At 35.3% G+C, this 144,179-nt stretch overlaps 1 protein-coding gene across 2 annotated transcripts; it reads left to right on the forward strand.

Annotated features, from left to right (window-relative positions):
• The first annotated feature begins 38,362 nt into the window (after positions 1-38,362).
• Positions 38,363-102,833, forward strand: CDH19 (cadherin 19). 2 transcript variants are annotated; one of them, XM_050971113.1, is made up of 12 exons: positions 38,363-38,560; positions 65,444-65,670; positions 68,903-69,197; positions 75,432-75,551; positions 76,189-76,353; positions 77,327-77,511; positions 78,553-78,806; positions 81,145-81,281; positions 88,234-88,355; positions 96,536-96,653; positions 98,625-98,852; positions 101,144-102,833. In XM_050971113.1, the coding sequence occupies exons 2-12, from the start codon at positions 65,473-65,475 to the stop codon at positions 101,635-101,637; spliced, it is 2,316 nt and encodes a 771-aa protein (XP_050827070.1). In that variant the 5' UTR covers positions 38,363-38,560; positions 65,444-65,472; the 3' UTR covers positions 101,638-102,833. The 2 variants fall into 2 exon arrangements, with proteins under 2 accessions (XP_050827070.1, XP_009099994.3); XM_009101746.4 differs by having other exon boundaries at positions 38,365-38,560; positions 98,601-98,852; positions 101,144-102,830.
• The last annotated feature ends 41,346 nt before the right edge of the window (positions 102,834-144,179 follow it).

Here is a 144,179-nt window from a genome sequence, read left to right on the forward strand (position 1 = left end):
ACACCAGCTTGACCTGAATCTCCTGAGCTATAAAATTCAGCATGATGAAAAAAGAGAAAGGAAAGTGACACTCTAGGTTAGACTCCTTTGGAATTGTAATGTTTCCACTTTCAGTGCAACTGGCAAGAGTTTTAAGAAACTGGAGAATATCTTCTATTGAATGGAATATGAAAGAATCTGAGAATAACACTGTGTTCAACCTCTATACTATAAGGAACATATATTCACATGGGTCTGTATATCTTGCCTTAGGCCAGTGTCAAAGAAAAGAGAGTGTTCAATCCTGTAAGGTACTGAGTACTCTGGCTGTGATCCAGCAAAGCACTCAGCTATGTGTTTAAATTTAAGTACATGGATCCTGCCACTAACTTCAATGGGATTATGCTTAAAGATAAACTAACCTTAAATGCTTTGCTGGATCACAGCCACAGTGCTCAGTACGGAGTGAATACAAATCCAGTCCGAGAGGAGCATTTTCCTCTCTGTTTCAAGTGAGACTTCACAAAATACATTAAAAAGTTCTTTTCAGGAAAGGAAATTCATATGATAACCAGACTGAAAAGATTCAGAAGGGTGGGATGATTAATAAGTCTTGGAGTCCTTGTGTTCAAACAAATAGGCAAAGTAACAAACAAAAACTAAGCTTTGACTTTCCCAGGCTCAGATATTCATTTTTTTCATGTCACATAATGACTGAGAATGGACTGGGATATAGATAAAGCAGCAGAAATTGAGTGAAAGAGTAGAGATGGAGGTAAACAATGTTCCCTTTTATCCTTTGCCAAATTTCTCTCTTGATTTTAGCTGTGGCCTCTCTTGATTCTGTAATTGCAAAGAACAAGAAGTCTCTAAGTTTAAGCATATGTGAATACTCTCACAGAATACACATCCATTTGAATCAGACAATACAGGCTATATAATTAGAGGCAAATGGCATTCGTATGGGTCTCATGCTGTTCCAGATGAAAAGAGCACAAAAGCACACTTAGGAAACAAAGAATATTTCAAAAAGCAAAAACAAACCTGTGCTTTTCAGCATTATACATAAAGACTGTTAACTTTGCCATTTGGTATACATGTTTTGAATTTCCCTTGGCCCCTGTCAGTGTAAAGAGGACCTGGTTAAAGTACTGGAGTCTACTGAAAGAAGTCAGATGAACCATACTGGTCTTTCAAAAAGTGAAGCAAGTGAGAAGAGAAAGAACCTATCCTGCATACACTTCCACCACTCACCTATTCTTGATGGGCAGCAAGAAAGGGTTGTCACCAATTTTTCTTTTATTATCATCAGCCCAGGTTGCCAAATCTTTGGGCAAACCTGTAAGTTTGTCTTCAAACAGTAACTGTCCCAGCAACTCAGGTGGTGAAAATGGACTGTGCAACAGTATTTACCAGGGTGGTGATGCAACTTGAACAAACATGTAACAATTGCAAAATCCTGGGCAGCCTGACTGACAAAATGACAATAAAGTCACATTTATCTTCCCATAAAAAAGAGAGCACATTCCCTAAAATATCATACAAAAAACTAGGACTGCCTCAGAAAACTTGGCCACTTGTGGCTCTCTCAAAGGCTTGAATCGTATTTAAAAATAATACACAATACACACTATAGGGCTTCATATTTCAAGAGAAATAATTAGACAGCATTGCACTTTCTAGCTAACAGCTCTTGCTGAAGCAATGGGCAGCTCTGGCAAAAGTCTGCCACAGTGCACCCTGAAGTACAATCAAATCAAACTGATAAAGAATTCTATCAGAGGTTAGCGAACATGAAACACTTTTGAACTACAAAGTGCCCAAGCAACTCAGCATGTGTATTTTTTCCCCTAGGTTTGTCTTATTCTTAGAATTCAACTTCTCACCTTTTCATCATATCCATCAATTTCTTCCTTGTTGAGAAACAATTATACCCTAGGAATCTCTTTTACTAATTTATACTCTGTTCTTGAACCTTGATTCTTTTTCTATGGCTTTATTTTTTTTTAATAGAAGCCTTGCTCTAATTTTCTATTTATTCGTTTTTAATGCTACAAAATATTCTTCAGATTCAAAATTTGTCACTCACAGCTATCAATTTCTTTCTCAAACAGAAAAGCTTTTAATTCAACTCTTGAAATTTGAAGAATGTTCTCTATTTATACAGGTGCATTTCATGTTTTGACCAAATATGCATAATGTTTTAAAGGAGGACATATTTTCTTACCTGTATTCTCATAGATCCATCTCTTTAACCACATAATCAAATCAGAAAAAAAAAACCAAAACCAAACCCATAAACATGGAACTGGCTGCTTTTTCTTTCCTATCATACACAGATTTTTATCTCTCTATAAAGAAAATACAAAAGAGTTTACTAGCTGTATGCAGTATAGCAACTCATTATCTAGTCTTTTGAAACGCGTTTGCAATTTCTTACAAATCCTAATTTTGTTTGACTGAAAATTTCATTTGGCTCCAGTATGGGAAAATATTTTAATCTGTAGTTCATGGATGCTTACCTAACTCAAATAAAGAGATAGTTGCATTTTTGAAGTTCAGTATCTCTTCCATATCACCTGTAAAAATCACTGCAATACCTCTAGCAGCTCTTTTCCTGGGAGGCAAGTGTCCATCAGGAAATTTATCATCAGAACTGGAATTCTTTGGGAACTTCATCAAAGAGACCGAGAATTAAAGGCATTTGGAAATATAATTTTCTTCCAGGGTTAGACTTAATACTGTTCTAAGGCATTTTGGTGAAGTTCTTTCCTGTTTTTTGACTATTGTAATGCCCTGTTGAGACCCTGATAGAGTTTAGGGTGATCTCAAGGTCAGCTCTTTATCCAAGCTCCTGGTTTGTTTCTACACTGATGTTAAGTCAGGTTTTCAACACTTAAGTGAACTCCTTTGCAAAGTCACTGTTCAGTGTTCACAATGTCAGCACAAAACAACAGAGCTCTTGATTTTGAACCCAGAATAACACACTGTCTGGCTAGCTCAAAATTAAGGTGCTTATTAGCTCTAGGGAGAAGTCTTCTGCTTGGAATATGAATGAAGTTACATGCAATTGAAAGGTAAAGCTTAAGTTTACTTCAGCAGGGAAAGAGGCACTTGGAATTTTTTACTATTTATGTTTTAAATTCCCAAGGGAAATGAACAAAGCGAATCTTACATGGAGAATGGAAGCATGTTTAGGCTGAGAAAATTATAATTTTTTTTTTTTTTTGTATATGAATATGTTTGATACAGATTTATCTCTGTATCAGTCTTGGTGGGTTAGGAATATTTTACTGCAGTGCAGTTCCTCTAACCCCAGCAGCACAAATTAAATGCTTTCAAGAAAATCAGCAAATCCATTCCAGGAGGCAGTAGAATTATTTATATTTACCTTCTGTTTTGAATTAGTGACTAAGCATAAGCACTATTCAGACTTCCTTCTATAGGTAGATAAGTGCCTTGAAAATTGGGAAATGGGAATTTGCTTAGTAATTATGATGTGTTACTTATGTGGTAATTTAATCAAAATTACCACACATTTAAAACTGAAAGTGTGTGAAAATACATATGACATAAAATAAGATTTAATCCTTTTTTTGGACATAGCTCAATGAGACAACATAGTTCCTTCAAGGGGTTGAGTTATCTCCATCTTCCTTGTCCAATCATTCCTCTCTCTTCTCCAGCTCCTTCATTTTCACTTCATATTTGCATTCATCTCTGTGCAGCATCTCACATCTCTTGTGTCCACTGTGACACATCTGCTTTTGAAGGCAAATGCACATAAGAGTCTGTGAAAGCAATGGGTTGATAAACTTACTTGTCATAACAATACAAAAATACTCTCTTGTTTTTGCTGGGGGAGTTTGTGTTTTGTGGTTTGTTGCTGGCGGGTGTTTTTCAGCCAGATTTAGTTTATTGAACTGATTTACCACACAGACACTGTTTTGGTGGCTCAAGTTTGGGAAGGGTTGTACAGTATGAAGTGGTGAAGCAACAGAGGTGGAGGAGTGGAATATTGCTCTTTCCCATTTGAAGGTAGAAAGCTCCTAAGTCATCTCAGTTTCTACATAACTGCACCACTAGAATATGATAGTTTGAAAAGGACAACAGGTAAATTTGATGTAGTATTGCCACATAAAAAACCTAGCTTATGGCCAGATTTTATAAACCTACCTTAAAAGACTGAAAATTTAATTTTTCCTTCAAATGTGTTAACAATTTTTTTGAAGAATGATTCAACATTCAGCAAAGAATCCTGTCGACTTCTAAATCACTTGCCCAAAGTTAAATGAGGTTAAGACATAAATATTCATCCTAGTTCAGCCCTGAGGGCCCAGTGGAGAAACAGGGATCTCAAAGTTTCTCCCACAGCCCATGTTTTGTAGTCTATGAAGAAGCTGAAGAGGTCATTTTTGACCTTGTAGAGCAAACAGCTTCAGAGGCAGGGTTCTCTTATAGAGAATGTTATGGCAGCAAACAACATGTTTTTGCTGAGAGATGAACTGTTTTGCTGGAAACAAAATGTGAGGCAGGTGTCTGTCTATCTGTACTCTGTGGTAGCATAGGATTTAATCGAGCTTTGGTGACACAGAACTTGGATAATGTAGTACAAATCAGTCTTGTTCTGAAAATGAGTGTCAGCTTTTAACAACACACTTTCTTGTATTATTCTCTACCCTCTCATAATTAAATAAAAAATTGTTAGCTTTTCTGAGCACTTATTTGCATTGAGAAACCAAGCTCGATATGCTGCCTGTGTTGACACATAGATCTTATTCCTCTTAGATTAAAACCAATTCTTAATCAATTAATCTCTATGGATTTTCTTTCCTCCCTGCTAGGTGCATCACATTGCTCTAGATGACAATGAATATAATTTCCTGTCAAGTGTTTTCATTTTTTTTTTTCACATAGTACTGCTTTTCATTAACATGAGCATGGGCTATGCGCATGACAGTTTCTTTGATTTCTGTTCATCCTCCTAATTGTTTTTCATCTCTGCTTTAATTGTATTAAACAAACACATTTCTCTCTTCTGTTATCTGTAGTCAAAAGAGCTCCTCTTTTTGAGCTACCCTTAGTTTGTTAGTGCAATTGCTGGGTACAGCTACTTGAGTTGCCTCTCAGTGAGAACCTTTGAATTTTGTTTTGAGCACATTTGATTTTCCTTTCTTAGAAAACAAAGGAAGCAATTGTGCATTATGTGTCAGAGCACAGTTTTTACACTCACACCATCCTTGTACTTGCTGTCTAAGACCCAGCAGCACTGCTATCAGGAATGCTATAACTTGCAATTTGTTCTAAAAGGCAAGTCATTCTTGTTTATGTTTTGACACTGTCCAATCTGAGGGTACAATTGCATTAGCTCCAGTTTGGAAATTGACTGGTATTCAGAACACCTCTTAAGAAAAAAATGCATATATTTCTGTGTAACTTAAAGCTCAAATATTTATGGTCTGAGGGTACAAAGAAGTTGATCTCTAGCTTAATCTAAATCCTACTGAATCAATGAAAACACTTCCACTGGCAGCAGATAACTCTGTAGCAGGTCCCTTGTGCAGTATCTGTCCTCCATTATTGGCCTATGCCTTGTTCTGTGACTCTCTCAGCAACATAAAGAAAAGAGCATCTTGCTTAACTGCTGGCATAGAAAGCATCCTTGTTAATCAGAGACAAAAAACAGCACTTCAGTAGAAGATGTAAATGTATTTTTAAAAGCAAGAGTAAAATTAAAGACCTCTACAACTAATTTATCACTGTTCACAGTTTCCAGTCCATGGCAAAAGAAATAACAATAAATATTTACCAAAGGAAAATGGATCTGCATTTAGAGTGTTTTAATAAATGTTTAAAAGAAAATCAGCATAGATCACTTGGCTTTGGCAATCGCTTTTATCTTCTTTCTGTCTGTCTTTGATGGATGTTATTCATGCTCTTTAGTTTACAGTAACAAGCAAGTTTTTAATTTTCTATCTTCCTTCTCTCTAGTGCCAGGCTATGATGGATGATGTGACAAAAATATTCATCAGTAAATTCTAAATCCTGAATACAAATTAAATTAGTAATATAAGAAACAGATTTGCATTCTCCTTTGACATTGTTGAAACTGCATCTGCTACTCTCTTGTTTTTGCCTTCTACTTGTTTAATATTGATAATAATACCAAATCAGCATATCTTGTATTTTCCTTTAAGTACATGAGCATACAGTATTGTTCTAATATAATTTTGTCATTGTTTGAGCTGAGGTGTTTGGATTTTGAATTGAAGCAGCAGGAGCTGAATGATAGAAAACTATCAAAGATTTGATTTCCAACCATGTTCTGCTCTCTAAATAGCACAGGTAAAAAAATTTACTAATTAAAAATATGTCTGTCTGGCCAGGCCCAGAGAGAGTGGTGGTGAATGGAATTACTTTCAGCTGGGTAGAGCTACTTGAATTGCCTCTCAGTGAGACCCCACAGGACTCATTGTTGAAGCTGGTCCTGTGTAACATCTTGTGTCTATAATCTGGATGAAGGGACTGAGTGCATCCTCAGACAGTTTGCAGGTTGCACCAAACTGGGTGGGAGTGCTGACCTCCCTGATGGAGCTGAGATGGAGTGTAGGAAGGCTCTGCAGAGGGATTTGAACAGGCTGGATTGATGTGCCAAGGCCAATCCCCGTAGGCATTTAAAATATGGATAGAAGTGACAGTGGGGGGCATGGTTTAATGGAGGGCTTGGCAGTGTTAGGTTAATGGTTGGACTCAGTGGCCTTCAAGCCTTTTCTAAATGGAACAAATCTATGATTCTGTGATTCTATTCTATTTTCCAAGTTTTTATTTTACTGTCCTGAAGGACAACGTTCACTTTAACAATTGCTTTCCTCAAATTTAGAGGTGTCTGAGCCCCTAAAGGCCTGCTGCATCTAAGTGGTTGCTTGAATTCTTTCTGACGTCCTTTATCCCCCATGCAGAGAAAAAACAATTCCTCATAGACAAAAAGAACAATGGTAGAAGAACTAAGGAAAAAATTGATCATCCTTTTTAAATGTTTTTTTCTTTTATACACAATTTCTGCTTTAGAAAGGAATTTAATTTTAGATTAGTGTTGTATGTAACCTCTGATAGGCACAAATGAGCACACACACACACACACACACACACACAAAGAAAATTGTGATGTTGAAGTTTTCCTGAGAGAAGAAAATCTCTTCAGGAACTTAAACATTGATACTTATGGAAGTCAGGGAGGACTAAAATAAATATATACATCTCAAAATGTTACTAGTTAAAAATCAATAGGGAGAAGAAAGCTGGATGAATTTTAAAATTTCCTTCTTATGGGTACTATATTTTCAATATTAATATCTTAGCATTGCAGTTATTCACTCTTGAAAAGCTCCTCTAAGGTCAATCTCAATAGAAGCTCAGATTGAATCCAAATAAAGGATTATTTTTATGGTGTGGAGTGCATCTTCTGCAATCTCTTCTACATTTCCCTTTAACGGTAAGACTGACCAGGTAGAAAAGAGATGCCAAGGCATCCTTATTCTTTAATCAATTTCCAGCCACAGGGATAGACTTTTTGGTCACCTAATTTACCAATTTCTGGTGACAGATCAGATTTTATCCCATAGTTCTTGTATCTATCTTAGGCTTTACTCTTTTACTTTTTTTTTTTTTTTAGAAAGGTTCTAATTACTATTAGACTTGCAGAGGAAGAGCTCAGCAGCATATTGATGAAAGGATTCTAGTGTTTACTTATCTTAAGTGTGACAACTAAGACTAATTTTTAGCATAAACTTTTCTCCTCTGGCTAGTGGATCGTGTAATAAGCACAAATTAATTGAAACTCCTTTAAAAACAACAACAAAAAAAATCAAGCTGCATAGTTTGTGCTTTGGATGGCTAGAAATGAGCTAGAAATATGCCTCTGATGCCATATTTTGAGACATTGGATTCCATGTGACCCAAACATCTAAGAGAACAAAGAAGACAGCAATTAAAACTGGAAATCACCCTCAGATTCCTCTTCAAAGTAAGTAAAAGCAGTATGCCAGCACAGTTTATTAGATCAGATAAAGGCTGTGAAGTTTCATTCATTTATGTTTTTCCTGTTGTATCACTGAATGTTTCAGAAAGTGTGGAAGTTCCTGTTGGCAAAGAGAAGCTGAAACAAATCTTCCTGGGATTAGGAACAAAGAGATCATCAGGCCTGAGTTCTTATCATGCAGTGGTGATGCCCTAGGGAGTCAGTGTGCTCTCAAAGGAATTATTACACTATCTGTCTCAGAGGGAATGTAACTTTTGTGAGACTAGAACTTGAGCAGAGAAAACTTGTAGGACATAGTATGGCAGAAACACATTACTGGGGAAATGAGAAAAAATGGGTCAAATCTACAAATTCACAGACAATGCTTTGGAAAGAAAAGAAAATTATTGATTTCTTGAATTTGGGAAATTATCCTCTTAAGGCAGAGAAGAGGTAGAATGATTATCTGGTTTAATTCTAGGACCAATGTGACAAGAGAAAAAGCTGGCAAAGAGGTGACTGAGAGCAGCTCTGTAGAGAAAGATTTGAGTGTGGTTGTTGCTGAAAAACTCACCATGAGCTGGCAGAATGCAGTCATAGCCCAAAAAGCCAATGGAATCCTGGGCTGCATCCAAAGGAGTATGGCCAGCAGGTTGAAGGAGGTAATTCTTCTCCTCTACTCTGTGCTTGTGAGATCCCACCTGGAGTACTGTGTCCAGTTCTGGTGTCCCCAGCCTAAGGAGATGGAACTGCTGTAGAAGTTCAGGAGGAGGGCCCCAAAGTTGATAAGAGAACTGGGCTGAGAAAGTTGGGGCTGTTCAACCCGCCCTGAGACTGCGATGCAACTTTCCAGGATCTGAAGGAGACTACAGCAAAGATGGAAGGGGTTTTTCATCAGGAACTGTAGTGTTGAGACAGGGAGCAATGTGTGCAAATTAAAAATGAGAGAATTTAGGTTAGATACTAAGAAGAAATTTTTCACTGTAAGGGTATTTAGACACTAGAACAGGTCATGCAGGGAAGCTGTGGGTGCCCCACCCCTGTCAAAAGCCAGGCTGGAGAAAGCCTTGAACAACCTGGTCTAGTGGAGGTGTCCCTGCCCATGGTGAGAGATTAGGACCACAAGATCTTTAAGGGTCGTTTCAACCTCTTAACATTGTGTGATTGTATGATTCTATGAAGTACAGAAGACATTTTATTTTAGAGAATCCACGGAATGCAAAAGATAAGTAAGAGTATGCTCTCAGAAGTATCCCAGAACACTTCAGAGCAATGAGACCATTAAGTCAGGGAAGAGTGTTTTGTTGTTTATTGGTTTTGTCTGGTTCTTCTAATGCAGTCTGACATATAGTCTGACAGCAATTTGCTTTCAGGCATGAGCAAAATGCCCATATGTGTAATACTCACACCTGTCACAAAGTCTTTAAAACATTTATTGTAAAGGAAGAATTTAATCTTCAGCCAGAGCTGCTGGAGGTGTCTGGGGAAGGCAAACTTTATTTCCAAGACCCAGTCATTCTGGGCACTTTGGTGCCAAAGGATTATCAGAGTACTAGGGGAAGCTCATATCTAATGTACCTCAGGCAGAGGCAGAGAATGTCCATAAACAGAACTAGAAAACTCATGACTTATGGGATTCAAAGCTGACAAAAGTCCTCACAGCAATTCTGCAGTGTTCAAGCAAGGGCATTCCATTATATCTATGACATATTTTTTTGCTTTGTGCTGAGCTTGTGCCATTCTCACCTGAGAACTTAGTCTAACTTGAATAAAACTTCGCAATTATATGCATTCTATAAAAATTTATATTCTGATTGTAAGTATAATTAAAACATATGCATTCTTCTTTTTTCACCATATATATCATATGGTTTTAAAACACACCTACATATATCTCTGCTTTTTCACTTTCCTTGGAATCTTCTCTCCTCCAAGATGTACCACAAGTGTGATTCTACAACTTTACAAAGCGTTTCTCAGTCCACAAGTCAAATTAGCAGAGTTTTTGCCTTCTAATTTATGTCTCCATTACTGATGCCTCTTGATAGTTGCAATGTGAGTGAAGGAAACTGGGACATCCTATCTGAAAGCACACTTAGATGTTCCAGTTTGAGTGGAAAATAGACATCATTTCAAGTAATGCACGGAAAAAACCCCAAACATAAGAACATTGTGTTTCACAGTAATTCCAAAGACTTAGCATCAACAGTGGCTATAAACAGAAGCAGTTACTGAAAATGCTTTGGCAAATATTACAAATGTGTTTGAATTACTGTACCAGTGCTGTGTAAAAGGCCATATGAATATACAAAAAACATGCTGGATAATTAAAACCAGAAGAAAACTAGTGGGATGCAAAAAAAACTATAAACACCAATTCACAAATTTCTGCCCTTGAAGTTAAAAGCTTCTCATAGAGGTAAAGCTAAATAAATACTGAAAATTAGAAGAGAGAAAACCAAAAAGCATACTAAAATGAAAACTTACAAAGGAAAGGTTAATGTGCTATTAAAGTTTACATTTATTCTTTTTCTAAATGAAATGTAAAGAAAAAAGAAAGAGAGAGTACAAAATATCTTCAGCTAAGCACTACAGTTTTCTTCTACAAACTTGAGATAAAACATACCCACTTATTAAGACTAATCTCAAATATGTGTTAGAAACACATTTAAGACATCTAATCATGGTTTCAGTCTTTCTTACCAAACCAGGCAGGAAGCATCTAGCTGTCAAACCCTGGGACACAGTTCCTAACTAAATACCTCTTTTTTATATAGACCTAATGAAACTGGGGAGAAAACACTATCTATGAAATATCATTATGAAAGTTAAACCCTTATGTGCTAAAACTAGAACTATTTTGGGAGGCTGAAGCTGTTCCTTAAAGGAGAAGATGTCATACTTCTGAGTTATCTAGCATTCTTGGGATAGGCAGACTTGAAACAAAACCAAAGTAAACCCACCCAAGAGATGGAAACAACCCTCCAACAGCCAAAAAAATTTGATGAAAAGCTTTATTAGGTTCCCATTGGATCTGATAGCCAGTCTCGAAAAGGTTTGCATTGCCCTCTATTTAGGCATTTTTGATTTTCACTTCAGCCCTGCCAGTATAAAACATACATGGTGCACTACTTCCCCAGTTCTGAAAAATGAAATCAAAACAGAGAAATGAATTTGCAAAGGATCATGATGGAAAAGGATTCTTATTTTTTTTTAGATGTATCAACCTGCTGCATATAATAAGTGGCTCTTTGGATCCCAAAGATATCCATGAGAAGCTTTCCCCAGCCCTATGACTCCAACCTGGCAGTACACAGGTCTTAGATTTAGGGAGCAGTGAAGAAGAACACTTCTGAGACACACAAACGAGGCAGTTTCTCGCAAGGGTTGCATTAGAAGAATGAGTGCCTGAGTCCTTGGCTAGTTCTTTAATAGCTGGAAAGTCCCACTTTTCATTTTACTTTTTTTGAAGTGAGGAAAGACAGTCTCTTTCAGTAAAAACTCCCAGTCATATCTGAGAAGTGGGACCTTCGTGACTTGCCATTGCACCCATGTACAGGTGCTGTCAGGTGAGAACTGAAGTTTAGGAGGGTTCCTCATGGCACCCAACACCAACACCACAATCTACAGCTGCAATCCACAAGCTAAGCCTCATTTAAAAGAAGTGTGCTTTTGTACATAGTAAATTATTTTGATGAAGCGACCAAATTTTTATTCTAGTATACAGATTCATGATGTGTCATGTTGGGTCTCAGAATTCCAATTATTCATACTGAGGTTTCAGCTAGGTACTTACTGAAAAGCACTGAAAATCTGTCAGTTTCAGGCAAGAGAAAACTTCATATAAATATCAGATTCAGTCAGGATGGTTTGTGTTCTGGATGTCAATGAAGAGCATGAGGGGGAAAGAACAGAGTGGAAGAGGGAGCTTGCATGGATGACTTTAAGCCTGTGGGTGAGCTCAGGGCAGACCCTGTGCCTATGAAATCATTTTCTATTGTTAGCCTCTACAAAATGTTTGACTGTAAGCCCAGAGGGAAACTAGGCTGGTTTTGTGTCAGGCCACTGTTATCAGGACAGTATAAGACTGCTGCACTGCACATACAGAACAAAGAATTACAGATTTGCTTTTCTCTGTGAGAGTCAGCTTAATGACCATTATTGTGATTTTCTACAACAAATCAGTAAAAAAACCTTGTGTTCAGCCAGACTTGTTCCTCACGTATTAGAGAAGGGAAACCTTGACTTTTTGTGTACTGAGGGTGAAAGGAGAGTTATTTCTACCCTTGGAAGGTGACCTGCCCCAGAATATCTCAGCTGAGATTTGCTGCCCTGTTTTCATAGAAGCCTTTACCTTTGCACACACAATTATCCTGGTTATCCACCCTGGAGAATAAAAAATTCTGCATGTAAAGGCATACAGCTTGGGTTTTCCTTGAGAGAATAAATGCACCCAGACTACATAATGGGGGGGGGGGAAGAAAAACAACAGGGAAACAGGGAAAACACTTTTAGCAGTATTTCTAGTAATAAGCAATGAGATAATTATATAGCTTACTAATGAGATATTTATAATCAATAATATAATAATAAGCAATGAGATAATTATATAGCATACTATTATATAGTATGATTCCATACCTCAGTAAGCTCTGCAGTACAGTGTTCTAGTAAACATGAGTAAGAGATTAACATGTTAGTAAACATGAGTAACAGATTAATGTTAGCAAACATGAGCAAGAGATTAATGTAGAAGTTAATTTAAAATAATTTTATTTTAATACATTATATACGTTCCTTTCAATTCCTGCATTTTTATGTTATCATCTGAGAGTGATTCATCTGTTGAGTTGTATTTATGTTTTACCTCTTGTAATAACTACTCAGATTGGGAATCTTAGTTTTGGATATTGATGGACAGGCCATTTCATTTTAGATCCAAGTTATACTTTCTGCTCACTGTCTTCAGATATGAAGGTGTAAGGCTATAAAAATAGAAAGTACTTTTCACAGGTCATTTGATTCAGCTTTGGAGAATAGAGTGTTTTGATATCGATCATGTCAGGATCTCTTCCTCTCCTTTAACTAGACCAGCTTAACATTAATTACAGAACATTTAAAAGTCATCTGTTTAAAGGTGAATAGCTGGGAGGAAGGCTAGATGAAAGAACTTTATTAAGTTCTATTTTGGTTGGTATGTATTTTGAACAGCAAGGTGTGTTATCAACCTTGAATATGATTCACATTCTGTCAGCATGCTCAGGAAGTGTAGGTTCCTTTGCAATAAAACTAGAATGAATGTCATTTTGAATGTGAAACAAATACGTAAAACAAGTATCCTGAAACATAATTTCTCTAAGGAAGTTGTCACTGCCAAAAGTCGTGAAGTGATTTAGTGTCAAGGAGACTCTAGATAGTTTTGCTCCTTTCCTCTGGGCTCACTGATATTAATTATTTGCAGGAATCTGTATCTTCCTATGAAACAAAAAAGGCAAGGAAAATTGACTCTGAAATAAATAGTTTCATTAAGTAAATGCCTCTAGGTGAAAATACGCTCTGTGAAATGCAGCTCTCTCAAAATCTTATATATGTTTGTGCTGCCACAGATCCTTAACTGTGTTTTCCTGAGTACTTTCAAAGAGATAAAGTATGCACCTGTAAATAAGCAGCATAGCATATCTACTATGTTAAGATGTTTTTTCGTTAGGTTAAGCTGAGCATAGGACATGGAGTTTTCTTTTATGGGTTACCTGAGACTAAAATTTTGGTTCCTAAAAACAAGTTATGCCACAGCTTGTACTAAATAAAATGCAAACTTCTCAACTTGGTGACTGTTTTACTCAGCTCAAGTCCATTTCAGTGGGACAATTGCCTTTTAAAGTCCATTAGTTTCTTGTCAAATTCTGAAAAATGAATATTCATAGACTCCTTTCTATAATTCGGGTGGCTCCTCATGGTAATCCCATGTGCTGGCAAGGACCAAACACAGCCATATATTAGCTTTTAAATTAATCTTAGCAACCTGGTAGCATAGTAACATATTTTGCATAGGATGAATGGATAAAATGATCACATCTGTGTAAATTCAGTTTTTGTATTTGCTATCATATGGTCAGCTTGACTTATTCTGGCAAGTGATTGTTAGATGATACCTAATTGTGAAACTCTTGGTTTGTCTTTTTGACTATGATTTTTGTGAGAAAAGAAGGGCTGTACTTCTTGTTCACTAGGTGTCAAATATCAGCTCTTGTAGTTTTTTTTTAATGGACTAACATAGACATTAGTGGATTTATAGTAAAATTCCATCAGAAAAAGCTTGAATTTGTCTTTCTAGAGGTTATGTCCAGCTCTATTGGAAATGAACAAACAAAACAGAAGCTGGTTAGAGTGATTCCCCTTGCAAGTTATACAAAGTATAACATCTTCCTAGAATGACAGGGTATCTCAGGTTGGAAAGGACCTATAAGGAACATTGAATCCAACTCCCTGCTCCTCAGAAGAATAGTCTACCTCTTACAGAGAAAAAAATTTGTTTTATCCAGTGCTAATCTAACACTTAGGGGTCCTGCTGAACATGAGACACTCCATAAACAAGACAGACACCCTGTTCTGATCGTTGATAACTGTGGACCATCTCTGAGTAAAGAGGTCTTCATCTTAAAGGGATGTTTGAAGTCTTCTGGATAAGCAGTAATGAAAAATGTGTTGGGTTTTTATATTATTCTATAAAACTAGATGATAGGAAAGCATTTACTAGTTTCCTGACAGTTTTTCAAAATGATTTTGATCTGTTGGATGACTGATGTCCTTCAGTATCAAGGGTTCTGTTGAGAAAACAGCATGTCTTCTTGAAGATGATGTAATGGGAAAACACTGGCAGATAAGAAGTAATACACAGCAGGGTGAAAACTTTGCACCATGCCCCTATGAACTAAGACAGCAACACATGTTATTTTCATGAGATCACAATTCTGGCAAAATTAAATTTGCAAGTGAGGATATAAAAGTCAGGGGAAAAAAGTTGTTATTATTGGCTGAGTTAGAAGATTTACTCCACGATTAATTTTAGTGTCCCTGAAACTCAAATTTTAAATCTTTCAATCCTCAATCTGCACTGAGTGCAGCTCTTCCTAATAACAATGTAAAGAACAAATGGATTCTCTTTATTTAGAGGGTGCCTGTGGTGTTCTAAAATATGTACTTTCAGTTGCTTGCTTTTTATATTATATATTTATTCAGGAACCCTCTGTACATACAGTAGCAAGTCAAATAATCTGCAGTTTTAGAGAAACTGTGCATCAAAGAGGAGGGCTGTGAAGATGATCAGAGGCTTGGAATACTTCTTCCATGAAGACAGGCTGAAAGAGTTAGGGCAGCTCTGCCTGGAGAAGAGAAGCCACCAGGGGGACATGACTGTGGCCTTCCAGTACCCAAAAAAATCTTAAGAAAAAAACAAGAGAAAGGCTTTTTACAAGAGTATGTAGTGATAGAACAAGGGAGAATGACTCCTAAATGGAAGAGGGTAGCTTTGGATTAGATATCAGGAAGAAATCTTTTACTGTGGTGGTGGTGAGAAATTGGAATAGGTTGCCCAGAAAAGATGCACATCCCTGGAAGTGTTCAAGGCCAGGCTAAATGAGGCTCTGAGAAACCTGAACAATTGGAAACTGTCTCTGCTCGTGGCAGGGGGGTTGGAACTAGATTATCTTTAAGGTCCTTTCAAAACCAAATCATTCTGTGAGTCTGAGCCCCCCAAGTGCCCTCAGCACTACAAGTAAAAGGCATTATCTGCTGCCCATCAGCCTAATATCAAGACATCAGAGACATGTCAGAACAGGCTCTCAGCCTGAAGGTGAGATTGGTGCCTGAAGGGAACATTTTTACAAATGCTGAGTTAACAGAGCATATTATCTTTGATATTCAGATATTTCCTATTAATAGACCAGGGACCTTGGTATTGCACATAAAATTCTGCTCAACCTCATCAAGATTTTTTTTTTTTCATTTTTTTTTCTGCTTGAATCACAGCAAGATATGTTTTGTAAAAAAAAAAAAAAGCTTATATCATCAGAATGAAAATTGAATTCTGACAGAGGAAAGATTTTAACAATAAAAGCTGTGAAAGTCTCCTGAAAGTGTGAGTCAGTCCAATCTGACACAATAAATTGTTTTACCGTTGAACAGAGTCCCACTAACAAGTATAGATTACATGTGTAAGACCTGGTTTTGCCTGCAGCTAATGTATCTAGAAGATGTATTAACTGTGCAACTCTCCTATTTACAGGCAGTAGAAAGAGTTTCTATTTAAGTATAGGGTACAATGGAAAAGAATTTGGGCACTAAAGTCAGCCAGATATTCAAAATATTTAACATTAGTAACTGACCTCATGTTCTAAATAATCTAGGGAGTCTGCATCTGTACCTACAAGTAAAATATTCATTATTATTTACTGGAATATAGAATTAAAACATTGCATTAGTCACTGATGTTAAAATGCCAGACAGGCAGAGGAGGTGTGCTCTGTATTCTGCTGCATGCCTCCTAGGAACTATTAGTACTTCATGCTTTAACAGGCTGAAAATGAAGTGCAAACTCATCAGTGTAATTATTTCTTCTCTTCCTTTTGTGGAGGCTGTGATGAAGGGTGGACATCTTTAACTTAATCACTGATTACATTTGTTGCCATATGAATCTGTAAAACAAGTATAGCAAATCTATTTCTATGCCGAGTTGTTGGGAGCCCCAGTTCTTGCTCTCAAATTTGTAGCTCTGCTGTATGGAAAACAGAAAACCCACTTTTTCCTGCTGGTGGTTTGAATTGGTCTAATTTGTTCTGGTAATGGCTCCAGATGTCACAGTATAAAAGGAAGCCCAGCCCACAAAAAAGATTGCCATTCTGACCTTCTATTGAATTCTAGAGCTCTTGCCCTTTTTTTTCTTCTGAACAAACCCAGCACTCACAAACATGCTGAATGGAGTGGAAAAAACAGCTTGACTCTTGTGAAAGAAGTTACAAGCAGAGCTGAGATGGCCGCTTGCCACTTTCCCTGTCAGGGTGACATCTGCCACAGTTTTCTGAGCTGCTTTTGTTTTAGGGAAAATGAACCTTCACCTCAGCAGGGCTGATCCTCTCCCCCCATCCCTGTACCTTTTTTTTGTTTCTTTTTTTCAGAAACTTTTGTGATTTTCCTTCTGTTTCTGGAGTCCATCTTTTAGGAGAGATGAAAACTCTATTTTTTGGGGTTTTTACTTCTTCAGCATGATCCTGATACTATTTCTCTTCTCATACAATAAAATATTATTTCACTGCACTTACCACTCTATTTGTCTTGGCAAAAAAAGGTCATGAGAGTAATTCTAAATGAAAGCAGACAGACTGTTCACATTGATAACAGTCCACTTACATGATGCAGGCAGGCAACACGATCCATGCGTCTTTGCCTTTAATCCATATATTTTGTTAACTGATCTTTACCATGTTCCAGAACAAATGTGTGAAGTTCAATTTTCCCTGTTTACAGGAGGAAGTAACAAACCTTAGAAATACTGATTTTGAGTGCAAATATGTGTGCATATGTGTATGCACATGGCGTGCATTTGTGTGTGTCTATATATTTCCAAGGTCTTGTCACTTTATTGCCATAATTCATTTTTAAATAAGCCTAAACATAGCTCTGCCACAAAACCAGATACAGAGCATGATACAGTGGCAGCTTTCATAGGCAGAGAAAGGGTCATTAAAAAAAAAATAAGAGAACATATTCAAAACCCTCCTCTGCTTGGTGAGGGTGTAAGTACCCTTGGCAACCCAACAAGAGCATAGATTTTGATCTGTCCTCCAAACTGCCTCAGATGTACTATTCAGCATCCTCCAGGGCAAAGACATGCTGCTTGGCAGAGGGCATAATCTCCCAGTGCTACATGAGGCTGTCTCTATTTAATGAGTGCAGAAAAATAGGGAATAACCACAAAAGACAAGACCAAGTGACAGTCAAAAATATAGTGTAAAAATCACCCATAAGAACATTTTAGAAAAGACTGCAGCCCTTACTCATATTTTCTCAATTGATATTTTCTCAATTACAGAAACCCAACAAGCATGTACAGTACTTCATGATTATTTTCAGGAAGCAGAATTATGTGGATACATATTTTGTTCAATATAAAGAATTCAAGTGGGAAACCATTTCTTATGCTGAAATAAAATATTCTTTTTGAGCATCATGTTCAAGAGAGCAGAAAGCAAGTAAGAATTAGATACTAATGTTAGAGCAGACTGAAAATATAAAGGTTTTTGGAAAATTAACGTTAGAACCTGTCTTGGACATTAAAATATTGTTAAGGATTTTCCCCATGATATTACTCATAGAGTACATATGGGAGAAGAAAACTTTCTCCTATGAAGAAGTATGTCTATTTTTATTATCAATAACATATTTGTATTAAATTTTATCCTCACAGTATGCTTCATTGGGCTAGATCACTCCTTTTCAGGTTGCTTTCAATTTACACACAAGAAGCCATTAAATATTCAAATACTGAATCGTTCCTTGGTTTCTGTTCTTGCTTTAAAATGGAATTCATGTAAAAAGTATGCTAATTATGAGGTTTCTGCTTTGAATACAGCCCACAATGGACAGATTAGACAATGTAGAGAATTGGGACAAGTTTATTATCCACTTATCTGCCAGACAATGCTGGAGTTCAAAAAGACTCACAGTCTACTGAAATACAGAATAAGAGTTTTGCTATTTCATCTAGTATCTGATATGATCTTTACTCAATTTGCAAAGCAAGATTCCTTTACTTTGCAGAGCATTGTGGTGCATTGCTAAGCTATTTCTTTGTTTGAGTTTTGTGTTAGAGCGATGTAAGTGCTGAATTCAATTGTTCTTTTATCAGAATAATTCTTATTTTTTGCAATTAATAAAGAATAGTAGGCTGTACATAAATGTGAAATATACTTATTGTCAGAAAAAGAAAAAACAAAACAAAAAAGCCTCATAAAAAGAGGAAGAAGAAGAGAGAAAAAAAAGAGGGAAAGAGAGAAAGAGAGAAAAGAAAAAAAAGGAAAGAAGAAATAAAGAAAGAAATAAAGAAAGAAAAGAAAGAAAGAAAGAAAGAAAGAAAGAAAGAAAGACAGAAAGAAAGAATAGAAAGACAATAAAGAATAAAGAAGAAAGAAAGAAAGAAGAAAGTAAAGAAGAAAGAAATAAAAGAACGAAGACAGAAAGAATAAAGAAAGAAGAACAAAGAAAAAGAAAGAAAGAAATAAAGAAAAAAGAAAGAAATAAGAAAAGAAGAATAAAGAAGAAAAAGTTGTCAAGAAATACGACACTTACTGGGCCAACCATACTTCTCCAAGGATTCATGCTGTCTGGAGATTTTTATCCAATGTTTTCTCTTTTCTCCCTCCATTCTCTGTTATTTATCATCAGTCCACCTCTTTTTTTTTTTTTTTTTTGTTCTTTGTAGTAGTAACTGACTCCCACCAGCACCAGCAATTTGAGGTCACTAAGGCAAATGCCTGTGTCCCACTAGAATGGATGGTTGCTCTGGGAGTATGACACACATATGCCAGAGCAAGGTCACTCAACTTCTTCCCCCCCATTTCTCATTTCTATTCAGGTAGCTATCACTTCAAGGTTCTTCCTCCCAGCCTGTCATGTCGTTTCTTATTATACTACCACATGAAAAATAGAGTGCTCTCCAACCTTTATGAGATATTATCTCCTAAGTCTTGCTCTGCTAACAGTTCAGAAACAAACTCTTCACTAAAAAACATGTCGCTGAGGTATACTGTTTTAAAAGTACAGGTTTTTTCCTAGTAGCAAGTTTTACTACGGGGAAAAAGCTGCAAAGAAAGGAGGAAGCCAACTCATTAGGAATAACCTATTAAATCTTTATGAAAATACGTTGTAGAGGAGTCATATATCTGCAGGGGATGACATAAATAATAATTCAATGTGAAGTAAAAATTCACTCAAATACCTATGATAGTAACTTTTGTTGATGTAAAGCACTTTAGGATATTCCATAAGTGCCATTAGGCTATTTATCTTCGAGCAAAAAAAGCATTTGGGAGTAGTGCAAGGTTTTTGTTTAGAATGGATAAACTTAGTTGCATATTAAAAATCAGCCTCATGTACTTACATCACTTCTCCACTCTCAAATATTTAGTGGTCCAAAAAATAGATGTATTTTTGTAAATGCGTGAAGCAAATTTCCAACCATTTTCTTTTGTTTGATTGACTTGACATAGTTTATTCTGTGTAGGAGTGAATGGCACATGCATTGACAGATTTCTAAAACAGCAATTTCCATCTGAGGGCCAGTGTCTGAAGCCTCAGGAATGTTTTTAAATTAATATTAATCCAGAAATGAATTAAATTCTCTGAAGGAAGAAAGATTATTGACTGTTCTATTTCACTGATTTTCAGAAATAAAGATTGGATGTAAACATAAAACTTGAGGTCAGCCCTCTAGACTGTCTTCATTATCTAGCAAAAATTGAAAATTTTATGTTTTTACCCATTTTATAATCAACTCAGAATGGGAACAGAGTTTCATATGAGGTCCAGCTGCAGTAGTCCCTAGTGCAAATCAAAATCACTGTCTTCATACCGGTTTTGGTGCCAGGTTATCTGATGATGATGAGACCTTACAGTGGCACAAGAACAGGGAAAAAAAGACACAGTCTAAGGCAAATGACATAAGAAGATTTAAAATATTTCAGAGAAGTATAGAGAAATAAATTTTGAAAGAAAAGATCCTTCCTTTCACATTTCATTCAATGGGTTTAAGAATTACTGAAGCTTAAAAACATGTTCACCCATACAGGATAAATCAATCTCTAGCTCTTAGATAATTGGTAGAAAATTTGGCTGAGGACATTTATTATATTGTTGAAAACTGATTTTTGGAAAAAATTGCTACTGCAGCCTTTTGACATTTAAAGACATGATTTTTAGATAACCTTATACCCCAGGCCCCTGGTATCACAGAAAACAAAACTTGCTTGGACCTTAAGGCATCATTAGGTCTTTCCATTTTCAAAAGGCTGAATCATCTGAACTTGAAACATTGCTGACAGCTGTTTCAATAGTTTGGCCTAAAATCCAAATGTTATCACATATCTTCTCTCCTGCATCTAGACCTCCACCACCATCAAAATTCTTTTGCTACATCACATTGTAAACTCCTGTATAAATCACCCCTAACTCAATGCCTGCCAGCTTATAACCAAGAAATAACTTACCTATTCTCACTGCTAGATTTATTCCATGTCTATCCTCATGCTGTCTCATATACAATGACATTCATTATTATGTTGTCTTCCTATGAAGATCAGAGCGCATAATTTATCTTACTCCTTCATTTATTGCTTCTCTTTTTTTTTTTCCTATGTTATTAGCAGATTTCAGTGTTTCAGAAAAGTCATATATTGCAACAGACTGCCCTTTCACAATTACACTCTTCTTCATTAAACACCCCAATAACTACGTAGGCTTTTCAAAACCATTCATATGTAATGATCCATAAGCATCTCTATTAATTTGCTTGAAATATTACCATCATTTTGATCTTAAAATTTCCTTAAAAAAACTTGCATTTTCTCTCCAATCAAGAGTCTGATTGCAATATTTGCTCTCAATCACACTTTGCCAACTTATGTCTAAATCTTTGCATTGTTTATCCCTGGGATTATGTAAATGACCAAAATTAATATTGATGTTAGTTAGTTTGATGAAGCTCCCAAAACAAACAGAAAACCACATTTGCTTTAAATGTGAAATTATTTGTGTAACCAAAGTAAAATGATGCAACAAAACTGGCTATGATAAACTACAGATAAAAAGGTTCAGGTCTATGGATGTGTTCTGTTATAAGAAAGCAAATATACATATATGACCTCGTCTTTCTTCTGGAGGAAGATATCTATAGCTCACAGAAACAGGATGTATACATGAAGACCTCCACATGCCCATGTTTTCTTAGGCTTATCATGAGTGTTTAATTTTTGACAGTTCTGTCTCCAGATGATAATATATCTAAGCATGTCATCACATAATTTTTCATGCTTGTCACGTCGCTCTAAATTTGTAAACTTTCTCCAGAATCACTGCAAAAATACTGCCATCCATCCCTTTCTCCCCCAACATCCCTTGAGCTCCCTGTCAAAGACACCATCCCTCTAAAACAACAGTGATGCCCACTGCAAGCTGAATGGCTTACAAGATGATAGAAATAATGTGATTATTTTGGCTTGATAAATTTTACTGAAAAGATGACTTTGTCTAATCTGAAAGGCTTTGAAGACAGATATCAAGGTATATTGTCATTGGAAGTTATTGAAAGCCATGGCCCACCTTCCTTCTCCAAAGCAGCTTCTTGTATCATTTGCCAAGTTTCAGACTTAGGATTTTTGGTTCACAAAAGCACTCTGAAAGTGGGGTATATTGTGTCTGGTTTACTTCTCTTTTCTGCTTCCCGCAAGAATTTCCCTTATAGTTTCTCTTTTCTGCATCCCATCTTTTAAATATCAGAAAGATGACCAATTCCAACTATATGCAAAAGAGAACTGGAAAAAGAATGGGGGAATTTATAAATATTTGAAAACACAGAGAAGTCAGACAATAACTAGGAACCTCAGAAAGAGTTTTATAGTAAATGACATATAACTTCATAATCAGAGAGTGCCATGTGTATGATAAGTATTAAGGAGGAAAAGAAAAAAAAAAGAAAAACAACCCTAGAACTGTAGTTATGGGAGACACCAGATAAATTAAGTAAAAATACACAAAACTTCATTGGCGTCAAAGCCACTGCTAAGAGTGGTAGAACATGCTTTGCTAGATTTTCTTAGAAGTAATTAAAATACTGTAACAAGAAAAAGTCTTCATACAAGTAGATCAAAGAACAGAAATAATCTCAATATTTTGCATTATTCATATTTGTCTAATAAAATAAAAAGATAATAATCACTGTTCTTTGAGGAGCTAAATGGTAGCTCACTAATCAAAGATGACATGGCAACTATCACATGTACCTTTTGTAAAGCAGAACTATACATCGATTTTGAATGTCAGAGTTAAAGTCACCATCCCCAGCAGTAATATAAATAATCACAACACCTCATCAGTTTTTCCTCTGTGAGCATGAAATAAAACTGCTGAGGCCTGAAATGAATAATTTATCTCAGAAGATGGCAATAGCGGTAACATCAACACTTACAGGAAAGGAAATAAAAACTTCTGTTGTCTTAATAATTTTGTGGCGAAACCCACAGCGCTGTGCCCCGCTGCCTTGTTCCCCTCCTCCCTGCAAGGAAAACTGACACAGCAGTGCCAGTGGATGAGGCAGGGATGTGTCCCTTGCCTGCCTCTCTCCACCTTTCCCTTTCCCACCGGGCTGCTGCTGTGCCATTGCTCTGCCATCCATCTGCAGGCCAGCTCCTCCTGCGGGAGCACCAGCCTGGGAGCCAGGCAGGCCCTGCTTGGAGCACACACCAGAAGCCACCCCCTCACCCTGTGGATTCATGCCTTGCTGATAGAGGCCCCTTTTTTTACTTCAGAAACAGGGAGCCAGGTGTCAACACGTGGGGCTTGGAAGGATTGACTTTTTTTTTGTATCTACAGTCCTGCTTTACCTCTGTGCTGGCAGTTTAGGAGACTTTCAATTATCCTCATCACTGTGTTCAATCATGCAGCTTCAATAATTAAAATAACTGGGTCTAAGCATGTTTTTTTTTCTGATGGATGTTGTAGTTAAGAGGACATGACAGTGAGCTGCAAGAGTCATTATCTATTAATTTTGCTGGTTTACTTTAGTAAGCAATTTATAGCTTTTCCAGAATGTCTTTTACATTTTCCTCTCATTAATTGAGTCCCATTTATACTATTTCTTTTGCATTAAAAGATGTATTGCACTATTTAAAGTCTTAATTTAGCCCATATGTCAAAACTATATCTAAATGAGCCACTTAGAGCACTTTTGTATGAATTGCATTATGTATGTCTTTCCCTCTCTCTCTTTTTTATCCTTGCAGCTTCAGTTTCCTTATTGGATGGTATGAAAGGAGCAAATAAAATATAAGTATAATAAGCAGCAACATTAAAGCACAACTTGGGACTACCAAGTCAAGTTCAAGCTGTAGAAGATATTTTCAGTGCCTGAAAATCTCTGGCTTTTCATTTATCTGTTTTCCTTATATGAGTATTGAAGTTATTGCTGCCATCCTTAACAAAAAGAAGGTGCATACTTTTTCTCAAGAGAGTATCTCCCTTTTATACCCATGATAGGGAGACAAAGCAGCAAAAAATAGAAGAAGGAATCAGGCAGATGATTACCAGAATGCCTTTCTCAAAGCTCATCTAGTCTTTCACCTTTAGACAGTCCTTTTACTCCAGGAAAAAAGACCAAAACAAAACAAAAAAAACCTCTCAACCCTACAATCTACCCTGGTATTACTGAGCCTAGGACACATTCTGTGTTTAAAAAGGTTGTTGTTGTTTTGTTTTTTTTCCTGGAAACTCTTCTGGAGGTTTTGTATGCATTTTTGATTTCTGTCAAGTAATTTCTTCCTGTTTCATATATTAGCTGACTAAGCTATGAGTTGGATAGTATACTGGTTTACATTTTTACATTTTTCTTTTAAGGTCTCAATTGAATGTCCCATGGACTGCAAATCAGTTTATTTACAACAGGGTACAAGAAACATTGTTCATTCCTGTGGCTGGAAGCAGGCAGCAACATCTCTCTTTGGGAGTAGTACACTGGCACTGTTCAAATGTGTGTGTAACTTAGATGCTGATGTGGATGTTCCCAGTAATGATGTTTGTCATTTGCTCCATTGCAGATGTGAGAAGCTCTTTCCCACTTATCCCTGCATGAGGTGTCACTCTTACAGGTCTTTATGCTTCTTGATTTATTCACAGAGTTCAATGATATTTTTTTTCTACTTTATCTTTTTATAAGCAAAGTGTGACTCTTAGATTACTTAAGGCATGTACTATATTTTTAGGATCTCAATTAATAATAACCAAGATGGTTTTTTGCTCATAAAACTGTATTTTCAATAGAGGTTTTCTTTCCTCCTATGCTATTTTGTGCTGGTATATTGCATATAAGATGAAATATACCAGCACATATTATAAGATACAATATTGCCAGTGGTTATAATAATGATCTTTAACATCTGTTCTTTGCAAATACCAACTGTTACTTAATTTGGTGCCATATTTAAAAATAATTACCAGCTTTCAGCTTTCCAATTTAATGTCAAGTCATATTTCATTTCTGTGTATTTTACTACACAGCTGATTCTGTTTCCTTTGTTATATAGTTGAGCTTTAGCTTATAATAGATTGCTGTTTTTCTCATGTTGGATACATTTGATGTGAATAGCACTCCTTGTTTTCTTGTTCCATTGTCTGCTTTCTTTCAAGTCTGGTATAAAAAACAAAAAAAATCATCACAACCATTCTCCATTCTACCCATTTCCCCATTTTTTTTCCTGAGCAAGAATTTAAATGCGCTACAATCTGGAGATATCTCTACTGATATGTAATACCTAGAATGTTGCTTCTTTCTAGTAACTACTTTTCACATGGATCCAAGTAAATATAAATGTTTGTTTATTTATTTATTTATTTATTTATTTATTTATTTATTTATTTTTGCTATACTTTGGCAGACGTTGTGTTTTGAGCCAAACACCTTTATGATACTCATATGGGAAATCATTCCAGCCTCTGGACTGCTAATTCACCTTCTTCAAAAACAAAAAATAGAAGAGATCTAAACCCAAGTCTTCAGTGTTATGGGTGAGGTGGTAAATTTTTAGTTATCAGTGTTTACATATTAGGACTTTATTGAGGTTTTTTACTCAGATCCTAACTTTTATTTTTTCAAGAAACGCACCTTAACCTGTCCTTGTGCCTTTTGCAGAGTCCTTTTCCCACAGCTGTGGAGGGAATTATGACACATATTTTTAATTTACTTACTCTCTGGAAAGACTTCAGTTATGTGGGCCCATCAAAAGTATTATCACATTTTCAAAAACCTGTCCTCTGTTCCAGATCTACTCTGCTCTGTTGGAAATGTTTTTTACCTTTTTTATCTTCAAGATAAAGGTTTTGGAGAAAACTGAAGCTGCGTAAGGATTTGATCAGGCTTTTGATAAGAATAGTTCAGAAAAAGAAGAGAGAATCATGTTACCTCACAATGCCTTGCTACCTCATTTTGATAACCTTCTGCATCAAAACTGTTATAAACTGGCTCCTACTCTGGCCTGACCTGTCTCATCCAATGTGGCCATTCCCATGTTCCTGCAATTACGTCTGTCCTGGTGCTGCATTTATTCCAACTTTCTGCTAAACATATTTTAAGTACCCTCGAAATTCATGGTCACAAATATTCTCAGAAAAATGTATGGTCTGCAAAAATATTTTTAAAGATTGTTGTAAGTAGTTTTCCCTGATACTTTTGTTATACTATAGATAAAGAAGGGTGGATATTGCATTAAGTGAATAAGAAGAAGGTACCTTGTAAATATTGATGCAATAGGTTGGTGCAACATTCTGGTGCAAAATTGGTTTAAGTGACCAGTATAGTTAAACACATCCAAGATGCATTTTACATTTGCAAAACACCAGGAATACTTGTTTTCCCTTGAGACAAGAAAGTAATTTGAAATAATCAATAAAGCAAGGGCAAGCAAATTTTTACTTTTAAAAGTGTCATGTAAATACATAGTTTTCATTTGTGCTCGTAGCTATGCTTCCTGAATGGCAATACCCAGAAGCTGAGGTCTCAGGACATTTTTTACCTGTTCCTGATCTGCTAGGGTCACTAAACAGAATATTCAAATTCTTGTGCATCCATAAGCTCTTAGAAAACCTTTAGCTTTTCAGACTCACAGACACTGGTAAATTCAAAGATGATAATTTCTCTGTACTGGAAGTGCTGGGATATGAACGTACAAATTTTTCCAAGCTTTTTTTTTTTTTTTTTTGCTTTTGAAAGAAGAATTATTTTTCTGACATTTCTTTGATTATGCTCAAAACAAACAGATCAAATACAGTTGATGAATTATTGTCTTTATTTTATGAATATCAGACAACTTTTAAAAAGAGCATCAGAACCTCTGAAATTTAATTTAAATATTTAGGGTATTTATATTTTTTTCATGAAGGAACTTTATTCTCTTTGGCTACGGTACCTAACACAGTGAAAATAGTATTTCGTAGAGTCTCCTCAACATAACTGTTCATTCTAGGAAAAACTAATAATGTTATTAACCTTCTGGGGTAACACTTCAGAATAAATTTATTTCTTGAGCAGTGCCCTAATTTTTTTACAGAATTACATTTCTAGTAGTTTGAAAGTTTTATGAAATGAAATCAAATGGTAAAGATGTAACATGAAAGAGTGAATTAGTTTATGACAATGTATGTGCATTTGAAGCAAAAAAGGGCAAAAAGTCAAATACAACTAAAAATGAAATGTTGTATCATTGACCTCTAGAGAATGAATATTATTCCTTATAATATTCCTGTGTTAATTTTATTAGCCACAAATTACATTTGAACCTCTCTGCATTTCCTTTCATAATTCTTATTTTAAGTATGACTGTAAAAGTTTATGTATAAAAATTACTAAGCTATAATCTGTAAATATTCGGTCACATTAAAAAAGGAAGATAAGAAAGACTTATTGCCTTGTTTGATGAATCTTAGGGTATTATTCTGTATACTTTGTTTCTGCTTTTGTTGAAGATGATCTTTTGGAAAAATCTTAATGGCATATATATTTTATAAGCCTATTGGATCTGGTCAGAAAAATTAATTGAGAAACAATAATCTGTGATATGTGATGAAATAACTTCCTCTGCAAATATCATTACTAGACTAAAACCAGAATTTATTTATTGTGTTGAAGAAGAAATGTTTGAATGTTAATGTTCCTAGAAATGTAGGTTCCAGAAAGTTTTATGTTGCAGGAGAAGCTATCAATTAATACATCAGCCAATTGATGTGATATGTTGTTTGCATACCATTTTTTTGAGAACTTAGTTTATTGCTTATAATTATAAAATTGAAGTTATTAATGAACACTACTTTATTCATAGCAATAATTAAGCATGCAGAATATATGCTTTTGACCTAGGAAGAGATTGCAAAACTTAAGTTATAAACACCCCCTTAAATCTTCCTCTTGAATCTCTTAGCTGAAATGAGAAGGCAACACTTTTAATTTATTATTTGTCTTGGGTTTTTCTGTGTGTGAACTAAATAAAATTTTACAATGTTCAGAATGCTGAGCAAAGACATGCTACTTGTAAGCATTTACCTTCTTTTCTTGACTGCCTCAAAATCTTTGTGCTATAAGGAAAATATTATCTTTTGAGTAAGAGAGAATCTCAAATTCTAAAACTCTGTGGTAAATGCATACTTGTGCTACCAGGTTGTTTGGTGCATCTGATGTTTAGAATGGTCAGCTAAAATTCCTATGTAATTAATTAGTCTCAAATCTTGTTATAAAAAAAAGGCAACAAACACATTCTCTTAAAAATCAAGAACTTTTTTTTAAAATTATAGTCTCAAGAGTCAAATGAAATAATCACCAATATTATCACAATTACCATATTAATAAGTCATAGTTCAAAATATGGACAATTAAAATTACTGTGCTCAAATTTCCTGGTATGTTCACTTTATTTTCCTGGTGTTTTCCGGTGACGTGTTCATTCTTTCTAGTGCCCTGCTGTGTGCTGAGGTCAGTAGCTTCAGTGAGGGTTGAAGGAAATTTTACATTGAAGCATCAGCATCTGTAGCCCTTCACTGGAAGCAGCTAATTCTTGGGATGGATAACATCTTCTCCCTCACTGCCTGAGGCCTTTTTTTTTTTTTTTAATTTGAAGTATCTTGATCTTTCTTCATTGGTCTGCAGGACCAAGTCTGATCCAAATGCACAATATATGCATGTTTTACATGTTTACCCAGGTTACCAGGTTACATCCTCCTCATAAACATCAGCATGCCATCTCTGGCATCATCCCCTGTCCATAATTTTAAGGTCTTTGCTCTGATTCTGTGCCTCCCCTTCTCCATGCAGCATTTCACTCCGGGGTCATAGAGAGTTCATTCTGCACCAAACACAGCTGCTGAATATGGATATCAAGCAGCTACCAAAGTGTGTTGAGCTATACACAAAAATGCATGTCTATACACAGCTGCACAATTTTACAAAGCCAAAGAAAGAGAAAACAAAATCAGATAATTATTAAACTGATCGTTGGTAACTGCTTTTATTGTTAAACAAGCTTAAAAAAAAAGATTTTCAGACATGAATCCAGGCAAAGCATGGTAAATCCTAGAGCATGTAATGTTTCCTCAACACAAAACCTGTAGCCCATAACTAGCAATGACCTTCTTCTGCAGAGCTCGAAGGCTGAACTTGCTTTCTTGAAAAAGGAGGTCCTAAGATATAGTCCATTTATAAGACTTTTATATCATCACTCACTGACTGAAAGTCAGGCACTGAGTCATTGGCAATGGAAATCTGATAAATCTGATAAACTGATTGTCTTGTTAGACATAGGCCTAGCATATTTTTTTCTTTTTTTAGTTATTATAGAGCAGAGTGAGAGACTATGCAGCAATTATTCTCTTTAGGTCAGGCCTGGAGCATACTTTTAATGCAGAGCTTGCAATGACACATGCCATTTGATTTTATTTTCTGTAACATAGCTTAAACTAACAAGCTGTAAATTTGGAAATTGCTACTTTCTTCATACAGTCCCGACTGATGGTGGCGAAGATCTGAAACTCTGTTTAGATTTAGGAGTTTATTTATTGGGAAACTACAGTTCTAAGAGGTAGTAAAATGGAGATACAATGGCTGAAGGAAAAAATTGTCAAGTCCATATAATGCAGTGCAGAACTACACACATAGTGAATGTAGCTATGACTACATTCTTTAATAAATTTAGCCCTGATACTTCTATTCATACTAGTTTCAGTGATTTTACATACTCTGACCACGTAGCTTTGAGAATGCTCCACAGTACATATGGGCCCTGCATATCAGGACATGTTTAGGTGTCTAGCACATATAATACCTGAAATAAGGATGAGAAATAAAATGAAGAGCTATACTCATCACCACTTCAGTGTGTGTCATTTTATTGCAGAAAAGCTGATCAATTTTATGAGGCTACATAGAATCACAGAAAATCAGAAGTGTACCCAAGCAGATAAACCCTGCTTTTAGGTACTTTTAGCATGCTGGTACCTGTGAAAGAAGCTACATGTATCTATATAGTCCATTTTAGCCTCTAGATTACTAACTCAGTTTTCCTCTGTCACATGCATTTTTTCAGAGTTTTATCATGCAAACTTTAAGATTCCAAATCTCTGCAAACATAGATGGAATTTTGTTAAAGAGAAAGGAAGACTTCAGTTTTACAGCTTATAAAATATTCACTTACTAACACACAATACAAAGAAAACTTTTGACAAAGGTGTCAAATTTGAGACTGGGTGTAAAATCCATGTTACTGCTGATCTTGAAAATACTGGGAAATTTGAATTTCCACTTCAGAAAGCATGTTATCTGGCCAAGGTGAAAAATAAAAACTACAACTTAAGTCTTTTGCATGAAACAGCAGGATCCAAGCACCCCATTTCATCCTTGCTCAATTTAGATTCCTGATTCTCTAAACCTTTCCTACAGAGGAGAGTCATCCAGTGACAACAATAGCTGCTTTTGCTATCAACATCCTTCCCTGTGTGAAGCCCCACAGCCTTGCCATAGACACAGGAGGTGGGTTGGCTCCTGAAGGCAGCAGCTTGACCACTGCACAAGCTGTTCCCCATCTTGCTGCGGGTGAGCTGGCCAGCACCCAAGGCAGGGCTGACCTTGCTCCTGGGCTTCTCACATCTTCATCTGTCTGGGACCTTGCTGTGCTTCTCATAGGTTGCTCTCCCCTTTCTCCTGGCTGCCAGAATAACTGGTCCTCCATCTGGCTAGTGTCCAGACCAATCTAGTCACAGTTTCTCCATCTGGTTTATTCTTGGAAAGATGAACTGGATGTTTTAATTTAGAACAGTCGATCTCTTCCTACCCTCTCCCCACAGCCTACTCACTTCATCTACACATATTTAATTCTGGCTAGACTTCTGCATAACTGTGGAGAGGAGATGTGGCTTCCTCCCCTGCGCCTCCCCCCAGATTTTTTTTTCTTTGATTCTTACTTGTCCTCCAGTTGCAGAAAGTTTCCTAAATCCTGTGAAATTGTCCCTCACAGGATCACTTCAGCATCATTAGACAACTTCTTTACTTATTCTGTGCTGTTCTGTGAAAACAACCTCCCCTTCCAAAAAATACAACAGCTTAAAAATGTCTATTTTATATTTGTACTATGTTTTAATTGTCCTTTTGATATATCACTATCAACTACATACATAGATCCATTCCTCCCTCTCCAGTAGGTAAAGATATTTACAACACAAATTCATAGAAATAATTACATATTAACAAATATCTTTGGTACCAAAGAGTAACACACATGAAGAGATAACGCTTTTAAAAGGAAGAGGCTTTGTGAATATTTTCAGTTTACCATGAGAGATCTCATTTAACTGGCTCATTTTTCTCCTCAGATTTTGTCACACAAGGTCTTGTTTGCTGCTTGACTCTGACTCTTCGAGGTCAATGCATTTCCATGCTGTTACTCATGTAGACTTCACGTCAGGGCATCAGCTGCTCTAACTGCAGACTGTACACAGAGGCCAACAAAGCGAGGTACATTTGCATGTGCCTGTCCTGCTCGTAGATCAAATAGGAGCATTTTGCAAACAGCAGTTACTCAGTGCTATCTTTCATGTCTCTGATATTTAAAGAGCATAGAATCATAAGAAAGAACCCCACAATGATTTGAGTTGGAAGAGAACTTTAAGGTCATCCGGTTCAGACTCCCCAACATGGGCAGGGACGCCTCGCACTAAACCAGGCCCACATCCAACCTTGTCTTAAATATTTCTGGGAATGGGGCAGGCACAGCTTTTCTGGGCAACCTGCTCCAGTGTCTGAACACCTTAAAGTAAAAAATTTCATCCTGATATTTCATCTAAATCCACCCTCTTTCACTTTAAAGCTGTCAGCCCTTCTTAAAGCCATTACCTCTCCCTGCTGCCCATTGCTACCCCAAGAGAAAGAACTGGGACTTGCTGCAGTCTGAGGTTTGCAGTGGAGACTCCTCCTTCAACAGCTCTGTTTGGGTGGAGGCATTGGCCCACCACACAGGGCAGATGGTACAGACCTGTCACGGGTTCCTCTAGGTAAAAATGAAAGAAAACAGGTTAGTATAATTGTTGTGCCCAGAATGCCACTGTAAACTGTATTACATTATCTTCTGTTAAGCATCTACCTCTGAATCTCAATGGAGGAAAAAAGGAAAACATTTTTTGCTCTGAATTAGAAAAAGAGATAGAAGGAGGGGAATTCTTAGGGGCAAAAAACCCCAAACAAACAAAACAAAAACAAAAAGACAACAAACCCAAAACCAAACAAAATGGGAAATGGCATTGGTGTTAAACAAAGCAAGGTCCTTTAATTTTTGCTGGCTGATTTTTTTTTCCCCAGGGTGTAATACAAAAGCCCAATTTTTTTCATTCTAAGAAATCAGACAACTCAAAAAGATTGCTCTACTCCTTTCCTCTAGGCCCTAGAAATCAAAACAAGGTAGAGGTTTAGGGTGGTACACTGAGCATAGATTGAGGGTACTTTGTCCTACGTAATCTTTTTAGCACCCATTACCAAAAATAAAATAATATTTGGCATCCTATTTTGATCTTCCTCATGGCAAAAGTGTTAAACTTGGATCCTTACTCAGCAGCTCATCTCAAAAGATTTAAAATTTGCACAATTGTCTTCCAAGATATCACTTAAGCTTAGCTAGTGGGATATGGGATGAAGGGTTCACATTATGGAATTCTTCAGGTGAGAATCCTTCATTTTGGTTTTTTTTGTTTGATTTCATTCATTTTTCAGAATTGAAATGTCACGAGGATTAATTAAACAAAATAAAACAAACAAACCAAAACACATTGACATTTCTGAAATTGGAAAATTTAATTTAGTTTTTCTGAACTAATCCCAGCACAGTTACTTTTCTGCCACTGAAATTTATACATAAGTGTCTGTTCCATAAATGTCCCAGCTTGTATGTCATAAACATACATTTGATATTTCTAATATTTCTTTTTTCATGCCTAATTTTTAATTTTCTACATGTAAATGGGTGTACTAAGACTTACATTGAAATAGAAAGGCTCTAACATTTGAGGGCAACTGATCATGTATGTGAAAAAGTGTGTGAGGGTTATGTAAACAAATGGAAAAAATATTTATCTTGCTATTCTTCACATATTTTGTTATTCATAGCTGAATTCTGCCTTGCACTACATATGATCTGTATCTCATGACAGGCACTGTCTTCTCTGCAGGAGGATGGAGAATATGAACGAGTTACTTACAGACACCAGCCCAGTTCAGGCTCTTAGGATCTGATCATCAGCTGAGACCTCAGGCTAAAGATAGAGAAGAGATGACATCCCCTATTCCATTCAATTTATATCTAAACACTGTTTAATAGTAAGACAATAAGAGAACTCCACTCCTTCAGGGGATAATCTAGAAGATTTACCTGCTCTGAATTAATTCTTATTTGGTTCTGTCTTATGGTGGAAATAGAAACAGAGGGGAAAAAGATAATCAGTATTTGCAAATTTTTTCCAAACACAGTGTATTCTCTCATAACAATATTCACTGGGAAAGGAAAAGGGAAGGATAAAGGAAAGTAAAAGAGAAAGGAAAGATCTTTGGAAAGATCTGATTACAGTGAGATATTCAGATTCTTTTAATGACTGGTTATGCACCATTTCCTTAGACTTTTCAAACAAGCCAATAGGTACACACATATGTAATTATATTTTGTTGCAATTCATTAAATATTTTTCCCTCTAGAAAAAGAAAGTCATTACACAGAAAGCAAAAAAATTGCACAATATTATCATTAAATAATATTAGAAAATACACAAAATTATTTTTAAGTAGATTCCAGATAATTCAATTAAAAATACTCTCATTAGTATTATAGATCAATGCATGCATTTTAGTATTTACAGTGACTCATGTGTAACTTCTCTTCCAGAGGCTGTGACTTGTAAGATATTTTAGTGGGAATGGAATTCTAGTTGTAAAATTATTAAAGATTAAAGGAAGGGAAAAAAAGATGTATTCATTCAGCATTTTATATTTATTTTGTATAGTGACAGGAGACTTCTCAGGAGTGAAAAAAAAAGTTATGGCACTTCAGCCTTTGAAGCCCTCCAGGCCTCACTTCTGTTCTCTGTTGGTTCCACTTGGCTCGTCTCGAAGTTATACCTCCCTGAGGTGGAGTAGTTTTGGAAAACTAAGTGGTTTTAAGTAAGACTAGCTTTAGAAAAAGCTGCATATCAAAATCCCTATTAAAAACTCCTTCTAGAAATGGCAAAGATCCCAACAATAAGAAAAAAAAAAAACAAAACAAAACAAATAGCACAAATCCCACCAGTTCAGTATTGAGTCTCCAGAGATACAGATGTTATGAAAGGCTCACTGCTTTTGTGAGCAATGAAACTCCTTCTATTTTCCCAGCACTTCCATTTTCCACGAGTGTTGTGCTGGCTGTTAACCTATCCTAGAGTAATTCTTTTTTGCTTGATAAAACCTATAAATTCAATTTCCAAGCAGCCAGGATCTGGACAGAGGTAGTATGGGACAATCATCCCCCTTGAAGTCATAGAAATTCTGTCCCTCTCCCCACCATACTTCCTTTCCTTCATTGAATAAATTCAATTTACTCTGATATTAGCTTACTGAGTGAACCCAAGAGAGTGAAATCTTATGGCATCAGTCCAATTAGGTAAATGTCAGAGTGTATCTCCTTGAATGGAAAATGACCCCTTTAAAAAAATTTTTACAGTTTTCTTTTTTTTTTTAAAAACCCAAACAATTCTCTTGGTTTTTCCCATCTTTATTTTTGTTCAGTTTCTGGAAAATGGACTATATTTTCTTAAAAAAAAAAAAAAAAAAAGGTAATTTACTGAATTATTAACACTGTGTAAGTCGTTACAGCATGTACAGATATATCCATGAAATATGATTAATCACTATATTTCAGGAATTATATTTTAAAAAAGTTAATAAATATCATGCTATAATTGGCCGATCAGTAACCAGGTTTTAAATTATATAGATATTTTAATTCAAAATTTATTATGCTCTTACCTTTAAGCAAACACCTAATTTAAGCTCCATCCATGTTTTGGATGGATAAAATTCCTATTTTAAATTATGATAAAGACAATGAAAGAAAATATTCCAAACAGATTAACTGTATTTTTTAGTTCTTGTTTCCTCTGTAAAAACTCATTCATTTGTTTATTTATTAGGTACTAAAAATTCGCTCAACTCCTCCAAACTTCCTGAAAAGTTTTGCTCAGGTGATGAGTAGAGTTATTCTGTTGAACTCTCCTTAGCTGAGGGCCCTCTCTAGAGGAAATATTATGGTCTGTGAGATCAGGTAAAAGTTATCCTTCATAGATGGCAGTCCAAATTATTTAATCTCTATCTTAATATCAAAAGGCCTGCTGATCATTAAAAGGTGCCTACACAAAGAGAAGCAGAGACTGTCTTCCACATGAGAACATTTTACTGGGAATAAGTATGTGTTTTCTTCTGAGTGAGGATTTTTTTCTCATAATAGTGTGAATTAATCTTATATGATTTCTTTTTTAAGGTGCAGCCTGTACAACTAGATTTAGCTTTTCCCTTATAGCTGCGTACTGTCTTCACCTTGTCAAAAACCTGGCCATTGTTCTGCCCAGCCCTCTTCATCAGTCCTTCAACAAGCACTTCCAAGAAATTTTTATTTTTGTTTGTTTTCTAGTGTTCATTTATGTTTGCTTCACATGGCACATCTTACTTAGATTATATCCTGTGACAAGATCCAGCACTTTCAGTAAATGAGGATATCTTGTCTGCCATCTGTCAACAATATGTTTGGCCCTTTCTTACATCTGTGTCTAGTTTATTCTGCCTTGGTGAATGAACTATCATCTTTTCTTTATCAGTAGAAAGTCAGTGAGAAGTAGAGTTCATAAAAAAGCAGTTTTTTTCCAGATGGTAGACGACAACATATTTCTGAATTCCAATTACACTTCTTCAGCTTCCACAGGGCTTAGGAGAACGTCCGTCTCCTCTTCACATTCTTCTGGTTTGCTTTACCTCAATCTGTACAGAGCTGATTTCAGACCAAGAATAAACAGTAAGAAGTAACCATTCTCACTAAATAGCAGCTCTCACCAAACATTCCTGTTTCTTATCAAAAGCAAACAAAAAATGAAGCTTGATAAAATGTGTAAAAGTTATGAAAACATGATCTTAGCTTGTTTTGATTCCCTTATTCAAATCTAATGTCAAGATTTAGACAAATCAAGTTTTTACTAACAGACAGACAAAAATTACCTGAGGTAAGAGCAGCGAAATAAATCTTTGTAAGCCTGTTTTTTATATATAATTTCATAAATAATTAAATAATGTCTACTAGAAACACAGTGTTGCCAAAGAACGTTAAGCTGTATAACATTATGTTTTCTTTGATTTGAGGAAAAAAAATATCAGCTGATCTATCTACTTGTTAAAGCTAAAAGTATATATAAGTTGATAAACTGTATTCATTTCCAGCCTGATACTGAAATTATGTTACTTCTACTAAAGTCATTAGGATGAGATAATCTTCAGAAATTTTCAGGAAATCATCCTCAAAAGACTCACAAGTGATTCTGAAAAATCTTACAAAAAATCAGATTATTTATACCATACTTTCTTATAGAGAACAAATCTTTCTGAAACTGTCAGGATGGGCATGATGGGGGGACAGATTTCTTGTGTTACCTCAAGCCCATTCAATTCAAGTTTTAAAGTCCATGACATTAGGGGTTCTTGTGTTTACTTGGTAGAAGTCAGTTTGATTTTGTCATCTAGATGTAAACAAGTTAAACAGGGATTCAGCAATAGCCAAGGCACCAGACTTCACATCTGCATCAACCAGAACTGCTCTCTTTGCAGACCATGACCTCACCATGTTGTTTGACAGCATTATCCATTCCAAAGGGCCCCATTTCTTCATGTGCCATCTCTTGTGTTCTGCCCATGAAATTCCTGAACATCTAAGATTTGCATAGCTGTCTATAACATATTTTATAAAAAACAAAAAAAAAGGTACAATGTACGTGACAGAAGTACAGAAATTTTCCATTTCCACATAGAAATATGTGGATGTTTCATTTTCTGAGACTGTATGAGGAAGAATAAAAAGGGAGAGAGATTTTTCTTGAGGTTGGTGGCTTGGAGTTTTATTTTAGTTTTACTTTTATCATAAACAGGACACATTATGCCTGAAATTTTTTTTTTTTTCCATTTAGGACTTCTCAGAAATCTTCTTGGCCTGGAGCTATAACTGATGTAGCACTAGGCTCTAAATTATCTCATCATAAACATGTCTTCCATAGTAATTACTGAAGTGTTACTGCAATACAAGGTTCTTGTTCTCTCACCAAGTATCCTCATTTTTTTTTCAAAGGCACAATGAATATCTGAATTAATTCTCAAAATTCACTAAATTGACTTAAGATAAAAGCAGATGTCTATGGAAAAATATTACCTTTTTCATAATTATTCCACAATAATTTAGGTGATTTTTGTGGGCTTTGTTAAAATTGTATTTTTTTTATTATATTTTTTCATTAGACTATGAACCCCCAACACAGAGAATTATAACAAAAAAAAAGACATTCATTTAATGTCCCTAAAAGCATGTAAGGAGATAAACCAATATGTTTGGCATATTTTTTTTACTCAGTGTGAAGAATGTATGATTCTTGAAACTAAATTATTTGGTGGGAAAAAAATGGCCAGGGGGCAAAACCCAGACTATAGAAACTCTTTTCTTTAACTAACTTTTGTGACTGCTCTAAATTGACCACTTTTTCCCTGACTAATCTCTAAACAGAAGGCATATCCCTTTCACTTGCAAAATGCTCTCACACAAAATAAATTACCTTCCCACCACCCTGGTTACTTGCCAGGGAGTACTTTATTTTTCCACTAGGAAGAAGAAAATCAGCTTGCATTTTGCTTGCTAGAGCCTTCTGCATTTTAATTCTGGACTCTGAATGAACATCAGAGAGGCTTTATGATGTTTTGCACAAAAGTGCCTGTGTTCATAGTTTTACTCAGGGCACCCAAAATAGCATGCAGTAAGCAGTGTCATACTGTGAGTTTTCAAAAGTAAAAGCAGAACTGACTTATACTGGCAGGAAGCTGTAACTCCTGGAGCTTTCTGAGGATTTGTGAAGTAAAACAGGACTGCTTACTTCTCTGCGTCCCATGTTTCATGCAACTTTTGCAATATCCATTCTTTTGTTCCTCTAGAAGGCCCTGAAATTACACAGGTAAGATATGTCTCTACTTTTTTTTTCCTATTTATTATATTCTTAAATCAAACTTAAAACATTTATCTGGGTGTCTCCAGTGTGAAAGACACAAAAGGCAAAGACAAACCCAGAAACCCCTCAAAACCTCTAGAAAGACAGGTCAGCTTTTGTTTCTTCAGAGTACACTGTCTAACTTGTACATCTGTGAAATTCCAAATTTCTAGATTGGATTTACCAGGAGAAATATTCACTATTCCTGTTCTGTGTTCAACTTACACATTAAAATTTTCATGCTCTCAATCCATTTTTTGCAAGACCCCCCAGCTCTGACAGAATGCTTATGGTTGTTTCAGCTGCACTTATGCAAGTGATTGCCATGAATGTGTGCCTGCAATTTCGGAGGCTGACATCAAGAGTGAAAATGTTCCTGTTTTAAAGAACAGTAGGAAATACTCTTTGTCTTGTTACTCTTCACTTCAGAAACAGAAATAATTTTTTTTCTTGTCTTCATTCACATTTCTGTTTCCATTTCTCTTTACAATCTCCCAGCTACAAATTGCAACATCTTTCAGACCACAGAAAATGTGTGCCTCTACTTTTGTCTGATCTTGAGTGTGAAATGGCAATTTCTTAATATGAGTTTTTTAAAGAACAGTGCATTACATACACTGGCAAAATATTTGCATTGCATGTTTCTTTTGTAACACTTTCATTAGGAGGTATAGTTAAAATTTATTTTTCAAGTTCAGACTTCTTAAATAGACCGTAGCCAAAAAACATCCAATAGATTAGAATATTTCCCAGAGATATTTAATAGTTTTTGATTTGTTATTAAAATACTGAGTGTCTGTCAACTTGCTCATTTCTGCAAATTATTTTGCTATGAAACTGGTAAGGATTACACAGCTTTTCAATTATAATATTATTTTTTAATAGATTGTTATTTAGACTCAGTTATGGTTGCAAAAGCTCTACAGATCTACTATGGAAAGCCATGCATAATTAGAAGTAAAATTTGACTTCTTTTACCCAGTGTAAGGTAATTTATGGAATTGTAATGCATACTTTACATTCAAAACTGAAAAATGTATAGTATCCTAAAAATGAAGTCTATATACTTCTTTCATGTGTCAGAATGTTATACAATTACCAAAATGAAGCAATTTTCAGACTCTAATTTCCAGCACAATTTGATGTTAAAAAAAGAAAACAATGTATTATATGCTATACAGGCATATTTTAATGATGTCTGTAGCTTAAGCTACTGGTTGCTTTCATCATTATTCTCTGGTTTATTTGATTTGGTACTTTATATGTATATATTTTTGGATGAAATTTCCATTGTCTAGTCTTTGCATCATGTTTTCTAAAAATATACTTGGAATCTTGTTTAGCTTAATCAGAAGTATTTGGCTATTTCTTAAGTGAGTTTAATTTATAAGGTAATTTTGCCAACAGATCCAACAATACAATGGATAATACTGATTTAAAATATGAGATCCTTTTTAGGTAAAAACCATTATTTTCCTTTTATTTTGTAAGTCACAGAAAGTTTTGATTTTTTACCACAGGCAGTAGAGATAAGTTCCACCACACCCCTCAACTTTTTTCAATTTCAACTGTGTTCCAAACCCTTTGGTGCTAAAGGGAGTGAGATGTGTCACAATGGTTTTCTTATAATTCCTTCCAATTTTCTTTATCTAACAACATATTTGTTTCTGCAAATGTGTGAATCAAAGGGCCAGAGAGTGTCTATGGTCATCTCAGCTATCCTGGTTATCCTGGTTATCCATCACAGACCCTGCTAGGCAGCCGTGGTACACAAACATTACAGGGGAAGCTGATGTGGCTCAGGACCACATGGGACAGACCAGGGGACATAATTCTGCTTTGGATACACACGTCAAGGTCTCCTCTCTGCACGTGCATTGCCTCTAGCACAAAGGAAATTGCAGCTACTGCTGCTAACAAGATGTAGCTGTTAACAATGTTTGCAAAAGAACATTTCTCCCAGGCTTTCTATTAGGGGCACAAACATAGCAAAGACCTTGGTATTAAATTAGAATCTTTCAGTCTCAGGCCGCTGACCTAACTGTTAAAGCAAACTCCTTTTGAGAAAACATAATTAAGGAAAAAGGGATATTTAATTAAAAGCATTTAAAAAAAAAAAAGAAAAAAGAAAGTAAAACCTCAGTAAAAAACTTTGTATCTGCAAATACAGTACTGGAAATAGAAATATGATACCTAAAGATTGCTAAGACTATCTTGAGGGAGAACTCTAACACCTGAATTCTGACACAATGTTCAATTTGTGGAGGGAAATATCTTTTTTTACATTGGCAATGTATTTTTTTTTTAGAACTAGGGAATGACAGTTGTTACAACTTTAAAATTGTTAACTAAACATTAAAGGAAGTGTAAGATGTCATTGAACATTTCACTTTTTACACATAATTTTGAGACCTTGGAAGCCCAAAGACTCCCAAGCAGCATAAATTATATAATATAAGTAACAAAAGAATAACTGAATTGTGTGACTGAATATTATCTTTAGTATTTAATGTGGTTAAAATCTAGACCAAAATAGGTCTACAAAATTTTTCAGTCCTTTACAGATCTTTTAGACAGTGTTAAATTAAACAGAAATAAAAAGTTCTTGAAGTTTTATTTTGCTTAAAAAATTTCTATTAAAGACTGAGTTTACAAGCATTTTAAGCAATAATAGACATTATTGTTATGTTAAAAATATTTCAAATGCTTTGTGCTCATTGTCATGCAGCATAAAGAAGGTTTGAAGCTTTTCATTGTTACCATTTGGATGGTCTAGTCAAAATGATGAGTTTTGTCTGACTACCAAGATTACAAAAATTATGAGGGATTTAAAGCATCAAGGCTTGTCAAATGGTAAAGACACTGTGGTTACACATTCCTTTCCCTGTAGAGAACCTTTTCAGAGTGGTGAATAGGATGCAAACCTTCCATCTTTGCTAACAAATTAGAAAAGAGTGCTGCTTTCATTTACTGCCCAGTTAAACTTTGAACAGCTGATTTCTCTCTCCTCCATGAGAGGCAGATCGTTGTTGGAGAACATTAAGGGCATTGCTGGTGCTGTTTTTATGTATCTCTGTGATGTACATTGACTAAGCCAAAATTTACCCTTAGCAGTAATTCCCAGTAGTAGAAGAGCTGGGATGATTTATGCTACTTTATATCTCATGAGATACTCCTGGAAAATAAAAAGATGTTTCCAGACAAATTAAGGCAACAACTAGTCTTACAGAACAAAAATGTGGTAAGTGTATTGGTTTTCCCCTAACATCAAATTTAACATATAAATTGAATTGGTTTCAAATGCCAGGTCATTAGATAGCTGGCATCCATGGCTATTTTCATAAAAGACTGACCCAGAAAATGTATAAATAGCATTTGGAAATGTCACGTAGAGATAAACTGTGATGATTGCTCAGCTTTTCATATGCGCTCTTTCAGGGGAGTGCAAATGTTACAAAATTAGACCCATTTTCTGGTGCCTCACTTGTAATTTTCTTCTACTTGATTCTTTATCAGCTATTTTGTTAAGCGATCATATTATGGAAAAAAAAAAATTTCCACTCAAAGATAACAGGAAAACAGAGCCTAGACTCAAAGACTGTCACAGCATAAGGTCAATTTCACAGTGAGCAGGATAAATGGGCCCAGTTACCTGAACATTTTAATCAGAGCCATATAAAATATTATGAGTGAAACTACAGCTCTGGCCTGCAGCCTGGGGCAGTGGCAGTGACGCTGCTCTCCAGCAAGAAGTCCAGGCAGGTCAGCAGAGCAGTCCTCACCAGCATTGGATGGGTCTCTCTGATCCCCTCTTTGAGTCCTCCCACACTTACACAGAGTTTCTCTCCTCACATAGTGTGGGGTGCCTCCCCCATTTCAAGGAAGAACGTGCCGGGTCTCGTCCAGCCCTAGTGCTGGTCCAAAGGTAGCAGCTGGGATGCTTCACCTCAGAGACACCTTTGGCTGGCTGGAAGTTGCAGTTAGGCACTCAGAATGAGTTCAGGCATAGTAGAAACTCAGTTTACCTCTAGTGGAAAAGGTTCAGGCAATGGTGAAGAAGAAAAAGAGAGGATTCTGCCGGAGGGTTAAATCCAGAGTTTATTCCAGGGTCACAAGAGTTCTGAATCTCGGTAACAATTCCAACAGAATACCGACCGCATGGTTTCAGTGTCTTTTAAGCCCACAGGGAGGGGGAGGGAGAGGATGGGTGAGCCACCAACCAGGTGAGAGGGGGAGGGTCTCAGGGGCAGTGACACCTGGACAGGCCAATGACCCCAGGTCTGAGAAGCATCTTTTGAACTTCTGTCAATCACACGATGCCCTTGCTGGAATGTGGAACTTGACAGCAATTAGGAAGAGGACAAGGGGGAGGGGAAGAAGTTGGGGCACCTGAGGGACAGGATATTGCTTACACCACAACACACCAGCCCATGACTGTGGCTCTGACTGGGCTTTTCAGAGCTTTTCTCCTCTGCTGGCGGCTCCTGCAGAGCAGCAGCACAAACTGCTTACAGTGGGAGCCTGAGCCACCTTCAGGTGACAGTCCAAGACTGGATCATGAAGGATCCTTATTTGATGGGCAGAGCTAGTTCCACCACCACGACCATCTGAAGGACTCAGACGTGTAACTGAGTGCTCTTAACAACCTAGCACTAAGAAAAAAACCTCAAGTTTCCATTACACCGAGTTCTTAAAGGGCAAATCTGAGATTAATTAACCTAAAACCCCCCAAAATAATTAAATATTTTTAAAAAGAAGCTATTTTCAGCAGGTAATATTGATTATTTTCCCCCAAAATGAAATTATTCTCTAAGAAGGGAAGAAAATTTAAAGAAAGAACTTACTCCCAAATGTAGTGTCTACAAGCACAGTATTGTTGCATGCATGAAACATTCAAAGAAACTCTGAAATAAAAATTTATATTTGCATTTACCACCTATATTACACAAACTGCAAAAATAAATAATTCAGAGATGTGAATAACTGCTAAGTTGTCATGAATCATGGATTTTTGCTTTTTTCTCCATTGGGTTTTTGTAGTGTAGTTTGTCTATTTATTCCTTTTTCTGTTGTTTCTTTTTTTTTTTTTTTTTCTGATAGATAGTCTTGTAAGAAAAATAGCTGATTTCCAAGTGGAGAAATACTGTTTAAGTCTGAGCTGCTACAATCTGATTCAGCCTATTTTGTTTCAAATGAAAACTAGACAGCACAGCAAAAACTGTTGCATCATAAAAATGATAGAGTGTATTCCTGAGTATTACTAATCATAAATGTCAAAGGGAGTAAAAAAACACACTATTTCAGTGGGATCTCAACAGATAAACTCTCTTGGAACTATTTCAGTAGCCTTCCACTGGCAGCAAGTTTAGATTTCAAGGAATTCATAACTGTTGCCTGTAGGCTTTCTTTTTTTATGTCTGTCTATGTTGGAGCAATGTCCACCAAACCAGGGAAATGAGGTGATCCTATGGGCTGATATAGCAGAACCTATTAGAGAATGAATTAATGTCAGTGAAAGAATGAACCCATATTTACCTCTAATGCATGAAAAATGAGATAATTTTAATGTATGTGTGACAAAATCATTATAAAGTGAGGCAATAAGACTTTGTTTTGTTTTGATGTTTTCCCATATTCAACAGAGATATTATTTTTTTTCTTTCTACATGACCTAGCAGTTATGATTTCTATGTTGGTATGATACCACAATACTATGACATTATGATCATATTGATCATAAATCTTAGTAATTATATGGAGAAAGAGCATTCTGGTAATCCACTGTGTTAAGGAGGGATTAAAATATGTGAGAAAAAGTTTTCTGAAGTTTTTTGCTTATCTTTTTTTTAAAATATAATGGAATAAAAGAAGAAATGTCAACTTCTTTGGATAACATTATTCCTTTTGTTCAATCTAGAAAAAAATGGGTTAAAAATAAGGGTACTACTTTGACTTATAAGTCAAAGTAGTTTGTATCAAGAAGATAAATAGCATACTAGGTAAGAATTTTAAACATCATTTTAAACTAGTTTATCTATGAAACATCTTTGTTCTGGTCTAATTTCCTTTACTGGAATCATCTTTTGCTACCTGAAATGAAAATATTCCTAACAGAGGAATATGTGACCTGCCTGCAGATGTCTTTAAGTAACTTATTTCATTAGGTTAATTGCCAAGATTCTCTCTGGACAGAAAGATGGTGTTCTAGACTCAGAATGCTGCTTGCATTGGATATTACACTAAGTCTTTAACTTTCAGGTGTTTACATTCATAAATGCCATCTCAAGAAAACATGAGAGCCTCAGGCTCTGTATTATTAAAAACAAAATTTTATCTATGCCACAAAGAGTAAACACTCGCATGCAAAAAAATTAGATAAACTCTTGGGTTATTACCAGGCCAATAATATCTATAGGTTCACAATAAACACTGTAATATTTAATCTTGTAGTAACTATTTTTCAATGAAAGAAGTTTATTCCATATTTTGTTCTATTCTTCTGGTGATAAAATTAATTTTATACCTCATTTGGCAGCTGTATTTAGCAGACAATGATTCTAGGAGAAGAAATAATTTACAAAAAATAATACTAATAAAGGTAAAGTAATAAAATAATAAAAAGGTAACGAGGAAATATAAAAAGAGGAAGAAAAGGCAAAATGAAACATTTTGGACAGTGTACCTTGGCCAAGGCTCTGCTAGATCTTGTTAAAATGACAGTGGGTACTGAAGAGAGACATGGGATGTTTTTCACTCAGCAGAAACTGAGAATAAGTTTGATTTAACTGAGGCTGAGAGGCTGCAAATTGATTTCTTGATTCATTTAGGACACAGTCAGGGGCAGCATATAGAAAACCCTGGAGAGAAGAGGACAGCATTATTGTTTCCTTCCTTAATAGGTGCAAAAGGTTGGAGCTCTGTCAAGTGGCAGCAAGTTCATCTGTGTAAAAGAGGTATTTGCCCATCAGACACATCGATTGCTTGATGCGAGGCTGAACCACGGGTGACAGCCTCAGCAGCTGCCGGTGGCTCGCTGCCTCCCAGAGCTGGGGGAAGGAGACAGCCGGGGATAACCGGGATGCTGAGCCAGCCCAGCCCGCTGCCGGTCTCACCGCCGAGCGCAGGCACTCAGCCACAGCAGCGCTGCTGGCAAACCAGGGGGAGGGGGATCGCAGTCACAGCCGGCTCTGTCCTCCCCGGCACTGCTTCATCAGCTTAGGAGTTAGTTAAAAGTTAGTTTGAAACTACTTCACAATTAATGAAAGCTCAGTCAAATTAAAAAAAAAAAATCAAATTTAAATTTGTATGTTCGCACATCTCTCAAGAGAGGAAATGATTTTGTTGATGATTTTTGAAAACAAGCTCTGAAAATCTGAGATGCTAAACTACATGGTTTTCACATAGAAAACCCACTATTTTTATTTTGGAATACCAAGATATTTATAAAAAATGGTCATAAAATTCCATCTAAAAAATTTACTGCATTAAAAAGTATTAATTCAAGTATCTGGCACTGAAGACACAAGACCTTAGAGTCTTTAAGAGGGCAAACCTCAACATGTAATTTTTTTACGTATTCAGGTCTACCCCATAAGACAGCTAGTTATTGATACATAATAATAGTTTATCACTACTTACCATTTAAAAACAATTACTTATAAATGTATAAAAGAAAAGAAAATTGATAGCATTTCCATTAAATCACATGCAAGCTCCTCAGTGTGCAAAGATAAATTGGAGTTGGTTTTGGTCCTTTAAGGGCTACAACCTGTATGTACAGAAATAGTCCACCAGAGATGCTAATGGTGTGCTAAAAAACATCACTTCTAGTGTTGGAAGCTATTTTCTCTTTTGAATTTTTAAACCATTTATAAAATTTAAAATATTTCTGTATAGATGTTTATATGTTCATGTTTTGTTTTCCAGGAGTCATAATGCACTCTAACTCTCCCATTTCTATATCTGTGATAAAGAAAACAGGTTACAATTACAGCAGGGGAATTTTTTGGCATAGGTTCAGATTAGTTTGCCATTTTCTGATTAGAGTAAACACAACTTATAGAGCTCAATTTATTCCATTGACCTCAACCTAGCTGAAGACCTCTTTCTCTAAAGAAAGAGAAAATCAGGAAGGATCTTGGTTATCAAATGGATAAAGGACTTAAACTCTGTACTTTCTACTTAGTGACAATTGTATTTCACTTAGGAAAATGTGCTAAAATAATAAAAAAATATGTTACCTTGAAATAATAATTTTCTTCTAGTTCTTTTGATCCCTCTGCCTTCTCAGCAGAAATAAATCCCATAGTTGTGGTGATATTGTACAGGCATTCTGAAGAGGAATGAGCACTTGGATTTATATGTAGTGATGCTGGAAGTAGTTCTTAGACCTTGTATTAAAATGCTCAGCAAACTCAACACTGTACAGGAAAAAGTCCTGTGACAAGAGATTAACCTTAGCCTTCAAAAGAAACCATCTTTGCAAAGGAGCTGAAGCTGTAAAACATGCTGCTAGCATGACAGTCACTCTCCTACCTTATCAGGCATTTTCTTCCTTCAAACCTTCTCTTCTATTGTACAAGTAGTAAATAAACTGGCAGGAAAAAAAAGAAAAAAGGTTTTTAGTTTGTTTTGCTTTGCTTTTTTTTTCTTATAGTTTGTTCAACTCACAGCATACAATTTCTCCACTCAAAGAACGAGAGGGGCTGACCAGGGCAGCAAAAGTATCAGGTGTAGTAAGAGAGGGAAAAGGCAGACTGCTGAAAACAGCTGTTAAACTGTAAGGTATAAACTGCAAACTATTCTTTAAGAAGATTGCAGAAGAGCAGCACGGTCCTCTGCTGGGATAAAAAGGGAACTCTTACAATTCATTTACCATTACACACAATTCCCCCCCTGAATTCTCCATATAGAACAATGTTCTACTGAGAGCCAATGGAAGAGCTCTTCAAGGTGAAGTGCTTTCATTGCAGATGAATTATGTGCCCTGTATATTGAATCAGTTGCTGTTTCCACAAAGATTATAAATCCAAATAGACTGTACTGCAAGAATCCTGATAATAGATCATATTTTACTTTAAGGTTACATTTTCACAAAGCCTACTGAGTCTCTACTTGGTCCTAGCTGCAAATAGTTCAGCATCCAAGTTGATACCAGTATTTGAAAAAAAATCAAGTGGTGTGGTCCACACAAAAAAAATGCCTGCCCTCTTTTTCTCCTCATATGAACTAACTGGATTTCTATGAGATAATTTTTTTCCCTTCTGATTCTCTTCCACAGAGAAAAATAATTTATTGAAAAATTTCAGATAGTTTGCTTAACTTGGAAATTTTCAACTTTGAAATAGCTAAGAGTTCAATCATTTTCTCAAGGTAAAACAATTTGTTCAAGCATATTTCAATTTTAAGCTGTAGTACTTCCATATTTGCTTATTTTAAATATTGCTGTTTGTATTCTGCAAAACCCATTGGATATCAAGCCAAGGAAATGGTAAGACATCCCAAAAGACAAGTTCAGATGGTCTAAAATCCTTTATCCATTCCCTGTTCTAGCTGGCATGTTGCCTCTTTTCTCTTGGAGGTCTTGTGTGGATGCTTCATACATTTGTCTCCTTTAGTTTTACCTAATCCTTCCTGACACTGTTTCAGCAATGGGTAGAATCAACACTCTAGATTTATTCATTACTCTACAGAGTAGAGCTTATTTTATTGTTCTACTAAGAAAACTTGAAGCACTTGTATTTGTTTGGAAAATGACACTTTATATCCAGAAGGGATTTTTTGTTTTGTTTTCACATTGCTATGCTGGCTCTCTTAGCATGGATAATGGCCCTGGCCCCTTCCCAAAGAGGGGGATTTCTGTGCTGTGTTTAACATTCCATAGCACAGGGACAATACCCTGTTCCTGTTTCTGCTCCTTTGATACTGCACAGCGAAGGTGAAATAGTGCAATAACATAATCAGCATTAGCGATGTACATTTGGAGTCATATTTCAGTTAGGGCCAAGGAGGTCACAAAAGTAATTTGAAGGAAAATGAGAGTGAAAATGTACAGAATTTACTTTCCTGGCTGACAGGAATTGGCAATAACAGCAGAAACTCAGGACTAAAATATTGTTATTGCCCTTTTGTTTACATGTTCCCCTGTAGCAAAACCATGAGACCAGGGAGTAAGCCCAGTTTATCTCTACTTGAATTTCCAGCTAGTTGTCTAGATACCTAAACTTGATTTTTGTTTAAACAAAGCCCTAGTGAAATTATGAAGCACTATTAAATGAAGTTTCAACGCAAATTAAGTAAGAACATACCTGTATTTTGCAAATACCATCCATTTATTACATTGGCACATATGATGGCCTTTGTGAAAGTAATGAATTAGACACTGGCTCCCAAGTGGTCTTCTAATTCTGAGTGTCCAGAGGACAGATAAATTCATTAAATTTCATGCTTACAGCAGAAGGCTTACTGGGATATAGCACAAAAAATGCAAAGTTCATATGCTCCATGACAGAAAAAAGTATTTTTATGAGAGTAAAAAATACCAAAAACACATGACCAAAGGAAACCCAAACTCATATATATGTATATATATATATATATATATATATATATATGGTTCAGAATTTCAGGATGTTGTCTGTAAGAGACCCTTAAAAACTCAAGAGTGTGCTGAATAGCAGAGAAGGTTGGAAAAGCGAGATGAAAGCAAATTTATCATTAAGGCAACGGCCTATGGCATCTCACAACTCATGAGAACTTCCTGGACAAGCAAAACTTACCTAAAATCACAGAAAAACCCCAAGCCTTCTGTTATCATATGGAGCAACAAAGAAATTCATGATAGTGGCATATCTAACTGCTCCCTGTTTTATTTGATTGCAAGTAACAATTTTCTTTTTATTTGTCTGAAGAGTTTTTTATGTCCTGTTGCATTTCATGCCATTTATCTACGCTTTATAAGTCATGAATAGGAAACTATGAAAGGACCTAAACCACTGGAATGATAGGAGATAGCTGGAGTGACAAAACATGCAAATACAAGGATAACATCTGATTGCATGATTACTTCCCATCCCAGAAAAAATACAGATGTCAGTCTGATCTTTCAATTAAATGTGCATGGCAAACTTTCAGGCCCAATATTTTATTGAAATCTGGGATATAAAATACCAGAAAAGAATATAAAAAGCAACATAAAATAAAATAAAGCTGTAGTTGTAATTCCTCTATGAGCCGTTCTTTTTGCACTTGTGAAATTAAAATAAATAACTCATGTCCTCAGGAAGCTCATGAAAAAGACCTACAGAATTCATCACTGGAGGGAATTAAATTAAATAGAATTTTTTTAAGACACATGAAATTACTGGTAGATTTGATGATTAAAATGTCCCTATACATTTACTAATGCAATGTTCCCAAAGAATGTTTATTATGTTTATATTTACCAATGTTATTTAGGCAAGTTGCATTGTAGCATCCCTGGTTTATGATTTCACTAATACCAAATATGGCATAAAGCAGAAGGTGGGGGGAAGGAGGGCAAAATTAAACAGACAAAAAAAGAAAATTGCTATTGTTCTGTTAGTGGGTGATCTCAAATCAATTCTAAGTAAAAGATTTTTAGCTTGTGATCAAGAAGTTGAGAAGAAATTGTCTGGAATAAGCAAATATGTAGTTTCTTTCATTATTTTTGTCACATCCATCTTGACGCAACCCAGCCCAAATGTTGATCATGCCACACTCTTAAACAAAAATTATGTAGTGCCCCTCAGTAAAACTTGCTGCACATGACAAAATTGTGTGGTTCATAACACATCTTTCAACAGACTTCTTCAGTTTTGCTGTACCACATTTTGATACCTCACCACTGTTACTGCAAATTATATTTGTGAACTGTAAACAACAATTTGCACCAGCCCCATTGTTTTCACTAGATTGCAAAATTCCAAGTTTGCCATCCTTGTTTTCTGATAAATTTACATGGCCTTTAGGGAGCTTAACAGCCCAGTTTGAGGGATTTTTTTCAAAAAATATCCTTAATAAGTTAATAGCATAGCTCATAGTCTCTCTTAAATGGAAAGAACTACTTTCACCATACCCAGGGTCCTCTTCCTTTTTATTCCCCTTGGCTTTTTGATTGCCTTACTATCTCACACACAAATACTTTTGAGACAGCATGGGGCAATCAAAGCCCATTTTTCACTAACTAAGTAACTGACACTCATTTATTAAATATATATAATCCATTGACTTTTTAAACCTAAATAATTTAAGCCCATTACTATCTGCAGGATATGAGTTCTGTCTTATATAAACTAGGGAATTAAGTCTTTGTCCATTGAGTTACTATGGCAACTTCATGGCCTTCCCAGTTTCTGTTGGCTTGCAATGAATTAAAGTCAGAAACTCAGACAGGCTCTTGAAAGAAGGGGTATTATGTGGATGAAGTTGGTTTAAAATAGCGAGCTGTTATGAAAACCTATAACAGTAATTTCTTTTGTAAGAACTTATTTTGGGGGCAAATTATGATTTAGAGAATCGTGATGTCTCTGAAAGCTCACACGTATTCATGCATTTATATGCATTGAAGTGATCCACTTGGCTCCACAGGAACCAAATAAAGCTCCATAGCCTGATGAAGGAAAGGAAAACTCTACAAAGCAGGAATGTTGATGCCCATGCCAAGGGCCAAGAAGTGGTTTTCAAGTGGCTTGAAATATATCCACTTATTAATGAACCCTGAAGAGCTATTTCTTCAATACTAATTTCCATGCACCACTGTAAAGGAATTAACTTTAAAATACCCAAAGCCTTTCACATCACTTTTAAAATATACATGTGCATAGATGAAGATGTGTCCTATCTCCTGTCTTGAGATTTTATTAAAACATTACTTCCCAGGGGGAAATTCCCCCATGTGTCTCAGAAATCTAGTCATTAAAGTAGTGAGAGATGGGAATTACAATCCATGTTTTTTTTCTTTCTGCTCTTCTTCATAAATTGCTGTTTAAATTTGCAGAGTCATATAAGAGTTACCAATAAAAAGTGGTAACTGTCATGGCAGAAATAGTCCTGGTCACATTTTGCCAACTTAGAACCATAAGTCTCTAATTTTTATAGGCAAGTTTCCAAGGTGAATCATTGGTTATTATACAGTCTCTTCTACTTAAGAAAATCAATACAGACAATAGTATGAAATTAGTTGTAAAAAGGCACTTACTCTTAACATATTTTTAATTTCATTATTTTGGTATTGGTAGGTTTCCCATTTTTTTGGTTTTAGTTTTTTTGGGTTTGTTTAATGTTTACATTGTTACCTTTTTAAAAGAATCTATATTGTTACTTCGTTTCTTTATCCAGAACTTTTTCTCAGGAAATTATTATTTCACCTTTACTCATTCTTATCCTGTTAGCCTCCTTTAACATGCATAATTTTTGAAGAAATTGGCTATTTGCAACTTAATTCAACTCCCAAGCCTTCTGCCTCCTGTATGTCAGTACAGTTCTTCAAGACTCTTTGAAATCTTCTCAAACTACATCTACCTTCCACAAACTCTGTTCCTTTCTTGACCGCACAACTTCTTCAGGCAGTATGTCTTAGGTCACTTCATTATCAAGGTGTGGTAACAATAATTTCTATAGTTTTCCTAATTCTTTCTCTTCCCTCCTTTGTTCTGGAGACACTACTTTGACCACACTGTGCACCACACTGATGTCACAGCACCAGCACCAGCCTTTGTTGGTTTCAATATTCTTTTGAAACGACTGAGAGTACTTCATACTTAGCAGAGTGCTCTGCTGATTTCACATGTCCCAGACATGTGCTTCCTTCATTGAATTTCAACAAATGATAAATATATCGGATGAAAGGACACAAAACCATCCCATGAGTAATATTTCTGAATATTTCAGTTGAGCTATACTGGACATATCTATAGATTTTGCCTTAGCATGATTTTTGAAACTGCAGAGGAAACTGGAACATGCAAAGGACTTGTCTGTTCTTCTCCAAAGCCCTGCTCAACAGAACTGTGTACTGACCAGGAGAAAAGTTGTCCTCTCAATGGCTCCTGTGGACTGAAAATCCCCCAGCTCAGCACACTTGGTTCCCCTTTCTGATGCAGGCCTTAATTCATGTATAGCTCCTCTCCTGCCTAATCACTGTGTGAGAATGAAGTCTCGCATTTCAAACATCTGACTTTTCCAGTATTTCACTTCTTGTCACTTACCATTCACTGTGATTCCTACCCTAATAAAGTGATCATAGACAGGAATTACTCCTTCTGTTTCTACCTATCTCCTCCACTTGCTTCTTGACTTAAGCAGCTTCTTAAATTGATAAAATGCAAAAAATTTGAGTCATTGTGTATTTCAATACTCTGATTATATATTAAGTCCTGATGACACCTGCTCAGTTGTAGATGCAAAAGCTAAGGCTACAAAGTACATAATAGCTCTTGAAAATAGCAAAATTATCCTCTGAATGACACACAGGGAGTTTGGCTCAACAATATAATTTTTTATAATAGACTTCTATAAAGGAATATATCAAAAGAAATCTGCACGGAGGGATCTGTTTGAGAGATAACATTGAGCAGAGAAGCAACAGAGGGTCACGCAGGAAAGGAGGGGAGAATGCACACAAAAAGGGAAAAGGATGCAATAAATTGTTATTGCAGACGACCTACAGCAGCAGGATAGAAGTGACAGGTGAATAGGTAATTCATTAATCTGAGGTGCAAACAGGAAACATTTTTAAATGAAGAAAGGGAAAAAAAAGTGAGGTGGAACATTCAGTGCCTTGGCTTCTCAGTGAGAAAGAAGTCTTCAGTGCAGGCTAGAAAGAGGAAGAATCATGTTTTAGTAAGGTAAAAAATGGTTGTAAAAAGAAAGAAATCTATGAAAGTAAAAAAAAAAAACCTGAACAAAAAATATGGTGAAATAAAATCCAATATTTTTTCCAGATTCAAAGATATCTGGGTATCTGGCTTTCTTCTATCAGGAGAACTAGTCCAGAACCTAAGTAATATTGACTACTAACAATAATAGTTAGTTGAATTAACATCATCTGAGTTTTGGGGTTTACTCTGAAGTCTTTAACCATATTGAATTTTTAATCCAATTTCCCACAGCTATCACAATGGTTTTTTTTACTTTCCCCCTCTGAAACAAGGTAAATCTTGAAGAGTGACCAGAATGTGAGGACCTGTGATAAAAGTGTGTTGAAATGGCATCATATGTGGGTATTCAGGCACAAAATATTAGCAGGAATTTTAAAAAGCCTCTTTCCTACATTCCTACATTTCCTACCTTACAGAACTCACCGAAAACCAGAGAGAAACCTGAACAATTACTTTTCAAAAGGCAAATTTCAACACATACTCAATGATGTTCATGACTTCCTTATGAGTGGATTTTTAGTCAAAGAGAAAAAATAAATAATAATAATATCCAAAGATATCCTATTTCAATTCATTGTAAAGGACTATGTTGAATGGCAATGGAAGTATAAACAACATTTCCCCTGCCTTTACAGGAAGAGTTGCATGCACCAAGTAGCAAGGTAATAGGAGAAGTTCTATGCGTGAGCATGGATAAAAATTATGCTGAGATATCACAAGACAACTTGACTACAGAGAGTGAAGTCCCAGATATTATGTAACTGAAATTTTATTTTTGCTTAACCTGATAGTATATCTTGATGTTATGGCAGATATACTAGGGGTGTCAGAAATATCTAATTTCACACATATTCTTTAAAAATAGCTTTTAAGTCAGGAATTTTAGAGAATGTAATATCAATAGCTAGAAATTTCATTTCATTTTCATAATTTTTTTTTTATTTATAACTCTCATGAAATACTATTTCATCAAAAAAAAATATAGTTGAAAATCTGATGGACATTGTTGGACCCTATCTGAAAAGTTTTATTCCACATCTTGAAACATGATAGAAAAGAAAAGAAATCCTTTTTGAAATATTTTCAATGTGAAACTTATTGTACAACATCCTTTGTGTTGCCTGAATGACCTAATGCTCTGCTTCTATACTGTTCTGTCTAACTCAGTGCTGGAAAATGCTTACAGTGTTTAATTGAATCAAATAAGGACCTCATTGTATTAAAATCTTTTTGATGTATTAGAGGTTAGAAAAACATATGAGTCTTCAATGAAACTTGAAGAAAAGATGGATTCTTAGTAGTAAATTAGAACAGGGAAATATTGAAATCTGAGGTAAGGGTGAGACAAGCCACTGATAATTGAAACCTAAGCAAAACAGAAACACAGTTTATTTCACTGCAGGAGATAAGGGAAGATTCATCAACTGAGTACTAGATTAAGAGAATAAAAAGACAAGGAAATATATTATATTTGAGGAATTTTGTCAGTTAGATATTTCCTATCTCTATTTCTCACTGTTCTGAAAAATATGTGTACCTTTCAATGTGTTGGTCTCTTTCAAAAATCAGACAAATTCTACCCTTTCCTATCTGATGCAACTGCAGACTCTCTGAGGCAGGTGCATTCTTTCAGCATTTTTCCAAGTGATTTCCACAGTGGTGGTGGACAGACTTTTTCTGTTCATGAACTTAAATTATACCTTTAAACTGAATAGCTGGATTGCATATCAGAGCAGACTTTCTAGTTAAATGAAAACTCTACATACTGTTAAAAGTAATTGTTCTTTGCTTTATTTACCTTATATGTTTTATTAATAAACAGAGAAAAAATAGGGTTAACAATTTTTTTTTTACTGGCCTTTATTCCTTTCCTCATTTATGTTCTTCTTTTTTTTTTTCTAATGTAAAAATATGGTTTCCTTAACTGCTTGTAAGGGACTCCTTTCTGCAATATTTATTTACTTTACAAATACATCTTGATAAGTTTCCTCAAATATAGGAATAAAATCTGATTTCATTCTGGTTTTCCATTGACATATACTGGATTATTTAATTTCAGGGTGTTTCTGATTTGCCTCATCTTATGTGGAAAATTAACTCTAAAACTAAACCCAGAAGTTTAACATAAGTCAAATTCTAGCAAAGAACATCCTCTTAAATTAAATATTAAAGCTTCTTTTTATCTCATGTTTGGGGGAATTAAATCTCCTCCAAAACCCTGGAAAAGGTGAGTTCACTGCAATATTAGCTTAAATGTACGCAAAGAATAATTGTAAATTAAAGAGATTAAAAGAACCTAAATCCTACAGAGAGTTTTGGAGCATTTTGTGAAGTGCCATCCTGAAAATCATTTGGCAAACAGATTCAAGTGTGAATCACAGAATGTGGTCCTTTACATCATTATGCTGACAAGTGGTTCTTCAGTACTGAGTGCTATCCTGCAGAGCCAAAAACGTTCCAGTAGGATTTGCCCAGTGAATCAAACATCTTGTAATTGGATTTGCTACTTGCCTACAACAAAAAGCAAATGCCAGAAGGCAAGAATTTCTGTTTTTACTGTGTACATGTGTTAGTCTTTTTAAAGCAGCAAAATATTTATGCTAAAATACATGGGATTAGTTTTAATTTTCTATAGCGCAGACTATCTTAGAAATAAATAATAGTCCTGGTTAAGGAAAGCTACAATTAAACTAAATGCTTGCTTATTTTTAGTGTAGAGAGTGCAGTGTACCACAACTACTTGTACTGGCATAACTGAATCTTTTAACATTTCAGCATCTGTTTACCAAATCGACTTTTATATCAGAATAAAAGTGCTGAAGCTATTGAATGAATGCAGAGAATGAACATAATTTTTCATAAGTTCTAAGGTAATCTTTTCAATTTTTCTTTAGTTAGAAAGCATCTGGACTGAAGTACGATTTAGCTGTATGGCAGAAAGTTCCTGAAAAGGAACAAAATGTAATCATTAGTTTATCAGAGTTTAGAAAAGAGACACAGATATTCCTCCTGCTTCATTTTTCTTCCCCACAAAGAAAGTGAAGTAGGAATATCTCAATGCCTTGTCTATGGAACTAGTCACCAAATAATTTCATACCTAAGTTAATAAGGTGTGGAAAAGCTATGCTTCCAGAAAAACCCAAGATGCTGCATCAACCAGGAAGCAAAAGGTTTAATTGCATCTGTGTGTGTGTCAGTGTGATGTTCTTGGTGATACCTGCTGGTCCCTTTGGGGGATGTCAGTGGACTCCAAATGAAACAATTACTTTATTACTTTCTGAAGTTGCAGACTTAATTTTAATATTATCTTAAAAACATTAAGACAAACATAGGGAGGAAGCTTACAGAAACATTGACTTGCCTCTGGCTCAGTCCCTAGGCAGTGTTTGCCTTAATCAGCCCTTCCAAAGGTCACCTTGGCAGAGCAAAAGTTGTCCTGCCCAAGCAAAGTTTATCCTTACACATGCACTCTCTATTTTGTTGATGGGAATGGCGTGGGTGCCTTTCTTTGTACCTAGAGATTTTTAGGTGGATTGAGTTATCTTTTGCAGGTTCTTTCTAAAGGATCTCAAAAAAATTGCAATGACAGGACTTGGGTGTCCTGCCTTCTGAAATGTTTGAGGCTATGCTTCCAGCTCTATGTTAATGTGGTAGATAACAGAGAATAAAATAATGTTTTTTTGTTTTCATATTCTTGTGTTTCAAAGATTCATGAGAATCTTCACATGATCGCAGCAGTGAGCAGCAGCAAGCCCCTAAGCCCAACCTAAGAATGCTGTGCCACACACAGAAATATTGAGCTGGTTCCAGCTATATATATCTTCAGCAAACTTACAGGTCAGCAATCAATTAATCAGTTCTAAAAATACTGGTGGTTCAGAGTTGAAAAAGGCAAGAGACTGGTTACCTCATCATGTATGCTCATGGCCATCAGGAAATAGGTACTGTGAAGCCAGTTTTATATGCCAAAGTTCAGATGGAATAAAATACTACCAAAGTCACCAACTTTAATTAATTAAAGAGTTGTTTCTCAAAATGGGTTTACTCATGTCTATTGGTGATTAATATAGAGACATTTCCACTAAGAAAATGAGAGCCACCACTGATACTGCAGAATGAGGACATAGAACATACAGTGTGTCACCAGATCCTACATATAATCTCCTTTGACTTGTGAGCTTGACAAGTAACAGCTCTACCTTTCTTTTGTTTTACTCACTGCAGGAAATCTCATCCTCCACCTTAGCCCCCCGTCCCCTCGTTTTAAACAAATCTGCTGCCTTTGCCTAGACTTGTCATAAGTTTTTAATGGAATGCATAGGATTTCAAGAAATAAATATTACAATCTGACACTGAAAAAGGTGTTTTGAATAACTAGTAGGGACAGAAATCTAGCTACTGCTTGCCATGCTTTGAAGACTCAGGGTTTTGTCATCCAAAATGGCATGTGGGCTTTTTGCAGAGTGCAACAGATATTGTAGCAAAATATGGGGGATGTGTTAATATACTGTGCTAATATATATAAAACACTAAGAATGACATGATTTCCAGTGAGTCTGCTTTCTACTGATTAAAATACACAGCCTTAAAGGCACTAATCAACTAAAAAATTACTTTCTCTAAGCTATTTTATCCATGTATATCTGACAGATAATGACACTCCTAATTCTATATGATAGTTTGAAGGCCTTCCTTAATGGCACAATGGCATATTTTCAAAATGAAGAAAATAATATGTCAATTACAATGAAGGGAAATTTAAATATATTCATAACATCTAAGTAATTGCTCTCCATGTAAGTGAAGTCCGGGTGACTGGTGGAGACACATGCAGCCATTCTGTGTTAATGTGCATTACCAGTCAAGATAATTTGGTCAAATGTCACATCTAGATGTGCACTAAAGAAAACACCTCCCAAGGTTAAGTGGCAGCTTTTAAAGTAGCTAGTTTTGCATCAGACTAGAAAGACAATTTTTTATATACCTCTAATTAATTGACTGAAGAGAATATTACATTTAGATGCTAGTTCTGATAAGAACTATACAATTAAATTCAGAACACTTGTTAGATATAGCAGTCCAAATTTATTTTAAGAAGAAAAATATGTGAAAGACAAGTAAGTCAAAATAGATGAAATTAAAATATTTATATTCAATAAAAATAATAGAAAAGGTGGAAAAGGTGCCTTAAGCTACAGAAGGACTGGTGTCAATTTTATCCAGTCAAAAAAAATCAATTAATCACTCAGTCAATCACACAATGTGTATGCATGGAAATGGTAACTGTGATTGTATTTAGTAAAAAATAAGTTCAAATTGCAAAATAAATTCTTTTAAATTGTAGTACTTTCTCTTCAATGCTGCTTTACTATGAGCTTAGTTAAACATTACTGTCACAATAGTGACTTCCAGCAATAATTGGAGTTAGATATGCCATATTTATTCCTTAGGAGTTTAGTATACCTTCTTCCAATGTCTCCAAATAAAATAGTAAAAATACAAGAAAAATGGAAAACTTAGTTAAAAAAAACATCTTGGTACTGATAACAAAAGACCAAATCACAGACTAAATACATGAGAAATATAAGGCAGAGCTTTAACATGCCAAACCTGAAAAAATTGTTATCCTACACTATCTGAAATTCAACAATGGTAAGAAGTAGCAAGAACAGGATTATGGCCAGTACTTGCACATACCAGAATATTTTTTAATTATTCTGCAGAGATTATAAACTCAAAAAACAAACAAGGGGACCCACAAAATAAATGCTTCAATTAAAATAATTGAGATATATATTATTATATATTAGTACTTCTCTGAGAATTGCAGAAGTAATAGAGCCTAGGTGTCAACCATATTGTTCAAGACTTAAACTAGTCAATGAAAATGACTCCATATCTAGTGTTTCCTGGAAAACAGATAGAGCAGTAGCTCTTATAATACACTAGGATCCTCAGTATTCAACTGCATTAAATGCAATTGGGACGAATAGCCAGTAAACAAAGAACAAATGGACAAGTCTGTAGTGGAGAAATATGAAGGTTTCTATTCCTTTAAGCTTTTTATAACGTGGTAATCTGTAGGGGTTAATTACACATACCCTTTCTTCTTTATCCTATTAAGTGAAAATTAAAGATAGCAACATACAAGGGAGACAGATTTCACTTCAATCATAATAACACCAAGGCATAAAACAGAACATGCAACTGAAACAACATCATGTTAAGGCTGTTCTTGAGATAAGAAATGTTTCAGAAGCTGCATATTAATGAATTAGATTGGCTTCCATGAATTATTCCACTCGTTGTTTGCTTGACATTATTAAATCAAGCAAAGACAGCACCAAATTCCACAAAAGAAATGTATTTCAGTCTGAATTATTACAAAATTTTTTTGGCTGAGTACATTCAAGGACAAGGAGATTTGCTCTTCTCAGGAGTCAACTTCAAAACTGTAGCACCAAACATGTATAAGAAATGGTCCTAATGGTCTCTACTTAGGAGTGTCTAACACATCCCTTGTTACCCTATTTCAGTGTTTTGCTACCTCCTAACTAAAAGGCTTTACTTATATCAAGTTATGAGACTTTTGTTACAAAATTAAGCTTGTTGTTCCTCATTCTTCAACTTAGAGAACTGGAACAGAATTTTTCAGCACCTGCACTCTAACCTGCTGTTTGGATTTTTTTATTTTTTAATGCTTTAGAAAGCTGTTTTTTGTCTCCAGCTTTAGCGTTTTATTTTCTCCACCAACAAATATATAACTTCTCTGTATCCCAGAAATAGTCTTTTTTAGATCTCTGCTTCTTTCTATTGCTTTTCTTGCAATACTAGGCAGTAGCATGTATTATTTTGTAATGTAATTACACAATCAAAATTGGAAAAAAAATTGAAACAAAGGGAACTCAGAAGCAAGTCAGACTACCAGCACACCTAAAATAACATCCAGTTTCAAATGGAGACAGGATGTCACTTGGTGAAGATTCCAAAATAAACTTTTGAAAAAACTCATCAACTTTTTTCCAAGAAGGTAAAACAGTTTCTAGTCTACAGGGAATTCATGGTTTTCCGCTGGTATGAAAGGAAGATGCTGCTCTATAAGCTTTAAAAGCTGCAGCCCGCTTTTTACAGCTGCAATGGATATTCTCATTACTCTGGTCTTCCTATCAGACTTTATTATTGCAACTCACTGCATGTGAGAAAAACTGGAGACATACTTCCAAAAAGACAGGAGCAGAACAAGGGTTTCCGTTCCTTTATTCCTTTTGGGAAATTTTTAGCAATATATCATTTGCTCATCTCTGAAAATATATTTGTCTTTTTTTTTTTCTTTCAACGAGAAAATATTCTTCTAAAAAATTATCTATTAGGGCATATTACTACAGTGCTGAAAAGCTCAGTGCTTTTACTAATCCTCCCTTGTGCTGCATACTATAATTATAACACAGAGCACAAGGTCATTTAATTTACAAAGACCATAGCAAATGAGTGTAAAACAAGAGACAACTGATAGATAGGGAAAGACAGGAAAGTACCAGGGAATAATGAGGCAATACTAGACAAAGTGATAGGCAGCAGTCTCAGCACAGAACCATTCTAAACAGTGTGAGTCCTTTTATATTTATTTTTCTTCTAAGTAGGTAATACTGATGTTTGGATTTCTAAAGAAAAGACTAGAAAATGATGAGGGAATAAGAAACTACTTTCTGGATATTTTATGAGACTGACTTCTGAGACTAAGCTACAATCAGTGGAAGAGAAAGAACGTGGTTGTTTCACAAGGACTATAATTGGACTATAAAAAATGTCAACACAAAATGCTGGCCAGAAGCTGGAGGCAGTGTCTCAATGCCAAATAAGTAGGAAGATGTTGGAAGCAAATAGGCTTTGAAAGGTCCTGAAAGTAAAGGCAAATTCAGAATGTATGCTAAGGCAGAGAAGAAAGAAACAGAGATTAATATAGATCACAATTCCATTAAATAGCTTTGTTTCTAAAGGAATTTGCTTACCATCTGTATTTTCAGGTTAGTCTTCTTATACAGTAACAGTGTGTGCAGTATATCAGAATTTAAAAATATTTACTTGTTCCAATTCGTCCAAGACATGATGCTTAACTCCATGCAACACAGGATATTAACATAAACTAGTAAAAAGGAGACACCAAAATGCTCCAAAACATTCTTCTCATGCTTTATGCTGTTCATATGTATCTGCTGAGCACATGGCAAGAAGGTGTCTAACAGCAGACCAGCACAGCCATATTCTGCACCCTCATTATGTTGTTGTCAATATATGGTGTCTTCAGTCAAGTTCAGTAATGACTGTTTGTTTGGCATTCACTCTGCATGAAATACTGCCCCACAAGCCTCAGCTATTTTGTTGAATAATGTGAAAAATTCCAGAACAAGCATCCAAAACAAAAAAGCCTAGCCAGACTTATTTGCTATTGCTGAGACTGAGCACCTCTCTTCAGATGAAAACGGTGATTGAAATACATTTTTCTGTGATTCCTCAGAAAGGTCTCCTTGACTGTTCAGCTTCTGTTGTTTGAGTAGTCTGTCCTTCACAATGTGCTGAAATGAAATGAATGCTCCTTTTCAAGGTTACTTTGTGTGCAAATTACTGCTTAGCATTAAGTACACCCATAGCATAGAGACTCTCAAGGTCTTTAGGCCTTCTAAACCTCACTCAAGCCTTATTTCAGAGCCAAGTTGAGCTTTGTTGGACTTTTCTTTCATGTCACAAATATTATTCCTGCAGCCATAGGAAAATAAAAACTTTTTTACAGGAAACTGAAAAAAGAGGACATCCAAGTCACATTCCTTCTATTCAAATCTTGTCTTGCTCTGTTACAGCTTTACAGTCAAAAAACACGAAATGTGAAAAAACTGGAATGTACACTTTAGTCTCTGTGGTCCTATTTGACTTTCCTATTAGAACATAGATGGAAAGAGAGAGCTCTTTCCATCTGTGCAGATTACATTTTAACAAACTGTTGTCCAACATCTTGTAAGTTGCTGGAAGGAAAAAAACAGTTTTCTGTATTGTCTGTCTATTTAAGCAATTATGGCATTTCTCTTTGGATTAGGACAAGTATTTAAAATATTAATACTTAAATAATGAATTTAAAATGCAAAGATTCATATTTTATCCCAGCCAGCTAAAAGACTTATGGATTTTTCAGGTCTAAGATAAACTCATCCAAATATTTTTTTTCATTGTGTTTTTCAGACTAGTGTGTCACAAATTCATAAACCAGATTTCTCCTTCACAGGAAATGTTATTCTTCAAATGCTAAAGCCTTGAAAAGAATGGCTAATGCCATTGCCAAATGTGTAGTATTTTCAAAATTTTTGTGTTTCTGTTAGGTATTTTCAAAATTTTCCTTTTTGCCTCATAGAAGATGGATATTCTTAACTGACCATAGAATTATATTTAAAATTTCCTTCATTGTGCCAAAAATCACTGAAAAGCCAGTAAGTAATAGCTTAAAGTTTGTGAAGAGCCTTCATTTTCTGAAAGTATACATAGCGGAAATGAAACTAGCTACAGAAACCTACAGCTTTTAATACACATTTACCCTTTCTCAGTTTAATTGGAGAAAATAATGTTAGAGGAGGTAAAATCTGTTAAGACAAACTCTATTCACAGAATCACAAAATATGTTGAGTTGGAAGGGACTCACAAGAATCACAGGGTCCAACTTTTAGCCCTGCACAGGACCATCTTCAGGAGTAACACCGTGTACCCAAGATCATTGTCCGAATGCTTCTTGAACCCTGTCTATGGGCTTGGTGCTCTAACCACTTTTCTGAGGAGCCTGCTGCAGTCTCCAAACCCTCTCTCTTTTCCTAATACCCTGCCTAAGCCTCCCCTGGCACAATTTCAGGCCATTCCCTTGGAACCTGCCACTGGTCACCACACAGAAAAGATCAGTGCCCCTCCTCTTCCCCTCACAAGGAAGTTTTAACTGCAATGAGGTGTCCTCTGAGTTTCCTCTTCTCCAGACTGAACAGACCAAGTGACCTCAGTCTCTCCTCATACAGCTTCCTCACAAGCCCCTTCACCGTCCTCTGGCTCTTTTTCAGATGCTTTCAAATACTATAATGTCTCCCCTATATTGTGGCACCCAAAACTGTACGCAGTATTCATGGTGAGGCTGCCCCCTTTGCAGAGCAGAGCAAGACAATCCCTTGCCTGGTTGTGATGCTGTCCCTGATGCTCCCCAGTACAGGGCTGGCCCTCCTGGCTGCCAGGGCACTGCTGACTCAGGTTCAAATTGCCATTTACCAGGACCTCTGGCTCCTTTCCTATGGCACTGCTTCCCAGTCTGTATGTACATCCAGAGTTGCCTCATCCCAGGTGCAGAATCTTTCACTTTCCCTTGTTGAAGCTCATACAATTGGTGATTGCCCAGCCCCCTAATTTTTTGCATTTTCTCTGCAAGGTCTCCCTGCCTTCAAAGGCTCCTCCCAGTTTTGTATCATTTGCATACTTGCTTAATATTCCTTCCAGTTCTGCATGAAAGTCACAAAGATGTTGCAGAGCACAGGGCTGAGCATGGAGACCTGTGGAATGCCACTAGTGACAGGTTCCCGTTTGACATCATCCCATTCACTGTAACTTTGGGCCCAACCTGTGAGCAAGTTGCTCAGCCAACACCAACCATGCTGTGTTTATTCAGCTGGGAGATGAAAATTTTGTCTTAAAGAATCCTGTGAGAGAAAGTATTGAAATCTTTGCTGAAATCCAGAAAGATGACATCAACAGGCTTCCACTGATCAATTAGGTGAGATACCATGTCATGAAAGGAAATCAGATTTGACAAGCAGTACTTTCCTTTCATAAAGCCATGCTGGTTGTGACCAATTTCTCTGTTGTCCTCCAGGTATTTTTCAATACCTCCCAAAATTACATTCTCCATAACTTGATGAGGCACTGAAGTGGGACTGTCAATCCTGTAGTCTCCGGCATTCTCATTTGTGCTGTTCTTGAAAAATGGGACAACATTCACCAGCTTCCAGTCAGATGGGATCTCTCTGGATTCCCAAGACAACTCAAAAAACCCATTGAGAGATGTTTTGCAATGACATCAGCAGCTCTTTGAGGATTCTCAGATCAATCCAATAAGGACCTATAAATTTGTAGGGATTCAGCTGGAGCAGCACTTCCTGCACAATTTCAGAATCTACTGGGAGTTGATCATTGTTGCAGTCATGGTCCTCTAGCTCAGGGCTATGGGAATCTATTGGTGCATCATCCATGCCAAAGGCACAGGCAAAGAATCCATTAAACACACCTGCCTTGTCCATGTTGGTTGGTTGCCTTGTCTTTGCTGCTTGGATGGGAAGGAGAAAGTTGTAAATTTTTACTGCTTCTTCATGGTACCCTATCACCTTTAACATTTTTACAGGCATTTTGCTGAGCTGGGAAAGTGGGTTAGAAGTGGTTAAAAAAATATCTGCATCACTCTGTTTCAGCTGTCAGACATCAGGGCTACTAAGGCTAGATATTCACCCTTCAGGCAGTTTTGGGACTGCAGCTCAAACTGAGCCCTGTCTAAGCAGAAACATACAATTATTCCAATCAAATTATTCATAGGCTGCACAATACAATTATCTAGCTTAATTTGAAAGATGAATTAATTGAAGGATTGTTTTCTTTTTTTTTTTTTTTTTTTGCATTATAAGTCCCTGTGTAGGATATTCATAAAGAAAAGTTAAGCACTTGACTTTCATGTTAGAGACTCTGAAAGGTCTTTTTAAAATTTCTTATTAAAATTTTAATAAGAAACAGACTTCATTTCAGCTCTTTACTTTTGGGGAGAGGAGGAGGTTTTAATACTGTAAATCAGCTCTTATATTAGCACAGAATCAATATATAGAAGTAGAAAGACAAAAGTGATGCTTTGTCAATGATTTTTCTTTTTTTTTTGTCCCCTCTTTCACAGATTAAAGCTGATTGAAAGAACGGTTCAGCATGAATTCTTCTGTATTGCTGCAACTCGTGGTGATGCTGGTTCAACTCTGGCCTTGCTCTCCCAGCACACAGAACTCCAGCCCTCACCACACAGTCCAGTCTTTCACAGCAGCTCGAAGAGTGAAACGTGGCTGGCTGTGGGAACCTCTTTTTGCCACTGAGGAACAGATTTCGCCGCATCCTGTGTATATTGGACAGGTATGATAAGTAATGATTCAAGGACAGTACAAGGTTAGATTTAGCATGCTGAGTAGCAGCTTCTACCCTGACTTGGAAAGCCAAATATCTCCAGTGCTGTGGAAATAGCAAGAAACATAGAAAGAGGTGATCAGGAGGCTGTAATAGGCAGTAGCACATTTCTCCTTTCCTATGACCTTTCCCAAGGTCAGAGAAGTCTGAGAGCTTTAGGGCACAGCAGCACCAAGCACCTTCCTTCACTGAGGGCTGCTGTCAAGGAAACTTCGCTTGCATGCTGTTACTAAAACTAGCTCCATGTGTAGCAGATGAAGGTATAAAGCTGAAAAGTTCCTTTCTTCCCTCTGAGTGAGGTTAAAACTCATTTATCAACATCTGGCAATTTGCTCGTGCTATTTTTGGCACTGCATCAAAGCAGCCATACTGGGTGTAGTGTAGTTTACAAACAGTATTTAGCTTGATTTTCTATTACACTAAGTAGCAGCTGATTTACCCCTCATTAATTTTTAATGAAGCTGATTAATACTAAATCCTTTTACCACTGAGAAACTACGGGAATCTGCATGGTTCATTAGATTAACGTAGGTTTAGCACAACGAGCAATTATTTTTCACCCTCCTTTAAAAATGTGCTTTAAGATAATTGTCTTAATGAGGGTTTATCTGCTCTCTTCTCTCTCCGCTTATCATTATTATATTTATTATTATTATTTATTTTTGTATGCTAGAAGTAATTTTAATCTTGAGATCTTCTTTTCTTTAAGGCCCTTTTTAGATGAATGAACCAAAATAAGTTTAACTGCTAATTAACTAGCACTAAAATTTAATTGGGCCCAAAGGGTGAAGTACTCAAAATTCATTAATTACTTTTTCACAGCCCTTTCAAAGTAGTTACTATGGAAGTGTGATATCTCACTTCTGAAAGAACAAGTGAAGACATTCTGTCTATTTTTTAAACAATTATTATTACTTTCCCAATACTTTGGAAAAGTATTTTCTGCAAAAAAACTTCGTAAATGTCATGTATTTTCATGATTTCACCTTTTTATTTCTCACAGGTTAACTGGGGATTTTATTGAAGATTATTGTTAATATATTGCAGTGAAACCATTGTCTAATAAGACATATTTACTTGTCTTTTCATTGAGTAGAATATGCGCTGCTTTCAGCAAAGGAAGTGGTAGTCTATGATCAACACATGAATTTTTAGTAATTAAGGCTCTGAAGAAAACTGCATCAACGAAAATACAAAGGTAGACAGTCTCTGTTTTTAAATCACTATTCCATATCAAAATCTTTTTTTCAGTCAGAAATAAATTTTCAAATTTCATTTAACATAGACTCATGACTCCTTTTCCATTATCAAGATTAAGAAAAAATAAATGTGTCCATCCGCACTGCAATGATAGGTACACAAGGATGAGTACAAAAATGTTTGTTCTCAATTCTCATTTACAATACTAAGACCACTTATTTTGTTCCCAGCCTAAAAAAACAAGTAAACTTAGAACCTTTTCTACTCTTTCTCAGCAAATGTCATCTGTAAGGGAACTCTCATTTAACATGTTCAACGTCAGGAAATCTTCTGTGGATAAATGATTCTGAGTGAAATTACTGAACACAGGCTACGTCTTAGCAGCCAGTCAAGGGAATGCTCCCACACCCTAAGGGTTGGATACACTCTGTAGTCACATCTGAGCCCCATCGTAGTTTAAAGATCTATATATATGTGTATAACTTCTCCCATGTCCTGGGTGATGTGAAAAGGAAACCAAGATTTATGGTTAACAAAGAATCTGTGTTGCCCCTTAGTGAGATGCCAAATTTGTTTGACCAGACCACTTATAAACATGGTCCATTTTCAGCACACAACTACTTATGTTGAAAATATTTAAGCTGGTCTTATTTTAAATGGTTCTAAACTCCCTAAGATTTTAAAATTCTGTCTTTTGTACTGGCAATGATAATTAACTCTGAACATTTAAGTGTTACATACTTTACAGAACTCAGGGTAGGAAATCAAAGCCGTTCCTCATATCTCAGAGCAGTGTCCCAGTCACATTCTGAATAAATTATCCATCTGATGCATGCAGACAATTATGCATTATGAAAATCTTAAAAGACATAGGCATTCTTCCAAAGAAAAGTTAAAACTATTTTTGCAACTTCAGAAGTTATTACAAAATATTTGAGTAGATCCGACAGGGAAATGGTACTTTCCTATTCTATGGCCTCACAACTTACAGTGACCTTTAGGGTCAATAAACATAAGCAAAAAAGTGAGATAATAAAGTCAACAGTTAGGCATATTATTTGCATTTTAAACATGTAGAATAAGAGAAGAAATTTGATTTTTTTTAACTTTGGATTTTTCAATTAGTATCAGGCTCTTAGAGAGTTTGATATTTTTTGTTTTAAAACGAAAATAAGCAAAGAAAAAATTGAGAATTAATGAATTATTGGAAATTATTGTTCCCATAAAATTCCACTGTGGATGCCTGCTCTGTTAGGAATTTAATTTATTGCTTTTAAAATATTGCACTATTATATATCACTAACATTAACAGAAACTATTTGGTTGTCGTGAACAAATGCAGCTGTACTAATATTGTCTCCAAGGCTCAGCTTCATCAAAGGAATCACCACCATAAAGTTCATCTCAGCAATACAACAGAGGATGTAGATCATCCTGGAAGGAAATGGAAAATGTCTATCAATTTATTTTGGAATAAACAATTTAGACTTTCACCACAGAATGTCTTTTCCCCTCTAATATTTCAACAGAAACAAATCACTATTGCACACATTTACACTTAACATTGTTGAGTAAAAAGAAGAACTTAAAAAGTAGATGTGTCATCTACAATAAAAAAAAAAAAATGTTTAATGATGTTTGCATTGTTTTCAGCAGAATTGTAGGGGAGTTGAAAAAACAATGAACTAAAGTAGGTACTTAGATGTATTCCCTTCACTTCAAGGTAGCTGAAGCATCTCTTTTCAGGTATATCACACATTTATAAGTCTATTATATCAATACTCTTAAATAAAATAATTTTATATATTTTAAAATGAAAATGGTTGGCTGAAAATGTGACAGTGTGTCCTTTCAAACAATAGGGTTAAAGAAAGCTCATTAGCAACAGAGTTCACTGTAGAATCAAAACAAAGCATAAAATGAATATTTCAAAACTTATTCTTCCCAAACTGTGACTTATTTTTCTCCCTTTTACTTTCAGCTGAAATCAGATTTAGACAAGCAGGATGGCAACTTAAAATACATTTTGACTGGGGAGGGAGCTGGAAGTTTTTTTGTCATTGATGAATATAACGGCAAAATTTATTTAACACAAAAGTTGGATCGAGAAAAGAAACCTTTCTACACTCTAAGAGCACAAGCAATTAACAGGAGCACTCAGCTTCCTGTTGAACCTGAATCAGAATTTATCATCAAGGTTCGAGATGTCAATGACAATGAACCGCAGTTCTTGGACGGACCTTATGTGGCCACTGTTCCAGAGATGTCACCTGAAGGTATGATATGCTGTGAATCAAACTCTTTATTTCCTGATTTTTTCTAAACAGCTTTGTTGAAGTAGAATCTTAATAGCATGTGTTACAGACTGCATCCCAGTAAGAAGGAAGGAAACTCTTTTAGAGGTTTGGAAATTTGCAAAGGTATATTCCTAACTTCTCTACTTAACATTCTTGTTTTTAAATATTTAGATGCCAACATCTATCCAAGTCCTTTTACAGATTCTGGATACATGCTTGGATTGACTATAGACATTTTTCTTTCCCATCAGTGACTCAGCCTTGAAATTTGGACTTGTTTAAAAATATAATGTTCCCAGTAGAAATAAACAGAGTACTGCAGCCAGTTGGGAAGAAGTGATGGCCACCCTCCCTGTCTGCATGTTACCTACTTATTTGCACTGCCAAGCCTCTTTCCTTTCAGTCAGCTTCTCCTTGTTTGGATTAGATAATATGCAGTGAATGCATTCTGCCTTCTGATTTCTGCAGTACATGAAATGTAATTTTCCTGTCAAGAGGAAAAACATAATCCCTGTACCTCTTCTTTCTCACTTTCACATGATCAGACAAACCTGTAAGAGGATCTTTCATGTATCTGGAAACTTTATACAACAAATGCAAAGCAAAGTCAACATCTGGCAAATATAGGTATATGTGTATATTTATATATCTATATATCTATCTATCTATATATATATATAGATATATATAGATATGTTTACATACACATATGCATTCCATAATATGAGGACATGTAGTCCTTCAAAAACCCCAAGGTGTTAATACAGCTGATGTAAACAGGAATGTTATCGATAATACCTCCAAATATCTATCTTCAAAATCAAAGGGAAACTAGATTCTCCAGATCTTACAGAAAATATCCCAGTAAACTTTCACATTTATACACCTATTTCTTTTGCTTATTTCTATTGTGACTGATATTGAAAAGAAATTAAAATATTGTGGTGCTTCAAATAGTATGAATAAATAAGGTCATTAATGTAATAGCATCAGTGATGGTATTAAGCATTATCTGCTCAACTTTTAAAGCAGAATCAGTGAATATTTGACAGCAAACCATAAACTTTATCTTCTTCTGCCAGCCAGGATGGCAGGTGAAAGAAAAGGATATTCATGCCTGTTATTTAATTGAAAGTGATGTTAGTATCCTAATTTTTTCCAGGATGCAGCAGCTCATCATCACTCCCATGAGTAGCTGGAAAAGAGGTGCATTTGTTCAATTTACTTGCTATTGATACTTGCTACCTGTTAATACCACTTTCCACCAGGGAAATCCCTTCTATTTTTTCTTCACTGACGCTTTCTTCTGTGCAGACAGACTTAATTCTGCACCTGACCTCTTGCTCAAATAACTTTTTCTAACATAATCTGTTGCTAGTTTAGAGGGTTTTTCCAGCTTATACCTCTTGTTCATTTGCTCAAGTTTGGAAACAGGATAGGTGACTTGTGCTTTGCATTTTTATTTTTTATGTGCTTATAGCAAAAATGAGTACACTTAATTGCCTAGAATTACCTAGAATTTCAAAAATTTAGAATTTTGATAATTCCTTTCTTTTTCTCTTTTTATTTTTTTTCCTCTGTAGTAAAACACTCTTTATAGGCTCTTTGTCTCTTATAAAAATGTTTTTAAATGGCTGATTATTTAGTGTGTCTTTATTTATACTCTTAGAGACTTGAAATCACTCACATAAGTGTAAGAACAACTGAATTTCTTCTATTTATTCATTCTGTCTTTCTGATGGCTACATGGGAGAAAAAGAAAAAAAAAAAAAAAAAAACAAAAAACCCCCAGTCAAGTAAGGTGGTACTTAAGACCAAAAACAACAGTAGTAATCTTTTCCCATATACTTCTGTTTCCTACTTGAAACCATCAACAAACACTTGACAATTGAGAAGCTTCACTCTGTACTGCCTTGAGTTAGCTATAAAGAGATACACTAAAAATGAAAGGCTCAACTGTCTTTGTCCACTCTCCTGAGTCATCTATTATATATTTAAATTCCTAAAACATGGCATCACTTCAGCATAAGATTAATTAAGTTGTAGAAAATGTAATTTACTTTGTGATATTCCTGTAATATTATAAATAAAAAAAATGTTCCAGTGAAATATAGAAACATATGAAATGAAAAAATAAATTAAAAATCAGAAGCAAAGCCATGTCCCATTTATCAGAATGGGCAAAAAAATGAAGTAAGAACCCAATTTGCCTTCTCTCTCAGACACAGACTTCCTGAAATAGTAAACTCACTGTTTTATGATCATCCAGTGTATGATGGATGAATCCAGGTCATCCAGGATCTTGAAATATTTTCTGCATTACTGCTTCTACACTTGACCTCTCTAGCACTAATACCATAGCCATTCCAGAGATCATTCTTTCATCTACTCCTTCCGTGGAGACACTACTGGAATACTAATGCATATGTCTGTCTGGAATATAAAACGCAAGTGGAGTGTATACCTTGACAGTGGTCAGCTCCAAAACGTGAAACAGCTGAGCGACACACCATGAGTACTTCTGGGGCCCCTCTTACCCTGCTTCTCAAAAGGCAGGGACTGCACTACCGAGGTGGAACCTGCTTCAGTGTGCATTCTAAACCAGTCTTACAAGAAAATTTATAAACTCGTAGCAGAGAGGAAGGGTAACCCACTGAAGTTTGCAGTATCAGTAGCATAATGTTTGATTGTATTAGTCTTTTTGTCCCAGTAAACTAAAACATACTCTTGCGTATTAAGAGTATATTAATTAACTCTGTTCTTCACCCCATATTAAGGGGTGAAGAACAGAGTTAATTTAAATGATGCAGTGCAATAGAGATGCTTGCTCTTTGCTCTGTTTCTGTGCTCTCTAGATTCGGTTCAGCTCACTGATGCTCGGTCTCCTGATAATTTCCTCGCAGAAAACGCTCTTAGGAAGCACGGTCAAGATTTGGGAAAGCAGGTCACTGCTGCTACACATTTTGTCTGGAAGTGAATAGAAAATAATTCAGATCTCATCACTTGCCTCAGACAACCACAGCAAAACCAGAAAATAGACACAAATAACTGTGCCTGAAGTTAGTTACAAGTACCAAAATATACACAAATGTGCCAACAAATTAGAATACATTTAAATTCTTTATTAGCTCTCTTTTATCTTCAGTACTAAATTTTATTAGGGTTTTATATGCAAGTGTCACAGTAAATGAAAAGCATGTCAGCAAATGGACTCTCTTCTGAGAACACAGGACTCTGTTTTACCCTCAGGCATTTGGTACGATTTTACACTGTCTTCCTTATAACTGTTCAGCTTGTACAAATGCACTATATCTGATGGAGTGGTTAAGAGTCAGATGCAATAATCTATCAGTATTTAATGTCTTTATAGGTCTCAAGCTCTAGTTAGAAAAATGAGCAGCAATTTGCCATATGAGGGCCCCATAGTATACCTAATGTTCTGCGGCGTATAAATGGCACTTTCCCATATTTCGCCCAAGAAGGGTAAAACCAAGGCTGCAGATATTCAAAGTAGCTTTTCACCTTAAATAAAGCTAATCAAAAAGTTCAGTTGTCAGTAATATCATGTGGTGTTTCCAATGTCAGGACTACGGCTTCGTGGTCTCTTAACTTTGGGGGGTGTGTGCAGTATGAAATATGTTATTTGATTGCTTTATAAGAAATTATTTGTATAATAATATATATCTGTTATACATATAAGACAATGTATAATAATATGTATCTGTTCAATTATTTTTCTCACAATCATGTAGTTACAAATAAGGGCTCTTGGGAGTTTTTGAGTATGGAATATTAACATTTCAATTTTTGTCACCCAAATACAAATGTTAGGTAAATGTGATTCCATTCTGCAAATGGTTTGAGTTGGGTTTTGCAGTTTTTTGTAGGCTCTGCTTTGGATTTTTTTTGGGTTTTGTTTCAGTTTTAGTTTAGTTCATTTTGGTGGATTGTTTTTTCTGATGATTAAATGTATAGAGAAATACAGGTTTCATGAAAGAGAAAAATTAAAAACTGAGAAAGTACTCTAAAGCCAGGGTAACATTTTTCTTCTTCTTGCTACATAGTCCATACTTAATGTGGAGGTTCACGTAGTTATCACACAACCTTTGTTTTAAAAAAATGTGAGAAATTATAGCCTGCTCTTTAAATGGTCTCTTGTCACCCAAATGGAGAAATAAATTAGCTTCCTCCTTGGAGTGCAGAATATCTGTTATTTCTTCCTTCCAGGTCAGTTCCCTCTTTACTAGATTCCTTTCGACTATTCACATTTCCATTGATTACATCCACCTGTTGCATCTCACTGGCTCCAGCTGAACAAAGTCCTTACTACTGAGTTCTGAAATACTCTAGAAGAGTTAACAGACAAGAAGAAAAGTGTGTTTGGGTCCCAGAGAAGAAGGAAATACTGCTTTAGATTCAATATTTCTTTATACTGCTTAGAAACTGTGCAGAATATAGATTTACTGTTAAATGTACAAAAGCTGCGATGATGAAGTCATATGCGATGATGAAGAATACATATGTTGTATTTTATTCCTGATTTGCTAAATCTATTGCTATAAATAAGTGCATTCCTAAACATAGTTGTGGACACTTGAGTTTGTTAAGTAGAAAATGGCATTAATGACATACTAAACCTGTTGGATCATCCATAGTGCCTGATCCTTTCCTAACTAGCAATTTTATTTTTTTAAAGCAACTGTGTTCTAGTCATGCTAAATGTTCTTAGAGGATGAATTTTCTGAAACTGTGAGACCAATTTTCATAGATCACAGCTGATATGAGGTTAACAGTTGTGTAGCTGAAGATTCCATTTGCTCTTTAGACTTATTAAAGAATTCTGTGTTTTCTGAGGCATATATGTGCCCTGATTAAATATGAATCTTTAATTTTATCTTTAAAATTTCTCTAAAGCAATAGGATCTGTATATAGATTTATACATCTAAACACACATCTAAATCATTTATATTTGTGCATCTAAACCCACATGTCAGATATTTGATATTGTAGGTAAGTTGTGAAAAACATATAGGTCCAAAATTTGGTGTGAATTAATAATGGCTTAGTTTACTCTCTGCCTGAGAGAAGATAACTTGAGTTATAGAATCACTTCAAATGCTGCTCAATAAATCAAGAGAAATTGCAAAATATTTTTTTTTCTAAAGAAGCAAACCATTTATTTTAGTCTATCCTTATATGGGAATATACTTATATTTTTTCATTTCTATTTAAAAATAAAACTACTTAGCTGCTAGAAAACCCAGCAATGAATATATTTATATTATTTGGACATTTGATTTTGTCATTAAAAAATGGTGTTTCTGGTCTAACACCTTGCACTCCACCTTTTCTTCTTCTTTTCTCCTCTAGCCTAACTATACTGCTGTATTGATAAGCAGGTGCAACCATGTGAATGTGTGCCAGAAATTTTTAGAAAGTAGCTTGATTTCCTGCTGTTCCTCACAAGAAGTGATATTTGTTTTCTAATGCAGAATCTAGGTGAGGAAAAAAAGATAAAAATAATGATTAGAAAATGATGTTACTGTGGATATTATTTTTAAAGGAGAATCATTAGAGAAGGTGCCATGAGACTACTGTCAATCTTCTATCTAAGCTATGAACAGCTTCCCATCAATGAAGAAACCAAGCTCTGCTCTTTGATTCCACTGTGTTTTTGCACTGGGATTTCTGCCACAAGTTTTGCGCTGGGACAAACTCATTAAAGACTCAAGAATAAAAAATTTTTTCAGAGCCTTGTTATAGTTCTTGGTTGCTTTCCTTGTTAACAATTAATTTTTTTATCACCAGTGGGCCTACTAGTGATAAAGTGACTGTTTTTTTATTCCAGTGAGAAAATTCTGTAAAATACTTTGAAGATAGGAGGAGAAACAATTTGCTTTAGTCCACTGACATACTAGAAAATAAGCATGATATATGTAGCATTTTAAGCAGTATAAATGTAATGCTGAAATAACATATATGGTTTATTTGTCTTTTAATTGAAAATTTGAATGTGATATTTCCTTATTTGAGAAAATATTTTCCCTTTTTAATGGTAAATTTAATAGGTGCCATTTGCTCCTGTAAATTTTTAGGATGGTTTGTTATTATAACTGGTATGTTGAAAGGTTTTTAAAGAATTTATGTTTTGTAATTATGAGACAATTTATACAAGAAAAAAACAAACATAATCTATTTTATTTTTCCTTGAGGTACTTCGGTTACACAGGTAACAGCTACAGATGCTGATGATCCTTCTTATGGGAATAGTGCTCGTCTGCTTTACAGTCTTGTTGAGGGACAGCCTTATTTCTCTGTGGAGCCAACAACAGGTATACTACAAGTGAATTTGTGCATTCATAAACTCATAAAGTGGATGCAAGCAAAATTGTCTCTCTTGATTTCAAAACAAAGATCAACTGGCACCACTCTACACTCTTAGATCTCTGCATAGTTCCTAGAGCTGAAAAAAATCAGCTTTTCTTTCTCATAGGAAGATGAAATTCTTTCTCTCTAGCAAATCCAAACTTTATTAGAAAATTATCTTGTTAGAGTTAGACTCTGAATATCCCACTTTATAAATTAATCTAGCAACACTTCTGAATCAACACTTCTTTGGCACATCATGTGATATTTCTATCTGTATGTTGAGAAATGACAGATATGTGACATCCCTCCAAAAACCTAATTTATGAGTAAGAGAGATGTTTCTATATAGTAGGGGAAATATATGGATTATTCTGCTCCCCAGAACTCTAAATATAGAGAATGGATTTGACATAGAGCTTACTTGCTACCATGAGGACCAACATCCAGTATAGGAACAGTTGTGATATACACAGTTAAGAATGAAAATTCATAACTGCATGCAGTGATACATGTTATATGCATATAATACTATATATTCATGTCAGATGTTAAGAAAAAAAATGAGACTTATATGCCATTTCTTACACTTTTTATTTTTAGGGGTCATTAGAATGGCTTCCCAAATGGATAGAGAAACAAAAGATCAGTATTTGGTCATCATTCAAGCCAAAGATATGGTTGGGCAACCAGGAGCATTTTCTGCAACAGCCACTGTTACCATCAATCTCTCTGACATCAATGACAACCCACCTGAATTTCAACAGCGTGAGTAGAGACTAATTACAGTAATGGAATTCTTGAAGAAAGTTTAGATCCACTATTGCTCTGTTAGGTTTGCAGGTAGGTCTTTTTAGAGCAAGCGTGTACTTTGACCTTAGCATACAGCTGAAAAAAGCAAAATCATGAAAAAAAAAATCCTCACAAAAGCTGAAAAAACAAGTGGAAAAAAAAAATCTATCATTGCAAAAATCTCAAGTCTGCTGGTTTCACTTACTAATAGACTTTGGAGACAAATTGTTAAACTGCTTTCTCTATAATTTGCACTGCCTCAGCCTAAAATCTGGAAAACAGGATATTTGGCATCATTTTCACTCAGATATTTTTCTCTCCTTATTTTTTTCTGACACATGCTAGAGAGTTTTTAAGCAAATGATGTGAACCTCTCTGTCCAGGTAGTTTCTAGCAGATACGGGAGCTGCTCATTGGGCTACCAGGAAAAAACTGAGCTGTTGGGAAGTGCTGTCCTCGGCTATTTCTTCACCATGTTCAGTCACAGAACCATAGAATAGATTGTGTTGGAATGGACCTTGAAATGTCATCTAGTCCAACCCTCCTTGGGCAGGGATGCTCAGAGCTGCATTCAAAGTGACCTAGAATTTTTCAGGAATGGAACACTCACCTTGTCTCTAGGCAGTAACTGACAGTAACCTGTGCCAGTGTTTCATTGCCCTCAGAGTAAAAAACGTTTTTCTTATATCTAATCTAAACCTTCCCTCCTTCAGTTTAAAACCATGAGCTATTTTGTTGTTTTCTTTACACACAGCTGAAGTAGGGTTGAGAGGGAAGGGCTCCCGAGGGAAAAGATTGTCCTGCCCTGCACCCAAGATCTATACAATGCCAGATCATATAGATTGCTCCAGTAGAAGCTGTGACTTTTCCCAGCTCTCTGAGAACCTCCAGCTACAGCACTTATTAACCATGGCAGATCACTAAACTTTACTAGTATTTGTTTCTTTAGGACTCTACTACATGAGTGTCTCTGAAGAGGCTCCTGTAGGCACCACTGTAGGCAAAGTCTTCGCAGAAGACAGAGACATTGGGGACAACGCAGCCATGGACTATTTTATTGAAGCAGATAGCTCAGATGTTTTTAACATCATTACTAACAATGAGACTCAAGAAGGAATTATCTTACTAAAAAAGGTGAGATCTCAGAAGGTAAATAAAAAATCTCTAAATATTTGAAAGAAAATCCTCAAGCAAGCTGGATGTGCAAGACAAGGTCTACTGCTTTTGATTGTCTTTTATTTTTTTTCTTTAGGCTTTGTGATTTAATTGGAATATTATGAGGGATAAAAAAGAAAAATGCTTTTCTTTCTGTTGACATTTTTGACTCATTCCTATTACTGCTGAATATAATAGCAACAGTCAGTATCTCAATGTAATCCCTAACTGTGCCACACATTGTATCCTGTTGAGAGAAAATGTTCTATCTCTTCTGTGCATTGCCTGTAAAATATTTATCAATAAATTTCAAGCAATTTCACCTCACTTCCAACACCTTCTGTTAACTGAAACAAGAATTTATTAGTATATTAGATTGTTGGAGTTTTTGTTGGGACATAGTTTTAAAAAGATATTAAGCGCAATCAAAAAAGACCAGTTTATGAATTAAGAAAATTCATATTCTTTGATACTATGTAATTTATTTTGGAATCACTCAGGAAGATTTCTCAGTCATCTCAGGGATCATCTGAAATGACGACAGAGTTCAATAGCCTAGTGAAATGTAGGTCCCTGAGGAATTGAATGCTTTAAGTGCAAAAAGTTTTTTTGTTTGTTTTGATCTTTTTTTGTTAGTTTTGTGGGTTTTTTAGTTTGATAAGCTATTTATTTAGTAGTTCATTTATTTATTTAATTCAGAAGATAAAGATTATCTAAAATTGTAATGAAACTATGTGTCATTAGGGGAGACATTCTATGGGAATTCTTTTCTATAGTGTTGCTTGATTGCAGCATTAAAGCCAGCATGAAATGTGAAAGCCAACAAGCACATTTGAATTTGAAAGTGTTTTTAACTTAAAAAAGAAACCTTGGAATTACCTTTTAATAGTAAACATTTTTTAAACAATCTTAAAAGAAGTATAGCACTACTTTGTCTTTAATCTCACACCATTTATTGAACTATATTTAATTGAAACATGAAGAAAGAAATATTCCAAATCTCACTTTCTTTCTTAACAGAGAGTGGATTATGAGAGCAAAAGGAGATACAGTATTCAAGTAAAAGCTGTAAACAGATACATTGATGAGCGTTTTTTGAAAGAAGGACCATTTGAAGACACAACCATTGTCAAAATCAACGTGGAAGATGCTGATGAACCCCCAGTTTTCACCTTGGAGAACTATGTGATGGAGATTGTTGAAGGAGCTATGCGTGGGGCACTCGTTGGGGTCGTAACTGCCAGAGATCCAGATGATGATGAAAGTCCAGTCAGGTACCTGTCTTAAAATATGAAGGGGCCTCAAATGCAAATGTAGTTGGTATTTCCAAAGGGTACTTCTGTTCCTTACCATAGCTCATAACTGCAGTTAATCATGCTTTTACTGTGCTAGCCAAGGTTATTGCAGATGACATGGTTTAACCAACATCGGCGGGTAAGGACCATACAGGCATTTGATCACTCCCACAGCTGCTGGGATGCAAAAGAGAATTGAAAGTGCAATTGTTGCAGTTGTTTATTATTATTTTTATTGATGTATCAAAACAATACTAATACTAATAATATCGAAGAAAATAAGAGATGGGAAAAATCCAAATCTGCAACAAATCCCCAATAAAAAAAAGTGATGCAAAGTACCCAAAACAATTTCTCAATACAAGCCAGCTGACACCTAGCCACTCAACCCAGCCCAACAACAGCAGATTCTTCTTATTATACTATAAATGATTTTGCTGTCTCTTAAGGGAGAAAACAGGTAATTAATCTTTAACATGGGATTTATAATTAAAATAGCTTCTTGAATTGCCTGACATCACTGTGTACTATGCAATTTAGACAGAGCAGGATACAGTGACAAATGGTTGAGACACAAAATAATTTATGGTGTGTAAATTTCTAATAGGAGAAATACATATATATTATGCTATGGCTTCAGAGCTGTAGGTGGTGATTTGTTACGATTTTCCATTAATTTACTGTTATTTATTAGACTAATAATAGGTTAAATTAAATAGGAAAAAAATTTACATTGATTTTTTTTTGTTCCCTCCTCTAAAAGGGTTCATTTAGTGGTTTGATTAGATGACTTCAACATCTCCTGTGGATCAATATACATTAACACATATCTATAACTTCTTAGTCAGAAATGTTTTGGAGGAGCTGGCTTCAAATTGAGTAAGTCCATATAGTCCCAAAACAGTGATACAGGTATTGCATCAATGAGTTCCTTTAGAAGAGAGTATATCACTTCTAATATAAAGATATGTTTTTTGGGCTAAGTGCCATGAAAATGAATCTAATTTTGAAACCATTCCTATCATAAATGACAGCAGTTACTTATATCATACCAAACTAATTGTTTTGCTTTGTGGACTCCAGGTTTCAAATAAACAAAAAAGATGTGCAACAAAATCTCTCTATGTTAGTATTTAAAAAAAAAATAAAAAATACCTAATATAGTTTTTCTGAAAAATTTTTATCAAGAATCAGATTATCAAAAAATGCCCAAACAAAACAACTATGTCAGAAAAATTATAAATACCTTAAACAGAAGTTTATAAGTATTCAAACTTGGGTTCAAATTATAAGAGCTTTCAGATACAGTATTGTTCTGGTTCTTCTATTTATCTTCTTACTGATTTTTAAAAGACACAAAATGTAGCTATAAATAACAAACTAGAGAGTCATTTAACTACTGACACATAGTCTGAGCTGGAGTCCTAAGTGACAACAGGAAACAGAAGTCTGTGTCAAGCAGAATTAAAGGTACAATATAAAAAGAAAAGTTGCATGTGAGCATTTCAAACGAGAGTGAAAATAATCTTTCAATTTTTCAAACAGGTTTTATTTCCATGAAATAGACTTTTTTAGAGACTGCACCATATGGTCTTTTGCTTTGTAGACCATTACAACCAGCAGTAAATATATTTTGCATTATCTTTGGTTACTATTTCAATTGCAATATCTTTGGTTGCTATTTCAGTTCATCTTTGTCCTGCAACAAGTGGTTAGACTTAACAGCGTGAGTGGCCTGTGTACATGTATGTGCACATGTACACATCCACAGCATCCAGAGCCTTTTCAGCAAAGACTGAAAGCACTGAGTCTTTCCTGCAATCATCTCCTGCAGTAGGATTTTGTGCTCTGCCTTAGTGTCGCCTCATTACAAAGAGTTGTCTGTCTTTATAATGCCCAATCCCCTGGCATCAGAGCATGTCAGCAATGATAAAATAGATTTGCCATTATACCTCCACTTAGATGTTGGTGTTATTCATTTCACAAGTGGCAATTTTGCTGTTTCTTTTCAATGAAGTCATTCACCTGCTGTGAGACTGACTTAGTAGTAAGAATGAATAATGCATTTTGGATTCAGTTCATATTAATATAGATCTGAGACATATTTAGTTTTATAAAAAGAAGAGCTTTGATCTTGGCGGCAGTGAATTTTAAATGTTTATACATGTGCATTTTTCATGATTTCTGAGTTGCTGCAGCACACGTTTTTATGCATATATGCACAGCTCTGTTTTCTCAGCTGACAATAGCTTTCTACTTCCTTGCCTCTGATGAAACTTTTCAGTACCACAGAAAGTCTTTCCTTTTCTTGGTGCAGGTACTCCATTGTCCACAGCAGTCATTTAAAGAGGCTGTTCAGCATCAATGAACACAATGGAGCAATCATTACCACTGAACCTCTGGACCGAGAGATAGCTTCTTGGCACAACATAACTGTTACAGCCACAGAAACAAGTGAGTAAGAAATGTAAGGAATGCTGGGGTTTTACACTGTGAACTGTAATTATGCTCTGTATGTGCCCTCTTTTAAGTGGAGAATACATTCTTCTTTCTGATTATATTACTGTTGCTTGCTACACTAAGGAGCATTATTAAAATGATTAGTTAAATAGAAGTGGAATGTATTTGAGCTCCAAGGTCCTGTGCTTTTTCATAAAAGATGACCTTATGAAAAAAGAAATTGTAATAGGATCGAGAGTGTAACGCTTTCAAGTTACACTGAAGCATAAGAATTGTTCCTGCAGTGCAAGATCTTATGTTAAATTAGACCCTGGTTAATTTCACACCAGATTTTTGACTAGTGTGAAATTAGCCAGGGTCTAATTTAACACCAGTCAGAAACCTGTGGCTCAAATTAATTGTGAATGTTAAGGCTTAAATCATCTAGACGTCTATTTGGGGAAAATTAGAGCCTTGAAGCACCCTTTATATAGATTTCACCTGTCAATTTTGTTTGAAAGTCAAATGCAAATTACTTCTGTTTGTGTTTTTGGTGATCTGGTTCCCCTGAATCTGGGACAGCCCTAGAAATTTAATAGCTCTTCCTTTATAATGCAGTTTAACAAGATTACTGGGATATTATTTTAAAACTAATCCTATTCATCCTCAGGAAGGAGAAAAACAATATGAAACTAGAGTAGAATCAATAATTTTGCCAAATAGTCTTAGCACCTGTTCTTTACTCCTGAATCTCAGTTAAATGTCATTTATTGCTATGACCACTTTAAAAATATATTATTAAACTTCAATATTGCCCAAAAGGGGACTTCCCTGTAGAACATTACTGCTGGAAGTCTACTATAGAATAGTCAGTAACAATTTGCACTGAAGTCTTTAACTTATATTTAGGAATTGATGGTACTATCTTCCTTTTCAGCTTCTCTGTGAGATTTTAAGCATGAATTCTATTCTCATGTTGTTGGCTAGATGACAAGTGTTAGCAAATTTGATCTCTGGCATGTCTTGAACAGCTCTATGGAAACACAGCAGGACAACTTTGGCCTAGACTTTTTTGTTTAGTTAAACAATAAAACAGGAGAGAACCAAATGTTACAAATGAATACCTGTCTCCTGTAGAAAAGAAAGTGAGACTTGCACGGTAATGAAAGTTATTATAGAGAAACGGAGACCCCATTCTGTTCAAATACTTATTCTTTATTTCTTTAATGATGATAAGGTCACTGTCTATAATGATATGTTCAAAAGATCTGAAGTTAGGTCACCTTGGTCTGGGCACACCTGAAAGGATTTTTATCAGGAACTAGCAGTATGTTATTCCTTGAAATATATTCATAATATGTTCTGTGTGCATGAGACATGTGGTGGATGACATTGTGGCTCCACTGAAGCACAATCAAAATGCCATTAGAGTTCATCCAAATGAGATGTTCATTGTACCTTAGTCAAGTTCTGAAACTGTGTTACAACAGGCCCCAGGATCCTGTTGATTTGCCATGATATTCATACACTACACAGAATTTTGAGTCCATTGTAATGATTACAGGGATCAGAGATTAGTGAGAGAGGCTTGACTCTGTTATTTTGGACCTGTGGTTATTTTGGATGATTTTGGATCATCCTATCCTCGTGCCATTGAGGGAGCATGCTTTAAAAGTATTCAGAAGTCGGCGTAATTCGTTGGAACTTAAATGTGAGCAGGGAGAACTTGCAAACTGTTGATTCTCCACTTTATGCCTAAAGCTCAAGAAAAATCAAGTTTCCTTTCATAAATTTTTGCTTGGTTGTAAGAAACTTTGTCCAAGTACAAAGCTGAAGCACAAACAATGGCATTCTAATCCTGCCTGAGAGCAAGAAATCCTTAAATCATTAGTATCCAATTGACAGTCAGTACTGGTTTTCCCTAAGCTCAGTACTGGGGTCAGCTCTGTTCAATATGTTTTATCAATGATCTGGATGATTGCATTGAGTGCACTCTCAGTCAGATTACCTATGGCACCAAGCTGGGCTGTGGGAGGTTAATCTGTTGAAGAGTATAAATCTCTGCAGAGAGATGTGGGCGGGTTGGATTGATGGGCCAAGGCCAGTTGTATGAAATCCAACCAGACCAAGTTCCAGGTCCTGCACTTGGGTCACGGCAACCCTGCACAGCACTACAGGCTGGGGGCAGAGTGGCCAGAAGGTCCTGGAGCATATCCCGGGAAGGACAACAGAGAGGGTGAAGGCTTTGGAACACAAGTCCTGTGAGGAGCAGCTCAGGGAGTTGGGGCTGTTTGGACTGGAGAAAAGGAGGCTGGGAGGGAACTTTCTGTACAAGTACCTGAAAGAAATTTGCAGGAAAGTGGGGGTCAGTCTTCTCTGCCATGTAACAAGAAGATGAGAGGAAAGGGCCTAAAGTTACACCATGGGAAGTTTAATTAGATACTAGGGAATTTTTTTTCCTGTAAAAGGGTTGTCTAGCATTAGATTAGGTTTCCAGGGGAAGTAAATGAGTCACCTTCCCTGGAAGTGTTCAAAAAACCTGTGGATGTGATATCTGGGGTCATGGTTTCATGGTGGACCTGGCAGAGTTAGGTTGACATTTTGATTCTGTTAATTGAGAAGTCTTTTCTAACCTCAATTATCTATGATTCTGTGATCAGTTTTAGCTAATACTGTCAGCCCCAACAGAATTAACTCACAACAGACAGGAGTCATTTTACCACTGAGTCTTGCAGGGGGGTCTCCATACCTGGATACAGGACTGAAGTTCAGTGAGAATTTCAATATGGATAAATTTAAAATTAAATATGTCACCCTGCCTTGGTCTCATATATGTTTTTGTTAATAAACTTTTAACTTTTTGGAGTAGTCCTTTCTCAAAAAAATTATTTGTGTTAATTTCTTTTAGGAAGTAAAAAAAATTGCCTAAGCATAAATGGTAGTCATGCCATAAAAATATAAATTATGAAGATAACATTTATTATTAGTAGTAGTGCTAATATTATTGTTATCATTGCAATTTTATATTTACTAGATGATGTCAATGTAAGCTTTCCTTAATTCCCTACAAATACTGAGTTATCTTTTGTGTCTAGAGATGATCACTGCTTTTCTTTTCAAGTTACTAATATAGGTCCCTAGCAATATAAGTGTCATCTTAATTTTCACATTGATCCAGCCAGTTGCACTTGACATCCTCTTCTCCTAGTCCTTGTTTTTCAAGTCCTGATCTCTCTCATAGAAATTGTGACCAAAAAAAGAAAATTCTGCTAATTGGGAGATATTTAGATAAAGTAGGATATGGGTACACTAGCTGAATGTATTTGCCTACCTTCTCTTCAAAATGCAACCAATGCAGTAACTCTGCTTCACCAAAACTGTCATTGAATATTCCCCAGGCCCTGATTTCAAGAGTGGCTTTGTAATATGTTGCTCCTTCCCAAAACAAAACAACAGTGATTTCAGAAAAATTAAAAATTTTCATATTTTTGAAAACTTCCATACATACAGAAATGAGATAAATGCTCTTCCTTGTCTCTTAACCCTATACTAAGGCAAAAAAAAAACCAAAAAAACACCAAAGCAGCTGTAACGCTACAACCCAAATACGTTAAAGAATTAGAAACAAGGCTATTACAAAATCCCTCCTGCTCACCCCTCCCTGAAAAAAAAAAACAAACAAAAAAACAAACAAACAAACAAAAAAAAACCAAAAAAATCCCCCACAACCTTTTCTTGAAAGAATACAGACGTGATTCTAACAATGTGCTATCTAAATGTTTTGTGAAAGAAAAGGGTAGTCTTTAAAGCCAATAGAGTACCCATGAATGTTACAAACAAGCAAGGTAAGAATAGGCAAAACTAGCTGGATCCTTCCTGTGCCACTTTTTCTACAACTGAAGCCACCAAAGGTATTCCCTGCTTTCTATTAGAGATTACAAAGCTCCCCTTTGAAAGACAATGTAGTCAAATCTCTGCCCTATACATCCAATTCTGACTTCACTAAAAGAATAAAAGTAACTCCTACACTCTTGGTATTATTTCTAAAAGGAATGTATGCTACTTTTTTTGTTTATCTAAAAGAAGCTGAGCACTATTTCACTGCCTATTGTATTATTACGGATGTTTGATTCCACCGGAGAAATGTAATACCACAAAGAAATATTTTTGAAATGAGTCTGAGAGATCACAAGCTTTGGTAAATTAGCACAGCTGTAATGACTTCACAGGAGGAACAGAAATGTGAAACTGCTGAGTATCTATGCATTTATCTCTGTGGTACTTGCTTTTGCTGTCATTTCCTTCAGCAAAAGACTCAAAGCTATCAACATAGATTCCATAAGATCCAAGAAAATAACTTTGCTCCAAGTGATAATACACCTAGTGTATTATACATTAAAAAAGTAATGTAAGAACCAACCAAACTGATGTAGTTTGAAAGTAGGCAGAAAGGAGTACATTGAGCTTTTTTCTTAAAGGTCCATTCGACTAATTTAAATTAAAGCCTCAAGAATTTCTGAACAGGTCAGATGCAGTGACACTGTTACTGAACATTAGACATATTGTAACTATAATTATCATACACTCCTGGTTCAGATATAGGTGAGTTACAGACAGACATTTAGGTTGGCAAATGGTCAGTGTTCCTGGAATATTTGAAGGTTACTTTAATCACTGGAAAAATATCTTCATTACCCAACAACACATCCAAGTTAATGTGAGCATTGCTATTGCAGAGGAACATTTTGCCTACAAGAATAATAAATTTCACTGTGGAGAAGCAGATATTGCTTAAAGCTGTGCTGTGTAAGTCAGAATTCAATGTGCTGATAGGTAAAGGACTTCCAAGAGCTATCCAATCTAGAATCAAAGAATTAAGGAGCAGTTTGGTTTGGAAGGAATCGATACGGTCATTGACTCCAACCATGAACCTACGCTGCTAAGTCCACCACTAAACCATGTGCCTGCTGCCTGATCTGTGTCTGGGACTATAGATACCTTCAAGGATGGTGACTCAACCACTTCCCAGAGCATTCTGTTCCAATGCTAGAGAACCTTTTCCAAGAAGAACATTTTCCCAATATCCAATCTAAGCTTCCACTGGTGCATTTTGAGGCCACTCATCCCTTCTTACGTGGGAAAACAGACCAACCCCCAGCTTCCTGCAACCTACTTTTGGGCAGTTGCAGAGAGTGATAAGGTCTCCTCTGAGCCTCCTCTTCTCCAGGCTAAATAATCCCAGCTCCCTCAGCCAGTCCTTGTCCAGCTGGGCACAAGTTGGCTCATGTTTAGTTGCTGTCAACCAGCAGACCCAGGTCAGGAATGCTGCTGACCTGTTTGTAGGCTCAGCCATAGCAGTCAGTCACTGGGATTGACACAGACAAGGCTTTGCCTTCAGCAGCACCTGTGTATAGGACTCCCCCTGCATACAAGCCAGGCAGCCCCCTCCCCTCTTCTTCTGGGAATGCAGAAGATCACTAATGCAGACACATACACACATGCACAGCACTCTCCAAGATCACAAGCACGCACACACTCATGGATTCCTTCAGTACATAATTCTGTTTGCCCAACACCCCATCCTATATCCCAAGTTCTCTTATCTAATTCACAGGCCTCCAACTCACCAGCCAGTGCACCCTTGATGCTTGTTGAAACCCACACAACTCATAATCAGTCATGTACCCCACATCTGCAAGTCCTCCCTAAGTGGGGACCTTCCAAGCACTTCTGGACCCAAGGATCCCTAACCATTGTTGAATCCAGTTTAAAGCTTGTCAGTAAAAAAATACACAAACCCCATGCACGCCAAGTCTGAGGAGGACACAGACAACTGTCCCCTGTGCTCCTGAGTCAGTAGCTGGCATCACAGACCCCCAGCCCACTCCAGTATCTGGAATCAATTTTCATTCACACAGATGCAGGTCACACCAGTAGCTGCCACTTAGTCCTTGTATCACACATACATATGTAGTGAGAAGGAGTGAGATAATGCAGAAACATGGCTAAGAAAACATTTATTAAGATAGAATTTGATAGAACACATTGGTGATCAGGCGCAAGGCTCAGCCAGACAAATGCACTGGCTGGCCCTGTTGTTTTGCACACCACCAGCCCCTTCTATACCCTTTTCTAGCTGAACTCTCTTTGTTCCTCTCTGCATGTTTCCCATGGGTCCATACATCTCCACTAGGTCCCCATTACCACAGATCTGAGGTACCTCTCATTTAAAGTCTTGCCAGTTTATGATCTAGCTGGAATTGTTTTCCTGTGTTTTCTGGGTAACCCATCAATTATCATTAGGTTTGTTTTTTGTCATAATCTCTGTGTTTATTTTGTCAGATCTGTCTCTTAGTTTTGTGTCTGTTTTCCCCTTTTTCTCCATTGTTTTATCAATTGTCAAGGCCACTGATCTGATGGAAAAAACATTCTCTCACTTCAGGTACCCACATCAATTAGAATATCTGACCAGGTGGGGTCCTCATCATCTCCTCTCTTTGTCACTTGTCCCTCAGGTTTTTGATCCAGTATGTTGCTCATAGTTTCCTCTTTGTCTTATTAACTCCTGTTTCACTGGAAAAGGTCCTTGAGCAGATACCTTTAGAAAAGTAGGCCCTTTCCTACCACATAACCTTAGATATGGCTTGTACAGTAAATTTTTCTTCATCAAAAAAACATTATTTAATTTTCCCTGATCAGGTTTTATTTTTTACATTTAAATCAGTTTGTGATTGGGTAAAGAAAAGTATGAAAAATCCAAAATTTTACATTTAATATCTTATTTCAAGACATACTATTATAATGGTGCTGTATTATTTATAATAGTGTAAAAATATGTACATAGGTGTTTTGCATTATTTTATTCCCTGCAGAATATAAGTAAATTTTTTTAATCTTTATATTACTTTAAAATATGTAGAAGATTATTTATAACTCTCTTTTATTTCTGTCTTTTTTCAACCATTAGGAAATCCTGAAAAAATTTCAGAAGCAAATGTGTATGTCCAAGTTCTTGATGTTAATGATAATGCACCAAAATTCCCTAAAAATTATGAAACATTTGTTTGTGAAAATGCAGTTTCTGGACAGGTGAGCATGAAGTAGTTAGTGATCACTTTTCTCACTACAATGAAGATTTCATCTGAGATGTTTAGCATTGATTCTTTCTGTTCTGTGAGTACAGACTGCATTTTTTTTTATTTCCAACATTAGTTCTGTTGATATATGCACAATATGAAATTTAAATTTCTGTACAGTGCTGCGTATTTTTCCCCCTTTATAACAAAATCTGTATGTCTTCTTTGCATTTAAAAAAAACAATTAAGAACAGGCAGAAACTTCTGAAAAAATATAGGACACAAATTTGTTTCATGTTAAGGTCACAGATGAAAAACCTGTGGCCAGTAACTTCAGCAATAACATAAGAAACAGGCTTAGACCAATATCAAACCAGATCCATTGTGTCCTTCAGATAGAAATCTTTACTGTGAACTGAATTAAAATCCTGACTAGTTCAGTGCAAGTCTGAAAATTTTTAAGACACAGCCCTCACAACCTTCCCTAGCTGGCAGCTTAATCTATTGTTATATTTAACATCCTTCCCTGGAGTTTATTTTCCATTTCCTACTTGATATCCACATGAATGGGGTATCATCAGTCAGCTGCCCCAATTCCCAGTTACACTGCTGTCTTTCCATTTTCCTCCTGTTTAAAAAAAATAAAAAACCTCCAGGATGTTAAAAAATACGATTTGGGTTTTTGGTGTTTGGATTTTATTTATTTTTTTTTTGATTGGTTGGTTGGTTGGTTGGTTTGGGCCTTTTTTGAAGAAAAATATACAAAATAAACAACAGCATCCAAAAATACCCAACTAAACCAAAAAGAAGCTATATAAGAGGAAAATAATTGATATGTTTTTCCACCACTCTAAAGCATTATTTGGACATTATAAAAAGACCTTTGATATATATGTGAAGGTTCTGTTCAAACGTTTGGTTGTGTTGGTTTCTGAGTCAAAGAATCTCTCTTTTTATGTCATTTTGGTTTATTTTGACCTCAATTAGTCTGTGGTTAAATAAAGCTTTTCCTGTTGCTCAGATGATCTCTTTATGGCCTTTTGCACCCATTTATATGTTTTTCTATCAGCAACTACATTGTTTGATCTGCATTTGGAAATCTTCCAGTCTGCAAAGGCTACCTCTGTTTAGGAGGCATTTGGAGTAAGCAATTTCTATTGGCCTTTGGTTATCTCAATGACAGATAAAAGTGCAGGCATTAAATCAACTGCACTTTATGCTCCTTGGCTTCAAGACACCATGAATGAAATATGGATAGTTATAACATAGATATTTCTTATCCATGCTCTAGACTTGCCTATAAGATAAAAACCCAGGTGATTAACTTCTCAAAGTTTTTAGTATTCCGTAGTTGCCTACTGATAAATAATATCTGTATGCTAAGCTATCAATAACTACTTTTCAATATCAATTGCATATATATATGTTAAATATTTTGAGAATAACTGGATAAAACTGTTTTGTAAAGAATAGCAGTGTTAACAATAATTAGAAAATTCTTTAAGTAGAGTGCACTGAATAATTTTTCTTTGACATTGCAATCTATAAATGAGGGATGAATGTGATTTTTTTCTCATCATACAGAAAAGCATTATGTAACTTTTTTTTTTTGTTATTATTTTCATTGTTAAAGGTTTTTGAGAATCACAGGCATCTTTAGTTTAGCCTGTTGAGACTGCAACAGTAATGTTAAATAATTTTCTCATTAACAAATTATCTTAGGAAAACAACAGGAAAATGCTACTGAAGTGCATAATTATCACAGTGAGAGTTTATGATATTTTATTCAATGTTTAAGATCAAAACCCAGAATTTTTAGCTGATTTATCTTCTTTGGTGTTAACTTTTTTTTTTAATTTTTACTCACAGAATTTTTTTTTCTTCTCAGCAAGAAAACAAAAGATTCAAGTGTGATTTTATAGGTGGTTGTCCAATGAATAAGAAATTTACATTTCAGAAGAATTAGTTTCAGCAATTAAAGGACTTATCCAGGACATTACATGCCTTTTTATCTTAACTATATTTCTTCAATCAATTTCAAGCAGCTATGGAATCTGCTTACATGTTAATTTGAGATTAAAAATTGTAAAGCTACACTATCACACCTGTCTATCCTTTTAGATAGAATCACTGTGCTGAGAGATATTTTCAGAGATGTTCTGCAATTTTGCAATTCACTTTTTACCCTGATCTGACTTGAGTTGTGTCTCATTTCATGGGACATTCCAAAATATATTTGCATGAGTTTAGAGTGTTTAGGGGGAAAAGAAAGAAAGGCACTGTAGAAGGAAAGATACCACTAAAAAATAAATTGTCTTATTCAATCTAGACTTTATCTTGGTGTCAGCTTGGTTTACTATAAAAATAATTTAGAGTGAGGTTACAATTAAGTTATTTTTACATAGCCTAAGAGTATGCTGATTTGTGATATAGAATATAAAACATATCATGAATAAAACTAATTGTTGTCCTACTTATCCAGACTGAGATACAGTTAATAATAACTTCAGTCTAGATGAGAAAGCTTGCTTTGACGTTTTGGATTTTCTGAGAGTCCATGAAAATTCTTGGTCTGCTTTTATTGAATAAATGCTGACCTTCAAGCCCCTGTTTGGTGTTTTTGTGAGTTAGAGCTGTGTTTAGCTTAGCCTCCAAAAGTCATTCAAACAAAGGAGTAGATTTCGGTCTGTGGGACTATAATCCAAATTTGACAATAAAAACGGATATAAAGAAGATAGATAGGTGTTTTTGGCTTCACACTGAATGCATTCATCATGTTTATTAGACATCTTGAATGGAATTTTCACTATCCATTTAATGTTATCGTTTAGTACTGTCCTATAATACAGAAGTCAGCTGTATACTACACTACAACTCAAGTTTTCTTTAAAACATGAAAAGCACTTTCACTGCACCACCACCATTCTATAAATTGTTTTCCAAATGAAAGTTGCACTGTTAAATAGTCTTTTGTTCCACTACAGCTATAGTTATCATCAGATAAAATAAAACAATATTAATAAGGCATTCAAACCTGTGATTTCCTTTTGATTCAAATTTTTGACTTTGTAACTACATGTAAACACAGTAAATGATGACCACAATGTTCTATTAATTTTTTTATATTTTCCATTTATGGGTGTGTGCAGTAAGTATAAACCTTTGAACTTCTAAGGAAATATTCTTTACAAATAGTCAAAACACCACGATGACCACATCCACCCCAAAGGTAGCACTAGAGACATCTCATCAAGAATGTATCTCAAAAAAAGCCTAATTACCAAAATATTAATAAATTAACTCATCTGGAAGATGAAGCTTGAAAGTTTGATGTAGACTGTATCAAAATCTTCATATTATATGTAAGCAAGCTGACCATCCATAAAATACCTATGCATGGCAATTTCAGTCCTTTTGTGAATATTGATCTTTCTTTCTATCAGAGAGGAAGCTGATTTCAGCTGAAGATAAATTATTCTGAACTACCTATATTCTGAATTAATCTGTCATCTCTAATGCATATTTATCCTGGTAATTCTGAGTTCCTTTAATATAGGAAGCAAAAATGAAGTGATTTTGATATTACAGCTTGCTTAGCAATTTTTATTAGATTCAAAGAAGTGACTGAATATGCAGGAACTTTGAATCCGAGATAAGAAAAAAACCAAATTTATTTACTCAGTACTTGGCATATAATAAAATAATAATCAGTTACAATGTAAGTGAAAAGTACTCATTTGCTATTACTTCTCTACATAATGAAAATGTTGACTAAAGAAAAGAGAGGAAATCTTTAAACAAATTCTATGAGCATTTGATTAATGTTAAAAATGAGAAGTTTGCTAAAACAGATCCTTTCTAACAAATCACTATGCAAAATTATTTTTCGTAGCAGAGAAATGAAAGTGAGAGGTAATACACTTTATTATTTCATATGGCATGTTTTCTTCAACATTTACAAAAAGCATCTGAACAGTAATGATAAGGAAAAAAAAAGTTAAAAAACCCGGCAACAATGAATGCATCCTTTAGAGTGTAAAAACATGATGAAGCCGTGAAAGCAATGTTTAATATAACAGACTCTTACACTGAGCTACACCTGCAGATGCACTGAGTGTAACATGTGATGCTTTGAAACAGTGGGCACAGTGACCCATGGAAAATTCCTTTTTATGTTTTATATGGACCATGATTCCACTACATTATCTCTTAGCAGAATGGCACAAGTGGGAGAAATTTATTAGCATATGTGAGCAAACATAAAAAAGCACCTCAGTGTCATGACATGAGCTTTGTTATTGTTAATTCTTTGCAGATAAATACACAATTTTATTTATAGTTGAGCAGAAACCTTTACAGTAGACCCAGATAAATCAGTTGAATACTGTGCCAATTTGCTTTTTAAAACAGAAGCAGTCAACAGGAGAACCTGGCTCTTGAGGTAAAAGGTCTACCTGGAACATGTAGTGCTGACTAGTATTCAACACTTTAATCTTTTTACCTGCTCTAAACTCTGATGATCAGTAAATATTACGAGCCTGAGGAAAAATATTAAGGCTTATAAGACTTCTGCCAATTTGAACCAAATCAGTTCTGTACTCCCCCAAAAAATGGGTGATTAGGTCTCTTGCATCCTATAATCCTCAGCAGAACTCATTTTGAAGGATGTTTTGTGGAAAAAAACCCAAAAGAAACTGAAGTGGAAAGAGAGAAGTGGCAATTGTTTCTACTTCCCTCCATTTCTCTAGTGGGATTGGTAAGACTAACACATAAAAAACTCAAAATTCTACACTCAGAACTCTCTAGCATCAAAATTAACAACAACTGGTGTTGTTCAGATGGATAATTTATGCCTTAAGTTTAACTTGGTTTGAAAGCCAGTAGAAGCAGAAAGGATTGCAACAAAGAAGCTCTGACCTTTCCTTTTGGACATTTCTATAATTCCAATTCAGTAAGATCATTTGGAGTTGAGGAAATGAATTTCTAATTAGGTTTTAGGATTACTTGGCAATCAACTATTCCATAATCCACAGGTATTTATTTACAAGATTAATAAATACAATCAAATATAATAAATAATTTATTTACAAGATGCCATTCTGACAACCTGGGCTGGCATGTATATAAGGAATTTCTTCCTCTTTCAGTTTGCCATGGTGGGAATTTTGTTCAGATAGATCACTCACAACTGACTTTCCACTCCTGGTATTCTCCAGTTGTTGCCATCTTTAGTTATCACAAGTCCTCACAAGGGAATTTCGTGCAATGTTCAGATTCCAAACCCTCACCTCCTTTTAGGCCTGAAATGATCATCTTGTTTCCCATCTATGCTTCTGGGGGCTTGTCTTAGGAAAGCTTTCTTCTCTGCAAGCACACTGAGATATTTCACTGCATTCTTTAGGTCCTCAAAAGCCATCATAAATTTAAATCAGTTTTTCAAAAAATAATCAAGTAAATTAATCTCTGTTTTAAAGAAATACCCATTTTTAAATGAACTACCGGATCCTTAAACTTCTATATTAATGAGGCTTGAAATAAGAATTTTTAAAACAATTAAATTTCAGCCAAGTCAAAACAACCACTGACATAACCTTGCAAAAGCAACAAAACATCCACTATATTTTCTTTGTTTATACACTAAAATGTAGGAGGTGTGTAAGCCTCAACACACAGACAGTAATTGCAGTTTTTGAGAATGTGATGCCAGTTCCCCTGGTACAAGGCTAGAATCTCATAGGTTAGATGTACAAAAACCTAGGAGATTGTAAAAAAAAGGGATTTCCTTTACTCTGAGAGATATTTCCTTCCAAGTCAGTAAAATCAGAATTACTTACTGCTCTCTGCATATTTTGTAGACTAATGTGGGTTTTGTTGAATCTTAGTCAAAGTACCCCAACAAGAAATAAACAATAAGGATTTGCCTGTCCTTATATTTTAAATTTTCCTCTGCTGCTAAGGTGAATCCCTGAAGGCATACATATATATATATATATATATATATATATATATATATATATATATATATATATATATATATGTATATATATATATATATATGTATGTATGTATGTATGTATGTATCTGTGTTTATATCTAGAACAACCATTGGAATCTTAAGTTTGTGCAGAATGAGACAGCACAGATCAAAGCAAGGGAAGGTGGTTTGGGGTTTTTTTCAGTTAGCCACATTCTCCTTAGAATTTTATAGATTGAATCAGATATAGATAAAATGTGGCGAGCCAAATACATTCTGTATGTAAAATATGGAAGTCAGTAATGAAATGGCAAAACAGTATCTAATTAACAACAGCTGTAATTTTATGATATTCACACATTATATACTCTTAAAAATATGTTTTCAAAAGACATTGGTAAAACCTGGTTCAATAAAAATCACTTTTCAGTATGCAGGTAGGTAACTTTTCTCTACCAAGTAACTGAACTATAACCAACCAAAATAAAACAAACTAAATGTGGCCAAGATGTCTTTGTAGATCATTATATTATTGTACATATTTAGTATATATTTGGAGGCCCTGAATTTTAAGGACAGGTGTGCATTCATAGCAAGATTTATCCTAATCTGCAACATGTAACCAGTGAATTTTCAAGAAAAGTCAGTATGGTCTCTTTCAGTCTTTTTGAAGTAGGTGGCAAAATATTATAAAATGTGTCTATCTTTGCAATTTAGACTGGATATATAACTTTGTACCCTATTTCTGTTCATATTGACCTTATTCTGGGAACTACATTTCCTTATAAAAACGACGCCTGTGGTAGTCCAGGAAATGTTAGCTGTCAGTTTATCCTCATTGATTTCTTGACCTGCATTTTTATACCTGTATTTGCATCACCTCAGCTATTTTGTTAGTTCTGAGGAAAGAAAAAAAAAATCCTTTGAGAATCTCCCTCCTTTGTACGCCATGACATTGCTGAAAAGTTGTTCCTCTCATTAATGGCAATTAAAAAATAACAAATTAAAGACCTCAAGGGTCCTCATGTTTCCATAGAGAGAAAGTATAGATTTAAAATAAATTTCACATATGAAGAGGGAACAGTGTTAAGAATACAAAGTTTCTGGTGTGTAAGCCACATTTTGTACTCTGTGTGATGATTTCATCAAACTTGTCTTGCTTGAAAAGAAAAAGAATGTGTGATGAAGTTCTAGATCTTTGAAAAAGGATTTATCAGAAAAGTTTTTGAAGGCATGGATGGAAAGCAGCAGTAATCACTTCCATTGACTTAAAGCCCTGTTTGTATCATTCAGGTGGTCTGAGAAAACTTGAGGGCACAAGTTCTCATGTACCCTCATACAAAGCACGTGATAACTGATAAAATAGAGCCAAAGTTCAAATTTGACCCTCTCTTTTCTGAAAATTGGTAGAATTCCAGCAGTTTGCTTTCCTCCTGATCAGCAAGGATCTTCACTTATTTATGCTAATAATTGAATATTTACTGATAAATATAAGAAATATAGACTTTTTAAAAAGAAATATTGGTAATGATGTTAGCTATTGGTTGTTTATTTATAGAGATGAAAAACATTCTTTTGAATGCTGTTATTTTTTATTTTTTCTTTCAATGACTGTCTGGTTTGACACATTTCTAAATGAAGGCTATTTTGTTTTCTTGAGAAAAAGCAGCCAAAAATTTCCATAATCAATCTGTTGCAATATCCAGAATCAACAATTCAGCACGTGAACTTGTCAATGTATGTAACTTACAGGACCTGTTGAATATACCTGTTGAATGATGCCAATATGTTTGTGGACTCAAAATGAATGGGTTTCGCATAGAAAGATTTCTTCAAATGCAGAATGATGTACTGTTCACCTTGGATTTAAAAAAAAGACCAAAACATTCTATATTAATATATATTTTTTTATTTAGGCAGACTTCATTTGATCCTGGTCCTTCCATCTGGAAAACATTTTACATTTTCTCAAGATTTTAATGCCTGCCTGTCTCAAAAGGATGAAAATTTAAAGCAGAGTAATTGCAGAATATAAGTCTCAATAAGCCTATTTGGGTGTTTGGGCAATATTTACATATTATGCACTCAATACAGATTCGCAGATCACATCCTCAACATCAATAGTTTAATTTTAACATATCTGTTATGTCTTTTTTATTGTTTTAAAGGGCAAGAAAATTCTTTTACTCTTAAACAACTCTGTTCTCTTTTTTTGCCAGCTAATTCAAAGCATCAGTGCAGTGGATCAAGATGACTCAGGAGAAGATCACCATTTTTATTTCTCATTAGCTCAGGAGGACTCAAACAGCTCACATTTTACTGTCAAAGACAATCAAGGTAGTGTCAGTCATGCAGCTTTTTAAGACCCACCTGATAGAAGATGCATGCTTCCAACTGGTTCCTAATTCTTCAAATTTTCTTTTTAATTAGAAATTTTTTTATAAAAATTAGATATGTCCTGAGGTCCATTTCAAAACAATAATTCAATAGTATTAAAGAGTTTATTTTCCTTTTCAAGTGAATAATATAAACAGCACAAGGCAGGTTTTTTCAGGGAAAGAAAAAACAGCTTATATGAAAAATACACTGGTATTTCTTAAAAATTATTTTCTTAATGCTGAATATGGTGGTCAATTCCAACTTTGTTGTTAAAATGTTTTGCCTGAGGAATAAGATCATTAGTAAGAGAAGATTGATATAAGTATAGGATTGTTTCATTAATTCAGGATGACCAACATTATAAAAACAGATAACTAGGAATAGAATGTTACTTTATAATATCTAATATCAAACAAAACCTGAGATGAAAATACAGGTGTGATATCTGATGGAATTCCAAGGAGATGACCATTTAGAGTCAGTCTTCTGAGACTACAAATAAAGCTTCGTCAGACTAAGCTAAAGTACACTTCGTTCTTATTGACCACGCTAATCATTAGAATGTTCTGGCTAAGGGAACAAATCAATGGAAATAAGTTTTGGAAAGCTCCAAATACGTTAAATGGCAAACTACTTCTCAATTATCTTCAAAGTTAGTCAATGTATCAATAAGAATTTCAGTTCCCATCTTCATCTCTCACTCCCTTCCCAGAAGAGATAAGTCATTATATTAAGGTCAAATTGTGCACAAGCCATGAGCCTTTCCCACCTTTCCTCTTTCTGCCCAAAACCCAAGCAAGCCCTCACACAAAGCAACTCATTGAGTTCCTTTTGATGGCTACTAATGGGGAAAATAAAACTTTTTGAAATATGATGCAATCAGATTTCAGCCTGCCCCTTTCTGCCACGTTCAACAGAAATGGCTGGTTGAATTGTGATAGTCATAAGGAACAGAAAAAGAGATTTTAGATCTTTAGTATTTTATCTCAGAGCTACTTCCTGAACTATGGTAGAAACCTAGAACAACTTTTAAGTGAGGGAGTTAATTTCAGTAGACTGTTTGTATAGATGTATTATGCAAATAAAGGTACAAACCCTTTTTTTCCCTACTTCTACATATACACACATGCAATCTTTCCATGAGAAAAAATTCTGCCATGGAAATATTTCTAGATTCTTTTTTCTTCTGTTCATTACACATGTATGTAGACAGGACTATTTTGTTTTGTAGCAATCTAAGTTGCTTACTCTAACTGATATGCAGCAGGACCTGAATTTAAGCTGTTTTACTGTGTTTTTTACAGAACAAATTTCTAAACTCATGCTTAAATACAAAGCAAAGTGAAAGCATCTAAATATTTTTGCTATTTTAGGCTGTAGAAGTCCAGCTAGTTCCAGTGTTTGTGCCAGAGAAATAAATATAAGACCATTTTAGTGAACTTTTTTCTTGCTTTTTCTTCTTTCCCTTGCCACCTGTTTTCACTATGTGATGCTAGAAGCACTTTTTAACCTTTTTGATTGACAAACTGTCTGTATTTTATCTGTGAACTTCTGGCTTGGTAGCAGCTGGATACATGGACAATTTTAAGAAGCAATTAATTAGTCTGAGCAGGCGCCAGGTACTGAAAAAGATGTAAATTTCTTTAGCTCTGAACATTAAAACCAGAGCTCCACGCTCAAATTTTATTATTGCCCCTGGAGTACATATATCAAAACTAAATGCAATCTATTCATGATTGACAAAATATGCACCAAATGTCAGTGCCTGCTTTTATGTTTTTAACTTTTGCTAATATGAAGCTTTGCAGAGTACGATTGCTTTTAAATTTATCAGATTCCACTAAACTTTATTTTTGTGGTTACAAAATACATAAATGCACATCATCGTAATAATTTATCTTCTAGATAACACAGCTGGAATTTTCACAGGAAAAAGTGGCTTCAGCAGGCAAGAGCAGTTTTACTTTTACCTGCCAATCTTAATTGAGGATAATGGAACCCCACCGCTGACGAGCACAAATACTCTCACTGTCACTGTCTGCGACTGTGACACTGAAGTTAACACCTTCTACTGCCGATATGGAGCTTTCATGTATTCCTTGGGTCTCAGCACAGAGGCTTTAGTTGCTGTTTTGGCTTGCATATTAATATTCCTCGGTAAGTACAAGTAAGAAAAATGACTTTGCTCCCTTTTACAGTGGGGTTGGTTAAGTAACAAAGATAGACCTTTGACTCAAAGACTGGAACTACTGGGCCATTGGTAAAAATTGAAATAAGGCAAATGTTTCATTTCTTTCCTGTTAACTATAATTTCTCCCTTCCTTTCCCCAGTTTTCAGTAAAATTTGAATTCTAACATAATTTCCTACAAGTTGGATGTAGTTGAGTCATGGTCCTCTTTACTCTCCTGGCAGTGCAATAACAAAGATTTCAGAGCCCAAAGTCTGTATTGATCACAGGTAAAGCTGAAGACAGCATTATGCAAGAAAATTTGCTAGTGTAGGAATATATTAAAAGAAGTAGCACCCCACTTATTCTGCCTTAGGAACGGCAAATTTAGAACTGAGATCAATTATGAATAATAAAAGAAACAGGGAATCTGCCATCAGCCAGAAAGTTCCAGACACAGGGAGTTTCTTTCCCAATTAAGGTTTCATTTTTAGACAGCATTTTCTCCAAATGTTGGACATCGCCTTCTCCTCTCAGCAGACACCAGCTTAACCTCCAATGCATTTGGGAATTTGGCTGTGTGAAAACTGGGATTGAGAGTGGTTCAAATGCACAGGAGTTTTTCTAGTACCTCTGCAAAGGGTTGTGCACAGCTGGCAAACAACACCAAAACCAAACCAACCACTTAAGGCTGGCCATTCTGGACAGCAGCCATTTCTTGACTCCATAGAATAGCCCAGGGATGCATTATATTCCCTACATACAGGCCCTGGTTTCCAACTGAAGACATGGGAATATACAATGAATTTGTTTTTTCTAGGCTTGCCTGCACTTCCAGAGTTGTCTTATTTAAATCTGAGCTTAGATATCTGCTTTATGTCTTCTGGTCAGCTTAAGATTATAGGTCAGTGTATTTCAAGTTTTGTTTGATGGTTTCATGGTATCTTAATAGGTTCACTTTGTGTTATTGACTTCAGGAACTAAGGATCAGGCAAACTGTACCACTGCATTATCCAGGCCATCATGGGAATTATTAATCAATGATTTCATGGGTTCTTGCAGAAAGGTTCTCTCTCCAAGTGGAATAAATCCATGGCATCCAATCCATCCATATCTACAGGGATATAGATAAATATATTAGTCCAAAAGAAGAAAAAACTTTACTACACGCTTTACAAACACACATATTTTAAATTCCTTAATTATTTGAATGTATTTTTTTTTTTAATAAATAATTAAATGTTCTATATATAAGAAGTTTACCAATTTTATCTAAAAACTTAATTTTCAAGTAGGGAGTATACCATCAGAAGGGTTCACCAGGCAAAGTGTTTGGAAAACTGCCTGTTTTGTGAATACATAGTAGAAATTCTTGCTTTATGTGCTATCAAGTCTTGTGTTGGTATCTCCCAAGCAAATAGAATAGTTTATTGTAAACTGTTCTAGGTAGAAAACAGAACTGCTTCAGGTTCCTCATGTTCTTAAGTAAAATGCTGTAATTCTTGGTAGTTGTATCATTTCATGTTTGTAGTGAAACCACTACAGTTTGCAAAATACTCCTTAAGTAGAACTGCAGCAAGATACAGTTAAAACGGAAAGAATTAATCTCTTTGAAAGTCATAGACTAATTCAAAGGGATTGTTCGATTAATATGAAATTATGAGGGATTAAAAAGTAATGCTTTAAAAGAAAATGTAAGAAACTTTTCACATATGAAAGAAATAAGGTCATCTGATTCATAGGCTTGACAGTAAAAAGACACAGAATTTAGTGAGTCTTCAAATTTTAAAACCAGCACAACAGAAATAGTTGAACACCATTCAGCACAGTCTGTGGAACTGAATGATTCAACCAGGTGAGGAGGATATCTTGCTCATTGTCTCATTTTTCATTTGATCTTGATGGAGCTTTTATCAGAGATACTGGTAAAGATTAAGAATTTAAATTCTGAATGTGAAACGGATATTATGTGATAAAAAAGCACTTTCAAAAAGCATAACCCGTGTTTCCATCAGTTTCAAATTTGCATCTACCAAAAGAACTGCTCCATTTAATTCTCCTTTTTTATAAGTCCCTTTGTAGCCATTTTCCAACAGACCCTTGCTCATCTGAAAACCATAAAATACATAAAAATTACAACTCTATAAATTTGTTAAGATAGCTTCACTTTTCAACTGCCTTGATACTAAGATAAGAAGTTTTTTAAATCTTTCCAAGCCCATTCATAGTCTCTAGTTCTGCTTAATTTTTCTCGTGTCCCTTCTCTTTTTATTTTGTCAGTGTTCTTTTTGGCAATTGTAACCATAAGGCAGCAGCAGCAGAAGAAGGCTCCCTTTTCAGAGAAGATGGAAGAATTCAGAGAGAACATTGTCAGTTATGATGATGAAGGAGGGGGTGAGGAGGACACAGAAGCCTTTGATATTTCAGCACTGAGGACGCGCGCCGTCATGCGAACGCACAAACCTCGGAAGAAGGTGGCCTCCGAAATCCAGAGCCTCTACAGACAGTCTCTGCAGGTTGGCCCAGACAGTGCAATCTTCAGGCAATTCATTTCAGAAAAGCTTGAAGAAGCAAATACGGATCCTAGCGTTCCTCCCTATGACTCGCTTCAGACCTACGCGTTTGAGGGGACGGGCTCCTTGGCAGGATCCCTGAGCTCGTTGGGCTCAAGCTCCTCAGACGTGGATCAGAGCTATGACTACCTTGCAGACTGGGGACCTCACTTTAAGCAGCTTGCAGGCATGTATTCTTCCCATAGAACTGTGGGGGATTAGGCACTTTTTGAATTGTTCTTTTGTTTTCCTAAATCTCAGCAACCAAATGCAACTGTGGATTTTTTAAAAGGAGGTCATCTCACATTAAACAGGAGAAATAGGAGCCCAAGGGATTTATTATGGAAATTTTTAGATGTGGAAACCTCTTGAAAGGATAAAACTCACCAGGGGTGTTACCACATGAAGGGATGGAGGTTAGAGTTGGAAAACCTTGTGGTAATCTAAGTGCTTAAATGCAAACCTTGCTGCTTTGGATATCTAGATCCTCTTCTGGATATTGAAAATCTGGATCTTCATAGTATGAAAGGGGGAATAGAAGCCATAAATGGATGTTGCAAACATTCTGTCATCCATAAGCTTTAAACAGTTTCCAAAGCTGACAGACATATGCTGTTGCAGTTGAACACATACATTAACCAAAGTTAAACATGCATATTTGTATAATGCTTCATTATATAAATATAATTCTGTGAAAAAGTAGACCCTAGATATTCTAATACCATTGTCAGAAGTGCTTACAAGATCATCTATTTACTGTTCTTAAGATGATAAAACTAAAACAAATGTATTTTCCTATTAGAAAAATTAAAGCACATTACGACATCAGTAAGTATTTGCTGCCATTTTAGTTTTTAATGAAGTTATTGGAAAATGTGTAAACCAATACTTAATTTAGCAAATAAGATAGGAAAAAGAATCAATATTTAACTTAAATACTGCAATCAACCACATTATATATTACTGCACTTAGAACAAAATGCAGTCCAAATACAGGCATTTTTATCTTTTATTAAGAGTTTTAAGGATGACTGATTTACCAGCACAGATTTATTTTTTTATTATGGAATATAAAATTAGCTGCAGTAGTCAGTTTTATTATAACAATATTAAGAATCTTTAAAATGCTAAACTGATGGTTATAAAACTTTATGTATGACATTAGATAATAAGATAATAAAATGCTTTAAATGTTAATCCACTTTGAAAATTATTCTGAATCATTCTGCAAGACTCAAGTAAGATTTCACAATTCATTTCATACTGTATTTTTTTCCAACCATTCCATAACAAATATATAGCCATGCCAGAACATTTCTTTGCTGAAAGCACTACCCAACAGCAATTTTGGAGCTGAGGTCATCAAATGTTTTCAAAATGGTCTGTCCAATACCGGCCATAATTTTACTCATCTATCTTTCACTGAGTACTCATTTTACAGAAATTACATCTTGCAATCAACTTATTCAATCACTTAAAATCTGGCATCATGATAAACTAAATTAACAAATTTCTTTCTGTTTTCCTTTTTTTTTTTTTTCTTCTTTTTCTAAGTAAGATTTTAGGTAAGTGAAACTGAATTACAGACTCAGGAAAGCTTATGCAAGGAAAAAGCAAACAAATAAACCAGCCTCAATAAACAAATGCTGCAATGTTTACTACAGTTACTCTTCACTGAAAAAAACCAAGGTATGTAGGCTAAGTGGAAAAGTGCCAGTGCAGTTTAAATTCCTGGCACTTAAAAATAAAACATGGAGGTGTTTGAAAATCAGGAGAGATTTCCAGTGTGAGGTCTGGTAAGAACAGAAATATTAGTCATTATATTCATAGCTGAAAAATTATGGGTAGGGGGGTAAGGGGCAGGGTTACCAGATGCACATGAAGCTGCACCTGTTTTCCAAAGAAAAAAAAAGATTCTTGCTAGTCTCATGGTAGGATGCCAGAGTGAATGAGCAGCTAGAAACAAGTTTTAAAAGTTAAAACATTGTTTTAATGACTCTAACCTTTTACACCAATGGCTTTCAAACAGACATGGCAAATTTATTTGAGAAAATATTTTACATATTAATAATTTGCTCATGGGGAGGACTAGAGAGAGAATGACTGTACATCACTAGTTGTTGACAACAGTGAAAACTACATGTTTAGGATTAGGTCTATAGATTTATGTGGGTTATACCCTAAACAAATCCTTATTCCACAGATGGTCCCAGTGGCTTTAAGAGAATTCTTTGTGCTTTCAGGTTGTATTTAGTACAAAAAGGATAACAGTGTCTGATCCTTTCTCAATCCAGATATTTTGTCCATTTATGTGGGAAAATAGTCTTCAACACTAAGCCATCATGTTTATAATTTTCTGTCTTTACTGTGAGCTGTTTTAACAACAAATAATTTCTGTAAGTAGTGCATACCATTAACATAGTTTTTTTAACCCCTTGTAGACCCTTGTCAGTAATTTCTATGTGAAAAAGAATAATGGTCTGCAGTGGATCTTTAATGATCTTTAACTGAAAAAGCCCTAGATCATTTTTACAGCCAGAGGGCCTGTTTTCTCTGAAACAAGAATTTATTCCTAGCTGTTACTGGACAACACTTTATTAGGTTCCTGGTATTAAACCTAACCCAGCCTTGTCAATTAATTTCCACATCTGAGAACAGAACCACTGAACATACTTCACATTTTAACTTCACACTTTCTTTAAGTTTGCTGAATGATGTGTAGAAAAAGATTTTTTAGAACTGTGTTGTTATTTGAAGGAAGTAAACATTCTAAAGAAAAATGTATCATATAAGAGATCACAATCATGAGTAACGTGAAATTAATGAAGGGTACCTTATAAGTTGGAGTTTGAAATCTAATAAGTTGATTATGAAATCTATTAAATTTTGGCATTGTTTTTCCAATAGAATCTTCCATTATCTTTATCTTTCAAAATTTGATTACTAGCTAGAATTGACTACGTTATTGGCTGAACTGAATAGTGCAGGTAGGGTAACAGATGATAAATAAATACTCTGCTTTTCATGACGTTCCCAAGGGAATATAAGAAAGACTTATTCACTTGTGAATTCCTTATGGTGAAAGGAAGCATTATCACACAGACTGCTTTTCTATATGAATACTTTGAAGGGGTATTCCTACAGGTGTCTTCTTCTGTAACCTGGTAAAAAGAGAGTTTAAGAACTGGTGAAATACCAGACAAAAGACTGGCTTTCTGTTTCAGTCTTACTCATAAAGATTCAGAATGTTGTGGGTTTTCTTTATTATATAAAAGCCAAGGAAATTAATGCTATGCATATATAATAATAATAATTAGCATTCAGAGATCTAAAGTTAAAAAAAAATATAGAAGTCACTTAATAGCATGTTGCAGCTTCATGATCATTACTGTGAGTAGAAAAATATATTTTTTTAATCAATTTAGCCAAAATAAAAAGTTTCAGTTTGGTTTTGACTTCACGCATCCCCATGCAGGTTTTTTATTATCATAACACTGAGAAGGAATTCTGTACATTGTTGAGGGTGGTCTTAGTCTTCAATTCAAATAATTTTCCTGCATCATTTTTTCTCACAGGTATTGTCATTACACGCCTAGCTTTGCTTTCAAAATCTTCATTGGAAATCTGGTTATTTTAACAATCATTCTTAATTATAAGGGGTCACCTTGTCAGAAGAGGGTAACACTTGTTCAAAATGACAGTGCACATTTTATGCTTGAAAGTCAGATCTAATATATGCTCTCTGAGGAGCAGAAGTTGAGGAGTTTATGTGATTTTGCACTCTGGAAAAGAAGGTATTTCACCTTGATCCAGATTACGAAAAATAGAATAAAATTTATATTAAAAAAACAGTAGCTATTAGTAAAGTCTGCATCATTTTTCTACCAGAAAACTGGTAAACCTATGTCTTATAAAGAAAAATTGAGAGAATTAATGTTTATAAAGAAATTACACATTTGAAAATAATAATTTTCTTGCTTTTGTATTTGTTGTATTTGTTTGGGAAAAGACAATTCTTCATGCATGATCTTATATCAACATTCTGTATCACACAAGGAGTTCAAAGAACAGTAACATTTAACTCAGATATGTAGAGAAGGATAAAACATGCCTACAGAGAGATGGCTTGCATCAGTATGAAGCACCTTACCTGCAGCAAACAGATAATAACATTAGTCAGAAATATGTATGGGACTTAACAAGATGTTTGCCAGCAAAGGCACTTAGATATATAGCACTAAGAGCAAAACCCAATAAATACAATTAGAAAACATCAGTGCTTCAAAAAACTCTCAAATAGCAGAAACTGGAATAGGATATCAAAGGATCTTAATTCTCCATACATTTTAATTATTATTTGGATAATACTTACATATTATTAAAGTTTATAAATTAAGTAATGTTCCACATATGGGGATTCAAATAGACTTGGTTTGTAGAGAGACAGTAAAGTCTGCATACGTATATCTGACCAAATGGATACTACAAAAGTTATTATATTAAAGCTTAAAAGGGTACAGACTTACCCATAGCAATATATATAATACACATATAAAATTATATATGAAGCACTGCTTCTGACACTGTTGTAAGTAAATCAGTCATTGTCATTAGAAATTCCACTGAAAGACCTTTAAAAAGAACACCTTCAACAAATTTTACTAGCTTGGGAGCTGAAAAAGGAATTTTTTATGGTCTGATTCAGTAAATTTGACTTAAAATTGCCAAAAATATCCTGCATTATTAATAGTGGGGACACCTGAGACATAAAAAAAAAAATTGGAAGTCCCTGAAGAAAGAAACATTGAAAATGGTTAAAATGTATTGACAAAAATAAAGACCATCCACTCTAGAAATAGGACTCAAAACAATACAAATCTGCTGTTATACTGGGCACTAATCCAGTAGGAAATTAAGCAGGACAAGGACAGCCTAGCTGCTAAAATAACTATGAAATGACAACAACATTCTTTCCAGAAAAAGAAAAAAATATGAACACCTGAACAATACAATAGGTAATAAAAAATGTTGACTAGGAACCTAAATCAATAATAAACTACCCAACTGTTTAATTACTTGACAGCTCATTCTATTTGTCAGACTCTGACCAGCCACACTAGTATTGTTTCTGAAATTCACCCATGCATTTAAACAGTATGCCAAAAATAGTCCCAATATTATAATAAAATGTTTTCCTAGGACAAAAATCTAGTTTCCAATTTATTGTTTATTGCAAATATACAAACACTTTGGCAAACCAAGATAAGGTGTCCAAGAGATATAAAAGAGGTGATAAAATGAATTGTCTTTAAACATCTCCTTCTAGACTTTCCACTGTCGAATTCAATATGCCCACATTTCATTGGTATCTGATGAACCTCATTTCATTGGTTGCAAATGACAATTTACTTCGATCACTTATTACTTCAAAGTATCAGTACAATTACTTTACAATTATTTTATAAGAATTCTCAAAGATTACTGTCTATACTACTATATCTTCCAGGTTCTTTTTGTATCTTGTTATCACAAAAGTCTTACTCCACCCCTGAATGTAAAAACATCCTAGACAGCTTCTATAAGCACTTGCATCCCCTGTGGTACCTCTCACTCAATTTAAGCCACCTAAAAATCTGAATTAAGTTATTCAACTTCCTTCCCAACCTGTGCTGCCACTACCTTAGACATCATAGAAATTCAAGGCAGGCTGGACTCTCCAGGACTTCAAAATGAGAGAGGAATCTTTCCTTATGGGAAAGGCTTAGACACTGTAGACCTTCCATAGCAAAGAACTCCTCCTAATGTCTTTCCTTCATCTCACAGTGGACACTAACTCACTGATAATGACTCCCAAAGCTTCATCTATTTCCCCCAGTCTGATAGGGGTATAAGGACTCGCCTAAGTCTTTTTACATTCATGTAAATTTGGATTTGTTTTTAAAAACTCCATGTTTCTTCTTTGGTGATAGCTCCTGTCAGTCTTGAATGATTATTATTGCTTTATATTTTCCTGCTAACAGCTAAAGGTTTCCAAGTTAGCTCCTTGTGGAGATAGCTACTTTGATATCACAAATTTCAGGAAATACAAAAAAAGATGTATGAAATCAAGGCCAAAAGAGGTCAAATGATTCCTGTAGTTTTTTAGCTCCTGAGCTGGGAAAAACTTGTAGATCATGAAATAGCTTCTGTCAATTTCGCCTCAGTGGCCATGTGGAACTGAGTCAAGGTGGTCAGCACCTTGTTTGTGTGTAAGTCACCCTTTCTTTTGTTTCCTTTTTTAATAATATTGTTGCTACTGTTCATTTCTCATTCCATTAATGTTTGTTTTCAGTAAATTTTTAATATCTCAAGCCATAGGCTCTGCCTTTGTCCCTATCTCACCAGAAGGGGGCACAGCAAAGGGGACACAGCTTATTTGGAATTTAATTCCCAGCTAGTTTTAAACCACAACATTTCAGATAAAAACTCTATATCCACTTGAGTTGGTCAGTTTTGGTTTGTAGGTCACTGTGAAAAAATTTTTGACCTGTGACCAAAACATTTGCTTGAGGACATTTTATGTGTTTGCTAGAATTTTTTACTCATTAATCTTTCTCCACTGGTCTAGAAGTCTGATTATATTTTATATGGTTTGTTCTACATAGGTGAATACTTCTTTATTACAAAGTTCTTTTAACCAGGTTGCAATATTGCATCCATTCAGTGATAAGATGCTAAGCATCAGTGAGCTGTTTGCACCATGTAGCATCCTATTCCAGCAGAATCCTGGAAGAATATTTTCAAGGCCTCTTTTCATTTTACGATATTATTATATTCTGGATTTTATTTTAAGATCATAGGTTCATTCTACAGCAAATAACACTTTCAAACAAATGCAAAAATACAAATATAGATATATAGAGTTACTATGATTGCATAAAGCTAAAGAGATCTGAAACAAATCAGATAATAGTTACCTGATGGTTACATAATTCTTTATGTTTAAACAAGCCATAACTTCTTCACTCAGACCAAGATAAATTCAGAGAATTGCTGTCCTGTATTATCTTAATACCAAGCCACTCACAAACAGTAACATCTGCATAGCTGCTACCTACACATCTACAATCTCTGGAATGTTTTCAAAGGGAAAACACATTCAGAAACTAAGAATTAGTCTCCTAAAATTTCAAGTATTTCTGGAAGAGGAATTTCCCTGAAAGGAGGTGAAGATATCCCTTACCTTTCTGTTTGTTAGCATTATTAGCGAAAAAGTAAACAATATTATAACTTTATAATTTGTATGTATTTGTCAGAAATGTAGTTTCATCCTTGCTATTTCATCAGAGTGTATTTGTAATATGAAATTCCCAATTCACCATGTTTTTATTCATGTAGCCCTTACCCAGCAGAAAATTTGTATGTCTTGTGCTGTTTCACTGCTCCTATGTGATAGATGGTTTGGATTCAATAAAAAACCCAAGCAACCAACAAACAAACCAACCAACCACAAGTAGTTTTCAAGATTTATTGCAACAGGATCGAAAAATTTATTTTCCATTATTACTGGAGAGTGGCAGAGACAATGAGAACCTAATGATTAGAGAAGCAGTCTTCTAAAAAAGATCCACAAAATGACTGCTGATTTTGGAACAGCAAAACTTCAAAGAATATACTTGGCTGATGCTTTCTTGTTTGCTTTTTCTGCTGTCCAAGAAAAGAACTTTGTAATGCTAGTCATTGTAGGGACAGCCAAATGCACCAAATAGCTGTTGCAGAAGAGCTCTCTGGAGTCTTCATTCCTTAGGGATAAAGCAGATGTTTTCAGGCTATTAGTGTAGTTAATATATTGGGTTGATACTAAATAGCAGTGCAAATGGAAACAAATAATTTCTTGGCACTGAAAATTAATTCCACCTTTCTAATTTTCCATTGTATCACCTTTCTAATTTTCCTTAGCATTATCTAGGACATAAATTAACTGTTCCCAACATTCCTTGCAAAATACATACTGCATCTGTATATTGGTTTTCTCTCCAAAGATCATGCAGAACAATTTTTGCTTTCCAAGTCTCTCCTCCTTATTGATTTACTGGCTTGTAGGATTCTGACAAGTGCACACTTTTTGCTCTGAGCATTTTCTTGATGTTTCTTTAATGTGAACCTTTAAAAGGGGAAAAGAAAATTGAGGGAAAAAAAAAAAGAAGAGAGAAAAAAAGAAAAGAGCAGGAGAGGAGGGGACCAAAGCCTCAGCAAGCAAGTAAAGGTGTCATTGTGGAATGCAGTTTGAAAGACAATCAAAAATGGAACCTACTGGGAGTTCTACAACTTAAGCTGTAATAAAAGAAGAATTTCAGCCTTTTTTTTATCTTTGTAGGATGCAAAATATGCTTAGAGACACCTAACCACATTTCTGCTATTCCAGCAACCTGGGACATTAGAAATGCTTTCCATTATATTGTTGTGTTAGAGTGATATGTTACAAATATTTCACTGTAGATTTTAGGTTCATGATAGTGTGGTGAGAAGCATTTTTATAATACTTGAGAGTTGGAAATGGAAAAAAATTTCGAAGATGTAATCAGGATCACTAAACACAAGCTATCTGATCTCATATTTCCTTGATTTTTATTATTATTACCTTTTTATGTATGAAATAATAATTTGACCTCTAAAGTCTGGTGGTTTAACAGTCCAAGAATGGGTGCTCCTAGTCTACAGGTAATGTTTCTGGAAGAGATAATGAAATCTTCATGTCAATTTGCCCAAAACAAAACAGAACAAAACAAAACAAACTTTAAAAAATAAAATTAAAAAAACAGCCAAAAAAACCCCCAAACAATCAAACAAACAAGAAAGAACCAGACAAGTTCCATTGGTTCTTGAAGTGAACTTCAACCAGCCCAAAATCTGTTGGTTTTTTTTTTTTTTTAAGAGGTGAAAACAGTATTATGCATATGTAAGTAGAGAAAGCATTCAAACTGTTTTTTTAGATAAGTAACATCATCTTAATCCCAACAATTCTTGCTTATTTCTTTCTTTGATCACAGTTAGGCAAATTTCATAGGTTTGATTGCTTCTGCCTTCTTGGAAATATAATATTCCCTGCCATTTTTCAGAAGCTGGCATGCCCCAAAAAATGTTAGATTAAACCAAGGCATTCCCAAAAGACTTCTTGTATTCTTACCCGTTTGCTGCTATCTCTCATAGTAGTTGAAGGGAATCCCTGCAACCTGTACCTTAGAGAAGAATGTGTGAGGACCAGAAAGAAAAAAAATGTCCTGCATCTCAAAATCAAAATAAGGACATTAAGTCATAACTCATATTCTATAACAAAGCATAAAAACGAAGAAACCAGAAAAAACTCAGACCTTGAAAAGCCATTAAAAGAGAAGCTTTAAAGATGAACCTGAGAGAGAAACATCAATTTTCTTTCCTCTGTGATTGTTCTAAAATGACATTATACCTTGAACCACCCTCTGAGTTTTCAAAAGTACATACGTGGCGACAGTGTAAAGAGAGGAATGTGGCAGTGGGGGTTTGAAGATATTTGGTGTAATGTATGATAGAGATAATTCATGCTTGGTAACTGTATAAAAATCATAAAGATCCAACCATGCCTCTGACCCCCATGGCCAGAAGCAAGGCTTTCCTCTCTATTCAAAAGATTTCCCAGACTTGCCCAGATAAAATCATGGCTATTAACAAATGAATGAGTCCTTCCCAGTCAATCATCAGCCATTTCCCAGGAATGTCCAGAACATTCACAGAAAGAACCTGGAAGAGATTACATCGAGGAAGGGCAACTTCTTGGCTCCAAGTGAAAAGAAGACTATCTCGAGGAGCCCAGACAGCCATCCAAACCTATGGACTAACTTTTGTACAGGACTGAATCTGTATAGGCCCCGTTATACACATGAAGGGATTTACAGAAATCTTATGTCATTGCTGCTCCAGGCAGAATAAACTGTATATAAGCTGGCTGCATGGAGCAGTTGGGGTGACACTCTGGGGAGACGCTGACACTAGGTCAGTTTTAACCAGATTCACCCAGCATCAAAGTCCGGGGTTGGCGCTGTCTTGGCTGTGGCGGTTTTAAAATAGTCTATTTTTGGTTGTCGATCTAATAAATTTATAATTTTTTTCTTTATAAATTTGGCTGCCGATTTGATCATTTACAACATTTGGTCTCTCCCTGCTTACAGCAATGGGGGTTTGAGGAATATGTTTAGTCTCAGTATGGGGTTGTTTGCCCCCTGTCTCGCCGTGGCAGTTAATAATTCCAGATTTTTCCCTGTCTATCCTAAAAAAATCCTGCCTCTCTAGACACCCTTTTATCTAGAGAATTTGCTGTCAGTTACAATTTTTCCTTTTTGCCATTGGCCTGTGGCTTTCCCGCTCTAGGTTATGTTTCCACCCCCCTCCTCCATAAAAGGTGCTGTTTCTCTCTTTTTCCTGCTCTCTGCCACTGCCTCCTCTGACCCACGCAGCACCTGTGCAGCACAGCCCTTTGCAGCCAGAAAGGAGAACACCCACGTGGCATGAACTGCCCCACTCCTACCATGGGAAAGCCTCTGCCACCAGAGAGATTGCTTGTGCAGCCATCTCCTGCACGGCTGCCACCGTTGGCGCTGCCACTGCCTCTGCCTACGGGTGTTGAGTCACCTGCCTCATTTCGGGGGAAAGAAAAACTCCTGTGCCACGCTGCTGGTTCCAAGTGGTGCCGCCCCAGCACCACTTCTGCGTGGGAAAGAAATAAAGCAGCTTGAAGAAACAGACAGAGATTCCTCCTTTTTTTCCTTCACCCCGATCCTTCAGAGCTGGGTCCACATTTATCTGCTGCCTCTGGCGGTTTAGGACCCTGGCCCATGGCAGAACCATGATCCTGCCTGCTGGTGCCAGAGGTAGGGCGCGGCCCCTCCTGGCACACGTGCCAATCGCCTCCCACGACAGGGACGAAATGTCAGAGGAAAACAAAATTTTCTAATAGAAAAAAATATTTTCTTCAATGTTATTTACACTTTAAGCTTTTAGACTAATCTTTGAGCATATTCCAGGCAGTAGTCCAGCTCAATTTGTCATTATAGCTGTGAAAAATGCATATTTTATGATTGGCTTTTCGCAAATATTAAAATGAATATTACATGTGTTGTGTTAGAAAGTAATGCTGTATTAATTCTATTAAGTAGTGTGTTAAATATAGTTTTAGGTTCTAAAAATGTTAAAATAGAAACTATGCTATGTAAGATCTTTTACTAAAGAAAGGACTTGCAGCAAGATAGCAGCCACAGGACATGTAAATCTTTCAGAGAAAAAGAATTTATTGCCCTCTAATCAGAAGAAACGAACTTCTTCCCACCTCGAAGGCACTGTTAGGATTAGGAGGAAGAAGTTGACTATGACCATACAGAATCCTTTGTTTGAATGGAATTTATGCATCATGTATGAGGTGTATGAATATGCAACGGACTATGGTCTTTAAGGGTTAATCTTCTGTTAACGTGTGTCCTTTTTCAGGCTTGTGCTGCCCAGAAAAAGGTATCCAGACGTCCGTAACTCTTTGTTTTTATTGTTTCATATTGTCTTAATTCAAATTGTCGAAATTAATATTACTCTATTTTTATAACTATTTTATTACTATTAAACCTTTAAAATCTTAAAAACAAGTGACTGGCATTTTTCACATAGCTTTCAGAAACTTCCTTCTTCTGCTCTCGGATGCCTTATTTGACTATGCACGTTTCCTCATCAAAACAGCTAATTAAAAAACCTAATTATTCAATTTACAAGACATGTTCTAAATTCCTACTACTTGAAACTGATATTTTGAAGTCCTGGAGCGTACATAACCCTGTCTTGTATAAAACAAGTAGAAAATAATCAAGTGTCTACTGATTTTCTTGGAAGGTATCTTATTTTTACTGAGGATTTTTTGCTGGAACAATCTATAGTCCATATGCTGAGAAACCATATTTAAAAAGTCCTAAAAATAATGTCATTTTGGGGATATTTATAGTGTTGATTTTTTTAAAAATGTGGAGCTATTTACTGGGGGTAGTGTTTCAGGCAGATTTGCTTAAGACCAATGGATGGGAAGAAGATCACTAAACAGTTGCCCTGCTGGAAATTCTGTGTGTCTGTAGAAGCACTCTGACTCATTAAGGCTATACTCATGTGCTTTAACAATGAGAAGTTTTATACAATGTTATACTACTGAAAAAATTCTGAAAATGTTTGCCCAACCTTTTTATAAAAGGGGTATCCTGAATTTCTGGTCTAGCCTAAACACTTCACTAAGAACCTTATTATTTGTCCATTGGATTTCTGCGCCTTGCTGCAAAACTTAGGAGTAAACCAATAGGACTAAGCTCTTGAGTTTTGAACTACTAACACATCTTTGTTGTTGCAGTAGAGTATTTGTGGTGTTAAAAGCTTCCATCAACTGAAGTTATCTTGCAAAGCTATTGAAACAATCCTAATGAGATATAGCTAGGTCTGCTGGCTTTTTTTATTTATTTTTCTGATGGTTGCAGAAAACAGTTTTTTCATCTATTTAAGCAATGAATTTTTGTTGCTTTACAGAAGACCCAGAGATCCAGTGCTTATTGAGAATTACTGCACAAGCAGCTTTCACTAAGTAGATTATTATATACAACCTTTCATGCTCCTATATTAACTTAAATGCTGATCATTGTGGTTCTTTTTAATTTTATTTCTTTCCTTTTATTTATTTTTTTTTGACTTAAGATGGTTCATATGGGCTCAAGTCTTAGCATGTATAGCATAGATGTGCTACTGTAGGGCTGATTTTATATACTTTGAAGCTTATTGGTGGGAAAATCCTGATATCCAGGATTAGCTTCACCCTGTGATTAACTTTTCAGTGGCAACAGAATGGGATTTTTAATTCTAGGTTTTAATAAATTTATGTCACTTATCAGCTGAATACTTTGGTTAGAAATACACTATTTCCACATAAAATGCTTTTATTCTACATTCTCTTTTTCAGCTTCTAGTAAACCAATTCTGCAAATAATTCTAATTCTTTCTTAAAGGATTCATTTCAGAATAGATTCACACAAGGCTTTTGAATGTTGGTATTTCAGTAATTTTCTTTCCCAAGTGATTTTTTTCTATCAAATAACACATAACTGTTAATGCAAAATCCACTGGTAAACAAATCGGGCTTGTTTGTGGCTTACCTATATGGGTTCAGCTGCAAGAGGAGAGGAGAAAAATGATAAACATTTTTACTGTTATTCTGTGTAAGAAATGCTAAAGCATTTGGTATTCTTCCTGTGATAAGCATGAATGTATTTTAGATATCTTAAGAAATATATCATTCCATGCAGCTGACACTCCATGCAGTGATATTTTGTTTCAGAAACAATCATAAATTCAATTTGATTATAGGTATACAAACTAGCGTCATTTTTTTTGTTTGTTTGATTTTCTTATCTAGGCCACTTTATGCACAACATCTTTCTGCCTCATGAACATTTTTACTTCTGGTTTCTAAAAATACAGTCATAGTAAATCTAACTTTAAAAACAAATTGTTAGTCTGGATCTTGATCCCCATCCTTCAACAGCTCAAAATTATTTACTTTGCTGCATACATAGACAATAAGAGTTTCTGTGCAAGAGATTAGGAATGCTTGATGGGTTCACCAAAAATTCTGTGAAAAGTGGTACCCAATGCAGCATATGGAGTCATGGAGCATGCTCTGCTTTACAAGATGCGACTGGAAAGGTGGGAAAAGAAATGTGTCACAAACAGGATCTGCACTGGAGTTGTTCTGTTCCTGTCACTCTGGTTCATGTGTCTGTATGTGATAAAAAAGGGAGCACTGTGAATATTCCCACCATCCCCTGAGCTGTCCAGATGCCAGCCAGCTGTAGCTATAGAAACCATATTATCACTCAAGCACATAAATAAACCCGTATTAGAAAAAAATCGTGCTAACTTGTTCTAAAAGCAGCTCCACTATGCAGCTCTGAAATCACAACAGGTTCACATGTGCCTGCCCTGACATATCTACACCTGCCTGCCTGCATTTCTCTGCAGAGAGGTGCTCTAATATTAGCCTCATCCTGACTAATTTTGTGAGGATTATTTTAATGTTGGGGTCAAATTCAAAGGAGCAGCTTCTCAGGGGAACATGCATCAGTATTTTGTGGCTTAACTATTTTAACAGAATCCAATAACATTGTAAATTGCAGAAGTGGATCTTTCGTTATGAATCACTTGTTTCTTCAAGTGGTGCTCTGTTTTCTAATTAATTGATCATGTAAGACTTATAGAAACTCTGGGCCAAAAATTGCTGGAAATTATGGGAGAGTGGATGAGCACTTTAAACCAGATATAAAAGGTTCAATTCTGCCTTTGAGCAGTACTCATGTCAGGCATACTACAGCCTGAAAACACTCACTTTATGAAATAAACTTCAGCTATTTTTACTCTGCACAGAGAATGGAAAGCCAGATAATTTACTGCAGTTGAGCAGATGTTTGTTCTGTTTTGACATTATTATTGTCATAAAGAAGGAAAAATAAGCAATACCAGCAAGTGGAGAAATGATACTGCTTTAAAGGAAGAGCTTTGAAATACTGCACATATTGAGGAATCAGACCAAGAGAGACCATTATAGGAAAGGATCTCTAAGATAAAGAATAAAGCAAGAATTCTTATAAAAGAATAGAAAAAGGAAATAGTAGGAGGTGTTATGGACTGATCTTCCTTTGTTTCTCCACCATGATAGGTCTCTTGCTGTTCAGGGACTGCAGTGGTTTCTGTAGGAGAGTTCGAGGCCAGAAAAGGGAGCTGTAGTTGAAACAACCAGCATTCCCTTAAAGAAGCCAAAGTTTAGGAAAAGCAAGGAGCACCCATCTCATCCTCCTTGTTGGTAATGAGGTCAGAGCTTACACAAAGTGCCTCACTCTAAGCAGTGTGGTCAGCTAATGGTAAGTTAGGCTTGATGATTAATCTAAGATACCCAAATCTAGTGCACAAAAAGTTAAACTGGAAGAAGGTGCCTGGTTCCAGAATAAACTGTCCTAAAGCATGATGAGCTCTGTCTGTCCAAGGGGCATGAAAATGTTCCCATAATATTCTGAAATCTCACAAAAGGCACCACTTGAGAAAGACCAATTATGGTTGTTCAGTACGTGACAACAGCTATCTCAGCTGATGATACTTGCCCATTGATTTTCATTGATTTTCTTTTTTTTTCATTTCTTCTTTTTTTCTTTACACTTCCTGGTAGAAGGTTCTGGAGTAAGATATTTTACAACCATTTTATCAGCTCCATGTGTATGTGTGTGTGTATATATATATATATATATATATATATATATATATACATATATTCCTGATGAATGTTTGAGGCAATGTCATGACACTGATTTGAGTTTGTTGGATATGCTGGGACTCCAGCATGAGCCCAGACTAAAACAAGGCTAAGTCTATAATAATGGTTGTTTTGGTGTGTTTCTCTTCCATACATTCTAATCTTTCATACATTCTTTTTACCATTAACTTCCTCCTCAGTTGTTGTCGTATTGTTTCAATTGGAATTGCTTTTAAAACATATTTTCGTTCTGTTATATATTGACATCCATCTCTCGGAATCAGCTGTCAAGAGAGTGAAACTTGTTTTTTCATTCAGTAATAGCTTCCCTGGCTTCAAGATTTTGTAGCATTTGGTTTTACAACTCAGTCATAACTTTTCACTCTACTATTTCCTTGAATGACTTTTTTTTGAGAAAGATTTTTATTATGTAGATGATTCCTTATGAGAGCCCCATAAGTTATCGTTGACCTGCATTGCCATATCTAGCATTGGCAGGGGGTCCTAGGTTTGCCCTCTTTCCTCTCCATAAGCCAAATATCTCTTTTGTAGAATAGAATGTGAATTATTTCAGCATTTCCCCCAGATCATTAACAGGATCTTGAAGAGGACTGGAGCCAGTATGGATCCTTGAGATACACTGCCTGGTACTGGCCTCTGACCAGACTTTATGACACTGATGACAATGTTTTGGGCTCAGTTATCAATCCACCTCTCTGCTTATCCAGCCCGTACTTCAGCAGCTTGCCTTTTAAGATCTTACATGAGACAGAGCCAAAAGCCTTCCACAGGAAGAGGTATCCAAAGTCCACTGCTCTCTCCCCACCTACCCACTGAATCATTTAATTACAGAAGACTCTCAAAAGTAGTCAAACACGGCTTCTCCTTTGCAAATCCTTGCTGATCACTTTTAACCAACTTCTTGTCCTTCATGTGCCTTGAAATGGTTTCTAGATTTAGATATTCTAGGATTTTACCTTTTGTTTATGACCTATGTTTTACTGTATTTGAGTGCCAGTCTCGCAACAAAATCTCAATCAAACCAGTGTTCAAACCTCTGGAATATTAGTGACTTTGAGACAATCTAGATTGATTTTTCTACCTGTAAAATAGACTAAATCTTATTTTACTGCTTTGTATGAACCAGAATACATTTTTTTTTAAATAGACTCCTGAATTCAAAGTGTTCTGTAAAATCCAGGTGGCTTTTTATCTTTTCTAATGTATCTAGGCAAGTGGAAATTCTTTCTCAATCTTTTATCAATTAATTATTGTACAATTTGACTCAAGAATAGGTTAAAATAATGCAAAATACATTAAAAATGGTACATTTGCAATAGAGTTTTCTGTAGCTTCTAAACTGGTGAAGTGTATTATTCCAAGTTTAACAGAATCATAGAAAATTATCTGGGATTTCAGAGAGAGAAAATTAATAGCTTGAACTTGTCATTCATTGAAATGTCTTTCCAGCCTTTTATGAAGGCATTGATTTCACAGGCTAGCTTCCAAATTCAGGTTGGCAATAAATTTTTAGCATCAAATTGTAAACATGAGAACCAAAGGACATCACTAAACTACAGAGAACTTGGGAAGTTTCCAGAAATTTATTTACAAATTTCAGATAATTAATTTGATGGAAGGCTTGTCAGTGTTCACTTTCCATATAAAATAGTGGCTTCTATTAAAATTGTCTATTTTGAAGTGCTCTGTTTTTTTGTCTATCCACAATCACAAATAATGAGGGCAGAAAGGGTTTTTATTTTCTGGAAGTGAGTAGTTGGTGGGTGTTACTTGTTGGCTTGTTGTTCGTTGTTTTTTTTTTTCTCTCCTGGTTTACAATAAAACATCTGACACTTGTAAGCAGTAGTAGCTATTACTCTAAAGATATCTTGATTGGCATCACTAAAATTACCCTGTAATAGATAATACATTAACTATTTGAGTCATAAACTGTCAAAAATAACTAGGAAAACTTTATCTTCTTATATTTAGAATTAATTAATTGGTACCTACCATATTAAACTTGAGTACACACCATTTTTTTTTCTTTCCAAGAAGAAAATGTGTTGCATTTACAGAGCTGTAGATTTTAATCCACATTTGACATTATTTTTAACATTCTACTCACAATTCAAGTGCAGAAAAGTGTGTTCTCTGCAGAACTAGTTTTATGATACATGTGGAGAGATACATTTTAGTTCTACTTTTAATTGTATAAGTTTGCTTTTAAATGCATTATCGTATCTCCTAGAGAGCCAGTCAAGGCTGAGTCCCTTTTTCACTTAGGAGTGAAGAAATTGTGATCCCAGTGATCCTATCTGCTTCAAAAGCTTCCTAGGTTAACAATGCTGGAAAAAAGCCCCAGAAACATTGGTTATCCACATGCAAGGACTTCAGGAAAGACACACAAACTGTTGGTTATATCTTATGAACCTTGTGGTGACATTTCCTGTTAGGAAGGGTCTTTTCCTTTTGTTTAGGTCTAGATTTCACTTTTAGGGTAAATGAAATGGTGCAAAGCACCCACAAGGAAAGAGCTAATAAATTTGGAAAACAGGCTGACTTCCTTGCTTTTCATGTATAAAATTGGAGACCAGGAGAAGAATATGCCTCTTTTTCCATGAAAGGCTCCGTTGCAAAAATACTGGAAAATTTAAAATTCAACATGATTGCCACAGATGTGCATTTGGGATTTCCAAATGGATAGAAAAATAAATTATGTGAATTTAATATCTATTTTTTTTTAGTTCAAGTTTCAATCCAAAATTAAAAAATAATGCAGTGTGAGCCAAGCAAAATGATCTTGTTTCTCTGATAAGGATTGCTCTGTTAGTCAGATTATGCATCAACAGTACCAAGATATTTTTTTCTGGCATTTTAGAAACTACTTCTCTTTGCAAAGATGCCATCTTGCCTTTCATTCTCTATGTTGTTTGTCAAATGATGTGTTTTTTACAGGATTTTTTTTATATATATTATGGGTTTGGTTTTATATAAAATTGTCATTCTATGTTCTACAAAATGTGCATGGAAATATTCCCTAAATCTGTCTCTTAAGGATTATGTCTGTCTAGCCAGAGTGGATAAACTCAGCTTGAAAAATATAATGAATGCAACATAGATCTACCCTTCAGAAAAATAAAAAATTGTCTGTATGGGAATTTTTCAAAAATCTGTAGAAAGAGGAGACCATAGGAAAAATAATATTTCATAGTTACACAATATTTCCTGCTTTTCCATTGCATCTAATTTTCATTGATCTTCTATTTTCAAAGTGAAGTTTATCATAAGTCAATTATTTAAACATATCTTATTTAAATATGACCTTCTATCTTGTTTCCTTTACAGTAATTCAACTATGACTGCATTCCAAAAAGCACCCAGGTCCACTGGGAAAAAAGCAAGCAAACAAGAAAACAATGAGAAACCAAACAAACAAGAAAGTAAATGCTGAATTTATTTCAAATTTCAGCATGCAATTACATTCTTTTTCTAGAGCATGAATGTTTCCTTATTGGTAGGAGCACTTAAATCTAAACTAAAACTGTTTTTGAGTGGAAGGCCAGAAATTAAATATTATTAATGGCATTGTACCTCTTTGTTCAACTGAAGAGACCAATTCCCCAGACTCTTGGAATTTGGAATTTTAAATAGGTCGGGGGTGGGGGGTGGGGTCGATTGACGGGGAAGGGGGGAAGAAGTAAAAGATTAGAAGATAAATTAATCTAACATTGTTCAATATTTGGTTAAAGCTCAAGGAAGGTCCTGTAGCTGAAGTACTGCTTCTAATGTTATGTTTCTCTTCTAGATTGTATTTTATTAATATTTTCTTTTGTACCATAGAATGAAAAGACATAAAGATTTTATATTTTATTTAAAATTAATAAGGATTATGTTAATTCACTGAGAAAAACATCAGAAAAACAATCTTTTCCCTTACTAAGGAAAAGAGATTTGTAAGCAGATTTAGGTTTTGGTTCTGGATCTTCTTGGGTTGTGAGGTGGACTTTGAAAAATTATTTAAAGTGCTTGTGCTGAAATTTCTGCAGTTTTATGCTATACTGATATACACAAAGTAAGGTCTTAGGTGTCTTGTATGCCTTGATTAAAATCTACATTGAGATAGCAAAATTTTAAGACAATAACATGTAAATTTTACTGAATCAAAAGAACTTAACTGTATATCTTCCATTCAGTTCAGATGTTCTGAGGCAATTTCTTGTAGCTAAAATATATCAACAGCTAAAAATCTTAGAATATGTTAGGTAATTTGAATTTAATGACTTTCCAGCTGAACCTGAAACAAACTCAACCCTCCCTTAAATATTCCGTCTTGCAATATGCCAGTCACTTCTTATGTCCCATGGGAAATACATCAGAGCATCATAGTTCTGACAAAAGGAAACCTTAACATATGAGAGATCCCCAATCCTAGCTGTAATTAAGTATCCATCCTATGAACATTTATAAATTACCAGACTTTCTCTAAAGTTTTAAAATGTGTTGTCATACGGTAGCTGCAGGTATTTTTCTCCTATGGTATAAGGTGCTTGAGAACCCTCTGAACTCTCCAACCAATGTATGAGACACTGGGACTGAGTTTATGAAATGTAGGAGCCACCACAGTATGTTGCCCCTCTCACCTGTCTTCTCCAGCAGCCTTCCCAAAACCAGTGTTGATACCAAAGTCTCAAAAAATTCTCTGTAAATTTCTCGGGACAAGTAGTGTTCATCGTAAGCTTGTCAATCAAACAAGTAAATTATTTATTTCTGCCAAATGGAAAACTTCCAAAATCAGAAAAGCTCTAGACTAAGTATTCTGACTTGGGTTTTTGGTTTTTTCTTTTAAGTACCCTAGGAATTAAACCAGTCTATATTCTAATTTTTTATAGAAGTCTATTTCATTCTGAATGATTGAAATACAAGACAATGTATTTATTCAACTTACCAATTCACTTTTAGCTTCATTACTATGAAATCTGGGCCAACTGATTTTAAGAAAGACATATTCTTACCTATGTGATTAAGATAGAAAAACAAAACAAGCACACAGAGCAAAGCAACATGAATAGAGGCAATAAGAATATAATAAGAAAATTGCAAGGTGAATTATAGTTCACAATATTGTCTTCCTGAAACACCAGATAGCAAAGAATTTGTTCAAACTAGGTTTTATTTGTGTGAGAATGAAATTAACTGCAAAGAAATGTAGGTATGATAGAAAATCATCCCCTCAGCTGATAAAAAGTCATGCGATATGGATGAAATCCGATTTAATGACTTCAAAACTTTACATTGCAGATGAAGCCTAGAACAAGACATAGAGCAATCTCTCTTATTATTCAACAAAACTCATAATCATTTACTTCATCCTGAGTTTCCATTTAAACAAAGTCAATTATTTTCAAATATTTTTTTCTAATTTATCTGAAATGACTGCCATAGCCCCTAACTACCACAAAGTTCAGAATAAGATACTCATCAACAAGCTGCATTGGTATCAGGAATGTCTGATTATGCTGTATTGTAAAAAAATAAATCAAACAGCCACATCCAGCATAGATCAACATTCAACAGAGAATTTATTTGGAAAATAATAACAGTAATAACAAAAAGATCTTGACTGTATTTTGTGCCTGCACTGATTTTTTTTTTTCTCCCAATAATAATGCTACATACATATGTTCACTGAATGACCTCAACATTACAAAATGCAGTCATGAAACTTCTCATCGTCATTCACAGCACTTTTGGTTTTTATATCAACCAGTTTTGTATCAAATAGCTTAAAATTGTTGTTTTCTCATCTGATGGCAAAAGATTATAGGTTTTATTCTAACATATAAAGGCAAAAAAGTGCCTCAAAACAATCTGCAAAATACTATAATCATCTTGGCTTATCACTATTCTTGTTAATGTAGATGCTCTTGTTATTTATTATTCTTCCTTTTCTGAGCTGATATTTCAAAAAAAACATTGCTGTTTATTGCTCATGTAAAACTGATCTTCCCATTTCCTTTTCACGTTTATTTATTTTTTTTCTTTTCTCCAATAAATAATAAGCTGTGTTGAGACATCTGATTCTTTTAGGTTATTTTGTCTATCTCTTTCTTTCCAGGATGAAGCTCAGAAGGGTTTACAAAGTAAACTGAATTCCAGAGGAGGCTTAATTTTTTTTTCTTGCTTATGTTGTTTTACGTATATATTTTGATTAGGTAATTATTATTGAATTTTCTTACTTAGGATTTTATTTTGGTTTGCAAGGGAAAAAATTAATTAGGATTACTCTGAGACTATGCCTAACAAAAGTCTGGATATTCAATGAATATTGAATTCAGCCTTTTACTTCTTTAAAGCACATCTTACAAAGATAAATCCTTAATAGTCACTGAAGAAGAGCATATAAAGTTAAAAAAAAATTTACAAAACCATCTGAACAGTCCTCCTCTATATGCCTTGGATACAGATCTACTTTTTTAAGACTGTCCTTATAATGCCTGTGCTGCAGCATATGAGAAAATGGATAGCAAACAGATCTTGGGTATTAGGAATTCAAAGGAGATTACTGACCTTTTTAATCTAGGGTATTTCACCCATGTATGATATACCTTTCATTTTTTTGTGAAGAAAGTTAGTTTATTAGGGGAAAAAGGCCCCAGAAAGTCAGTTAACATTCAGGTTTATCCAAGCTCAAGAGCAATACATCCCAAACAAGAGGAAGTCAAGCAAAAAAAAAAAAGATCTGGCAGACCAGCATGGATGAACGAAGAGCTCCTGGACAAATTCAAGCACACCAAAAGGAAGCCTACCAGAGGGTGGAAGCAAGGACAGGTAACCCTGGAGGAATACAGGGAAATTGTCTCAGCAGGGATTAAATTAGGAAAGCCAAAGCCTGGGCAGAATAAAATTTGGACAGGAATATCATGGACAACAAGAAAATCTGCTGTAGTTATAATGGAGATGAAAGAAAGACTAGGGATAATGTGGACTGTCTCTGAAAGGAAATGGGAGATCTAACTACCCTGGTAAGTGATGAAGGCTGAGGTAGTCAATGACTGATTTGCTACAGTCTTCACCAGCAATTGCTCCAGCCACACTGCCCAGGTCACAGAAGGCAAGGCAGGGACTAGGAAAACTAGTAACAACTGGCTGCTGTAGATGAAGACCAGGTCTGAGATAATTTAAAAAACCTGAAGGTACACAGGTCCATGGGAGTTGATGTGATGTACCCATGGATCAAGAAGGTGCTGGTGGATGAAGTGGCTAAGTAACTATCCATCTTATTTGAAAAGTCATGACAATACAGTGACAGGAAAAGGAGAAACGTAATCCTCATCTTCAAAAAGGGAAATAAGGAGGACTTGGGAAACAACATACTAGTCAGTCCCACCTTGGTGCCTGGCAAGATCATGGGGCAAATCATCTTGGAAACTCTGAAAAATGATAATGTAGTTGATGACAGCCGACATGAGTTCACCAAGGCAAAATCATGCCAGTCGTTTTTGGACATCTTCTGCAATGGGATTATGGTGTTGGTGGATGAGGAGGGAGTGACCAATGTCATCTACCTGGACTCGTGCAGAGAACTTGACACTATCCTGCACATCATCTTTGTATCTAAACTGGAGAGACATGGTTTGGTGGATGCACTACTCAGCGGATAAGGAACTTGCGAGATGGTCACACTCAATATTTTCAGCAAACAGCTCAGTGTCCAAGTGGGGACCCGTGATGGATGACTCCCCAGGGGTCAGTACTGGTACCAGTGCTGTCAAACATCTTTGTCAGTGACATGGACAATGCAGTTGAGTGCACCCTCAGTATGTTTACTGACAGCACTGAGCTGTGCAGGAAAGGATGCAAAGGTGCAAAGAAGGGACCCTGAGAAATTTGAGAGATGGGCATGTGCAAACCTCATGAGGCTCAGCAAAACCAAGTTTAAGGTCCTGCACCTGGTTTGAAGCACTCCTAAGGAAAAACACAGGCTGTAGAAAGCATGGACCAAGAGCCCTGAGGAGAGGGATTTGTCTTGGTTGCTGAGAAGCCAAATATCAGCCAGCAACATGTGTTTGCATACCAGAAAGCTACAACAGCAACCTGGCTGCATCAAAAGCAGGAAGAGGGAGGTGATTTTGCCCTTCTACTCTGGTTTGGTGAAACCCCATCCAGAGTACAGAATCCAGCTCTGGGACCTGCAACATGAGAATGATGTGGAACTCCACATGTTGTAGTGGGTCCAGAAGAGCTATGAAGATGATCACAAGGCTGGAGTACTTTTCCTATGAAGACAGGCTGAGAGAGTTGAGGTTGTTCAGCCTGGAGAAGAAAAAGCTCTGGAGAGACTTGACAGCAACTTTCCAGTACCTAAATGGGCGTAAAAGAATGATGGAAAGGCGTGCTCTGCAAGGTTGTGCAGGGATAGGACAAGAGGTAATAGCTTCAAACTGAAAGAGGGTTGGTTTAGATCAGATATTAAGAGGAAATTCTTTACTATGGAAGAGATTGCCCAGGGAAATTGTGGATGCCTCATCCTTAGAAATGTTCATGGCCAGGTTGGACAAGACTTCATGCCCCCTTGTTTTGGAAGGTGACATCTTGTCCCTGGCCCTGGTTGGTCCCTTTAGGTCCCTTCCAACCAAAACCATTCTATTACAATTCTACGATTTTATTCTTCAGAACACACAAGGACACATTCTTCATTGTACTAAATAAATGGGTTTTTGGTTTTTTTCTTAAGTAGATCCAACAAGGGATTAAAAAAATGCCTATTAAAAGTTAATAAAGAGGGGAAAACATGTGGTAGACCATTACAGTAAAATGCACTCAAAAATTGCATTCTTTCTATGGCACTTTTTTGGGCTTTTCAGATCGTTACAAGAAAATATTGTCCAAATAATTCTACAGAATTTTCATTAGAAAATCAGAGCTTGTCTGCACTGCTGAGAAATATCTAAATTAAGAACAACTGCCTTTGAAGAAAAAAAAAAATAAAAGCAGGTTAGTGAGATGAGAATATCTTTAAATTAATGGAGTGTGTATTTTTTTTGTTAATCAATCTTTACTTGCCACAAAAACATTCAGGCTTTCTGGCTTCAGGTTAGACGACCTACAGTGCAGCCTTCCTCTGAGCCTACAGGTGATTATGCTTGTACTGTAAGTGTTAAATAAAAATTTCAAATGTTACACTTGCTCCCTGGCTTTACACTGAGTATATTTCATGGTGAAACAGTGGTGCTTAACTTGACCAATATCAGTAAACCAAAAACATCCCAGACTGGCCAAGAATAGTGCAGTGCAATTTGTGGGTTTCTTTTATAAAAGCCTTTTCCTATGTAGAACTGAAACTCCAGTTATTTTATTTGTTCACAACAAATAAAACCTAAATATTTTAGGTCCTTCCTGAAAGTGAATACAAGGAAGGAGCACTATTTGCATATTCACCAAATAGCCAATCTACACTAAGTTCCTGATGGCAATTATTTCTGAAATTAGAAAAAGATGTTACTAAACTAGTGAACCTCATTATCCTTATTTGCGTGAAGTGTAAAAAAAACCCCTATAATCCTAGAGAAACACTAAAAAAATATTTACTTGCAGTTGCATTAGAATAATTTCAATATTGTGAGTAGCACAGTATACTTTTATGCAAGTCTGTTAAATATGGGAATGCCACTGGTGTTATTTCACATGTGCTGTATTTCCACAAGCAACCAAACTGTGCATCATATTGTCTAAATAAGTATGTGTAAGCAGATGCTTCTGAGTTGTTATTTTATGAATGAGATCCTTTAATCTCCATTAGAGATAAGATGTTGATTCATCTCCATTTATTGTGTAAATACATGGTGGAACATTGTGTGTACAAAGGAAAAGTTTCACTTTACTAATCAAAGAGATCTAAAAAGGCTCTGCTGCTATCTGCAATCTTACTAACAGTTCAGTGTATGCTCTGTTCTGATCATGCTTGTGCTTCAAATGCTCATTATTCATCCTTCTCTTGGCAGAGCAGAAAAGACTCTGAAAAGAAATACGTTTTTAAAAATGTGTTTTATTTTAACAACATAAATTTGTAAGAAATTTATTAGGTATTTATGTAAAGACTTTCTCCCGTACAAGAAGTGAGTATGAAAATATGCTTTTCCTTTTTATTTTTTCTTAAATAATAACACACACACTGTCCCAGTTGACCCTTTATTTTTGCACATCAGGAGAGGAACTCCCACCTTTGGATCTTAGGAGGTTTCCAGCATATTCAATTCCTTAAAGATCTGGAGGTTTGCAGGTGTGCAGGTTTAACATGTGGGGGATCCTTGTCTAGATACAAATTGTGGTTGGATTTTCCTGACTTCATGTGAAAATGGTGTTTGCCAGCCCAGTCTCGTTTGTCAAGCAGTGCCACCAACTGAAACACACTAGCTTGAAGTGCAGAACCACACAAACACAGCCCTGTAGCTCCTCAGATAGAGGAATCTCCTCTCAAAGTTGCTGTATCACCCTTGCCTCATTCTAATTCCATTCCAGGAAATCTGTAGCATCACTTAATGGAATTACCTAATTTCAGTCTGAGGACTCTTTTTCTCCCTGGTTGGGTCACTTTGCCTTGATTTTTATCACACTTTCCCAGAGGCTATTTGAGGTGCCAGAGTAGCAAATTCAGCATAGCTCTCTCTCCAGCTGGGCTGGAGGCCTCCTCCAATAATCCATGGCTCCTTGAACAGCTCTCTATGAAAGGAAATATTTGCTCCTGCTGCAATTTGGATAGAGCCAGACTCAGCAGGTGTGAGCAGGCCCACTTGTAAGAACAAACCCCTACTTGAGCCTGAGATAAAAAATTCAAGCTTGCCTGGAAACAGAGACACAGGCACCTCAGGAAATGCCATGCAGAAGACTCAAATGCTTTTCAAAATTAGGTTTGTGACAGACATGTAACACTTGAATGAGGACTGTGTGCAAACAGGCCAGCAATGACACAGCAGGTGCCTAATGGGCCCATAATCCTTGGTGAAGGATTCCACTAAGGAGAAGGCTTATAAAATTCCCCCCAAAAAATATTTTTAGCATATTAAAAAAAAAAATAGAAAATCCTAATTTGATTTTACTTGACATATTTGTGCTGACCAATATATTTTACACAACAAATGAAATTTTCTCTTTCAGCTTGAAAAAATCCCCACACTATAAATCAAGCAAAAAGTAAAAATATTTTCCCATGAAATGACATTTCATGCAACCCAGCTGAGTTGTTCTCTCAACAGGTAAAGTACTGGGGTAAGAGAAGCTGACAAGCATTATATATAATTATGTTTGACAGATGTTAGTGTTCCTCTATGGGTGTGTAAGTGTGTGCATATGTTACATCATTCAGAAAAAGCAGGAAAACAATTACTTTTTCAAAAAGACAGAATTAGACTTGTTTCAATTTGGCTGTTTTAAAATAAATAGTTAATACACAAAAACAATTTCTTCCAGACTGTTTGCTTTAGAAAAACTTTCATCTGTTTCTCTCGTGTCTTTATTCTTTTTAATGCTATGGCACTTAAAAATGAAATTAGTTCAAAACTATCCATACTTTTTCTAACATCATGCCTTAACACTTACAGGCTTTTAGATGATGGAATTGTTTTCCATTCATCAGCATACAGCATCCTGTACAATGAAAGAGGGGTCTGGTTTGTTGTTAAAAATAAAACCATCAAAATTCACCTGAAAAATTTTATCAGCTTCACACTATGCAGCATGACTTATATAGCTTTAATATTTCTGTGCTAGTTCAAAGGCCCTTGTACTGAAATACTTAAAGCTTTGAGAATATGGTGGGGTTTTTATCCTCCCCTGAATAAAGCAAACTAACAATAGCTCAAAACACTCCAGTAAGTGTTTATCCAGCCCTCATGCTTTTTGGCTCTCTCAGTGTCAGGAACAGAGACACAGTCCCATCTTGCATCTGTCTGATCCAGAGAGCTGCCAGCTCTTGCCCTCATCCCCCTGTTGCCATGTAGCACAATGCATCAGAGAAATTCACCGAGGTCATTCTCGTAATGCTTTGTACTTGATGGGATGAGATATTTGCCTGTTGTTTTAAAGTTTCTGTTTGCAGGCAGCTCAGAGCAGTGGGGGACAGTAAATGCAGAATGTCTTTTCCAAGGCTCTGCTGGCTCTTTTCTATTTACACAGTTTCTATCACACTTATCACAATGGCAGATAAGCACTTTTCAGTGTTAAAGATGACAATTACACTGATGGCGTTTCTAAACCTATTGAAGCCTGCCACCAGTTGGCACAGCTTCCTCTCAGCTGCTAGATACAGTCGGTGAGATTGCCAATAATTTCAGAGGCTGACAAACCAGCAGTGTTTCAGCCCAGGGATTACCCAAATGAATACCCCTTTGGCTAGTGTCTCAGCCTGTCAATTATAAGATTTCATCTCAGAATGCCTCTACATGCCAATTTTAATTGCTGTCAAAAAGCTGGTGCACATAGCTGCAGATGGATAGTGCTGTTGAAGTTTACAGGACAGTAGGACAGAATAGGTGAAATGTGGGAAATTTATGACAGTATGCAGTTGCATTGAGCTTCTATGTATTATTTGAATACAAACAAAATAGTCATGTCAGGACTTAATTCTTTTTCCATTACGCTTTTCTTTCAATACAGACTTTAAAAAAAAATTAGCAACCATTTGTAGCCTGTTTGTAGCTCCACGCATGTTAAACAAATTTGTCTTTGGGGAGTGTGATCCTTTTCATGAAGCAAACAAAGAGAACTTTTACTTCTGTTTACCTCATGCATACATCATCCCTGTACCTCAGTAATAGTATTTCAGTGCCATTTCAAAATTACATTCTGAAAAAACCTCACTTGCTTATCAAAATGCAGATTTCCAAATGCTGTCCTTGGGAGATTCTGAAATGTCTACTTTATGGAGTTGAGAAGTTCATCTTGCCATGTAAATTTATGTATGAGAGCATTCAAAAATCTCTCTCCAAAAAGTTAATGATCCAGGCAATGACAAGTTAACCTTCTTCACTCAGCAGGAAATGGAAACACAAGGAAAGCAGGGGTTTTAGTGCCAATGGGCTATTGTCTTAGCTGGTATAAATTTGCATGCTTTATGAAATCCACACCGACCTTTCAGGATCTGATAATCTTCAGCAACAAGTTAAAATTAAATATCCCATTCTGGCCTACCTAAACTATAAAAGTAACACTGACACTAAGAGCATAAACAAGGTCTCACATACTGTTGAGTGTATAAATTAGGCACATTGGATGATCCAACTTCATGGGGCATTTTTAGGATACCTCAAAACTCATGTTAATATCCTTGAGCCTTGAATAATTAGGAACATCTCCCATTCATTAGGATCATTCAAATCTTATTGAAAGTGACCCTGGAAAGTGTCATCAGTTAGCTCTCTCAGCCTTTTGTGGGAGCAACCTGCCAGGCCTGTGGACATGCAGTGTCAGGTTTGCTTAAGTATCTACTTGATAACCTGAGCTAGCTTGGTATTTAACTTTTTCTAGGGTTTGCTTCTGTTTACAAATATTTGTCCATGGCAGATTACTCCTTGTGTAAAGACACCGGCCTTATTTTCTTTCGTTTCAAGGCAATTGATCTTTCCCAGAAATGGCATCAGAAACAAAGGCTGTTTGCTTTGGACTATGGGATGGGTAGGCTGCAGGACATGTGAAAGACATCTGCTGCTATGGTGAAGAAATTTACAACCACATTTTAAGGTTTCAGAATACACCTAAAACTTAAGTGAAGACTATTTTTTGGCTATATTTTAATGTACTTGATGCAGCTGCAGTGTAATCTTGGTAATAAAATATACTATACATTAAATTATATGTATTATATTTGTTACAGAAAGCAGCCCAAATGAAATCAAAAGTTTTGTTACCAGCTTACATGAAACTAGAGTTGTGTCTTTGGTGTTTTTTCATTCATATTTACATATTTTTGATCCAAGAAAGACAAGAAAAATGAGTGCATGTATCCAGAGAAAAATCTTTTTTTTCAGTATTTGTCTGGGCAGACCTATGCTAACCCTGTAATGGGGAAGTTCAACCTTCTTAGCACTTAACATATGCCTACATTGTTGGTAATACTCTGGTTTTCAAATATGTCCTAGATATGTCATCCTCAAACATAACACCATGAACTCCCATTTGTTAATCTGAATTAATGAGCAGATGATGTCCAGCTAAGGCCAGAAAAATAATAATCTTATATTGTTAGGGATGATTCATGTAAACATACATATTTTCTCATTAATAAATACTTTATCACAAAAATTTTCTTGTTTTTTATATAAGAATCCTATATCCTTTTTATGTTTTTTATATAAGAATTCTTAATGATTTTTGGGGGTGCAAGGACAATATTTTGACTAAATAGAAAAACCACAGCTGTATTATCTTTCTGGGTTTCTTTCTTAAATTTATTTTTAGAATAATTGTTGGTATCAGGAACAGCCAGTGTTCTGACTTTTTTGTAGGTTTGTTTTTACAGGAGCAGAATAATTTTGAATATTTGTTATTGAATATTTTCAAATAATTTAATGCACTACTGATCAATTTTAGGACTTTTTAAGAATGCACATGAGATTTACTGAGGATAAATTAAAAGCTTATATAATATTTTCTTATCCTCATCCATGCTATTCCATTTCTGGAATTCAATGTTTCCTTATTTTTATGTCAATGGAAGATTTTAATTATTCTTATATATAAACTATAGAAAGCAAATAAATATTTCTTGGGATTTTAAAGATTTTTTTCTTAAAAAAAGGAGCCCAGAAACAGTGCCTAGGGACATATTTGTTTAAATTATAGTGCAATGAATTTTTCTTCTACTTTGTAAAATAAAAATAAATTGAAATATTTAACAAAATAACCATTATAAAACAGTAAAGAAGCACATATAATTATCTTTCTCTAGATAAATATGTAGCACTACTTTTGAAATTTTTCTGTCAGTATAGTGTCTTTCTTCAATCTCAAATGACTATATGTATGCTTATTAAAATTACATTGCTATTTCCCATGCCTTTTGCTACAGATGCTGTAATTATGAAATGAGCACTCCCTCAGAAGTACACATTTAATTTACACATGGTGGGACGTTTCAGTAAGTCTGCTGTAGCTCAGATTACCAGAACACAGTGCAACCCTTCAGAAAGAGGGACTCTGAAGCATTAAGCCACAATTTCCCCTCCATAGTTCTGGATTGCTTCCGCAGTTGGAACTGTTAATGGAGCATAGTGTGCAGTAAGATTAAGAATCTTCGCAATGTCTCTAATTTGTTGTCATGACTGACCCATCCTGACTCCTTGCAGCCCTTTCTAGACCCCATCTCACACTCTGAGGATTTGTTCTTGAGCTTTTGAATGCCTCCGTCCTGATAAAAAAAAAAAAAAATACTGAAAAAAGTACCAGAATGCAAAATGGAAAGTTAGAGATTTTTTCTTGGTATGTCTTTTATCACTGTGTGTCTCAGGCTGGAAAAGATTGTGTCTCAGAGAGATGATAATAAGTAGAAGGTGGTATATTTGTTAATAACCTGGGTATTTTAAAAGTTTATTCCCTACCACCTCCTTGGAAACAATTTCCTACATTTAGTTTATGAATCCATACCAGTTTTTTAACTCTTCTGAAGCTAAGAAGCCTGCTTGTGAAAACATACTTGCTTGCAATTGGAGTGCTAGCTTCACAATAATTTTCTGGTAATCTTTATGTTGGCATATTTTATGTTATTATTATAACTTAAAACTTATAACTGCTGTTTTGTGTTGTCAAGAAATGATGGACAGAAGTGTTTTGACACCTGTCAGAGAGCTGAAAGAAAATAGGAAAAGTGGAATTGTGTTTTATCTAGGGCTGGATTCGTCTGGTCAAAAAAGAAAAAAACCCAAAAAATATAAATAATAAATAATAAATAAGCAAAATGTGTTTTATCAACCAAAATGTATTACAAATATCTATGTCTTAGCTTTTCATGTTTCTTTCAAAAGCATTTTCAATTGTGGTTTTAAAAAAATTAATAGGCTAGGAAAAAAATCAGTAAGGGAAAAAAAATTAATACTCAAGAACAGTCAGAACAGGTAAAAAAGGACTTAGCTGCACTCTTCCATACTCTCCTATTTTACTGGCTTGCTCAGTAAAGCAGCTGTGTCAGACCAGCCCTCTGAGTGCTCCCTTCCATGGTCAGTAGGGCTGGAGTGATGCCATTCCCTTGGGGCACTGGTGGTCCTTCCAGCCTTGTCTGTGCTGCAGAAAAGCTCTCATCACTCAGAACTCCCCAGATTTCACTGCTGTATTTCCTCTTCACCACAGTCTGGGGACAAGATTTTTGCAGATGGGGACTTTACACAGATCCTCAGTGCCATGACTCTGAAATAAAGTCAAGGGTCCAAGGATTGGTCTTTGCCATAAAGAGCAACTCTTTGGCTTAGGTTGATTGCTGGTGATTTCCTGTGTTTATCTGTGAACTAGTGTATTTCCAGGGAATCCATTTGTGTCATTTCCACAGCACATTGTTAATTTTCTGTGGTATGATTGTTAATTTTCTGTGGTATGTGTTAGAGAGATTTTTGTGTAAAAAAAACAACCCAACAACCAAAACCAAGCCAATACAAACACTCTAAGTGCAGATTTATATTTCTATAATTAATTAAACACGTTTTGGAAATCAGAGTTTTTGCAGCCTGTTATTTTCAGGCCCTTTGTAGAAGTAAATGCTACACTGACTGAGACTTTCCTTTAAGACATTCACTAACTTCTAGACAAATACATGGGTTAAAAGGCTACTGAAAACAGACAAGCCAAAAGATATGACAAAATAGAATATCTTATTTCTTCATATGGCATTTGAAGAAAATTACCTTGTCTGGAAAGATTCAACTATATTTGATAACTATGAGGGAACATCTTGGAAAATACATTTTAAGAGGAAAATTAAATCTAGTTGTTATGATATCTGTAAGTCTTATTGTTGAAGGTCTTATTGTAGATGAAGAAGGGAAAAAAGCAACAAATCAGAAACAAAATTACAGGAATTCACTATATTTTTTCACTTGAAATTCAGCGCTATTGAAAGAATAGATGTTGAAGTGATATGCCTCCTCTAATTTATGAATCAAACCTTTTAATTGTTTTTCTGTCACCATTAGGTCAGACATGACATGCACACACGTGACCAGGGTCTAAGAAGAAAAAAGGTTATATTGTGCATGTTCTCCAGCTTATCTACTCTTAACAAAGCGTGATCTTAAGTCATTACCTACATCACAATAACTTATTCTATTCATTGGTGCAAAGCAATTAACGTCAATATAATTGGCAAAAGTTTTACAGGAATTTAATAAGACATGTATACACATCACTTATGCACCTAGTCTAGCTTACAAAAATTCTCATGCATCTTTTCTAATCGGTTTCCATGCTGACAGCCTTGTCTTCTTCCTTGCTGTGGATACACTCAAAAATCATCAATTGTTATTTCTTCTATTAACTCAGCCTTGCTTGCAGGCCAGCTGTCAAGCCCCTCCATATTTTTCCAAGTGTTTTATGGTAAAGTAATTAAATTTATCCTGAGAGTTTATAATGAATTTAAAATACATTATTATATTAAATGTGAGGGTTTCAACTTTCAGAGCTTTAGTTTAGTGGTATAAATACATATTTTAACTGATCATACTAAAATCTCTTCTCCAAAATGTACTTTTACCAGAATAAAATATAAATATTTAAGCTGGATAAACTTTTATTAATTTTAAGAAGTACCTACTAAATTCTAAGGTACTTTTCTAAGACTGTATTTTGGTTGCTAAAAATCAAGATGGTTCTACGGGGTCAAAGTTGATTTATGTTACATGTAACCTATAGATTTAACTTTCTTGTTTCCCTCTTGCAAAATATTGAGTGCCTTTAATTTTTACAGAAATCAGCTCTAATTACAGGCGGAAAATGATATTATCACACACCCCAGTAGGTTACAGAAACAAACTTCGGAGTCTACAGGCTGTATAATATATGCTAATGATAATATTATTTTTCACTACCTTGCGTGGATGTCACACTATAGTTTAGAAGATAAAGACAATAGTCTATAAATCTGTTTTCTATTCCTGGCTGAACCATTGATTTACTGTTTTTCCAGCACACAACATAGATCTTAACAATATTTTCAAATCCAGATCATGTCATGCAGATGGCAACAAGATCCTTTTGGTTTCTCCAGAAGCCAGGAAGGTTAGTTGTTGCTGCCCAAAGTCTCCCCTCCTTTTGGCATGAGACTGCATGATGGAGTTTGGAAAAATGCTACAGGTCTCACTTATAGATTTATTTTCTATGAATTTAAGAAAGTAATTTTGTTAATCTCTGCATTTTTTTTTTTCTGTCTATGAGACTGGCTTCATGTCCATAAAGTATGAATTATGTCTTCTGTCCGTGTGTTTGCACATGCTCTATGAGAAGAAGAGACTAACCTCAGTTTAGAGCTCTTTATGCTTTTATACAATAGCAACACTACAGCATAATTATTTTAAGTGAAACTAATTGCACAGGTACAGCAATAACATCTCCAGAACACTTTGTTTTTCAGGGTTTTACAAAAGATGTCTGTATCTAGTCATTCTGATTTATTTGCTTTTTGCAACTGCTGTTCCTAATTAACAGAAATTTATTTGGAATATTTCCTAAAGAAGAAAAAACAATAATAATTTTGAAAAAAATAGTTAATGAATACAATTAAAATATTCTTTAAAAGGACACAAAAGCTCTTTCCAAGACTGTAGTTAAATGGTTTGTCAAAAACACCCAATGAACTTGATTTGTTTGTTCATAATGATTGCCAATTGCTTTGTGGCACTTAAATGAACCTAAGTATTTTTTACCCCTTTTTTGTCGCATGAGTTGACCTGTGTGCCTACCAGTCAATGTGCACTGTCACCGACATGTTTTATGAAAAATCCTTTCCTTGGGATTTTTCTCCTCCTGAGAAGCTGAGAGGCCTCAGGAACAAACTGTAAACAATTCTTATCTGCTGCTGTGGAATGCAACAGGTGGATCTGGGGTTGGCCTCATCTGGCTGTTTCCAATTAAGGGCCAATCACAGATGACCTGTCCAGACTGTTTCGGTCAGAGACGAGCCTTTGTTATTCATTCCTTTTTCTAGACGAGCCTTTGTTATTCATTCCTTTTTCTATTCTTAGCTTAGCCTTCTGATGAAATCCTTTCCTCTATTCTTTTATTATAGTTTTAATATATTATTTATCATAAAATAATAAATCAAGCTTCTGATACATGGAGTCAACTTTCTTGTCCCTTCCCTCATCCTGGAACCCTTGTGGACAATACCACAGTGCACATCATTGCATAACAAGTTGTCTGACTGTCATTTAACCTGTCTATGTGATAACTTCCCATATGTGTCAGATGGTACTCGCTGAAGTTGTCTTGATCAAATAAAGAGCTTCTATTGCCAGTTAATGGGCCATATCTGCCATATTTAGGGTGAAATATATGTATAGAAATAGGGAATTCTGTAGTTATCAAGTAAATCTGGCAGCACGCTACAGATACAACCTCTTCCAAAATATCTGTCATACTCAAAGACTGTGAATCACAACTTTGAAATATTTTGTATATAAGTAAATTCAGGGAACAAAAGAGAACAGAAAAATTAATTTTGAAACATTTTTTCTAATAGATTTATCAAGAATACTTATTTCTATTTTAATCTATTTGAAATGCTTTTCTGATATTTTATTAATTTTTTATTCTTTAACAGAAAGAAAGTATTTCCATCTTTTTTGGCGTAACTCATAGATACTTGTTAAGAAAGCATACAGTCAATTTTCATTGAAAATAAAATCATCCTGTCTTATTATAAAATCCAAGGCTCTTAAAATAACTTTAATGGAGATTGATAGTCATGTTGAAAACGTCAGCACAGCATCTGTATTTGTTATTAAAAATAAATAATACCATTTAAAAATAATTTTAAATTGCCAAAAGACCTTTATTTGAAAAGCTAAAAAATATTTATTGTTATAATTATTAAGCTCCTTCATCTGAGACCAACAACTTACTGTGATAGCTGCTATAAAATACATAACATTTATTTTCATGAAACAAGTGTTTTTGCATAGTTTGGGAGAGTCAGAACTAAAATACATGATAGAATGCAGCCTGGTAAAAAAATTAGATAAATTATGTTTAATTTTATAATTCCTGGTTGGTTTGGGTTTTTTGGGGTTTTTTTGGAATGGAAAATAATTTATGCATTTATTACTATTTAACTTTCACAGTTCTACAAAACGTGTTGTTCTTCCTGGCAACATTCTTTGCTTTCATGATTTTGTCTTTATGCACTGTAAAATAATAGGGCATATTTTCTATTCAAAGATATTTCTAAGAGGCTTTAGAAAATATTGTTCTGTTACTTTAATATGGGTGAGAGATATTTTCAAAAAATTAAATTAACTGTTTGGGTAGTTATTGATAAATGTTTTTAAAAACCCTTGAATTTTGAAATAAATCTATGTTGTTAAGCATACAAAATCAAACAGAGACAAGTTATAATATTGACAGAATAAATAAATCTCATTTTGTGCATTCTGGGGGTCATCTGAATAACAGCACCAAATGAAAGAAGATTAGAGATGGACTCTAATATAGGGAAAAATATCAAACACATATCCAAACAATATAATTTTACTTCTGGTGGTCTTTTCACACTTCTCTAACTCACCTCATTGTCTTCACATTGAAGCTTTATCTTTTAATTTCATAAATATCTGTAAGAAAGTGGGGATAGTTAGTGTTTAATTTTACTTTCTAAACTATTCACTTATGTTAAATATCAATAACTACTAATAGATAGAGATGAATGAAAGACAACACTGTATTTGGGGTCATCCTCATATTTAAAAACATGCACAAATGGGTGATTTGATAGAAGACTTGCAGACCCCCTTCTAACACTCTTTTCCAATTAAAAGAGAGATTTACTCTCAGAAAGTGCCATTAGATTTTGTAAATTTTTTCAGAAGCTCAGAAATTCAATTAGTGTTATCTGACCAACATATTTTAGCCCAAGAGTCAAGGCAAATGGGGTTTCACTATGCTAAAATTAAACAATAAGTACTTTTGTTGAGTATTTTTTGAAGCAGGAAAGGCTTTTTTTTTGCTCAGTCCCTAATTCAGATGTACTTAAAATTTAAATTTATTGACTTAGACATTAAGCCTTTGAGTTGAAAGGTACTAAAGGAGATTAATTTAAGACAGGGTTGTCTGCTGCTCTGGGCTCAGCATCTGCAAATAGAAACCTTTGAGCATATGTAAAGAACTCTATATGCCTTGTGCATTGGTCATAGCTTTCCTATGGACATTATATAAAGTCCTTTGTGCAATCATAGCTCAAATTTAAGCACAGATATTCCAACACCACCAGGCATCAACCTGTCTTTTCCCTTTCAGCTGTGGTATGTCCTGCATACCAGATCCCATCCCTTAAAAGTATGTTGCAAGGCCAGTTCCTGTGTGTTGGCCTAGATCATTAATGAATGTAGTGACAAAGAAATGCTGTTCATCATTTAGAGATGTCTGAAATGCAATATAAATATGACAGGATCAAGTCACATTATGGGCCCCTGTCACAGAATCAATTATATATTTGAGTGGTAAAACAGCTAAATATGTGTTCCTGAGTTTCTCCCCTCCTGCACATTCCAGAATTGCCAATTTACTTGCTTTTTATGGTCTCAAAGAGAGACTGGGCTCATGCAGAGAAAGCAATTCTGATAAATACATACTTCTCAAACTGCACAGTCTCATAAGCAATCAAAGCAATTTGAAATTCAATTTGATGTTTGACAGGGAACCAGCAAACTCCCTTCAGGATATACTGACATGCTGAGGCCACTTAGTGAGAGGAAAATTCCAACGTTACCATTTTGCCAAAGTTGGAGTGTCAAAATTCGGTGTTTCTCAGAAAGATCATAAAATAAATATGTTAAGAGCCAAAAACTGCAAGTCAAAGTTCAGAACATCTGATAGCCTTCAGCTTTTTTCTGACTAGATGTTACCATTGCATTCTTTTTTTACATCCCACAGATGTGACAGACGTATCAAGAGATGCAGTGAAGTGCCCAAAAATTCTTTATTAAGCAGCAGGCATTAGCAAGCTAGAGAAGAAATTCCATAGTTTATAGGAATCATTCATTGAATTTAAAATAATTTCTGCAGAGATGATTAAAAAAACTGATTATTGAGAACAAGGACTACTTTCTTGTTTAGTTTTGTTCTGTTTTGTTTTCCCTCTGAAATGGTCAGTATGTACAAGATTATTGGCATTTATACACTATTTCCTATTGAAAATGGTGGGGTTTTTTTAATCTGGACTCTTTTGTGTAGCTAATTTGAATAACATTCACAGATTTTTTTTTTTTTTTTTTTTTTTTTTTTTTTTTTTTTTTTAGTCCTCCAGGAATTCAATATTTCTAGTTATATTTAAATCAGTGATCAGTGGTATTACTTTGAATTACATGCAATGAGATATAGATCCAGCTATCTGTGCATTTAGTTGAGAACCTGCAGCAAACATCATATTCTCAAATGGGAAAGAGCAGCAATATTCTCACAGTTTAAAGAGTATCTGGTTGGAAACAGAGAATTCTGTTTCCACACCAAGAAAGACAAAAGTTGAGGTATTATTTTCAAAGCTATTGACACAGAAGTGGTTTTAAATAGTATAAAACCAGAACAAGTCTACTCTATCAATCCAGAATTGCCCACAGATCACCATGAGATGAAACTGACAAAACCATACAAATTAAAATTGTAGTTTAATAGATATTCCCATGGTTGTTAAAAATAAATTTTTGAGTTTTTTTTTAAGCATAGGTGAACAAATAACAAACTTCTGATTAGAAATTAGCACATTAAGAAGCACGGTGGAAAAGGAAAAGCTTGGAAAAGATGTAAATGTATCCTTATTGAAAGTAACATAACTGAGAATGACATTGGCAGTCTTGAAGATATGTATTTATTGCAGTCATCCAAAGATCACAGATTAGAATTTTCATGGACATGCTGTGATATGGAAGAGTTGAGGCATTTCTCCAGGGTCACATGGGATGTCTCTTGCAGAGGCAGGAATAAAAGTGCTTTGCCATCCTATACTTAATGCCATTTACTTTTCCATTAAGTCATTTTCCTGTTACAAGAAAAACAGTTTTGATGTTAAAAAATATAAAAAATCAGCTAAGGATGACTTTGGCACCAGCTGGAAATGAGGATGAGTAAAGGATAGTGTGTCAGCTACTACTCTGAATTTTCTTTCAGCTAGACATGCAGCATAATGCCGTTTGAACCTCTGTTGATTTACTGATATATATTTTCTCCTATTCATTTCCCATAGTCTGCTATGTCATGTGGGCAATTTATTTCCTGAGAGACGTAGCTGTTATTACACTTGGGACCATCTAGCTGTATTTTTCTTTGTTTTTAATGTTTCTGTGCTTAGTTATACTTACAGAATTCTGAGGAAAAGGTGGTATCCTTTGTCATAAGGTACAAATCATCTTCACAAGGCCTACTTTAAACTCCAGATATATGCTTAGGGAAGGGAACTGCATTAGTAGTTTAGTTGTACATCAGATTATTTAGTTAACACTATAGGCTATGGCAATTGTGATTATTAGTACCACTGCAATGGTGTCTTAAATGTTGCTGTGCAACCCAGCCTCCAAAAAAGATTTGCAGTGAACAAACTGTGTAAGTGAGTTATGTCACTTTGTGATACTGTTCTTTATTCATCTGGAAAAGAGAACAAAAAATGACAAAGCTTTGCTATGTGATGACAGTATAAAACAAAATTATCTGTCCAAGAAAAGATGTGCTATTAACTACAATGGTAGTTTGAATTTAGCAAGTGATAATTAATTTCTTTTTCCCCAGTGTTCTGACCTCCATGGAGTATGTTCTTCTTGCCTCTCAAAAATCTACATTCATTCAATTAGATCAACTTTAGACCTACAGATCAAATTATTGCTTTAGTAAGATCTACTAAACTCGCCATTTTCACTTTTTAGTCTTTGTCCTAATGCATTTTCAATGATTGTGTTAATTTAGGTGTGAAGTAACTCATTTTGGTAGTGCAAATCAATGCAATTTCTTTTGTGTAATTTGATGTACAGTCAGTCCAGTACCCAGTGGCAAATGAAGAGACATTAACATTCATGAAATTTAGCTAATATTATGTCAGCTTATAATTTAACATAAGGTAGGAGTGAACAAGAAGGCGAAATATTGGCAAATCATTTAAGTGAAGAGTCATCTAAAACTCAAATTTGTGTTCATATGTGAAGTAGAGAACTAAAATACATCAGGCACCCTTCACACTTCAGAAATTAGATTTTATAACAAGAGTTCTAATTAGGTCAATAACCTGGTTCTTGCCTATTCAATTCTATAAAGAAAAAATAAACATATTGAGCATATGTATTCCATAAGTATATGTGATACAAAGTGTCCTCAACATGGCAAAAACATCAGGCCAAATCCTGACATACCTGTACACGCAGAATTAAAATAGAAGTAGGTTTGCCTGTGCAGTGGGATTTTCCATTTGTTATTCTGTGTGATAAGGAAGAAGACTCCAGCAGATCTTTGCATATGTAACAGCAAATGCTGTGCATAAATAAGAGTGAGGTAAGCAGGTCAATTTCCAAAAAGAACAACAAGTATAATCTTGTCATAGGAAAGCAAAAGAGAATATCAGTTGTTACTAAATATTATTTTCCCTTTAAGGTACTAAGTAGTTCTCCAGGTAATAAATGTTAATAGTGTTAACTAGAGAAGTCAAAGAAAGACCTCTGAGCAACTAGAGAAATGTAAGGTACTAATGTCAATCATTTAAATACACAAATGTTTGAATGCTTTAGTCCTAAATTCAGGGCAATTGCATTTTCATTTTCCTTGTTTGCTATTGAGCTTTTGGTATTTGGTATGAAATTAAAACTCAAATATATGTAGTTAATGAGAAGATTTTATTCATCAAGGATGAGAGCAGTCTCATTTAGTACATTTTTTATTAAATTGCAAAATTGCCAAGGTTTTAAAGAGGAGCCATGAGCATGATCTCTTATTATCAGTTACTGTCAGAAAGACCCTGCATGACTGTCAGTCATCAGGACAATTACCAATATAGCAGTCTCAAACTGAGGGTCAAAACTTGACATGTTGCAAGTGAAGAACTAAAATGTGAATGAATTCCAAGTTTGAATACACAAGGGTATATTTAATTTAATGATGAAATTTTATTTCAGCTATCATCCTTATCTATCTACAGCCAAATGTTATAATTTATTGAGAGGAAGCTAGACAACTGTTACAATCTCTAAGGGGCAAAAGATATGATGGGAAGAGATCATGTAGTAGCTTTCTACAACTGCCTGAAAGGAGGTTCTATCAAGGTGTGTGTCAGCCTCTTCTCCCAGGCAACCAGCAACAAGAGAAGGGGACAAAACCATAATCTGTGCCAGGGGATGTTCAGGCTGAACATCAGGAGTGATATCTTCATGGAAAGGCTTGTTAAGCATTGTAATGGAGTGGCCAAGGAGGTGGTAGAGTCACCATCCCTGGACATGTTGAAGAAACAAATGGTGGACCTGTTGTGTGGTGCTATAGTCTACTTGACAAGGTGGTGATCATTTAAAGTTGGGCTTGATGATTGTGGCGGTGTTTGAGGGTCCCCAGGATGAGGGAAGAGATGAGAATCTTGACTCCATGTATCAGAAGGCTGATTTATTATGATATGATATGATATTACATTATATGATATTACATTATATTATGTTATGTTATGTGATATTATGTTATATATATTATATTATATTATATTATATTATATTATATTATATTATATTATATTATATTATATTATATTATATTATATTCTATTATATGTATATTATATTATATTATATTATATTATATTATATTATATTATATTATATTATATTATATTATATTATATAGAAAATTTTATACAAAAACTACACTAAAGAAAGAAAAAGGAGACATCAGAAGGCTAGCAAAGAAATCATAATAAAAAACCCGTGACTGACCAGAGTCCTGACACAGCTGGACCACGATTGGTCATCAGGTAAAAACAATCCACATGAAACCAATCAAAGATGCGCCTGTTGGTAAAACATCTCCAGACCACATTCCACAGCCATCAGATAGTTATTGTTTACATTTTGTTTCTGAGGCCTCTCAGCTTCTCTGGAGAAAATCCTAGCGAAAGGATTTTCATAAAATATCACAGTGACAGATGATCTTGGAGGTCTTGACCAACGAAAAGGATTATGTGATTCTGTGATTATTCCTTCCTGTTCTCTCCCCATTTCATTGTTTTTACCATTCAAGCAAGATTAGGAGTAATAAAAAGGATTTGGAAATTTTTAAGAAAAGAACATTTTCATTCTGTGTCACTCTGCCAGTGAGTTTTCCAGAAATGATAGGATAAATCAAACATCAGTTTGAGTATCTACCTATCTTTGGTTAAGCATGTATGTGGTTACCTTTCTGGCAGTATTAACAATGCCAAGAGAAAGTACACTATAAGATTTAAAACTGGCATTCTACTACATCCAAGAAAGGAATATGAGGTCTGCTCCTCTGACTCACACAGGGCTAGCTGGCTTACACTGAAGGAAAAAAAAACAAAAAAACCCCAAAACCAAAAACCAAAACCAAAACAAAAACACGATAAAAACAAACAAAAAACCAACTAAACAAACAGAAAACAACAACAAAACAAAAAAAACCTCACCAAACCAAAACAAACAAATAAACCAAAAAACCAGAACCACAAGCCAAAAACTCCTCAGGATGCACAAGATGCAGCAATGAGAAAACTTTTGCGTCTACCCATGGAGTTTGCTGGTCCTGTTTTATTGAGGCTGTCCTCCCCAAATAGGGAAAAACCTAGCAGGGCTGTAGCAGCAGTTTTCAGAAAGAATAAGTTGTTGCATAAATGTCTCAGTAGAGGATTCAGGATGAAATTCTTTTTTGTTTTAATAACATCTCTTCCAGTTAAAACTACAGAAGGAAAGTTTGAAGATACATATCAAAAATATTCATCCAGCCTGATTTAAAGTTGACTTATTAATTTGGTTTCATTGATGTATGCTGGCCTAATTATTTTTAATGTAGTGCCAGTGAACAGCATTTTCTGTGAAACAACTGCTGCTGGAGTTCTTACTAGCTAGTAAATTCAGCAGAAAATATGTGTGCCAGAACTGTGCTGAGAATCTGTGTATGCCACAGCATGTCCATCTGCTGTATACAACTCATGCCAGTTTCTTCAGTGTGCACTGGAAAGGCAGGGATGGAGTGTAGGGAAGCAGAATTAAATTTA

Source organism: Serinus canaria, chromosome 2 (genome assembly GCF_022539315.1).
Source record: "Serinus canaria isolate serCan28SL12 chromosome 2, serCan2020, whole genome shotgun sequence".
Taxonomy (NCBI): Eukaryota; Metazoa; Chordata; class Aves; order Passeriformes; family Fringillidae; genus Serinus; species Serinus canaria.

Bases quoted from the DNA above. Each gene is read 5' to 3' on its own strand.
- CDH19 (XM_009101746.4), top strand. From the start codon at position 65,473: ATGAATTCTTCTGTATTGCTGCAACTCGTGGTGATGCTGGTTCAACTC. The intron at 78,807-81,144 runs GTACCTGTCTTA...TTCTTGGTGCAG, and splicing joins GATGATGAAAGTCCAGTCAG to GTACTCCATTGTCCACAGCA. The intron at 81,282-88,233 runs GTGAGTAAGAAA...TTCAACCATTAG, and splicing joins TGTTACAGCCACAGAAACAA to GAAATCCTGAAAAAATTTCA.